Source organism: Alnus glutinosa, chromosome 13 (assembly GCF_958979055.1).
Source record: "Alnus glutinosa chromosome 13, dhAlnGlut1.1, whole genome shotgun sequence".
In the NCBI taxonomy this organism is placed as follows: domain Eukaryota; kingdom Viridiplantae; phylum Streptophyta; class Magnoliopsida; order Fagales; family Betulaceae; genus Alnus; species Alnus glutinosa.
The window spans coordinates 14,221,145-14,365,323 of NC_084898.1; the positions used below are offsets into that span (position 1 = coordinate 14,221,145).

Genomic DNA, 144,179 nt, shown 5'->3' on the forward strand with positions numbered 1-144,179 from the left:
TTTTTCTTCCTATTATTCTTATAAGATTTGCCAGAGATTTCCCATATTAGTTTTTGGTAATATTTACTGAATCAATCTCTTTCCTGTTGTTTAACTTGATATACGTTAATGGGCTTTGTTGGTTTACGTTGATTATGAATGTGCTATGAGAATTTCGGATGATTGATGAGGTATTTCAGTTTTTCTGGGTTGAATTTTAGTAAAGACATCTCGGAGTTCTGACACAATGAGGCGAATCCCACCTGGAATTTTGCTCATAAGAAGAATTAGAGGTAGGGATTGGACCCTTGCTACCTATAGATATGTGGTTTTGTTGGTTACATTCATTGCATATGCTTGCTATCATGCTTCTCGAAAACCCACTAGCATAGTTAAGAGCGTGTTGTGTCCTTACCCCAATAGGCCCCCCGGGCGGTACCCTTGGCCGATTGGCAATGTGTTTATGAAGGAGAACTTTATGGATAATGACAAAACTACATCGAGAAAAATGGGTTGGCCTCCATTTAATGGACCAGATGGGACGTCGAAATTAGGGGAGATTGATGTTGCATTTCTAGCATGTTACTCTTTGGGAATGTATGTTGCCGGGCATTTGGGAGATACTTTGGACCTCCGGCTGTTTTTAACAACTGGGATGATTGGGAGTGGAATTTTTATTGGGTTATTTGGGATGGGATATTTTTGGAATGTGCATGTCTTTTGGTTTTTCCTTGTAATGCAAATGGTTGCCGGATTGTTTCAGGCAACAGGTTGGCCTTCGGTTGTTGCTGTTATTGGTGGTTGGTTTGGGAAGCGAAAGAGGGGTTTGATAATGGGTATTTGGAATGCCCATACTTCTGTTGGGAATATTAGTGGGTCTCTTCTTGCTGCTGCCGTCTTGGAATATGGGTGGGGCTGGTCTTTTATAGTTCCAGGTGCATTTATTGTAATGGGAGGGTTAATGGTTTACTTGTTCTTGCCTGCTTACCCTGAGGATGTTGGATTTACCAGCCCACGTGGTTCAGCTTCGAATTTAGAGGTAGTTCCTAATGACCAAGAAGCTCGTATAAGAAAAGAAGATGTGGAGGCAGGGGAAATTAATGTTGTGTCCGAGCATGGGTCAGTGAATAGGAGAAGCGTCGGGCTACTTGAAGCTTGTTTGATACCAGGAGTGATACCATTTGCATTGTGCCTTTTCTTCGCGAAGCTTGTGGCCTACACGTTTCTGTACTGGTTACCATTTTATCTAAGTCATACAGGTATATTCTGCGCTCCTAGTTTTAGCTTTTACATTGATTGCTATAAAAGAGTCAAACTAATGTAGTTCATAAGCTTGTAAGATTTTAGGTTGCTATCTGGTTTGTCAGATAGCTTCTGATTTTTGTTAATGGTATGTGGTATGTTGTTTTGAACTTTGAGTAACAATATCATATGAGATTTCAAGTATTTGTGGATAGTTAGAAATAATGGAGAACTGTTGACACAAAGGAGGTTGAAAGTAGAGCAGGTGCTAATTTGTTTGGGGACAAGCATAATATTTTTTCATGCACTCCCAAATAAACTTCTCTATTAGAGTTGAATCCTTTAGTTTCATTTACGAAAGAAGGATAAACATATTATCATATAATCATTGGTTGTCAATTGATTAGACGAGTTATATTTTCCGGTAACATTAGTAACTAAGAGGAGTGGGCATAAGTTTTATATTATCAGAAAAAGAAAAACAAAAGGAGTTGATATAGCTCCAGCGTCTTGTCTCCATCCTTCTGCACCTCTATGATTGCATTTATTTATATCTAATTCCATAAGTTTTTGATTCATGGTTGTTCTTTTCAACAAAAAAATTCTAGAGTAAGGAGCTGTTTTGCATTGATTCTTTTGTCGTCTTCTTCATCTAAGTATTAATTCAAATGAATTCTGAAGGGAAAGCTTTTTCAACTACTTTATTTATTTATTATTATTATTAATTAATAAAATGTTTACAACTTCTTTTACTATTTTAGATATTTATTTAATTTATTTATTCCAATAAGATAGATTGACTGATCAGTGATGCAAACATGCTCATGGTATTCATTTAAATGCATGTCACCTAATGATTGAGGCTGCAAGGCACAAGTTGGTGTTTCAAGAACACTTTGTGTTGCCACATTGCTGAGCCTCTTCCTAACAAGATTACTGACAAAAAAATGAATTTATTCTGATCAGACAATGATTTACTGGCTATAAAGTGTCATCGTTTTGGTGGTTTTATTGTCCAGAATTCTTGGTACCTTTCCAAGGAGTTCATTTTCTGATAAAGATCATTACTATGAGGGCTATCAAGTAATTTTGCTAACTCCTTGTGCATTGTGTCTGTTTATGATAAACATCCATTAAAATTTATAAAATGGAATTTACAACTTCTCACAATTTATTATTTCTTAGAAATATTGCTACCAGCAGTCGGATACTTTTGTAGTCAATGTTGTTGAGTTTGCGAGGATGACTTCTCCTTTATTGATTCACGCACCTGTTACTTGTATTTACATTTTTTAATGATTTCATGAAGCCATATCCTATTTCAGGGCTCTCTTTAAATCATCTTTGTGCATCTGCTATAATGTTACCACCTTCTTCTATTCTTTGATTTGGCAGAAATTGGTGGAGAGTATGTTTCTGTGAAATCTGCTGGAAATCTCTCTACCTTGTTTGATGTAGGGGGTATTGTTGGTGGAATCCTTGCTGGCTATGTATCCGATAAACTTAATGCATGGGCTACTACAGCTGCCTGCTTCATGTATGCTGCAATTCCTTCAATGCTATTATATCGCACATATGGATATATCTCACAGACCGTCAACATTGTACTTATGATGATTGCTGGCTTGTTTATAAATGGGCCCTATGCACTCATTACTACTGCAGTTTCCGCAGACCTAGGCACACACAGTTCTCTTAGAGGGGATTCTCGAGCGCTGGCAACAGTGACTGCCATAATTGATGGTACTGGATCAGTTGGTGCGGCTCTTGGCCCTCTTCTTACTGGTTTTATATCCACAAAGGGATGGGATGCAGTTTTTGTGATGCTGATGATTGGTGCTCTTGTTGTCGGGCTTCTTTTGTCACGTTTGATCATAGCTGAAATTGCTGAGAAAACTTGCAAACCAATGCCTCAATCCAGCAACCAGCGAAGTCTTGGAGGTATTGTAGTTATTCCTCTCTTCTTTTTTCCTTTATTTCTTTCTTTTATTGCTTTTCAGCTACCAACAGAATGTATAAATGTTGCATTTCAATTAATAGTAAGCAATTGAGGCCTATGTTCCATCTTCATTCAGAAACTTTGGTTTTTCAATGTAGCAATTTAGCTTTTCTGTAAATAGGGTTGATGAAATGCTTATTTTCTGTACTAGTATGACTATGAGTTACAAAGTAATGACTTGGTGGGTTAACGCGTGTACACTATTAGCTAGAGTTCTTATTGACCCTAAAATAAAAACTAAGAGATGCATCTATAAATTTGTGGGATTTTTTGGAGAATCAAAGGGGAATGTTCCAGGTAGATAATTTATGATCATCACCTTTTGATCTTATAGACTATACACAAAAGTCTTCTTGCATTGTTTATAGGTGTCCTCTAGTACCTAAATATTTGTTATTTCTCTTTACTTTAAACACCTTACCTCTTGTTAGTTTCTAAAAATGCCTCTTTAACTTTCATGAATCCTATAACCAATAGATTCAGGTATTCTCTCATAGTGGCTTGAAACTACAAATTGAAATCATGGCTCTGCATGGTAACGGTTTCAAAAAGTATTCTCTCTTTTCGAAACCAAAAACACACTTGTGTTAAAACATTTAACAATTTATTCACTTTTCAAAACACAAAATACTTTTGAAAAAAGGAAACACCACACTTTCTAGATAACGGTTTTTTAAAAAACTTTTCACACATTATAGGAATATTTTTAGAAAATGGGTACTTAATTTTTTAGGTGTAAGGGCTGACTTATTATTTATAAAATAGATTACAAAACAAAAAGAGAGAAGTGGCCACACAGCCACCCCCAACGGAGGAGAGGGATGGCTGCCCGACCCCAATTTTTTATTTAAAAAAAAAAAATTATAAGTAAGAAGTTGACACCACACCTGTTTGTGTTTTCTTAAAATAAGCATGTTTAATTTCTTTTTTCTTTGAAAACACAACACTTTCAAAAAAGTTCACCAAAAAAAATTTCTGTAGTGTAACCTCACATAAAATATTTTCTCAAATGTGGACCCCACCAAAAACACTTCCAAACTCTATATCTCATCCAAAACTTTCTCAAATCAAAACACTTTTCAAAACCATTAATAAACATACCCTATGTTTCTTGTCAATTGTGCATCCATGATTGACTTTGATGGGAGTTTCGACTACTTATGGGAGTTGAATTGTTAGTAGCACAAGTATTGTAGAAGTAAATGATAATATTGCTCACAAGTTACAACTAAGCCACTCCGGAGAAATTTCTGACATTATGATTTTGGCTTGAAAAGGATGTTGTATGGGGATTTGGATTAGGTGCCGTAAAAAAAACTACATTACCTATGTTGTACTTTTTTGAAGGTTTCGGATTTAATTTCAATTTTCCATGAGAAAGTAGGATAAAATAAAATTAAATATGTACCCTTAAAAAACTACAGCGCCTAAGCCTAATCCAGTTTATAGTTTCTGATTCAGTCTATAGTAATGGGTCGTTAAAACTCCATTCTTATCCTTGTAACTGCCAAAGAAAGATAAATAGCAAATTGTATTTTCGTAATAATACCCAAGACCAAATTGAGATGTCCTAAATTACATTGGAGTGTCAAATTGAGTTGTGAGAATTAATGTAATGATGGGGTTTACTCTCTTGTTGGTTCAACAAAATTAATGATCCCCACCATTCTGAAGAGTGAGTTATTGGCCTAAAAGTATTGCATGCTAGCTTATTCATCATTATCCGCTATGTCTCTTGACTGAACTAGGGTTTGCTGACATCTGCAACCCTACCATCACCGCTCTTCTCCATTTTCCTTTTCTATCTGTAAGTGTATCCTTACAGGGTATCTGCGGCAATATCTATCCTCCCTGCAATCTGGAATTTTGAACCTTTTCTACCATTAAAATAGTTTTGGACTTACATGTGATCTCTTCTTTTGCAGCTCATGTGATCCAACCTCTTCTAAGTGATGGAAGGTGATAGTGAGGTATGGTTTCAAGAAGCTTCATGTTGAAAAAAAATTAAAGGAAAAAGGTTCAACATGCAAGTGTTAGTGTGTTTTCTTTAATTTTCTAGTTTAGAAGCACATGTATTTCTGAAAAATATGGCTTTGTTTGTAACTTGTTCATTGTCTTAATCTTCTAAGCAATGTGTAGATTTTGTTTACAAAGTTATCAAACTTGGCAATATTGAAGTGCTTCTTGCCAAGCTCTATTGAGCACAACTGTTGCCAAGCTCATATCATATCGAGCCGTTGACCTACTCCATTTTTCATCCGATTGATGGTCCATATCGGGCCGATGGCTCATTCCTTACTTTTATCGGATTGGTGGTCCTTTTGGTGGCCTATTTCATATTTTATTAGACTAATGGTCCATATGTCATTTACGCTGGGGGGTTACTAACAAGGGATGAATAGTGTTCTAAAACTCAATTTGATTTGTGTGACATTTTCGGTTTAATAATATAGTTTATTTTCTGAGATAAAAGTAAAACATTAGGAATATCTTAATATACATGTGTGTAGTCCTTAAGTTACATAATACAAGATATCCAAGTCATTTATGTGTGTTAATGATATTATCATGCAGAATATCTACGTCATTATACTTTGTGACTTATAAACCTTAGTTCATAGTCGGTGATAGGATTGTACATTCATCTGATAAGACTATAACATATCAATGATGATAATCTATTTTGATTGTGGAAGTGGAGACTTCTGATTGACATGTTGATGTGATTACAATGCACTGAATTGGATCACGTGAGTTGTTATTTTATAAACTACTGTTAATTGAATAACTTGAACTTATGGTTACTTATAACATTGAATTTCAATCTTGAGAGGAATGCGAATTCAAATGTGAAGTGTAGGTCACTTTGATACATTTAGAAGTGAGATCATTTTTTTGTCAAAATCTCAGTGAGTTGTGTGATCACATGTAGCATTGTGAGAATACTACTCCTTAAGATGAAATCCATAATCATTTTGGTTGAAATCAAAGAGATATGAAATATCCTCTTGAGATAGATTTAATAGGAATTGATTATTCTAAGTTTTGGGCTTGAGCATTTTAGTAAGGATTTACTAAAATTAAATGTACTCAATGAAATATGATTTCAAGAGTATGAGAATGTTAGGTTTTTAGTTGGCTTATTCGGTGTCCAAAGTATGTATTTTGTTTTTTTGGGACATTGATAATTGTTGTATTTAGGTCGAAGGAGAAGAAGTTGAAGATTTCTTCGAGAAGACAAGTATTCCAACTAATTACTTAACTAGAACACCCAATATAATATCTCGGTTACATATTGGCAAGATGAGTAGCCCACGTAAAGAGGGTGGTTTATAAAAGATATTCATGGGTACTAAGTCCCACATTTCTTACTTACTAAGTGAAACTAGGCTTTATAAGTGATTCTATCGAAGCTTCAAATTAACTAGTCATTTTAAGACGATAGCGTAGATGTGTCTAGCGCTTTTCTCTTGGTCGTTACAAATGGTATTAAAGCCATCTAGTAATGTCATGTGGTATTGTCAAGCACCGCATGACTTGGCCCTGACAAAGATGTTAGGGGTTTAAGGAGAAAGTTTGTAACTTTCCGGTTTCATATTGGGAAGACGAGTAGACACATAGAGTGGGTGGTTTATAAAGACACTCATGTATGCTAAGTATCAGGGCTTTATAAGTGATTCTAAAGAAGTTCCAAATTAATTAGTTCTTTTGCAGTGATAGGGCATATGTAACTAGCGCTTTTCCTTAGGTTGTTACACCCTCAATCCTGACACCAACCTCAATTGGGCCTGAAGACCCATCTCTACCCCACGGGCGAATTGCAGCTGAACCTGGAGTTCCATCTCAATACCCCAGATGCTCCAGCTCCTAGCCTCGCCTCGAGCATACTTAAACCTCATGGCAAGACAACGAGACCTTCTGTTTCCGGCGTTGAGCCTTTTCTTCACGAAGTGCAGCAGAGCACAAGTGGAAGCTAATGCCGCCAGCGCAGTGTCCTGTTCATCCTAAGCAAAACCCAATTTCGTTTGAGTACAACCTAGCTCGACCCAGGTCTTCTCCAACTCTCGATGAGTAACGCCCAACTCTGCATTGGCTTTAGTCAAATCCCTTTTCAGTTCATCAAAATCTTCCTCCATTATATTAATATAGTGTTGGGTGGAACCAACACGATGGGACACCTCACCATGTAATCCCTTCAACAGGGTCGCCTCCTCACAAGCAATGTTCAGCTCAACCGCCCGCTTAGATAAGTCAGCTCGCAATCAGGCCGTCTCCTCTTCTGCATGCCTCAACTAGTGTCTGAGGAACTCAACTTCAGACTAATCTCCCGATAGACCTGCCACCGAAGCAACACCCACAGACCGTCGACTAATAGATCTGTCACAAAGAGCAGCCATTTTCAATGCAACCTGTTAAGACGTTAACACGATCAACCCAAACGAAAACAAAAAACAAAAGGCAAATAACAAAGGGTAAAATTTATACTTGTGCTACAATATCACGCACTTTCAACGCCAAGTCATCTAGGGTCTCAACGCTTCCCCCTGAGTACCCTGCGGAAATAAGGTGTAAGAGGACTTTGACATGGTTGCCTAAGCAAAGGGTTCATCCCTAATCCCGCCACCTCTCGAGAAGAACTCTCCACTTCGGGACTGTTTACATTTAGGACACCGACCTTTGGGCACCCGAAGACTCCAATGACAGTTCAACTGTCGGTTGAGGACCTTTTTCCTTCGGCAGAGCCTGCTCTTCCTCAACATCGTCGTTGTTTTCAGCCACAGTTAGAGAAGACTCCTCCTCAGTGGCATCTTCAGGAACGTGAACACCAGCAGGAGACCCACCATCTAAATATTTGGGTGAAATTGTACTATCGCCATATATCTCATTCAAAAACTCTTACCACATCAATAGCATGCTTGGAGAGCCACTCTCGGTGAGCATGAGTTGCGTCCCGAGTAAGCTTAGTAGGTGCTCGATTCTTAGCACCAGGAATATTAGATTTACGCCTTAGTCGGCGCCTTGCTGACAATCCTTTTTCTTGCTCTTCTATTCCATTCGATATGTTAGCTGAAATACTCTCAAAAGATGTTTGTTCTTCAGGAGTCGGCGCCTAAGTCGATGCCTCACTTGAAACTTTAATTTCCTTTTACGAGGAGCATTAGTCCTACCGGCACTCCGCCCTCTTGTTAGGATGTGAGAGGAGAGTCATGTCCTTCGGCTGGGGCACTCATCCTCGCCTCTTTCTTTCTTATGTTGGACCTTTAACATCATCATCATCATCGCCATCCTTATCAATAATTTGGTAAGCCTGGGACGGCTTACTAACTCACGTTCTCTGGCTTTCCACCTATCTATCGTCACCCGACAGCCTAACATTTGTTGGTCATGGCACGATATAGAATCACGCCTTTCAGATACAACGTTTTTTCGTACGATAAGAGGCACATCATCTAGGTCTTATTCTTCTCGTCGGATGTCAACAACGAGCGGATTCTCAGTCGATGTGGTCATTGCAGGGTACGTCAGATGCACCTGGCCACCTTAGTTTTGGCATGGCCTCCCCCTTGCCTATTGACTGCAACTTGCACACCCTCAGTGCGTGCCTCCTCCTCCGTGGGTCGCTTCTTCTTGGCTGGAGTATAAGCCCTTGGCCCCATCTTCACCATCTTACCATCTTTCTAGTAGAAGGGGAGCACCCCCTGGATGGTTTGGATTGGGACGCGTTAATTGTCAGCGCCTTTCGGTAAAACGTCAGGCTCCGTACCATGGAAAAAGACTTGTCTATGGTAACAACTTCTCTTCTTTGTCTTTCCTCCTACTCCTCAGCGGAAAGATGGTTCAACCCTCGGTATCTGAAAGCCTCTTCAAAATGCTCATCTCTCAATACCAAGTCAGTGTTTACTCAACACTTCTTCTTTGTCTCCTCGATCACTATGTGTAATACCTCGAAAATAAATATACTTAATTTAACAAAAATCATGATTTGTAAATAAAAAATCCTTATTGAAGGTCACATATAAATGGTTTTCAATAAAATGCTATAAATTGAATTTCCTTAAAGCCTTTAAAACCTTGCATTTTCTTTAAAAACACAAATTTGAGTTTCTAAGGGTTAGACATTCCCACTCAAACGATCGAGACCTTTCCCCAAACGTTCGACGTTCACACTTGAACAATTGAGATTTCCCTAACCGAATGTTCAAGCATGTCTGAGAACATTTTTATCTCTTTAGCCAACTTAGCCCTTTGAGTGTGCAAGAAACCATTTAAAGCCATCGTTACACCCATAAAAAAACCATTTTGTCATTATGAATCACACCAGGAACCCTAAGGGAGAGAGAGAAAGAGAGAGAGAGAGAGAGAGAGATTTACTTTTATGGGTTTGACATTGGATCTAATAGTTATTTGTGATGGGCGCACCATATACGGATGGGTTAATATTACGGCTTTGCTAGTAGCGTGGGCCACCTGAAGTTGGATTCGGTCGGGCTACTAGTACATAACAATAGACAACAATATCTGAGGCACCAATATTGTACTACAGGTCCTTCAGAACAGCGCCAACCTGAACACGAATGGGTTAAGGACCCGAGTAAACCATATAGAAGTAAGCTATGAGCACTTATATTTTTAATATTAAATATAAATTTCTTTGCATTAAAGTGAGCGAATTGCATGTTGATGGGATTAAGCCTACCGTATTTCAAAATAAACCAATTTCTTCACACCGGCATACTAATGGAAGCAATACATAATATTTTGTGAAATATCATGACGTTTTTGAGTTACCAAATTTGATAAGGCAAAACACTGTTAAAGGCTCTTTAGATAAAACAAGTTTCATAACAATTTACTTTTTAAGTCGTGGACTTATACAGTTACTTTCTCTACTGTGAAATACCTTGGTATTTTTTAAATTAGCAGGTTGTTAGGCTATAGAGTGAGAAATTCGTTAGGATAAATATCCCAAGCGAATGGCTCACAATGTCAGGTTTACTTAGTTAGAAGTTAGTTGTTAACGTTATAGAAATGTTTGTTTGGAAGTTGTGATTATATAGCTTGTCTCAAGTCATTTATTTCTGCTTTCTACTATAGTATACTCTGATAGATTAGTGTTGTAAAGTCAATTCAACTAATAACCAATTACTTGGTTTGAAAGCGCTACGAGTAATATTTAAAATTAAATAAATTTAATTATTTAATTTTGAAAGCGTTACACCATGTGCCCAGTGTAGCACTCAATCCAACCGCACCTTCTGTTCGCCGGAAATGGGCAGTTCATTAATAGCTGGCACTAGTGAAAGATGCGTAAAAAATAAAATCGGCAAATTACAACGAAGAAAGGAAAAAGCTTAAGCTATGGTTCCCGAGACGAAACCATTATGACACTGCCTACTAGTGCATATTGCGAGCCAACGACTCACATCGAAACACGTGTCAAACACTTTGCCACTCCGAGGATCAAACTGTCACAAATCTACATCACAGTAGAAGCATCAGAAGCACAATAATATTCCCTTGCATCAACTGGCGGACCAGACACTAAGGAGAATTGGGAGGTTATTAGAGGGCTTGGCTACCTGTGGGCCTCTATTCAAATTACCATAGATCTATTGGCAAATCAATAATCTAATAGAATTGGGAGCTATTGGAAGGCCTAGTTACCAACGGGTCTCAAAGGCCCATTCATCAGAGAGCCCAGCAGACCTCAAATTATATTAGAACCTATGAGTCACCTCAGATCCACTGGCCCGCGACCCGACTAGCTGCCAAGATCCGAGTGCGCCTTTTCCCAAGTATAGCACCTAGCAGTTGATTTTACTTTTGCCAACACAACTAACTGCCTTCCCACACCATGCATCCATTCTCGATATTTTAGGGAGAGAATCTCCAAGTGAATAACAACTAATTGGTGGAAATCCCTAAAACCCCAAAGTAGAAAGACAAGGAAGATAGCTTATATAAAGGAGGCAATAGCATTCACCCATATATGCATTTTCTCACCCGAGTCAAACTATGCATAAATTCCCTCTCAGCTTACATTTATTAGCTTAAGCATCGAATTGGCTTGAAGCTACTAGTGAACCCCTCTAATCCTCTTTTCTTAGAGTATTCGCCTAGGTATGCATTTTCTCACCCGCCCCAGCCAAATTTTGCGTAAATTCTATCTCAAGTTACCTTCCCTAACTTAAGTGTCGGAATGGCTTCACCAGATTCCACCGGTAAATCCATCTAACCCCATTTTCTCTCTCATAAATCTCCTTTCTAATTGGCAGCGTGAGGTCACTATAAGCTATTGTATCAACAATTATGACTTATTTGCTGATCTTGCTACTACCCCTATTGAGTCGGAGTCTTCAAACATTCCTGATATTCTTTGATCTAGCTAGCTAGGTAAGAAAACAATCTGTTCATTTTCATGATTATTTTGAGCCTACAAATAAAAATTTAAATTTGATGGAATAGTTGAAGAATATGAAGCATATTTTATGGCGAAGAGGTTCAACAAAAATGTTGACAAGAGATCCTATGAATTTTAATGTTATTAATAGAAGAGAAAGCCATGAAAGATGCTTCTCCAGTCTGTTTATATATTGAGATTCTCATGATCAAGGCAGCAGTCACAAGTTCGGGTAGACAAATAACTAATGAGTGAGCTCCCCAATAACAAGACCCATATAGTAAATATAGAGCTAAGATAAAATACAACCAAATAACTAAAAAAAAAATAGGTAAACGATTGATCCGGTCCAATGTTTTTTGGGCTAAAAACCAAAAAAGTGACCGCACATGACGGTTTCTAATGCAGACTGAGACCAAAGATGAGCCTGCTTGAGATGCTTTCTGCAACGACAACCAGCAAAGATAAAGATGGCAATTAAGTGATTAAATTTATATTATCTTCCTATCAGTTTAAGCCTTTAGAAAAAGTGATGATTTAACATAGTATTAGAGTCAAAGGTCTCGAGTTGGCACCTTAACTCTGTCATTCATTTTTTATTTTAATTAAATATTTCATGTGTTAAACTTCACCTATTAAAAAATAGTTAAACTCTACACATGGAAGAGAGTATTAAAGTATTAATCTATTTAAGGTTTTAAGAAAAATGTGTAGATCGAAATGAAATGTTGATCCGACAAAGAGGAGTTCCATTAATCCAAAGTCCCACGAGAAGATGCCCGACCGACGGCTAGAGGTACGTTAAGGGACCGTAGTAAATGAGCACCACAAACCTTGGGTAGCTAGGCCTCCCCTGTCTGTGTCTTTATTCTCTGATCATAAATGATTCGTCCGTCGAGTACTAGACTAGTACTAGTAGTTTTCATGCCTTTAAAATTGGAATCATGTGTACATTTATCAATAATTCAGGTGGATGACAAAAATTTATAAATTCTGAATTAATTCTTTGTTGATGATATTTTTGAGCCGGGTGACGTGGCGTGATCAGAGACACCCCTTCTTCTATACGCTGGCCTGCAAAACAAGAAAGACCAGCCGGGGGTTGGCCGGCGAAGCCTCCTCCGACGATCAAGTCAGTCCAGTGTCTAAAGAAGAGGAAGAAGGAGGGAGAGGGAGAGTAATCCATTCTGCTTTAATAATTTTGATACCCCCTTTTTATACTCATGTAGGCCATATGCCTATTTTACCCTTGTCAAGCTCAAGACACCACGTGGACGTTCCCTAAAGTGTTAAGGAATATTCCTTAACACTTACCCCCCAATTCTCCTATCTTTGGTATAAAGGTACGGAGAATTTACCTAATGAAACCTCTGTTATTCGACTGACTCGTCGACCATTACTCATCTAGCTTGCATAATGCCCTCTTTTGGTCCCGTGAAACTTGAACATCTCTTTGACTGTCGTTCCACATGGCTCCAGGCCATTTATGGCAAGTGATCAGAAATTTATTTCCATCATAAATTCACCATTAGTTAGGCTCACCTAACATCCCATAAATCATGTGTGCATTGATTGTCATTATCTTCCTATTTATTCGTCATTTCCTTTGCTAGAAGGTCATTGGTCTCCAGATTGCCCATTTGAGTAGATCCTCCTTTCTTCTTATGCCTTTCCCGGAGATCGGGCTTTCCCCTTCTTTCTTCTTGGACTCTCCAGATCTTCTTGCAATGCCCTTCATTCCTGGCGCGGTCCTCACGACCGAACATATTTACAAATTCATCATGGATGGCCCTAGAGTATTTACTCTTCGCGGCGGTTCTTCTGAATGTGCGATCTCCGGCTTTAGACACACAAGGGTGTGTGACCCCGGCTTTTCACCCACTTGTTCCTGTCCAGCCTACAGGAACTGTGCAGCACCTAAATTTTGCTCCAACGGGTCGTGGGAGCCCAACTGTTCAAGCCGCGCTTGGAATTTGCGCAGATGATTCTTTCAAGATTTTTCAGGCAATTCCTCTTTGCTATGTTAGGATTACTTGTAATCGGGTGACCACCCTGTCCATTCTCTCAGGGTTGTCTGTTCTCTTTGCCTTCATGTATGTGTATACTCCGAGTAAATCTAGTAAAATCTTTTTCTTAGGCGAAAGCCATATCTTCGCGACATGAGTCTCAAGTCAATTCCCAATTACTTCACCGGCTTGTCATTAAAATGTGTGCCTCATAAATCACGAAATTATGCCCGCATAATATCGTGTTAAACATCTGCCCTCTGCTTCTCTGGGCAGCAACTCTGATGGCACTTTAACATACTCATCGCCCTTAGTAGTCAGGAATCTATCGTCGGACCGTCAATTTCTTTCGGTAGATGGATGCCCGCCGGCCAGCATTTCTGAGGTCCGGGGACAACTAGGGGCGCGGTGTCCCTTTCTGTTTCTTCAAAGAGGAGGTAATCATCCCGATTTTTCCACTCGACTCCTAGGTTGTTAGACCGGAAAGTTCTTGCCCTTTTCTCGTCACCTCCCTGTCCTCCACCGAAAGGGGTGGTTCTTTGTCCAAAATTGGACTTTTCTCCTCACCCCCCTGGTCCTCTACCAAGAGGGGTGGTCCTTTGTCCGAAAAGGGTTTTCTAGCTTCCTCATCCGAGGAGGACCCTCTTATTCAAGGAGGAACAGTCTGTGAAACATCCCATTCCCTTTTCGTGTTATTCTACCATAGGAGTCCGAAAATCACTGGCGTCCCGGGAGCAAAGTCCGCCGCAGGGACGTTTCCCCAGCCCAAGGGTTTCCGAGCACAACAAATGGTCTTGAAGATGGGAAATCATAATTTCTTACGCCGAATTTGTTATTGTCAATCTACGGCACTCGGTAGATCAACTTTTTGGCATTCCCAGCAATCACTCCGATGTGCTTCGGTGATCAGTGGGATTTCACAAGGGAAAATGGAGAAACAATCGTTCTGGTGTCATCCGTGGACAAATTTGCTTCTGTCTAAGTTCCCAGTCTCGTTAGAGCCATCCGAAGGCCGGGATGTAGGCATTCCGGCCTCATCCAATAAAAGATGTCCTCAACCGGGACTAAGCTATCTCTCCCATTAGCTCATTGAAATTTCCCGAGATTAAGAAATCTAAGGGAGTCCTGCTAGCGGAGATGAGCTGTCTCCCCTTGATGATTCGTCATAAGGGTTATATTCCTTATCTTGATTTTTTGGCGAGGTTGCGTTCCCCGTAATATTGCAATTGCAATTTTATTGGAAATTTCTATCTGTCAAAATTTCTTTCTCAATTTTCGATCTGCCCCGGAAATGCACTCCACGAACATTCAATAATCAATTCCCCAATCTCTTCCCCCCCCAAAGCACTCCGGTCTGAGGATAGCTAGCCGGAGTGATTTGTCTTGGGAGCACAGAGCCTATAAAAATGAATCAAGGCCGAAAAGCCAAAAGCCGATTTTTTATTCGGTGACCTGATTCTCTCAAAGCCTTATCCTCGTCTTCTTCCCTGTTTTTAACGAGGTCACCTCCTCGGGTTCGTTGTTTTTTACCGAGGCCCTTATTCCTCTCTTGATTTTTACCGAGGTTATGCTCCTCGTCATTGTGATTTTTTACCGAGGTTATGCTCCTCGTCATTAAAAGGGCATACCTCAGGAGCACCAATCCCCCCCAGCAAACATCTATCTGCACGAACCCGACCTATAGATAGAAAGAAAAATGCAGGAAAGGAAAATAAAATATGAAATAAAAAAGACCGGAGTGATTTGTCTTGGGAGCACAGAGCCTATAAAAATGAATCAAGGCCGAAAAGCCAAAAGCCGATTTTTTATTCGGTGACCTGATTCTCTCAAAGCCTTATCCTCGTCTTCTTCCCTGTTTTTAACGAGGTCACCTCCTCGGGTTCGTTGTTTTTTACCGAGGCCCTTATTCCTCTCTTGATTTTTACCGAGGTTATGCTCCTCGTCATTGTGATTTTTTACCGAGGTTATGCTCCTCGTCATTGTGATTTTTTACCGAGGTTATGCTCCTCGTCATTGTCTTCATTGTGATTTTTTACCGAGGTTATGCTCCTCGTCATTATGATTTTTTACCGAGGTTATGCTCCTCGTCAATGTGATTTTTTACCGAGGTTATGCTCCTCGTCAATGTGATTTTTTACCGAGGTTATGCTCCTCGTCATTATGATTTTTTACCGAGGTTATGCTCCTCGTCAATGTGATTTTTTACCGAGGTTATGCTCCTCGTCAATGTGATTTTTTACCGAGGTTATGCTCCTCGTCAATGTGATTTTTTACCGAGGTTATGCTCCTCGTCATTATGATTTTTTACCGAGGTTATGCTCCTCGTCAATGTGATTTTTTACCGAGGTTATGCTCCTCGTCATTATGATTTTTTACCGAGGTTATGCTCCTCGTCAATGTGATTTTTTACCGAGGTTATGCTCCTCGTCAATGTGATTTTTTTACCGAGGTTATGCTCCTCGTCATTATGATTTTTTACCGAGGTTATGCTCCTCGTCAATGTGATTTTTTACCGAGGTTATGCTCCTCGTCATTATGATTTTTTACCGAGGTTATGCTCCTCGTCAATGTGATTTTTTACCGAGGTTATGCTCCTCGTCATTATGATTTTTTACCGAGGTTATGCTCCTCGTCAATATGATTTTTTACCGAGGTTATGCTCCTCGTCAATGTGATTTTTTACCGAGGTTATGCTCCTCGTCAATGTGATTTTTTACTGAGGTTATGCTCCTCGTCAATGCGATTTTTTACCGAGGTTATGCTCCTCGTCGTCCTTGTTTTTAATCATGCCTGCAGCGAAGCTTACAAAAGCATTTAGCGAATCCAAATATTAATTGAGAGTCGGCGGGCACAAAAGAATATGTCTAGCATTAATCTTGAAATCACGAAATTATCAGAGACCTTCCCATGTTTGATATCCCGAAAGTTATTACCCTTGTATCTTATCCTCAGGGGTATTGATATACATACATCCATGCCACCAATATTCAACATCCAAATTTTAATAAAAGTGAAATAAAAAGAGAAAAGGGAACTTACCTGAATCCTTCCGGTCCCGAGATTTTAGTCAGTGGAATTCAACCTCTTCTCCTCTTTTTTTTTTTTTTTTTGGTGAAAGGCCAGGCCGGGCCCCGGACTCCCACGGGCAGGGCTCTACCAGAGCTGCCGCTAGAACAACACGCTTCTGACAACTGTGCAATGCCCTCTCCTCCTCTAACATCCTTGGCTAGTGCTATCTTAGATGGTCGGACACTGCTCAGTGTGCCCGAAGTTCCGGGCGGCCAAACGTGTGCCATGAGGTCTACCATTTCATATTCTGCTATTCAATCGGCGGGCTATGTCCATTTTCTTGCTTAGCCAGCATATTCAGGCGACCTCTTATCTCCTCCTACGGGATGATCCGCTCACCACAAGTGCAAGTCTTCACATGGGTGTCTCATAATCTCGGAAATGATCCCGGAAACAACCCCGGACCATCTAATACTCACTCTCTGCCTTGTTTTTCTTTCATGAACGACATTCCTTCATGAATTCTGCTGTTGCACTCCTCGGATCGCCGAATGCTACAAAAGTGACCGCAGTAAGCCACTTCTTCAGTAGAAGATAGCCCCCTTTTGTGTAAGAAACCGTATACCTCTCATGTGTAATCACCTTCTTCTTCTTTTTATTAGGCTTAGGGTCCCCGGAAATGACCCCGGAACTGACCTCAGACATGTTCGTCCGAGGATCCTTCATCACCGACTACCATGAATTTCGTTGTCGTGGGCCCATTTATTCAGACATGGGCTTCCAAACAATTTGATTCCTTCTCCAGGAAAACAACAACCATCCTTACCATGCACGTTCACTTCTTAATTTGACCGCGTAGCCGGTGTGTGCTGAAGATCTGGTCAAGCTTGCCCGCGGATAGCTTCACGGTGAGCTAGGCCTCCAGCTGCTTCAGTGTACTAGAATTAAGCTTAGCTTCTTCTCCTACTAGCTCTACCTCTCCTAGAAGCTTGTCTTCGGTCTTCAAACCTGAGTTTCTCTGTGTACTCAGCACTCCGCTGTCAACGTGCTTCAAATCAAATTCGGTCTAGCGTCTCAAATCAACTCTCCTCTGCATGGCCCAAACTCTGGTGGATTGTCATCCTGCTACTAAATGTGTCTGGCATCCCCCTTTTTCAGGAGAAGCACATAGCAACAAAAACTTCCGAGGAGCGACTGTTGAGGAGGGACTAGATCGGAAGTCCGGGCACTCATCAACTAGTCGAAGCTGTGTAACACATCTCAAACAGGTCCTTGGCAATGTCCTCGGACCTGATCTCGGAAGTGACCCCGGAGATTTTGCCTAAAAGTGAGTGTCTGGTGGGGGGGGGGGGGGGGGGGGGGGGGCTGACTAGATAGCCGTTGTGCCTTTGTGGACCCAAACCTCCTTTTCGTTATCCAAAACCATACACGCATCGGCGTTTCCGACCAGCTGATGAACAAAGAGCATAGGATTGTTGGACTCAACAACAGCGTCAAAGGTGAGCGCCAATCGGTCTGGGTACTCCTTTCTGACCTCGGAAACTAGAAGGGCCCCCATCCCAGAGCCTGTGCCACCGCCCAGGGAGTGGCCGACCGGGAAGCCTTGCATGCAGTCACAGTTCTCGGCCTCCTCGCGGGTGACGTCGAGGACAGAGTCGATGAGCTCGGAACCTTCTGATGGAAACGTGGAGGACTCTAGACGTGGGTGTTGGACAACTGCAGTTCATGGCCACGTGAAGGACTATCTAGACATGGGTAGTGGTGTGCTGCAGTTATTCATGGGTAGTTATTTAGTGCATGGGTAGTTTAATATGTTAGTGGGTAGTTTAACATGTTAGTGGGTAGTTTTATTCTCAGTTACGTAGCTCTAGTATAAGATGAGTTCTAGAATGTGGAGAATAGATGATTGATTATTGTATTGGCATTTTGTCATTTGTGGTTTGTATCCAGCCCTAAGTGGATTCATTTGTGGTCTCTCCTACCTGAAAGGAGTTCATTATCTATCAAATATCTTTAATTCTGTTCTAATTATCGTGGGTTCCTATCAACTTGGTATCAGAGCCAGGTTCAAAATTCAAAGCATGGCTACCAACAAGGATCGCATTGAGAAATTGGAATTAGAAATTCAGGATTTGAAAGAAGTAATGCAGAAGATGAATGCAGAATCACAGTCCAGCTTTGCGGAGCTTAAGGAACTCTTCTTCAAGGGTTTTGAACATGGTGAATCATCTGCAGACAAAGGAAACGGAAATCATTCTTCCGGGCACTCGAATAGTTCTAAAGGATCGAGTAATTTCACTAAGTTGGAGTTTCCTCGGTACTCGGGAGACAACCCCAACGTGTGGCTGAACCGGGTAGTTCAGTACTTCAATTATAAGCAAATACCGGAGGAGCAAAAGGTATCCCTGGCAGCCTTTCATCTCGAAAGTGAAGCCAATCAATGGTGGCAATGGGTTCAAAAGTTGTACAAGGAAGAACAAGTACCCATCACATGGGACGCCTTCGAACGGGAGTTGCTGATTCGATTCGGTCCTACCGAAGTCGAAGATTATGACGAGGCACTTTCAAGAATCCAACAAGAAGGGACATTGCGGGATTATCAACAAGAATTTGAGCGTTTGGCAAACCGGGTGGATGGGTGGCCACAAAAGGCACTCGTGGGAACATTCCTTGGAGGGCTGCAACAGGATATTGTATCTGCTGTGCGAATGTTCAAACCGAAGACCCTCCGTGATGCCATTGAGCTAGCACGCATGAGAGATGATAATCTCTCTAGAGACCGGAAGATTGCAAGCAGTGAAGGGCCAACTATGTCGACAAATTCAGCCGGGTACTCAACACATACTACACGCCCATATTCATCGGGTGCTGCCAAGAAACTGTCATGGGAAGAGATGCAGAAAAGAAGGGAGAAGGGCCTGTGTTTCGGTTGCAATGAAAAATTCACACCGGGACATCGTTGCCAAACACCTCAAGCACTCTCTATTGAGGTTTCTGCAATGGAGGAAAGGTTTGAGTTCGAAAATGGGGACACAAAAATTGTGGGTGGTAAGCGCGGAGCCGAAGAGGTTGAACCTCTCATCAATTTCTCCACATGAACCTTGAGGACAAGGTTCTTCTTCCAGGCGGGGCAATTGATGGAAACGTGGAGGACTCTAGACGTGGGTGTTGGACAACTGCAGTTCATGGCCACGTGAAGGACTATCTAGACATGGGTAGTGGTGTGCTGCAGTTATTCATGGGTAGTTATTTAGTGCATGGGTAGTTTAATATGTTAGTGGGTAGTTTAACATGTTAGTGGGTAGTTTTATTCTCAGTTACGTAGCTCTAGTATAAGATGAGTTCTAGAATGTGGAGAATAGATGATTGATTATTGTATTGGCATTTTGTCATTTGTGGTTTGTATCCAGCCCTAAGTGGATTCATTTGTGGTCTCTCCTACCTGAAAGGAGTTCATTATCTATCAAATATCTTTAATTCTGTTCTAATTATCGTGGGTTCCTATCACCTTCTGTCGTACTTCATGGGCCGCCCCCCTTTCTCCTATTTTTTTAGGTCGGGCTCCACGGCCCCAGCATCTATAGGCAGGCCTCCCACCGGGATCCGAGGATACCTCCACGAATCTGGGGACCTCGGCCATCTGGCACTCTCCTTCTGCTTTGTTTTTCCTTTATGAACAATACTCATCTCACGAACCTTGTTGCTGTATGTCTTCGGACCCTCGACTGCTAGGATAGGTTCTCGACAATAACTTCGGAGATGACCAAGGACGTGACTTCGGAAGTAGTTCCGGAAGGTTTGGCTGCACATTTTGTAACCCGAACCTTCCCCGGAAATCTCAGCAGACAAACATACTTTCACGTTAGTCCAGTAACCGACGAACTGATACCATTTAATGCTGTTCCAGAATTTGCGAAACATCACCTTTACATGCTCCCTAGTTTATTCACATGACCACACTCGTGTTGGCAGAAACCACAAGTTGAAGCAAGACTGGTTTATTCCCTGCCTTCCACCCAGCCTCTCAGTTTGGCCGACCATCGACTAAGCGGGGCTCTTCCTATGAATATATCATGCAATGACAAGGTGTAACCACCCGCTGGTAGGACCCGGCAGATGTCCGGGGACGTTCAGTTCCCATGCAGGGAGGTCGACGAGCACAGCCTTATTTGATCTATATTATTTTTATCAAAAAATGAAAAACTCAAACCTTCCCCAGTTAAGAATTGACTGCATAACCCCCCCGGAGTCAAAGGTTATTTCATAACCCATCTCCTTTTATTCACAATAAATTATGCTGTCAGACGAGCATCATTTTCCATAAGAACTGATAAAGCAAGGCCACTCTTCCCCGTGATTTTTCCTTTTTCAACATGAAACGTGGCCACCTCCTGACCTTATATTTTTGACAAAGTCACTTCCATGCCGAATAAATTAAACACCAAGCATCTTTACCTCCACACATGCGAAGCTAGACACCAACCACGCTTGATACATGATTCGTGTAAACTAAAAAGGGTCTTTCGTCCTTTTCCCATTAGGCGAAAGATAAGCTGTTTCCTTCTCCGAGGGTTATCTTCCGTCGCGCGCGGTCGACCCCCAGGCCGATGCCGATGAATTCAGATTTGCAAATCTATTGCTACACATATTCACACTTGGCGAACTTTGCTTTCAGTTCAGTTGCTACCAGGAGGCCACATTAGCTTAGATCCTCATAAAATCACAACATGAGAGTGCAGACATGTTGTCTCTGAGTTTGGATCTGCCACGCGTGAATCCAAATCTGCTCAACTCGCCCTCTCTTGAAGAAGGAGGCCTCTTACCACCAGTCACGGTTCTGAACTTTTGTTTTCACAAGAATGACCACGTCGTTCCCACAGACGGCGCCAAATGTTGATGATATTTTTGAGCCGGGTGACGTGGCGTGATCAGAGACACCCCTTCTTCTATGCGCTGGCCTGCAAAACAAGAAAGACCAGCCGGGGGTTGGCCGGCGAAGCCTCCTCCGACGATCAAGTCAGTCCAGTGTCTAAAGAAGAGGAAGAAGGAGGGAGAGGGAGAGTAATCCATTCTGCTTTAATAATTTTGATAACCCCTTTTTATACTCATGTAGGCCATATGCCTATTTTACCCTTGTCAAGCTCAAGACACCACGTGGACGTTCCCTAAAGTGTTAAGGAATATTCCTTAACATTCTTCTTTCAGAGCATTAATGAATTCAATCAATGCGGCAACTAATCTGTCTATCCAATTAACATGTGGGTGAAATTTCCCCCTTTTTAATTCTGAATTTGTTCTTATTCTATGTAATTGGAAGATAAAATAACACCATCAATAACTCATTGAAATGAAAGGAAGGTTAAGGATTCCTTCTAGTATTTTTTTTTTTTTTTTTTTTTTTTTTTTAATGTTTATTTGAAAGAATATAAATGCTATAAAAAAAATTTTATAAAATTACATTCATGTCATCTAGAAAGACATAGATGTAATTTTTTTTTATTATATTTATGTCCTTTTAAATAGACACCAAAAGAACACCAGAAAAAATTTTAGCATTCCCCTTAAAATGACCGAATATATTTAAAGGAAACTCATGATTTCTAATTAACCTTCTTTCTTTTTTTTTTTTTTTTTTTTTTTTTTTTTTTTTGAAATGAACTAACCTTTTTAAGTCATAGTCTCTTAAAGCCATTTAATTCTATTCAAAAAAAAAAAAAAAAAATCCATTTAATTGTAATGGGGGCAACAAGTGATTGTTTATGTTTAGGGAAAATTGTAAAACTAATTAATGTGGTTTTACTTTTATCTATTTGCAATTAATTGTTTGGGTATTAAAATTGGGTGGAAGATCCTGTGATAAGTAAAAAATATAAATAGGTCTTCCCACTCAATTTTTTTATTTTATTTTTTATTTTTAGAAACTGTCAAAGTGTCACGTCAACACCAATTATACTATGATAAGTATAACCTTCAATAAAAAAATAAAAATAACAATCTATATATACATAATTAAAAATTAAAAAGAAAATAAAAACTTGAGGGGTTGGTTGAGCCATCCCTTTTGGCAAGGGGGTGGCCGAATCAACCCTAAGGTCATGGGGGCAATTTGCTCATCCCTAGATTTGTTCAGAGCGAGTGACCGAACCACCTACATTTTCGTTGAAAGTGGTTTAGCCACCTCTAAAAAACCAAATGGGAGTAGTTGAAACCACCTCTAACAATTTGGGGATGGTTGAACTAGTACTCCCAATGGCTATGAGGTGGTTCGATCACCTTCTATTTGGCCAAAGGCGGTGGCTCAACCAACACCTCAAGTTTTTTTTTTTGAAAAAAAAAATTATATTTTTTCTATATATATATATATATATATATATGTAATTTTTTATTGTAGGTGACACGTGTCACAATATGATTAGTATTGATGCGACACTTTGATAGTTTGCATCAAAACTTTGGACAAAAGCTTTGGGCGTGCATATTTATTTGTGTGTTTTGCTTACCGCACAAAGAGCTACCAGTTAATTTTTATATTCCAAGGAAATAATTGCAAATAGATGAAATTGTATGAATTGATTTTGTATTTTTCATTTATCTTTATTATGCTTTAACAACTAAGAAGTTAGACCTAAATGAGTAACTCAATCGACTAAGAACCACGTCTCATGAAGTACAAATTATTGGTTCGAATCCTCATTTCCCTTCTTCCTCCCCTTGGTATCATAAAATAATAAAAAATAAAAAATAAATAAAGAGTTTTTTGGATAGTTCAGCCACTCCAGATATAGCCGAGAAGTGTGGCTAAACCACTTTCTCACCATTTAAGAGGATATTATCTTAATTGAAAGTTTTGAGATATTATTAATTGAGTGATAGTTTAAGGGCGGAGGGAGATTTTTTATTATTATTATTTTTTTGAAGGAAAACAAAAAGTAACAAGTTGGTTGATTTCATTTGATTCGTGTTGCACGCGGGTCAATTGCTGATTTTTTTTTTTTGGAAGTACTTGCTGATTGCCTTAATTGGCTAATGATGTTTGCACATCCTTACGTGGCCTAATGCCCTTTCTTACGTGTCAACCATTGTGTAGATTGCATGAAAGTTCCTTGCACTCATCTGTAAACATACGAAGGTATATTCTCCAAAACCTGCTTTCATTTCCTCTATATATGAACCTCACATCACTCTGCCCCTATTCCTTGCAATTTCCAAAGCTCTCTCTCTCTCTTCCTCACACGTACACATTGCTCGAGCCATGGCTCTCCCACGTGCCATGCTCATCATGCTAACCATCTCACTCACCTTCGTAACATCCTCCATTGCTCAAGTTCCTTCGTCGGCACCCACGACCTCCATCGCCATGCCACCGACCACCCCCACCGCTACTTCACCGAGCTCCGTTGGTACCCCGCCAAAAAGCAGTGCAGCTCCTCCAACCAGCACAGCTACCCCACCAACCATTTCCACACCTCCCCCGGCTTCCACTCCGGTTTCATCACCCCCACCGGCGTCGAGCCCAGCAAGCACACAGAGTCCAAGCCCATCTACTACAAGCCCACAGAGTCCAAGCCCATCTACTACAAGCCCACAGAGTCCAAGCCCATCTACTACAAGCCCACCGTCTCCTGCGCCAGAAATATCATCTTCATCGCCTGAGTCTCCTCCTTCCCCAACACCAGTGCCGCCATCACAGGCTCCGGCCAACGCGACACAGGACGAAGGCAGTACTGCTTTTGCTCATGGAAGCAGCATGGCCTTGCTAGCATTGTTCGGAGGGATTGCACTCCTTGCTTGATTAGATTCATGTAGATTGTGATACTATCTGTGTATTCTTTTTTGTTTTTCTTTCCCATATATTTTTTTTTTTTTTGCTGCTTTCTTTTTATTTCTTGTGGATGATTCTTGGGAGCTGATCCATTTGTGATTTCATCAAGGGAGGGAGGAGATTTACAGCTCTTTAATTTGTAGCATTTTGACTTAGCTGAATAAGAGGGACTTTGTTTCTCCCGTCTATTTTTCAAGGGCTAGATTTTATCCGTCTTTTTTTCGAGGGTTAGATTTTATCTATAGTAGCTCAACTAAAAATAAATCGTATTTTTCAATAAAGAGGGAGCCACATTGTCGGCATAGATTTAATGTTTACTATATGAATAATGTTATTTAATAGACTGGTATATAACTGCGATGATGTATCAATAAAAATTAATTTTTGAATCAGGCCAAGCTTAAAAAAAAGAAAAATTAATGACAGATTTTCACTGACTGTCTACTTGATATATACATATTAAGGAGGGAAACTTTGGCTTAAGAAATCAGATGACAAAGAAATTAACTAACTTGCTATAAGATCTTATTGTTAATTTAAATATGTTATTTAGTAGACTGCGATATATACAATTGTTAATAAAAAATTAGTCATTAAATTAGAACTTATAAAAATAAAAAATAAAAAAAATATTTTTACCGACACATCATCTTAATATATAAGAATCATATAACATTGTACTAAATACTATTATTTTTATGCAAACATAAGGAAAAAGTAAGTATAAAGGCCTTTAATGCATTTTTTTTCCTTGAAAAGAAAGGTGGTTGGGTGCTTGAAGGGGTTAGATGGAGGCTGTGAATGGGTGTAAATTAATTGTGGTGGGGAAAAAAATGGGGGAGAAGAAAAGGTTAGGTGAGAGAGGTACAGCTAAGACAGAGAATTATGTGGAAGATATGGGGGAGGTGAAGTGAAATGCTTTAGGAGATGGGAAGTGTCTTTTGGCCTTTTTTGACTGCGGGAGTAAGAAATAAGAATGGAGGGGAAAGGAGAATTTATTTATTTTTATTTTTTATTTTTTGTGGTGGCGGCATAAGGAGCTTTGTGGGGGCTCGTGACAAATCAACATGAGTAGGAAAGTGATGCGCACATGGTTTCTTAGGCCCACGAAGATGTAGAGAGAGAGACACTGAATTTTGTGTGAGAAATATTCTCATGCCAAGAAATTGTGAGGGACATAGACATGGTGATCAAAACCACTCAATTCCCACAAATTCCTAACTGGTGATGCATTAAACCTCCTTGACTAAGACATATCATGGTACATATATTAAGACATATCATGGTACATACATACATACACGAAGATGTAGAGAGAGAGACACTGAATTTTGTGTGAGAAATATTCTCATGCCAAGAAATTGTGAGGGACATAGACATGGTGATCAAAACCACTCAATTCCCACAAATTCCTAACTGGTGATGCATTAAACCTCCTTGACTAAGACATATCATGGTACATATATATATATATATATATAATGTTATCTATTAGACTATTATATAGACTATATATATAACTAAAATGATGCAGTAGTAAAACTAAGTCCTTAATTTTTAATTTTTTTAATTTTTTACAAGTGGTGATCTAAAGGTTGGCCGATTTTCACCACCACATAATCAAATTGTAAAGCTGTCGTATAAGGGTCTACTACATAGCATTATTCTTTTATAACGAGTAATGCTATTTAATAAGGGTGAAAATGCGGGTTGATAATAACCGTCCGCATCCGTTAGGATGAGTGATCTTCTGTGAAGTCTGGTTTAGGAGAGCCAAAAGCGGACAATATTGTGCCGTTTGGGTGGGTCGTTACAATAACCGCGCGGATGCAAATACCTAAAAGTGATAACCGCATTATGCAGATATTGCTAACAACCGCATCCGCATTTTCACCCATACTATTTAGTAGACTGTCATATTGCCGGGATGACGTGACAGTTAAAATCAGCCATTGATTTTTTAATTTTCCTTTTACAAATGCTGATCTAAAGGCTGATTTTCACTACTACATTATCAAATTATTTATCTGTCAATTTAATAGAATTATTCCTTCGTAATATTCAGCCAACCTTCTCATTAATGACTATAGATACAATGTTCAATAATAATAAATAGAGAAAAATATAAAAAAGCCCCTTAACTAACAGTCGATTTTAGGATAGCCTCCTAAATTTTTAAGTGTACTAATGTGACTTATCAAACTACAAAAGTGCGTGCCAAAAAGGCCATTTTTGTCGAAATATTCTTATAATACCCATATCTCTTTAAAATAAAAATAAAAAATAAAAAACCATTTTTTTAATTAAAAAAAAAGGATAAATGAAAAAGTAATCCATGTGGTTGGCCTAAATTACAAATCTCTCACTACAGAAAAAAAAAATATAAAAAATATAAAAAAAAACCCTGAACTAATAGCCGATTTTATAATAGCTCACTGAATTTTCTAGTGTACTAATTTGACTCATCAAACTACCAAAGTGTGACAAAAATGTCACTTTTATCGAAATATTCTCTTAAAAAAAACTATTCTTTTTTTTTTTAAAAAAAAGAAAAAAAAAGAAAAAATGCAAAATAAATCCATGTGGTTGATCTAAATTACAAATCGCTCACTGCCGAATAAAAAATAATTCAAAGGTCTTCAAGGTAAGCGGAAAAATAACAATTTAGTCATTATAGTTAAATTTCGTCAAATACTTTATGGATTCTATTAGTGTCAACGTCAACACCAGTAAACTGATGACATGTGTCACTCTTACTAAAAAAAAATATCAATATATTTAAAATATACATTTATAAAACTAAATCACTCCCTAAAGTCAAATTCCGTCAAAACACTTGACGGATTCTGTTAATGCAGCACATTAGCATCAGTAAAATGACGAGACGTCTCACTGTTAATCTGTCACGCCCCCGTTTTGGGATATAAGGAAAACGTGAGTTTGAGTACTAAAATCATAAAATGGAAGCGTGCAATTACAACATATAAATTTAAAACTCATATTTTAATTAAACCTTTCTATTAATAATCTATACAAAATCATGAACTCCAAAAGGAACAAATCATACTATACAATATTAGGGTTTGGCTGGTTCATCACGAACTATCGCTCTCAGCGAGGTCTACTCCCTTACAAGAAAAAGACTTCGTCTTACGGTTGTCATCTGGAGAGGGGTGGAGGAAGAAGGGGTGAGTTCGACAACTCAGTAAGGAAAATACAACACCAGGGGAAATAAAGCATGCTATAAACCTTTATGCCATAATCTTTAGTCATTTTCATAATGACAGATTTATTCTACTCACTGTTAAGAATTAATTTCACATATGATGAATTGCATAAAGTAAATTGAATTACAACCTAAACCAATAGTATATTGATTTTAATTTATTTTAGATGATTTAAGTGTTTTTGAATGTATTAAGATTACGATGACGTTTAGAAGTATGAAGATGTGATTTTAGATTGAGTATAAGTTAGAGATTCAAGTTATGAAAAATTGTCTGAGAAGTGATATGCTAGGCTGTTTATGTTTTATAAGAAAACACATATTAAAGCATGATTCATAAATGAAATGTATTGTTTTAGGACAGGTGGCATAGAATATGAACAATTAAAAAGAATTTGTAGAATGTGAATAATGATATAAGAATGACAGTTTATAAATGAGAATGACAGTTTATTATGATCCAGTATATTCTTTTTATCAGTTTTCTCTTTAATCCTTTCTCTGTGGTTTAACCTCTTATAGACTCTACACCTCCAATTCCCGTGAGCGGCGCACGTTGACTTTGTCCAAAGGACCTATAGACTCAGCCTGTCGTCACAGAGAAGAGTCGCCGGGTTGGGGATCTTCCCTAGGTGAAGGCCAACCTCGGATGGTAGCACACACCGACTTGCGGTATGCTTGCCATGCTACCCTATGGGTACCAATTCTAACTGTAGTAGTGCCTCAAGGTTAAACAATTACTGCACATGAACGTTTTCTGTAATACTGTAGGCTCTGCTTTATCTGTAAACTTTATTTCAAAACTGTAAGAGCCGCTTTTATAACTGTAGTCATGTGCAGAATTTAACTTTAGATTCTCTTTTCTTTCAAAACTGTATTCATAAATAGAGTCATTTATTTTGGAATGCTCTATAGTCATAACTTTCAAATGCTCTCTTTTTCATCATTGCATATTTCACAACTTTGAAATGCTCTTAATTATGACTGTAATTATGCATAAATCATAACTTTAAAATATGCTCTTAATCATATCTGTGAGTATGCATAATTCATAATTTTAAAATGCTCTTAGTCTTAACTATAATTATGCATAAATCATAATTCTTAAAAATGCTCTTAACCAAAACTGTGATTTATGCTCAAAATTCTTAATCAATATCATATGAGTAATAAAGCTTGGCATTAAATATCGCATGAGCAACGCTTTGTAAAATTCCCCAACACTTTTTCAAAAGATTTATAATAAAATCTTGTTGGGGTTTTTCGGTGTTGTATCCCCTTACCTGGACTTTCCATTAGCATCGGGATCGAGCTTTTACCTAAATAAATTGAAAGAATAAGCTTAGAAGAATATTCTAAAATTTGAAGTCTACAACTTAATTAAAATAACATGTATCAAGAGGTCTCCAAATTGTACTACCCAAAACAACCCCCTTGAATTTACTAATCCTTAGTCCGAAACTTCATATCCAAACAACCCAATTTTTAAGTTGAACTCATTAAAGTATATGACAAAAAAAAAATAGAACCTTATCCAAATATAAACATCATCCAATCATCAAGAGAAAACTCATTTCTCAATAATTTGTCCAAAACATGTTAAATCCTCAACCTTTAAGCCAAACTCAATGCACTAAAAATTATTCAATAATAAATCCTAATTATAAAACCAACGTCCTCAAGCAACCAAACAGAGTTAATTCTCAAGTTAACCAATTTCCACATAATTATCCTATAAAAATTTCTAATCACAAAATCCTTGCTAATCTTTCACATGACCGGTCAATCCACATAAAATGAACACCACCGAGATTCATCAATCCTCAAATAGTAATTACAAACTCATTTAACATCAATGGAAAAATCTAAAACACTTAACCAGTTTTTTTTTTTTTTTTTTTTTTTTTTTTTTTTTTTTTTCAGAAAAATTCTTCACAAAGCAAATTCCAAACTGTCAACAGGTACCACACTCTAAACGGTCTTGAACAGAAAATCTTTAATAGAAAATCACCATACCCATTTGGTTAACCAACCGAAAATTATCCTACTGAAACAAAATCTCCCAAAATCCAACAATACTCAAAAGATTCCATGATCCAATAAATAAAACAAGAAATCTACTCATTTAATCACTAGGAAAAACAAAACAAAAACCACCTTCTCGCTTGATTCCTCAAAATAGATTACACGCTTATTCAGTTTTTCTACAAAGAACATTCTCCAGAAAAATACGCCTCCAACTATTATCAACAACCAGCCCATTTAAAATCAGCTCACACACCAACAAGCCAAGGTAAAAACACTAGAGACTAAGATATTCACCTTGGGATTTCATGATTAAAACCTGAGAAAAGCCACCGAAAATTTCCCACGAAAATCGCCGGAGTTCGCGTCCTCCAGCTCTGCCGGCGTCCTCTGCTCCGACCCACCGCGATTGGCCAGAAAATTGGGCCTTCCGGAGGTCAAGTCCTCTCTCTGTTCAGCTCTCTCTCTCTCTCTCTCTCCCTCCGAGTCTCTCCTCTGATTCACTATCTTTCTCTCGGTCTCTCTCATCTCACGGTTCCTCTCTCTCTGCGACTTAGACAAAGAAGAGAAGAAACAATATAGAAGAGAAAGGATGAAGGAAGGAGAAGGATCGGCATCTGGGCTCTCGGGTCTGGCGGGTTGCAGATCGCACGGTTCACGATCACTCAGGTCTCCGAGTCTCTTCGGGTTACGGGCTCACTGACTTGCCGGAAATCGGCCTGGGCATCCACCGGAATCACACTGCCTCGCCAGATTTCAGTTCTGGCCACCGGAAATTGCCCACCTGGGTCGACGGGTCACAGCTTCTCTTCCCTCTTCGTCTCTCTTATGCTCGGTCTCTCTCTCCCTCTCTTCTCATCTCTCTGTCTCTCCCTGAACTCTCCCTCTCACTCTCTGCGTGACTTCCGAACAAGAAGAAGAAAGAACGAAGAAGGAGAAATGAAGAAGGAAGAAGACAAGAAAAGAAAGAAAAGAAGAAAATGATAAAAGAGTAAAAAACTTGCCGTGCAAGTTGTGGACTTTCTTTTTATATATATATATATATATATATATATATATATATATATATATATATATATATAATTATTATATAAAAAAAAATTTGGGATATTACATAATCAATATATATATAAAACTAAAAAGTTAATGCGGGCTACCCCCAGCCAAGGGGTGCCTGTCGAGCCACCTCTTTTTATCTTGTTTTTTCTTTTCTTTTCTTTTTTAAATTAAAAAATTTTAATTTTTTAATTTCTTGAATTTTTAGTTTTATATAATTAGTTTTTTAAATTTCATTTTTTTTTTAAAAAAAATAGATTTTTATTCGTTCTTTATTTTAATTTTTAAGAGAATAATGGTATTATAGGAATATTTCGATAAAAGTGGCATTTTTGGCACACTTTGGTAATTTGATGGGTTACATTAGTGCACTTGAAAATTCAACGGGCTATTCTAAAATTAGTTAATAATTTAGGGGGCTTTTTTTATATTTTTTCCAAAAAAATTCAAAAATATCTTAAAGGTAGGTAAAAAATAACAATTTAGTCATTGTAGTAAATTTCTGTCAAAATACTTGAAGGATTCTGTTAGTGTTAACGTCAACACCAATAAAATTATGACATATGTTACTCTTACTAAAAAAAAAAATCAATATATTAAAAAGTATGTATCTATAAAACTAAATCACTCATTGCAGTCAAATTCCATCAAAACCCATGACAGATTAAGGCATTAAGCTATGTTATCATCAATAAAATGACTATACGTGTCACTATTAATAATATATATATATATATAGAACTAAAAAGTTAAAAAGTTAAAAAATTTTAATTGACGGCCACCCTTTTTCTTCTTTTCATTTTTTCTTTTGTTTTTTAAAATAAAAAAAATTAAGTTTTAAATTTATTTAACTTTTTTGTTTTATATTAATATTTTTTTAAAAAAAAAATAAATAATTTTCTTATTAGTTTTTTATTTTAGTTTTTAAGAGATTAAAGGTATTATAAGAATATTTCGACAAAATTGACAATTTTGATACACTATGGTAGTTTGATAAGTTACATTAATGCACTTGAAAATTCAAAGAGCTATTTCTAAAATCCGTTGTTAGTTCATGATTTTTTTTTTTAATTTTTAATTTTTTTTTTAATTTTCTTTTTTTTATGCTTTTCCCTAATAAATATTAGTTAAACTAAGATGACATATCTAATCGTTATATACCTACCTTTTTTAAAAAAATAAAATAAAAAAATAGACCTTATATTATAAGAATGTGCAACTACCTTTTCCTATCACCAAACGGTCTTTTAGAAAAAAAAAAAAAAAAAAAAAAGAGCTATGGATATAAAATGGAAAGAATAGATTTTTCCTACTTTTTTTTTTTTTTTTCATAGATGCATTAATTGTGTACAAAGACAGATTCTTACATAATTTCCAAATGCTGTCGTGTCACATAAAAGCATTGGATCAATTTTAAAAGAGCTTAGCAAAGTAAGAATTATTTTCCACTTTCATCCTTGCCTTTATCTACAAAGACATGATAGTGACGATACCAAAGCAATCTTTATAGGAAAATAACTCTTGCATAACAATTGTGTAACTGTTGTGTAAGGTCTTAGAGACATAGGGTGAGTCTCATGCGGTGGGTTTCGCCACATGAGTCTCACATGGGACCCATTACATGTCTTTAGAGTGATGCACAATGGCTGCACAACTGTTGTGCACCAATCACTTCCCATATTTGTAAAACCTCTATAAATATTACGGCCTACTCATAAGCTGTACATCCTCAAAGCAACTAGTCAAGCTCCATAACAATCAGTACTCCCTCTTCCTAGTTTAGGACACTTAATTTAGAACAAATTGTACTACGTACTGATCGTGATTAATTTCAATTACTTGTCACTCCGAGGCCTAACCTACGACCAAAACCCACATGTCGTGACCACGGTCTTGGTGAAACAGGCCTGTAGCACTTTCGTTTGGATTGGGACTTCGAAGGGGACTTCATCTTTCCCGGCCTGTTCAAGCTCAGGTTATCCTAGATATACATGAACACATTTACCCCGAAGGTGTTTAGTGAGGTGTAATTCGCTGGCCGAGGGGGAAACGACCTCAGTCGTTGCTGTGAATACTACCGACGCTCCTCTTGTTGTCAAGGGCGCCTCTAGGCCTCCCATATGTGAGCATGGGGGACATATTTTGTTTGTTTTCTTTCGAGCTCGGTTTTGTAAAGGCCTTAATGGTATCTTCCGCATTCATGAACTTTTTTGCTATGCCTATGAAATATTGGAGGGAAGATGGGATTTTTCGAGTGAGTTTCGCCATAAATGAGCTTTGAGGACAAATCCCTCTAAGGAGAATGGCCAACACAATCCTCTCGTCTAGGGTTGGCAATTTGGGTTGCCGTGTCAGGTTCGGGTCAACCCACCTCCTGAACTCGGCATGATTAGCTAAACGGGTTAAGCGGGTCACCTATCGAGTTGGTATGTCAACCCGTTTAGCTAATCGGGTCATAAACTGGTTGACGGGTCATAAACAGGTTTTGGTCGTGGGTTGACCCATTTATAAACATGTCCTAAACGGTTCAACCCGTTTATGACCAAAACCCGTTTAGCCTAAACCCAAACCCTATAACTCTGTATCGTATTCGTGTCAAATTTGCGGGTCATGTAAAAAATTGTCAAATCTACTCTCATTTTGGTCATCGACTTCCAACTTTTCTTTATTAAACCATGCCATGAAATCTTTAAGAGATTCATTCTCACTCTGCTTTAGGGTTAGGAGGTAGGCTGTAGGCCTCCTTAACCTTGGACCAGCGATGAACTACGTAAGGAACAGTTTGCATAATTCATTAAAAGATTCAAAATAGACTTCAACTACAGGTTTCCAAACCATCTCTATGCTGCTCCCTTGAGTGTCATCAAGAAAAGGCTTTGCATCCTATCTCATTAAGGACTCTGTGGACGGTCATATGGGCCTTGTACATCTCAATGTGCTTGACAGGGTCCTTGAATCCGTCAAACGCGTCCATCTGTGGGACCTTGAACTTCAGCGGCAGTGACAATTCCACAACTTTGGTCGTGAAGGGGAGGTTAGTGTTTTGGAGCAAATCTTGATCAACTGTAGAATGCTAGCTTCCCCTTCATTTGCCGGGCCATCTCATCATACTTCGCTTCCAAATCATCAAGGCATGCATTCCTTAAACTTCCATCCTCTCGGCAACCTACAGGCTGGACGATGAACTCTTTCTATTGGATTGGGGGTCAAGCCTTGCCATTTCAACCATCATTTGCGCTTTCTCCATCTTCCTGTATGTACAACAGTAACATTAGTCAATTTCGATCATATAAAATAATGAAATAATATTCTCAAAATGCATGAAATAAATTACCAAAATGCTTGTTGGTAAGTTATGTCTATGCTCTAGAAAAATTAGATCAATTGAGAAAGCAAATAAGTCAAGCTGCCAGTTGGAGCTCGGCCGATTGAGATGCATAGTAACTACGTTGGTCAAGAGATGACATCATGCTGACGTGGCAGTCTTGGAACCCACAAATTGCTGATGTGGCAGAAGTGGCACCCAAGTTTTGCTCTAATGGAAAAACTTGGTGCGCAAGCTGGGATGGCACATGACATCTAATCAGGAGAGAGAAGAACACGTGGTTGGCTAAAATTTAACAAACACGACACAAGCTCATTTGACAAAGAGTGCACTACCTATATGTAGGCCGGTCCTCTCTTTATTTTTTCTCACACCAACTCTCATCTCAATCAAGCTTGGTTCTAAGTATTCTTAAAGGGTATTTGTGAAGATTTTTTAGGATTGAAATGCCACGAAAGTAAGGAATCTTGATCTATGAAGTTTGAGGCGTTCTAAGCGGAATTGCTCGATATAAGTTCTAAATCTAACTTTTAGCTATTTAATCGTTTAAAATTTTAAAAATATATTATTAAAATGCCCAAGTAGCTAGCTTTAAATTGTTAGTTAAATATGTTTATAGTACAGTTATAATGCCTGAATATTTTTATAGTAAAAGTTAAATATTGTTAATTGTGTTGTTATAATGCCTAAACAAGTTTAGGTAATATTGGAATAACGTTGTTGTAATGCCCAATTTTTTTTTATAGAAATTGGTAAACATTATACTAATAATGTCGTAGTAATAATCAATATATGTGGAAAAGCTACATTGTCACTATAATGCTTAGGTAGCGCTATAATACTTATATTATTAAAATTGCACCGTATGTTCTATTTTTTTTTTTTAATGACATGTCTACACAAGAGGGGGGAAAGGAATTCGAACTAGTGACATCCACTTCATGAGGCGTGGTTCTCAGCCGATTGAGCTACCTCTTGGGGACGCACTGTATGTTCTAATGCTAAAATTATAATAATCATGTACTTAGTGTGGCAGAATCATATTTAAGTATTATTTTCATAAAAACCACGTAAAAATTGTCTGCATGCGATTTGTTACGCAAGTATACATGTCATTATATCGTCTGAGTTTCTTTTAAGATAAAAGCAAAGTATAGGAATAATATTTCTTGAAATATTTAAGGATCTTAAGATTTGATTATAACTTTGAGGAATGTTCTAAGAGTCAAGAATGGATATAAAGATTTGAATAAGGCTTAGGAGTTTAAAATTAAAATGAAAATGTGACGTATAGACACGTTGTAAATGCAATTATAGTACATGATATGTGTTTTAATGAGTACTCGCAAGCGCACGAATCGTTTGCAATATAGTGTGTGCAAGTGTGAGGTCGAATCCACAGGGAAATGGTCAAATATTGGTGTCTTGTTTAATCAACCTCATTTTAACCTAGTTCCAAAGGTTTTAGGATTGATTCAAGAACGAAAGACTAAATAAACGAGATGAAATGAAATATGCAAATTAAAAGAAACTAAGGCTAAGGAATCTACCAAACCAAATCTAACAACTCACACTCTTGGTTTCCACTTGAACACCCAAAGAACATTAAGTTTTGGATGTTATTCAAATGTCTTAACCACAATCTCTAGAACCATTAAATGAATCCAACTCAAAGATAAATCACAAAGAGTACCCAGTAGAAATCAAATCATCCAATGTATCCATTCAATGAACAAATCACAATGGATATCATCATTCAAATCGATAAAACAATGTATCTATCGGTTGAAATACATTAAATGTCATATATCTACTAACAACCACATTCATTGCAAAAGATAAAGCATTTAAATGAATGGAATTTGAACAACAAATATGATATATCATCAAATGTGCAAGTAGTATAACAAGAGTGTGAGTGTCATCAATGGAAAGGTTTCATCATCAACCTTAGTTGAGGTTACTAGCCGTCCATGACTAAGAACACCACAAGAAAATAAAGAACAAACATGGAAATAAAGGAAAAGCTTTACAAAGAGAAAGTGTCTAAGAACAAAAGCTACTGAAATACACTATGAAATGAACGAAATTAAACCTAGCTACTGTTCTCTGAACTCTCTAACAATGAGGCATGGCTATGGCTTTTATAGAAGGAAATTAGGGCTAGAAACCCATGTAAAATGACTCCTCTAACCCCCTCTAGGGTTCCTCTCTTGCTAGAGACAACCAAGGTCACGAAACCAGCGTGTTCTGCTGCGAAAATCAGAAGGAGAACTGTTTTTTGTCATGGAGAAGCTCCTGATTAGGTGTTCTGGCGCGCTTCTGCAAAAGTAAGTTCTGGGAAATTTTGATCGATCGATTAATATTCGATCGATCGACTTCGGGCAAAATTCGATCGATCGAATTTAAGTTCGATCGATCGAGTTCTTCAGAACTTCCGAATTTTCCAAGCAATTCCACATGAATTTTGCCATTCCTCACTTATTGACCTACAAAACATAAAAACACAAAAACTAACCAAAGCATCAGAAAATAACAAGGCTAAAGGTCTAACTAATGTAAATCAAGGGGTCCAAATACACAATATTTGGCACTCATTAGTACATAATTAGGAGATTCTTTCTAGGAAATTAAGCCAAAGTTTTAAGTACAATACTTACTGACCCTACACTATTTTACAAAAGCATGTGATATATATTTCTATTAAGGCCTGATACTTTGACATATGAATATGAATATACTGTTGTTAATTTTCATGCACGTTAAAAGAAATGATATTTTCAAGGAAAATGCTTTGTGAAAAGTTGAGATTTTGAAAGGAAAATCAGATTTCTGAAAATGTCATGATATCACATGTGAAAGAAAATATAATATTAGGTGAAAAAAAAAATTAATGGGAACCTGTCGACTAAATGTGGTTATACATTTAAAACCTCCATCCTATAAAAGGGAGAAACATGTAGCAATCTCTCAGTTAAATGGAGGTATATGTTTAGCACCTCTAAACTACATGAGGGATAAACTTGCGACAACCCGACAATTGCAAGTTAAGTGTGGGTATAAGCTTAGCAAACTCCATCGGTCAAGTGGGAGTAGTAACCATGCTTGACAAAGAGAAAAGAAAAATGTATGAGAAAAGAAAAGCCTTGAGGAAATAATAATAATAATAATAATAATGTTGCATTTTTATATTTATTTATAGCATAAGATTTATGTTTTATACGCTTTATAAAATGATATATTTATCGCTCCATATTATGGGACGTTAATTTATATGTATATTGAAAAGAAAATGCAAATGAATAATAAGAGGATTTTGTGTGTGTGTGTGTAAAATCCTCTACAAAAGTGGTGATTTTACTAGCTATGACATTTTTTTTGTGGCAAACTCTATTTCGGGAAAACTCTAGAATAACTTGTATTATAAGCATCAATTAGAGATATTTTCTAAATGGGGGCTCATATTATAAAATGGTCAACTTTGATTAAACCTACTGAGTTGTGGACGCACATATCCATATGTAAAATTGTGGTAATTTTACAGGTACTACAGGTGAAGAGGAGGATGATGACCGATACACTTGTTTGGAATTTTGTGCTTGAAGCTAACTAGAAACCTCATACTTTTGAGTTTTGAGATAGGCTGACTTTTATTAGTTAGTTAGTTGTATATTTTTTGCGTCGTCGATGACACTTTTTGATAAACAATGTGTACAGTTATGTTACTTATGTATATATATTTATGTAATAACAATGTTAATATTTATTTAAATTTAGGTTTATATAGAAGCACTGATATGTTTATTGAGATGAGTTTGTGGTATCAAAAGAAAAGAAAAATTTATTAGTAATTATTTTCCACTGAGATTTCTTATATTATATCATGTAGTAGAGTCAAAGTGAAAAATCCAAATATTTTTTACTTGTGACTTGTTAAATAAGTCTGAACATTACAATTTAGTATCAGGGCGAATCATCTCTCAGGACCATGAGAGTTAGTCCTACTACGATCGAGATCTAAGGGATAATAACACAGCTATAGGTTGTAAAGAAGTTTTAAAACTTAGGACTAAGAATAAAGGTCTTAGGTTTTGTCTAATCAATGTCAATTAATTGCAATAGCATATCTGGTGGAAATGATACCATGTTAGCTTTAAAGTGAAAATAAAATTACTCATCTTAGACTTATGTGGGTAGCTGACTTTGCTATGTGAGTATGCTTCTTGTTTAGTTTCTTGTTTTGACTACATTCTAGCCAATGTAGCCATGCTCTCTTGATGCTTTTCTTGGGATGTTTTTCACTGCATCTTTGATGTATAATCCCAACATTTTATTATTAAAATTGTACCATTGTAATGCTACAATTATAATAACCACGTAGGTAGCTATATTAAAGTACATGTTTAAATATTATTTTCATAAAAATCAACTAAAAATGGGCATGCATGCGATTTGGTTACGCACGTAAACACGTCGTTATGATATCCGAGTTTCTTTAAGATAAAGCAAAGCATATGAATAACATTTCTTGAAATATTTAAGGATCCTACAATTTGATTATAGGTTTGAGGAATGTTCTGAGAGTTAAAAATGGAGATTTGAATAAAGCTTAAGAATTCAAAATCAATATTAAAAGCTGATGTATAGACACATTGTAAATACAATGATTGTACAGAATCAAGGTATTCCTTTCAGAAAATTAAGATAGAGTTGTAAGTATAATACTTACTGAACCTCCACTATTTTACACAAAAGCATGTGATATATATTTGGGTAAATGTCTAATAAATCCCTGAGTCGAAGCACCATTTGAATTCGATCCCCCACTTTTTGAAAGTAAGTATTCAGTGCTTAACTTTTTCGCGAATTTGAAATAGGTCTTTCCGTCATTTTTCTATCCATTTTTCTAACCACAGTTAGTGCCACGTCAACACACTAACCACATCATCATAAAATAATATTATTTTATTTAATTATTAATTTAAAAACATATATATATATATATATATATATATATATATATATATATATATATATATATATATATATATATATATATATATATATATATATATATATATATATATATAAAAGAAACAAAAAAGGTAAGGGATTTGGAGGGCTGCCACCCGATGGTGGTGCTGCTCCCTTTGGAGTGGCCTGCCCCATTTCTAGCATGAAAGCCAGAAAATTACAGGGACGTGCCATAGCTTAAGCAACAATAGCTCAAGCAGTACCATCAGACTAACGAATTACAAGCCAAAATTTCAAAACAATTTTCTTACGTGCCCAAACCCCAGATCAAGGTTTCCAAGAAACAACATTCCTACAACTCATCAAGTCATTGAGACATTTCTACAAACAACTTGTATGGGGTGTCTCCTACCAGATTTGGAGAAATTATTTTCAATTCAAACAATTTCCTTTTTACAACAACATCAATCAAAATTGTATTTCAACAACAAAAACCCATAGAAAACAATTTGATAAGCTTGAAAATTAATCCCGGTGTGGTTGACTGAGCAGCCCCTTATTCATAATGGCATGTAAAAGCAAGAGAATTGTTGTCGGCAAACAGATTTTGATTCCCCTAAGCTTCCCTTCTGTAGGAACTCAGAAATTAGAAAGATTGAGTCATCAGAATGGCAAAAACCAAGAATTTTAACAATGTTCCTATGTCTGATCTTTGCTAGTGTCTTGATCTCTGTCTTCAAACTTTTGGATGAGTGGCTCCCATAATTATCTAGGTGTGGGTATTTTGTGGATTGAATGTTTGTTTCTTGATTTGGAGGCAAATGGGACGGAGGCTGTGATGGTGCCTTTGATGGAGGAAAGGAAGATGGAGAAGATGATGATGGTGATGAATGAGAGCAGGAGGCGGCTGGGGATACCCAGGGATGACAAGCAACAAGAACGAATTTTGATTGATACCCACTTCAAGATATACAGGGCAGACTCAAGAACAAAAAAAAAAAAAAAAAAAAGAAAAGAAAAGAAAAGAATTTGCTCAGAGGCTGGGGGTAGCCGTGCGGCCACCCCCGGCCCTTGGGGTTGGCTGCGAGCCACCCCAGAGGTGGGGCCGGCCACCTCTGGGGGTGGCCACCCCCTCCCCAAAGGGGTGGTTGTTATCAGCAGCCACCCCCAAACCCCCTTTTTTTCTTTTTCTTTTTTGTCTTTTTTTTTTTAAAAAAAATTAATAATAACATTTTAAGTTTTTAAATTAATAATTAAATAAAATAATATTATTTTAAGATGATGTGGCGAAAGTGCTGACGTGGCACTAACGGTGGTTAGAAAAATGGATGAAAAAATGACGGAAGGACTTGTTTCAAATTTGCGAAAAAGTTAAGCACTGAATACTTATTTTCAAAAAGTGAGGGATCGAATTCAAATGACGCTCCAACTCAGGAATTTATTAGACATTTACCCTATATATTTCTATTGAGACCTGATACTCTTTGGCATATGAATATGAATTTCATTGATTTTCATGTGTTTTAAAAGAAATGATATTTTTCAAGGAAAATGGTTTATGAAAAGTTGAGGTTCGGAAGGAAATCCAAATTTGTAAAATTGTCATGATTTTGCATGTGAAAGAGAAGATAACGTTATGTTAAAAAAGAAAAAAAAAAAAAAAAAAAAAAAAAGGAAAGAAAGAAAGGAAAGAAAAAAGAATTAAACTCAGCACGTTAAATGGGGGTATATGCTTACAAAAATCCATCGGTCATGGGAGTAGCGATACTTGACAAAGAGAAAAGAAAAAGCATGAGATAAAAGGAAAAATAATGTTGCATTTGCATATTTATTTATAGCATGAGATTTATGTTTTATATGTTTATGAAATGATTTATTGTTCCATATTATGGGACGTGGATCGGAGTTATATATATATATATTGAAAAGAAAATATAAAGAAAAAAATAAGTGAATTTTGTATATGTATATATATAAACTCCTCTACAAAAGTGGTTATTTCATGAGCTATGACATTTTGGTGACAAACTATGTTTTAAAAAAACTCTGAAATAGCTGTTATTATTAGCATAAGTTAGAGATATTTTCTAAATGAGGGCTCATATTATAAAATGGTTAGTTTTGATTAAACTTATTGAACCGTGAACTCATACATTTACCTGTAAAATTGTTGTAATTTTACAAATACTACAGGTGAAGAGGAGGATGACCATACGCTTGTTTGGGATTTTGTGCTTGAGGTTGACTGAAAGCCTCATACTTTTGAGATAGGCTAACTTTTATTAGTCGGTTAGTTGTATATTTGTTGTGTTATTTGTGACACCTTTTGACAAACAATGTTTAGAGTTATATATATATTTAAGTCTGAAATGACAATGTTAATATTAAATAAATTGAGGTTTATATAGAAACTCTGGTATGTTTATTGAGATGAGTTTGTGGTGTCAAAAGCACGACAAAATAATAATTTATTATTGATTATTTTTCGCTGCTAGATTTATGATATTATATCATATGAAGTAGCATCACATGAAAAATCCAAATATTTTCTACTTGCAACTTACTAAATAAGTCAGGGTGTTACAGCTTCGTCTTCGATGTGGTGATTCTCACAGTCGTTGTGGTGAGATGGCTCGCCTACTGGCGGGTGTTGCTGGAGGCATTGCATGATTTCTTGTTTTTGTTGCACCAAAGCGTCCATGTGTTAGGAGAGCTGCAATAGGTGAGCTTCAAAGGCAGTGAGACACTACTCGTGAGAGGTACCTGCATCGTGTGGATTGGAGGTAGCATCATCGTTGTTGCGAACACTTTTGGATCTATGTGTTTGGCATTTGGTCTTTTGTTAAGGAAATACTGTCGTTCCCACATAAGACGACAAACTGTTAGAATAGTTGACCATAAGCCGAAGTAGTGACCCGAGGTATCTGTAAAGAGGAGATAAGATAAGTACAATAGTTCGCCGGTGGGGAACAACTCCGACGCTTAAGTCAATATAACCGTCGAGAATAGTATTAGAAAGTAAGAGAGGGAGACATAGAATATAACCGTAGAGAATATTATTAGCGAGTAAGAGAGGAAGAAATAGAGAGAATTCAAAAGAAAGAGACGAAAAGTGTCCTTTTTACCTATTTTCCACTGCCGCTAGCCATGTGGCACAAGGCTTCCCTGTTTTGTTGTTCCCTGGGCCCCGTGATCCTTGCAAGACCATTATTTTTTGCTAGGAACACGGGGACTAACTAATGCTGACATCCTAAGGGATGAGATTTGGTGTGGAGCATTGCGGCTATATATATTCAGGACCATTGGTCAATGGGCCCGATGTTCGGGTTGCTAGATCCAATGGGGCTATAAGGCCCAACAATATTGATGTAAAATAGCTCAGCCTAATTCATGTCATAAACATAGCCTTCAATACAAAATTCTTTTTTAAAAAATAATAATAATGGTTACCTCTTTTAACTTTTCCACTTCAAATTTGAAGTGCTAATTATGGCTACCCTAGAGAGTAGAGATGTTGAACATAGAGAGATGAGCTGAATTTTTTGTTAATTTCACTGACTACTTTTCTATACTCTAGAATCTCTCTACTAGAGTTCTATGTGGAAAGAAATTCTTGTAGAGAAAAATCAGGCATTTCTAGCACAAGTAGAGAGTCTGTTTATAGAAAAATGAGCCATTTCAAATGGGTGGGGAGTTATGAAATAACTACCTCACACACTAGTATATCAAAGATGAGCTACAACAAACGATTGAGCAACCCAACAATAAGCCTAAAAACAACTAGATTAGCACGGGTAAACATAAAGTAAAAAAGGAATGCATCAAATTAATGATGCAGTCCTATGGATTTTTGGCACGAACACAAAAAAAAATGGTTACCGTTTAAGATGGTTTGACAAGGTGTATCAAGAATGACGCAACCAAGAAGCACGAGAAGAACTACAAACCTCGAAATGTCTAACAACCCTTTCCAAACCCCCACAAATAAATAGCTACAGTAGCACACTAAAAAGAGAACCACAACAGCAAAGAATGAACTAATGAAAGTTGAATTAAAACCATCGGCCGGAGACACCAGCACGGAGTCCAGAGAACATCACAAAATGATCTGCAACCAGATCGAGAGAGCACCATAGATGGTGGTGTGGGTGCCATAAGCCCCAAGACTACAAGAAAGCAACAAATAAAAAAAATAATAAACTTAGAAGACAGTGGCATCGGCAAAGGACGTAGTGAGGACTCACGGGCACGTGGGGGCCATGCGAAAGCGCAATGGTGGGCTGAACTAACAGAGGATGATAGATTTAGCTTAGAAAAAAACCAGATCTAAAAATCAAGTCGATATCAAGAATAACAGAGATTGAGAGTGGAGCGGTGGAAGAGATGAACGGCGCGACAGGTCGGAGAAGGCAACATGATAGTAGTGGAAAGGATGAAGCTACAATTTTAGAGGAAAGAGACGAATCCCTTCATATAAATTGCCATAGACGATGGACAAAACCTCAAAAGAGACAAGTATAGTCTCAAAAGCGGCGAAAAGCTCTAAAAGGAAAGGGGGGAGGAAGAGTAGGTGAGTAGGAGGGGAGGCGGAGGAGGGAGGCATCCTCCCATGGCAGCTAGTTTTCGTTTAGCTCGAAGGGAAAATTTGTTTGCTTGGAGTGGAAGTTGCGCTCATCTACCTCACACACTATTTGATAACCTTTAAAATATTATTCTAATTTGAATTATAACTCTATTAACCCATGTGGACGCTCCATGGGTCAATTTAATTTCCAACAAATAGCAACATAAATATTGATCTGCAGAGGATACATGCGTCAAGAAAAACGAAGTTGCACTCAATCCACAAAGAAAATACACTCTGCTTTCGCACAGTTTTCAAAGAAGTAACAACAAATAACTAAACCGAAACTCAAAACAAGAGCTTTAATTACCTCATGATCTGAGCAGAAAAGGAGAAGGAAAAAAAGCCTCTGTGCTCAGTAGTTCCTCAACTGTTCTGTATATAATGCTTGAATCTGGTAAATACATTTTTGTTCGTGAAGTAATCTAGATTTCTACTTTTGTGTTCCCCTAGAATGATTCTGCGCAGTTGGGCAGCAAAGCCAAATCAAAGTCTACACCCCCAGGCAAAAGAGTGTCAAGTTGAACTCCTATGTGGTGAAGCACTTACATGGTGTCTATGCTAATTATCATGTTAAAAACGGGGAAGTTCAGGGGACTTAATTATATTTTCCCCTTTCATCTACTTTTCCTTTGTTTTCTTCGGCACTCAAAACAATCGGAACACGAAGACTTGTTTCTACTTGAATAAGTTGCTTGAAGCTTGCTGGGAGGTATTTTCAAAGCTTCCACTAGTACTTGGCGAACCTTTTCATTTTCCTCCATAAGCTCCTCAATGACTTGCTGGTGTTTCAGTACCTGTACGCATGGAAAATCTACTTCATTGAACCATTTAAATAAATTCTTCAATAAACTTAGAAACTTTCAGGAAAAAAATAGAGAGAAAGCAAATGTTCTAGTGATGATTAAACTACTCATTACCATTGCATTTGTTTCCAGGGCTGAGACAAGTCAAATTAAGTATTAGAAGTTTAAAATTGGTTTGTTCAATTTTGTTTCAAGTGCTTCAGCTCAACACCAAATTAGGTTCAAACTTGATTCATTTACTTTTCCAAACAAGCTCAAACTTATTTCTCACATAAAGCAAATACCACCATTGAAATTTTATTTTTTTCTCGTAGATCCAAGCTAATTACTAGTTAATTAAGTCAAGATTATATCCTTTGAGCTAATTAGATAAACTAACTCTTATTTTATGAAATTGTAAAAATCAAATTCATCAATCATCCGGAACCAGCACCGTGATGGCCTTAGACAAAGCACCAAGCAGTGCCTAATCAGCCCCCAACCTTCCCAAGCCACCTCACAGCAGGACCTAGGAAGCTCACTCTTCACCAACCCGAGGTTAGGGTAATCACCAAGCACAGAACAACACAATACGCAGCAGTACTTTTACAGGAGCAACAACTCCCAACCTTTACAACTCACTCAACGAATGTACAAGGAATGACTCGGGTCCTTACAACTCTATGGAGCCCGTAGTCCTATACAACTCAGCCACCAAAGCTGTTACAAGAGATACATGAATGACCCAAGCCACCAAGGCTTTACAAGGAAACACTCCCCAAACAGTCACTCACAAAGCTCTCACCGTGGCTGGCCCTCTTCCAGCACACTATTGTTTCCAGCAGCCCTGAAGCTTTCCCTAGCTTGCTCTCAGCTACCTTCAATACTTTGGTTTCCAGCACCCTTTGGCTTCCTGCACTTAGGAATGCTAGTCATCCTTTTGCTTGCAGTACGCTTTCTGTTTCCAGCAGCCCTTGAAGCTTTCCCTAGCTTGCTCTCAGCTACTCATAACTCTCCAGCATGCATTCAGCCCTTTGACTTACTCAGCAACACTTAGCTAATTCTCAACAGCTTTGAGCACACTTAGCCAAGTCTCACCAGAGTAGAATAACTCTTGCAATGAAGCCCCAAGCTTCTATATATAAGCTCCAGCAGGTCTTCATGTTCCTGGCAGTGGGCTGCCACCTGGCCCACGCCCTCAGCCCTCAATCAAGGCAGTATGGCATGCTGTCACCCCACAGCATGCCTTGCAACTTACCAGCCATGTGTCACAGGCTCACAAGCCAATTTGAATTCACCCAACGCATGCCTCTGCTGCACTGCAGCATCTCAGCATCCCATCATACTCCAGCCACGTGTAGCAAGCATCTTGGTCCATTTGAATCCAACCAACAGCATGTCTGACACACTGCCACAAGGCAGCACCAATGCAGGCCCTCCTGCATTCGCACAGCAACTCAGACAAGGCAGCAACAGCTCCACCAATGCCCAGCCAGCACGCTGCCACATGTCTACCTCTTGCAGGCATGTCACAGCAACCCTTTGTCTACTGCAGCACACAAACTTCATGCAGATAGCTTGGGGCAGCGCCCATGACAGGCTTACTGTCGCACCACAGCCACCTGGCACGCCCAACACATGTAGCAGCCTGGCATCACTGGCATTCTCCACTGCACCACTCAACCTTCATGCAGATCACTTGGGCAGCGACCATGGTAGGGCCACTGCCTCACTCAAGGCCCTTCTGCACACCTATCATCATGCAGAAGCCATATAGTGCACTCATTGCATCCTAGCACAGCAGGTTCAATTGGGCAGGACAGTGCCACCACGTGGCCACTTCCTGCAAGCACATCTCAGCATACTCAAAGACATCATAGGCGTCATGTGGCCCCTCACAGCAGCATCCAGTAACAAGGGTCAAGTCAGCATGCAATTAAGGGTTTGGGCCACGCCTAGCCCACTCACAAGCCACACCAACAAGCCATGCGCCCCAAGCAGCTCTTGGGCCCCATCAGCATAGGCCATGCACCTTGCATGGGCCACACACCTTGCATGGGCCACACACCAACTGATTCTTTGTAGCATCCTTAGCCTTTCTCCAACCATCATCACACAAGAGGTTGGGCCATGTGCCCTCCATGGACCCAGCAGCATCCATCTTGCCCCCATGGCATGCCTTCCTCATGCCATGCCTTGGTGACCAGCAAGGGTGCAAGGCACAAACCAATGCTGCCATGCCACAGCCATGTTATGGCCGTGACAAACCACCCACACCACTTGAAGTCAACGTCCTCGTCGAACCGGTGGATGAACTCTCCGGGGCCTTCACCCGGTCCTTTCCCCAAGCATTTCGTGGTAGCTCCAACATGGCCTCAGCTTGTCCAAAAGTTTTGAAAGTCTGCCCCATCTCCTGGGCAACCATCTTCTTCAACTTCTGCTTCTGCCACTCCCTAGGCTCAATCAGCCGCGCTTGGAGGGGGTTCACCCTTGCAAAAGGCTCACCTTCTTCAACCTCCTAATCCTCTTGGATCACAAGAGCACTTAGCCGCTCTTTCTTTGGGCATTCTCTCGCCCAATGTGGTTCGCGACATATGAAGCAACCAAGGTCTCTCTTACCTTGGGATTGCTTCTTACCATCTTTGGGTTGGCCTTTGCTCATTGCATCGGCCTCCTCTCCCTTCTTCTTCTTGCCCTTGTCCTTGAACTTAGGTTGTCTCTCACCTTCGTCTTTCTCTTGATGAAAGTCCAGCAACCTATCTGCAGCAGCCACGGCAGCATTGAGTTCCTGATCCCTGGCTCTGCAACTCAAGTTGTGCCCATCCCTGTAGGCCCGACATGAAGTTGTACAGCTTGTCCGCTTCCGACATATCCTTGATATCCAGAATCAAGGAGCTGAACTGTTTGACATACTCCCGCTCTGACGTAGTATGCTTTAGTTTCCTCAGTGCGTCCCTAGAGACCTAGGCAGTGTTGCAAGGTAGGAACTGAACCTTTAGCTCCTTTTGCAACTCACTCCATGTCTCAATTGATGGCTTCCCCGCATTGGTGCCATCCTCCAACCGGGTCCTCCACCACAGCTTCGCATCATCCGATAAATACATCGCAGTGATGGTCACCTGCTCCTCAACTGGGATATGGGCAGCTTTGAAGTACTGCTCCATGTCCCAAAGGAAGTTCTCCAACTCCTTTGCACTACAAGCACCAGTAAATGGCGTTGGCTCTAGCACCCGCATCTTTCTTTGGTTCTCCCCACCACTGGGAGTTCCCTTTAAGGCTTTCTTGATCACCATCAATTCGACCTCAAACCTTATTGAGAACCCTTGGATCTCATCTTTCAAGGCTTCAATCTGCTCCAGCAGCTCTTCACGACATGCGGGTACCTCTTCCGCTTGCTCCTCCATCCGTTGCAAGAGCTATGAAGACTTCTCATTGAGGGATTTCTGCACTGCAGCCACATCCCGTTGGACTGCAGCAATCCACTCACACAGCGTCGAGAAAGAACATCCCTCCAACAGCACTCCAAGGATAGCTTCCAGCCGAGCCACCCTCTCTTTCAGGTCTTGTGTTGAACCACCAGACATGATTCTGCCTCTGACTCTAGACACCAATGAACTACTTATATTATATCGTAGAGAATAACTTCTATAAGGACCTGACATTAACCAGGTCCTTTGTGCCGTCCAATAAAGAGCGGATACATCAGCCTATCACACCAAATGACAATAACATAAAAACACGGGATCATAAGCCCCTTTCTCCATTCAATCGGCAAGAACCCCAACCACTGCCCACCCCATCGAGCACTCTTCACCGCCGACGGTTCCTCCACCGCTGCTCCACCTCCGGTAATCTCATAAATTTCTTTGTCTTTCTCCATCTTCCACCACCGAAAACCACTTTTCCCCATCGATGAAAAACCAAAATTTTTATCTCACAACGCCATAACCCAATACCCAAATCATAAAAACTCATACAAACCAAATCAACAGAATCAATCCACAGATCCCAGAACTACAAATCATTAAGAGAGATAAAAAGCTCTTTCGGGTTGGCTGTGGGATCTGTGGATACAAATCCTAAACACAAAGAGATACAAATCATTGTGTGTCGGTCTGTGTTGGCTTAGTCATCCAAGAAAGAGTTGTTTGCCAGGCTAAGCAAACCTCAACTAAAAGTGTGTTCGTCACCAGATTGTTCTGTCCATGGACCAGATCAGCGAAGAGATTCAAGTGAGGCAAGAGATCCAAAGTGTACGAAAAAATCTCGAGGCAAGATCAAAACCCCCTTGCAGTGGTGGGTGTGGGACTTGAAGACCAACCAAACAACCTCATGATCGGAAACATCAGCGAGGAACCGTCAGCGTTAGGCGTTCTTTGGCGAATCAGTAGTGGCTCGGTGGGGTTTTTGCCAATTGAAATGGAGAAAAGGGATTTTTTTTTTTTTTTTGGTAAGCGAGAAAAGGGGTTTTGATCATGTGTTTTTGTGTTGTTGTCATTTGGTGTGAGAGGCTGATGTGTCTACTCTTTATTGGAGGGCACAAAAGACCAGGTCATGCTAGATCCTTATAGAAGTTATTCTCTATATCTTATTACCTTATTTACAAATTTAGACAATACAATCTCTAATATATAAGACTATTTTATGGTACATATTTAGACAAATACATACATATAAATATATGCATATATGTATGGATGTAAACATATATGAATATAAACTCAGGCATTATCTATATGACTATATCAAAATTCATGTCCACAAGGATTGAAATTATATCTATTGCATTAGGGAGGTGATTTCCTGTCATTTTTGTAAATACTTACAATGTTATTATTACAAAGTAAATGACAAGACCATAAGAAATAATAAAATGAAGTAATACGAGTTTATATGTGTCAAGTTGAGCTTCTAGAAACTGGGTGTGTATATAAACGAGTCTAAATTTTTATTCAAGCTCGATCCATTCATCAATTTTTTTTATTATTTTTTTTATGAATAAGCTCAATCCCTTTATTAAATGAAATGAACTTTGAGTTGAGTCTATTCGAGTCAATTTTGAGTAATTCATGAATCACTCGGTTTGTTTGCAATCTTATTTGTTTCTAACATGTGATTCAAGCAACAACTTCAAGAGAGATACCCTGTGTACGGAAGCTAAAAAAACCTCTTTATGAATGCCACAAACAAAGCCATCAACACAAATTTAGCTGCTCAATTGCCAATAACGCTATTCGTTACTACATTGGGTGAATCCACTATCCAAGAATCAGATAATCCACAGAGAACACTAACATGCGACTTGATCTAGGAACCTATGAAAGTAATTAATGCCAATATAGAGTGTCTAAGGGTATTAGATTTAAGGTGCCGTTGCATTTTCTATAAATTAGGAATGACACTATGTAAAAGTAGAATCATGAAGCACCCCCATAATGTTTGCCTTGATCACATCCCAGAAAGCTTGAAAAAAAGCTATAGAAAAACCATCAGGCCTTGACGCCTTATCACAGTTCATACATTTCACCACCTCAAAAACCTCACTCTTCAAATAGACTCTAACCCAAAAAGCTTCCTCCGCATCTATGAAAGTCAAAAGCAAGGCCATCCAGCTTAGGCTACCAACTGAACTATTTTGAAAACAATCATAGAATTAAACAACGTATTCCCTGATAGCAGATTGATTAGAAGAAACTGAGCCATTTACTGACAGCGATTCAATAGAGTTGTTTCTCCTATTTGAGTTGGCAACCCAATGGAAAAACTTTGTGCATTTATCAACCCTGTTTTAGCCAAAGAGCCATTGACTTTTGCCTTCAACTAACGTCCTCCAACAAGGTAACTTTTTCCCATTCATTGATAACCATGATTTTCCTCAACTCTCTTTAGCAACTAAAGCTCTATCTTCCTCTAACCCATCAAGAACACGCAACTCCTCTAAAAGAACTTTTTTATTGGACTCCATGTTGCCAAACACCTACTCATTCCAAAATTTTAAATCAGCTTTCAAGGCCTTAAGTTTAGAGCCAAAATGAAATTAGGAGAGCCATGAAAGTGATAAGAAGACCATCACTGCCTTATGCTGTCCACAAAGCCTTCAGCCTTTAGCCGCATATTTTCAAACTAAAAAGATTTTTTGCTTCCCTGAATACCACCACAATCAAGAAGAATGAGGAAGTGGTCTAAGCACAATCTATGCAACCTTTTTTTGAAATAAATCGGGAAACTTAGCTTCTCATTCCGAAAAAACAAGAAACCTATCAATTCTTGACCAAGAAGGGGAGTCTCGATTATTAGACCACGTAAAAGTCTCCCTGACATGGGGAAGATCCATGAGGCTCTGCTCAAAAATAAAATGGGTAATTACCTTTTCCCCTCATGAATTATTGACCTGTGTCATTTTACTCCCACGAACCACCACTTTGATAAAAAAAGAGCATCAAACTACCATCTTTACATGCTTTGGCCCCTTCCGTCAGGGAATCCCATTAACTTGGATGGAATATGCCATTTTTTACTGTTAATTTTGATTTAAAGACCAAAATACCCTCTACAGTAATTAATAAAAAATATTAAATTAATATATTTTTTTTAAAAAAAAAAACAAAACAAAAAAAAAACCTAAGGGGGTGGCTCCCGGGCCACCCATGGCCTCTGGGGTGGCCATGTGGCCACCCTAGTGATAAGATGGGGTGGCCGTGCAGCCACCCCTAGTTCCGGGGTAGCCGCGAGCCACCCCAGAGGTGGCCGGAGCCACCTCTGGGGGTGGCTCGCAGGCCACCCGGCCACCTCAGGGGGTGGCTGCCGCCACCCCCTTTTCCTTTAGTTGTTTTTTATTTTTTGTTTAAGATGAGGGTATTTAGGTCATTTTTGAAATTAAGTTAGGACATTTAAGTCTTTGCATGAATTAGACTGACGGAATAGGCCAAAGTATGTAAAGATGGTAGTTTGATGTTTTTTTTGTTTGTCAAAGTGGTAGTTCGTAAGGGCAAAATGACACAGGCCAGTAGTTCATGAGGGGAAAAGGTAATTACCCCAAAATAAAATCAGAAAACTCCATCATAGCGGGAATAAAACAAGTTGCACCCAATCTTTCAATAGGAAAGCGAGTGACGTTGAAGTCTCCCCAAATCCACTACGGCAAATTCCACCAACTATGCAAGCCAGCCAACTCCTCCCATAAGTACCTCCTATTGCAGTCGGAATTAGGCCCACAAACCCACGCAAAAGCCTAGAGAAATTGTTGAGACAGTTTCCTGGATGGCGACGTGTCAGCTCTAATTGGTTCTTTCGATGGCTCGGTTTGCTCTCTCGGTGGCTCAAACTCCAGGCAACCTGCAAGACAACGAGAATACACCGGGAGTTGGTTGGCGTTCCTTCCTCTGATGCTTAAGTTAGGCGAGTAGGCCAGAGCAAAAGTATGAAAAATTCCAGATCCTTAAATACCTGTTGGGCCATCTATTTATAGGCTTCTTGGGGTAGTTGGAGAGTATGGAGGTTCTGGACTTTTAGGGATCTTGACCATCCCGGTATGTGGTGTACATTGATTGGGTACAGAATGAACAGTAACTCAGCATGGATATCAAATACCCGGTAAGGTACCCAGCGGTTAGGTAAGGCGTACAAGGATCTTGGATTTTCCTGGATCCAAGGACACCTAATTAGGCCGTTGACTTGATTTGACCCCACTAAGTGTCTTTGTTAACAAATGCTAAAGTCCTTAATCACCAAATGCTCCATACTTGTCAGGGTAGGTGTACTTTGTACTGCGAGTCTCGACGACATCCTCGACACAACTATTCACTTCCACCAAGCCCCCCATTACCTCTCTGGTTGGCAATGTGTTTCCATCTTGGTGGCTAAATAACTTTCTAAACAGTATGGCACACTACCCAAGATGTGAATGTCCCGCCGGTTCGTCTCCTATTTGACGGATCTGGTCGGGTAGGCTTGACTGTGGGCCCACTCGGGTTTAGGGAATGATAATTCCCCAACAGAAACCATCTTCGACATTTTTAAAGGAGCAGGCAACAGTAAACTCCCCAACACACTTTTCGATCTTCTCCACCACCCTCCTATCCCACATAAGCAATATTCCACTAAAAGCCCCTTTAGAAGTTGTGTAGCATCAATCCACATGTTGACACCCCCACAAGCTTCGCACAACACTGTTGGAAATGAGCTCCAATTTAGACTCCTGTAAACAAATAATATCCGCGTTCTATAGTCTAAGAAAATCTATGACTCTCAAGCGCTTGTCACTCTCGTTCAACCCTCTCACATTCCAAGATAACAACTTGGGCTTCATAAAAAACACTAGCAACCCTCCCCTTGACTCTACCGCGGCTAGCGCTACAACTGTTCACGTCATAATTTATGGAACAAAATAACCTTCTTAATTCTCTTTCACCTTCTTTTCCCACACTGGAGCAAGAGACCGACACCTGCTCAGAGTGGCTCGCTTCAATGGCCGCAAATGAGGCAAGCAGCTCCTCTTCAAAACCCTCTCATGAAAGCCCCACAAATGACGAATTTCCTTTCATTGTCTGCATGCTAAAGGCAGAGTCCTTGCTTTTTTCTTATTAGAAATTTCTGAACATAATCTCAACAGAGTGGGCCCCTCCTCAAAGAACAAATCCACATCTAGACAAGGATGGGTTACAAGAGCATCGCAGCAAACTCAACCTTTATCCTTCTCTACATTTGCACTGCCCCTACAACACCACTTTGAAAGGAAAAGACAAGATAAAAGACTCTGCAATGGGACGCACTTACCCCCCCTAGCAACAAAACCCACTATGGATTTGACGGCAAAGTGCTCATCTTAGAGGGAAGAACCTCCTCAGAAGGACTGACCCTCAATCCACTTTACTCAAGCAACAAAATTGGTCAAAGAAGAAGGGAAGAAGGGGAACCAGCTCAGCCAAATCACCGATGAAATCTGAAGGGGGAAGGGAGGACAATGTTCTTCGACCAGAGCACCGAAGATTCCACCGCGATTAGAAGCATACTGGTTGGCACAGACACGTTGACTTCAGCCCCTGGAGGAGTCTGCACAACACACTCAACATCCATCTTGGAAACGAAGAGTCCACCAAATGACCACAAGGCTGGGCGAAGCGCCTACCCACCACCGGGTTCTCAAAACCCATCCCGGGTACTTACCCGAAGTAGAGGCCTCCCCATCCCGTTTGTTCAGAGTCCCCTTGAAACTAGGCTTGAGATGGACCGCGCGCTTCTTAGGCTAGTGTTTATTCTTTTTAACCACAGCTTTCTCCTTCGAAACTAGGCTATGTCTAAAGCATTTTAACACAGGATGGGCCTTAGGACCCTCCAGCCCAACAAAATTAAGCCCCTCAACAACAATCGCTAAAGCCTAGTTCACCTCCCCTTTCCATTGGCACAAAGCCGCAGGAGATTGAAATAGAAATGGTAGACTAGCCAAAAGCCAAGTTTCAAGCAACAGAAAACAAGACAACGAACTTGAGGTTGAACTTTTGCAATCAGGGGAGACAAATGCAGCAAACCGATCAAAGTTCTTTAGAAAAATCAGTCCATGAAATCTGCAGTAGGGTTTTATGTTTGGTTGAGTAATCAGTCCTTGATTTCCATGTTTTAGGAACCTAAAACATAATTCCCAAAACATAATTAGTGCGGTCAACAAGTCTTAGTAGACTCTTAGTTGCATACCTATAAACTTACGGAAGTAGTTAATGCCTTTCTAGAATGTCAATGAGCATTAAATTTAAGTTAGGCTTCTATCACCACGAATAATGAAAATTTGAGAAAGCAGATTACTTTGACAATTTCTTTTTTTAGGAGTCTCCCCCTTTTTGTCTTGTTAGATTTTATTTGATGTTCCACAGCAACATCTAATTGTTGCAGTGTTATCTAGCGGCACTGTAATGTCTTGTAAACATTTACCATGGAGTTTTCTCATTGGATGGTCAGTAAGCATTTTCCTATGTAATAATAACATGACTTGAAATGAGCAGAAAATCACCAGTCATTTTAAAATTACCATTTGAAGCATGCTGTTTTCTGACCGCAATCGTCCAGCCTACAAAGGTAAAATCCACAAATTAGAATTTCATACAAGATAAACACCTAATGGACTTGGCGTAACTCTTTTGTAAGATCACACCATTAAAGAAATTTTATTTGAATTAATGTTTTACCAAGTCCACTATTGAATTAAATGTTTCCACACATCAATTGAATAACATACTATCCAATCCAAAAACTCATAGGTTCAATAGGTTTACAAAATATGTGAAAAATATACTATAAAACTTTTTGCAGATCAGATAAATTTTTAATCTCCAATCATCTTGGTGGGCATAATGAACACGTGGATATCAAGTAATCCGAGAGTAGCTGTGGCAAAATATTGATCCAATAACTGATTATTGAGGGGTGTAACATTCTCATAGAGTTGGACCAGGTGGAACTCTTTTTTAAAAAAATAAAAAAATAAATAAGTGAACTCAAATATATACACACACACACACACATACATACATACATGGAAGAGATAGAGAGACCTTGAATACGTAAGTTTACAATGTAATGATACTTTTAAGGAGTAACCAAAGCAAGAAATTGTACAAAGATCTTAGTGCTCTTCTTCCAAATAGTCCATGAAATGCATGTATGTAGTTCAACAATTTTTAGAATTCTTAAAGCAATTTTTGATGTATTGGTAATTAGGTGAATTCCAGGCACTAATATTATACTAGTTAGAGATATATTTCAAATGAAATGAAACAAAATTCAAAACAGGCTCTTAACTTGTTAGTCAAATAAAGCTCCTAAAGAGAGGGAGCACGGCCGGGGCTGGGGGGAATTTACCCTTCAACCAAACATGATAGTTCATCAGTTACTTACCAAGTCATTCAGTTCTGTGTCAGAGCCTTTCAAAACTGGATTCTGCAGAAAACTGCTAATAACTTTTTCTGTTCGACTGCCAAAAGGTGAGTCAATTGGAGTGCCTTTTGATGCAAAATTCTCATAAGTTGAACCTGAACCAATATTTCCATATCCAGGCAGGCCTTGAGATGTGTCTTCAGGCAATTTGGTTCCCAACTGCATGATACTTTCCATTGGGTTTTGGTTTAAGGATTGATTCATCATGCTCATACCACTTTGAAGAGACACCGGAAGGGCACCTTGTCCAATGGGTAAAGTGGGACCAATTCCAAACTTCAGCATCATCTTTGTCATTGTTTGCTAGCAAATTAAGAATTTAAAGTTCAGACACATGAACTGCAAACAATAACAGGTAATACATCCATGGTAACTAGAAAGAGAGGAAAATACATACTACAAGACAAGATTGAATTTGATGCAACACTCCAGGTTTTATAGCAAGGCCTGCCATGTAAGATCAATGTTTCAGATATCATACACAATTGATAGTTACAATTTATGAATAAGGCAGCAATACGTATAAAATTCTCTTATTGTATGTGGGTGAACAGGCATTAACGTCAAATGAAGCATTAAAATAGGCTTAGCTATGTCAAGAGGGCACCCTTTTATCGTCACCATACAAATTGGAACCATCTGAAATACATCTTATATTGACTAGTACAGGGAATGACTTGCATGTGTTGACAGTGTCAAAGGCACATTGTTTCAAACAGACTCAGCCCGTCTTAAAAGTGTCCTTTCTCTTTCATTTTTTTCATTTTTTATGAGTAGAACCCTTTGAAAGTGTCCAGGGCATAGGACAGAGAGTATTGGGCTCTGATACCAGATATGATGCAGGATCTTAAAAATTTGACAGTAGTTTAGGTTTCTCCACAAGTTTGTGAAGGTTTCTCGGATTTGATGTGATTCTTTAAGGAATTAGGTATGGCTGGGCTATAAAGAAGATTGACTCTTGAAGGAATATGATGGATGTTTGGTATGAAAACAGTTAATCGAAGGAGAAAAGGAAAAGATAAAGCCTAGGCAATCAATCAAACCTATTTTTCCTAAGCAATCACACAAAGGAAGAAGAAGGCAATCACACCCTCAAAGCTTTAGTGCTAAAATTTTACTGCTGGTACTCTAAATCTTAAACTGCATAGGCCACTTACAATGTCTTCCCTACAAGTACTCCTTGGAAAAAATACTCCAAAACCAAGTCGGAAACTACTAAACCAAAATGGAAAAAAAGATCCAAAACAAAAAATATGACTCATAAACCTCTGGTACAGCCCATTCCAGCAAATCTAGAACTTACCAAATTGCCCCTAATCCTTAAAACTAAAGTAGAATACAATATAATACCTAACCTAGCAACTCCTTAACATAAAGAAGACTCAAAATAGTATCTAAATTAGCCTAGTAAGAGCATCTCCAACAGAATAGGAAGATGGCTCATAATAGTCGCCATTTTTCGTCTCCAACAGAATAGGCAAAATAGCATTTTTCTTTTAGTTTGAATAGTAAATAGGCAAAAGAGCCTATTTACTATCCACACTAGAATTTTTTTTTTTATTATTATTATTTCTCTCTCTCTCTCTCTCTCTCTCTCTCTCTCTCTCTCTCTCTCTCTTCTTCTCAACAAGTTCAGCCCATTTGCTTGAATCTCCTCTCTCCTCTCCACCTGTTCCTCCTCAAACCACCACCTCCACTGATGCCAATGGCAAAGAGTATCTGCCAACCCAGATTTCAGGACCTGACTTATTCAGGATCAAATCATACACTCAACCCTCATTTCGTCTCTCTATGAGTCTATCGTTGCTAAAGTAGTTGGGCTTCCAACAACCATGATGTTTTGGGAAGCCTTAAAAGCAACCCAGATTTGCCAACTTCAAGATCAACTTCATCTACTTCAAGATGAAAGCAACCCAAATTTGGTGATGGTTTCAGCTTCCATGGCTGGTCTATAGAAAGAGAGGAGAGAGAGACGAGAGAGGGGAAGAGAATGGCTGGGTCAAAAATAATAAACAAAACATTAAGAAATAATATTTAAAGAAAGTAGATAGTGGAATAGATAATCTGCTGAATATTGTATTGAAAAATTAGTAGCTAAAATAGAAAATATGACTTTTTGAGTAGCTAAAATAGCTATCACTGTTGGAGATGCACGGGTGCTGTTCAGATCCCACATTGAAACTAGCTCATATATTTGAAATAATTTCATCTTTGATCCTGTTTTTACCTTCCAATTTCCAATATAACTTTTGACAACATGGTCAACAATCCCGGCCTCCACCTCTTAAATCTCTTCTCTCATCGTACTATCTTCTTTGGGTCTCCTCCAAAAAAGGAGTAATCAAAGTCAAGTCCTTTTTTCACTCCTTAGCTTGCTCTGGAAATATCCACCTTCCCTAGAAAAGTGTTTGGCGCACTCAAGCTCCCTCAAGGGCTGCCTTCTTTGTCTGGACCGCTGCTCTTGACAAGATTCTTACCCTGGACAACCTCAGGAAACGGCATGTTATCGTGATAAACAAATGTTATGTATAAAAAGACTGGGGAGTCCGTTGATCATCTCCTTCTTCACTGCGATGTGGCTTCTGCTTTGTGGAGCTCTATCTTCAATCGCTTTGGGATGCCTTGGGTTATGCCCAGATGAGTTATCGACTTGCTTGCGTGTTGGTGGTCCTCTGGAAGGTCAAGGAGCGCTGCGGTTTGGAAAATGGCGCCTATTTGCTTTCTTTTGGTACTTATGGAGGGAAAGAAACAATAGGAGCTTTGAGGACTTGTAAAGTACCTTGGAAGATATTCTTTCCTCGTTCAACTATTCTCCGTATTTTTGAACTACGGCTTATGTCCACCCTTTGTCCTTTTCTTTTCCCGACTTTCTCGCTCACTTTTCTCTTTCTAATTACGTGTTTTCCTTGTATACTCCCAGTATACTACGGAGCGCCTTACACTTTTTTTTTTCCTATAAGATTGGTTTCTTACTTATCAAAAAAAATTATAGCTTGTTCGATATTAGTCACTAGACAGGTTATATATTTAACTAAATCAAATGAATACACATGCATAGATGGCAAGGGCTCTGGCAAATCTTTCAAAGAAACATCAGTACAATTCTTGGACAGCTTAGCGGGTACCCTAGGCACTTTAGTGGCTGGTTTGGTAGCTTCTGTTTCTACAACAGAATTTTTAACTCCATCCTGAAAATTTCCTTGTCAAGCAATTCAAGAGCCTTCTCACATTGAAGGCTTTTGCCTTTAACTTTTCAGCTTGCTGTTTTGACTCTGCTTCTTTCTCTTCTCATGGCTGCACGATGCCCTGGATAATTTGCATACAGTTCTGGCTTTCCAACTTCCTATTTTGTGGCAATTTAGCTCTCTCTTTAGGCTTTTCTGCTGGCTGGTTTTGCTACCTTCTAATGAACACATCAAACTGGATAACCGTTTCAATAGGATCCTCAAAATTTTCCATGTACAAATGAGACATCTTTTTTTTTTTTCCAATTTTAAATCTCAACCATTTTTTAAACCAGCAATAGTCATACATTTACTTTCAACTATTGCATAATTAAAAGATAAATCCTTATATTTTCTTACATGATCAGTCGAACACAAATCACTTGAAAAGTGTACAACTGATCAAGAAGATCATCCTAAAAGATCTCGAAGAATAATCTCTTCCTTAAAAGTTCCTTACCCTCTTTGCAAGTCGAGTTGCTTGTGTAGGATCTCCTACAATTTTTTTTTTTTTTTTTTAATAGGTAAGAGATCAATTTTATAGAAAAAGCATAAGGCGCCCCTTAGTACACTAAAAGTATATAGGTAAAACACCTATCTAGAAATAGAAAAGCGAATGAGAAAGTCCGAATAAGAAATATACAAAGGATGGACATAAGCAGAAGTCCAACAATACAAAGAGTGATAGAGCAAAGAAAGGATCTCTTCCAAGTCAAGGAGCTAAAGTACGCCAAACACTTTTTCAGGGAAAGCGACTACTACCAGTGCTAGTTAAGGAATAAAAGAAAGACTTGACTTTGAAAACTCCTTTTTTGGAGGGGACCCACCACAAACCGTCTTCATTGTCACGGTTCACTTTAACTGAGTGAAGCAATTGAAAGAAAGAAGCAAAGACATCTACCTCCTAATCATGAGCAAAGACATCTACCTCCCTGATGAAGCTGACATTCCATTGGAATGAGTCACCCAACAGCTCCAGATTATCCGCAACAACGGCGTCCTTAAGACGAGTAATGCCAAATAAAGCTGGAAAGGCTACTTTAAAGGTTGGGTCTCCACACCACAAATCATGCTAAAAATTGATCTTGAGAACACATTGGTGGATTACTCCAATACCAATTTGACGCAGGATAGTAAGAGTATTGGGTTCTAATACAAGATGTGATACATGATCTAAGGAATTCAACAATAGATTGGGTTTCTTGAAAAGTTCTTGAAGGTTTCTAACATTATGTTTCAAGTTTGAAGACTTAGGGATAGTTGGGTTATAAATAAGATTGAATATCAAAAGGAATTTAATGGCTGTTTGCAATCACACCTGAGAACGAAAAGGTGATCACACTCTAAAAGCTTTAAGGAACGTACTCAAATTTTATTGAAACGTAAATTATACAGACGTCATTAATTTATACGATACTTCCAATCCTTTTCCCACAAGTACTAGGATTCCTACGTAAAACAGAAAAGTAATTTGAAAGAACCCTTAAAGCCAGTTAGAAACTACTAAAACAAAATATAAAAAGCACCCAAAACATAAAAATAGAACTCTGGACAAATTACTCCTGACACGTTAAAGTGAAGAAAATAAAATACCCAAGAATAATATCCTACAAAAAAAATAAAGTAGCAGTCAGTAGTAACTAAAGTAACACAGGAACGGTAAATGCCACATTGAAACTAGACCATACTTTTAAAATAATTTCATCTTTGATCCTGTTTTTTCTAAAAGCGTATTGCTGGCCGAATCAGTCCATGCCATTCAAAATCTATATAACTGTTTGCAATAGAAGTATTAATCAACTCCATGCTTGGAATGACTAACAAGTCATGATAGGCTCATTAAGAAAAAGAAGAAATAACTAAATTGGTAATAATACCAAGGGTGGCTCTATTTCAGCACTTTAGACCAGACCTACCCCTCTCACTTGATGGGTCCCACGTGGATTCCACCACGTAAGAGGAGCAGATACAGAAATATCAAAGAATTATTCTGAAATTTCATTCACTAATACTAAATAACAATAACTTCATGACATATGTTTAGCATTTCATATTTATTCTATCAATACTCCAATTTGACGTGGCACAAGTTTATTCATATTTAGTAATATAGATACGTAAGTTAAATTTGATTAAGAATACATATTTTGAAAGAAGTGTTGATTCTTGAACTAGTTTTACTATTACAGAATGCCATAATTTGTATAAACTGCTATAAAGCCATATTTTCACCTTGTATCATTTCCCTTCCCTTAAAGAAAAGAGTTTGACCAATGACTGATTGCTCAATGAAAACATCCAGTGGACTACGGCCCTTAAGCTTTACAATTTCAGTGCTACTCATATATAAATCAGAATAATAATAGCATGACATACCAACTCCGAAACCATGGCCAAAGCCAACACCACATCCTACGCCTGCTTCAATACTCTTAGCTCCCAACTTCCTCAACTAAAAGACGGATAGATGAGAGGTAGAAATTTTAATTGAGAGTGTGAGTTGCTAAATAACCACATTAAGAAATTAGTAGAAAACAAATAAAAAAACAACATTCACTTATCACAAAAATAAAAAATAAAAAAACAACATTTGACTTACAGAGTCATTGACATGCCTGCTAACACCAGAAAAAGCATCAGTTGCTCCTCTGGTGGCACTCGTGACTTGATTTAGCATTGGTACTGCACCTGGTAAATAGTTCGAAACAAAATTTGCTGGTAAAATAATATTCGCTGATAACATAAACAAAGAACCAATAATGCCCCTACTCAATGGTATCACTTAGAATCAGGACGAGGCAACAAATGTCCCTTAGCACCCATTTAATCTCATCTGATCAAATCAAGAAATTCATCAACCAAACAATTTTGAAGAATGAAATAACTCCTTACTTTCATCCTAGCTATAAGAAAGGATGAATTCAGTATTTGATGGAAATCTAAAACAATGATATCTAAAGGCACTCTTCTGTTAGCAATCCTCATAAAAATACAAACAGAACTTTGCATAGAATAGAAGGTTTAAAAGCCCAGCTATAGCATTTGTAGGACAATAAAATAGAACGATTAATGAGCAAACACATATGGTTTTAAATCATTGAAAGAACTGTAACTTTTATATTTGTGTGTATTGAGTCCAGGGAGACTTGGTTTTTTTTCTCTCTTTTGGGGGAGGTGGCGGGGCAGATTGGCATCCAAAGGATGTTTCCATTAAGCAATCATTCACTAGTCAAACACTCTTTTATATCCATTGTGGTTATTAGCAATATTAGTACCTAATCTTGCGTGACTACACCAAAGTTAACTGCAAGGAAAACTAAAGTTACATCAATGAGTTGCATGATAGTTCAAACTTGAGGCAAATATAACTTTGGGGGAAAATTTTGTGCAGCCCCATTGACTTAGATTGGGATTTGTGAAGTTGTAAGTACTTTCAAAGTGGTATGCATTGTAGTGCTCTTGCCAATTTAATGAAAAACGGCATACAGCCGTAATGAGGTTAGGAATGTTTTATGGTTCAACGTATTGGTGAAAAGGTGAAAACAACTTAAGTACAGATGTTGAGAATGAATAACTTATGGCTCGACACATTTTCTAGTTCATTTTATGCTTTTGCTTTTAATGAGTAATGAATGGTTTGAAAAAATAAAAAATAAGACTCAAATGCATTATCAGGAGTGAAAGAAATAAACCATAGAGGGCATAGTGAAGGAAAGTCAAGTCTAGTGGTCTGGTCATGCACACAAAACATTCATGAAAGGACAAACAGAGAGAAGAGGTTTAATTCAAGTAAGAGTACCACAAGAAGTCAAAACAAGAAAAAGGCTGTAAAGAAATGGGTGCTTTGCCATTCAAACTCCATAATCTGATGATTTACATGAAAATTGGGTCTACATGATGATCACAATTTTGTTTACTTATTTTTTTGGGTAATAAGCACTTTTATTAACCAATCACAAGGAAGCACTTACAAATTATAGCAAACCTTGGGAAAAACTAAACTGCCCAAGACAGAGCCTTAAACAATTCAAATACAAGCCAAACCTCTTGAAAGAACTTAACAACTACAGCTAAAAAAAATTCTGGGGCTAAGTCCCATCTCAACACAAAGAACTCTATTACAATAATTGTCCATTACCCTGTTAAAGGAGGCAGTCACTAAAATTGCCACATGAAATGCCAAGAGTTTCTAGTAAGGCCATCCTTAGAAGTTATACCACTTCATTAGGAATAACCTGAATCAATGGTTGATTGCCACCTTGACAATGAATACAAAACCACGGAGAGAATGCCCAAGGAGAACTAGAAACCTACTTAGGGTGGTACTCAGGGGCTGCACACTCTGGGCTCCTTCCTTGAAGGCCCCTTAAATGGAATTCCCCAACATTAGATGCTCATATTTGGTCCTAAGTACTACCCAGATAGCTCTATATAACCTCGTTTTGTTTTTTTTTTTTAAGTAATCGAGATATTATTAAATGCATAAGGCGCTCCCAGATACACAAGAAATATACAAGAGAAGCTACCAAACTAGTAGGGGTTATATAGCCTTGTTGCTTATGGTTAGCTAATCTTGGCTACTTCATGACCAACTGATTCAGTGAATAAGGGTCTTGTTCACAAGCTGGACATCAAGCTGGTTGAGTGGGTGACCAAACCCAAAAAGGATGGCAATAATCACTTAGTAAGCTCATGAGGGAGGGGTACATTACTATCCTGAGGATCAAAAACTAGCATGGATATTTGCACACTTCATAGTTGGATATTTGCACATCATAGTGCTTGTCTCTAGTTTTGCAGATATTGTGAACTTTTGTTCATCTTTTTCTTCATATTAGGGGTCTCTTGTATATTTCCCGTATTAGGGTTGCGCCCCTTTGTGCTTAATTAATGATATTGAAATTTCTTATTAAAAAAAAAACCTGCCATGGTAATTTTGCACCAAGTCGCAGGCTCAGCAGTTCTGACCAGTAGCATGCCCTCATTCTTTAAAAGTGATCAGCACAGGAGTTGCCACGCAGCTGGCTCAGAGCAAACGTGATATGGGAACCATTACCATAAATGATGGAATGGGCCCACTTTCAAAAATGACATGATATGACACAATTAGGATGAATTAATTCTAGTGATTGAACCTACGTATTTGGCATTAATTGCAACAATAAATTGGTAAAAAAAAAAAAAAAACTTTACCATACGATAGAAGGTAATAGACTTTTGAATGCGGACATATGAATGGGGAACATACAAACATGACTCCATAGAAACAAATTTTATACAACATTAACCACGATAATGCATTCACTTGTATGATGATGGGCAATGTTGAAGAGTCTTAATCTATTATTTTTGAGTAGCTCCAAGTAAACCACCCACTGACCCAAGAAACATGCACAGAATTAGCAAAACACCAAGTTCAGATTAAATGAATAGGTTTCAACAAACAAAAACCATATCAACTTCTTTCCCAAAAGGTCGCAGTAAAATTTTAAACAAATATTCACATTCCGACAAAACCCAAATAGCAAAAAATAAAACAAATAATCCATTGCCATTTCCTACACTTTCCCATCAACCAAACAGAGGCAAAACCCAAAACAGAAACAACAAAAAAGAACAGAAAACGAAACAATATGGATTCTTAACAACTAATTCAAAATGGGGTTCACCATCTTTGGGTTTGAAGAGCTTTCTCAAGTCCATCGTCCCCAAAAATTAGGCTTTCAAAGGCAGAATGTCACGGAGAAAGTAGGGGGGAGGGGGGTGTTACCTAGATTTATTGGGCGGCCAACGCCGATACCAATACCACAGCCGATGCCAAAGCCAGTGAATACTTGACCCACTTTCAAAGCAAACGGATTCTCTATTCGGATTCCCTGAAACCGATTTGCTTTTCTCTGATCCGTCACAATGCTAACGTTACTACCAGTAATACTACTGCTGGTACTGCTGCTAGTCTCCATTCTTTAAAAAGCTTCTCTCTTTGTGACCTTTTTACTTCTAAAGCTAAAGCCACCCTCTACAACTTTTGGTCTCCGAAATATCCCTCCTTCTTGCTCTGAAACGGCGTCTACAAAATTTCAAAGCAAATTGGCACTGAACCATCACAGAGACTCAGAGACAGAGGAACAGCATGGTAGCCGTGCGCTTATGTGCTAACAAATAAATATACGTTTTTTTCTGTTCTTTCTTCTGGGCGAAGTGGGCATTTTGGGGCATCCAAATTTAGATAGATGGGACATTTGGAAATTGTCAGCAATTTAGGTTATTATTGTATGAGAGGCTTTGAGACTTGAGAGGATCTAATCCGTCCAAAACAGGATTCCTCCAAATTATTTATCTAAATTTTAAAAGAATTTGAGCAATTCATTAATCGTAAAAGATTATTTATGGGTCTTATCTGATTGGATAATTGATTAGACAACCCAATTTTTATTTGGTCAGAATAATTCAATAAGTGGTGAATTCTGTCAAATTTAAATAAATAATTTAAGAGGATCATAATCCGTTCGAATAAATAACGGTAAATCTCAATCTTTCAAATTTATGGTTCCTAAGCATTCTTAACCAATGATTCTCCTGGAGACCAATTGAATAGTGGGTTAATGATATATATCAGAATTTGAAATTTGTGCATTTAACAGTATAAATAATATTATATAAATTAAATTTTTTAAAAGACGTGTTAACATTGATATTATTTAAATTTGTATCTTTTTAAATGCACAATTTTAAATTATGACCATGTCGTGTAATAAAATAATAATGGGATTGGAGTATGATATATAACATTACTCGTTAAGCAATATTCTGATCCAAATTGACAGAACCAAGATTTTTTATCCAAAAGGGACCAAAATATGGGATTAAGATCATCTACAATTATTTGTCAGAATTCGAAAAAATTTGGGCAGGTGATTGTGAGAGACCACTTATAGAATCCTTGACTAAATAAAAATTAAGATGCCCACTACTTATCCGGTCAAGCTGTTCGAATAAATAATTGTAGATAATTTGATCCCAAAATATGATTGAGGAGTCAAATTTAATTTTGATAGGATAATCTTAATTTTGAAGCCTAAAAATATATAAAATGACAGTGATGCCCCTGCTCCCTCATGGTCGTCGTTGGGTTTCAGGCTGAGGAGAAGTTATACGGTTATACCTAAAAGTAGTAAGCTCCTACCAAAATGTCAAATTTGGGACTGACCATGGAACCGGTAGATGCTTATGGATGGCCATCGGCTTTGGGCTGGGTTTGTGAGGCTTTAGGGCCTAGGGGGGCATCAGGCCCATTAAAAAAAATTGCTACTTTCTTTTTCTTCTTTTTTTTGGGTAAAATTAAAATAAAATATGAGTCAAATTTAGTTTTGTACATGAACAGTTCAAGCTCCACTCGTATAAACACGATTCAAGTTTAATTCGTTTATTAAAATAACCAAACTTGGACAAAAATTTAAGCTCATTTATTAAATAAGATAAATTTGTATAAACTCATATAACTTCTTTTTTTTTATTATTATTACTTTTAGAATATTGTTTTGATTTTTGTAATAAGAACATCTTAAGATAGATATAACTTAAATCCTTGTGATTGTGAATTTTGATACATGCGTGTTTGTGGAGGGTTGTATAATAGATGTGTGTGTGTCTATATATATATGGAGTTTTGACCAAAGAAGAAGAGCAAGAAGATTGCTTCTTGATCTTATAAGTAGGATCGAGAATCCTGAGTTAAAAAGATAGTATTTGAAAAAGTTAAGAAAACTTCTCACAAAAAAAGAGGTAAATAAGTCTAAAAGTCTTGAGATAAAATATTCAAGAAAAGAAGCTTTGAGCCGAATGATTTCTATAAAAAAGAAAAGAGGAAATTTAAGAAAAGATTTAAAAGATTTAAGAACAACAAAGATAGTTGTTATAAGCGTGGTAAGCCAGGTCACTTTACAAAGGATTGCAAAGCTAAGGAAACAATTACATGTTGAGTACCATGATGAGGATTCCTTCATTGATGTCAATGATTGGAATATACCCAAAGTCCCTAGTAAAGAAATGGGATAACTACACTTCACCCCCCTGATTTATCCACGATGTGGCGATTTACCCCCCAATGTATGAAAATTGGTACATGACCCCCCCGAACTTGCCAGCGTGTAACAAAATGGACCTTCCGTCCAGTCGTCCGTTCGTTTGGACGGCAAGTCGGTCACGTGCAAGTCACGTGACCGTTTCAGACAGAAATTCTACCCAAAATACCCCCGCCTCACCTCATCTTTATACACCCCCGTGCTCGCACATATTTCTCATCTCCTTCACCAACGGCTCTCTGCAAGAACTAGGAACTAGGGTTTTCGAAGTGGGCTTCCGATTTTCGACATCTCTGACCAGTTTCGCACCATTTCCCGAAGATGCAACCATCAGGCACTGCTTCTACGGAGTCAAAGTCGACAACGAGTGGGGCAACTTCTGCAGTAATGCCGATTTGTTATTGCGAGTGTCCGGCTTGTACGTTAACCTCCTACACCGAAAAAAATTTCGGTAGAAGGTTTGTAAAATGCCAAAATTACAAGGTAATTTAACCGAAAATCTTCAGCAATTTTTATGAAGAGCAATGCTACTTACCTCTTACTGTACTTATATAAATATTTAAAAAAAAAAATGGACTGGGTTGATTTTTATTTAGTAGTTTTTTTTTTTTTGGAGCATGTTATTAGATTACATTTTTACACATGTGATTAATTCTGTATAGACACGTGACTTTTGTTTTGTTAGTTAGTTAGACTGTTAGATTATAACTTGCAAAGCAAGTCATGTAACTCGGTATATATATACTGCGAGTCATGTACAGTTGATTATGCTATTCAATACTAAATCAGAGAATCATTTTTCTCTCAAACCTCTTGTTCAGTTTCATATTCACAGTTTGTTCATGCTTTACATAATCATTCAACATCAAATTCAATACATGTATTAAACTCATTAATTTTCTGAAGATTAATGAGTTTTGAAATGATATGGAAAAGTGCATAAATAGCCTACGACGATTAATTTTCAAATAACATAAGCCAGAAATAACCTTTGTTTCTGTCTGTTTTATTTTATTTATTTTTTGATTTATTTTTGTTATCGTTTTTCAGATAAATCGAGCTTGTGGTTTCTGGCAATGGGTTGATTCCAAAATGTGTTCACATGGAGAGAGGGTGGTAGGTCGTTTGCGTGAGTGGCATGGAAGTTTGATTCAAGAAGCTGAACGATGTCGTACAATGGTTAAAACTGAAGTTGCAAAGTTGAAGGCGAATATAGGGATAGAGGAAGCCGAACGATGCCGACTTATAGTTGAAGCTGAAGTTGCAAAGTCGAGGGCAAATATGGAGATTGAAAATACTGCCCTTCGTAAAGAAATCGAGATTCGGGGGATCAATTACAAACTATGAAGAAGATTTATAAGACAATAATTGTATGTACATGGATATTGATGATTGTGTATCTGCTTATGGCTGGATCAGAATCAAAGGGTGTATTCGATTCCAAACATGATCGTATGTTGTTACCATGAAGATTTAGGGTGATGATGTTTAGGGTTTAGGGTGATGTTTTAGGCAGGGTTTATGGTGATGTGTTTATGGTAATGTTTATGGTGATTTTATTTTGTACACATCATCCATTTTTTGTATGTGTTTATGGTGCTGTTGTTTAGGGTGGTGTTAAATGTTACTTTATGTAGACCATTATTGGTACGTAATGGATGATGTTTTGGAAATGAAAAATGTATGTGTGTTGAACCTGAACTTATTTGAGTCCGGTTGTGTTAAAGCATGCATGTCCACTCTAATTTTGTGTTAAAGCATGCATTCACCAATACCATGCACATACCATGCATTCACCAAATCAAACCTGTCCAAACCCATTTAACAAAACCCATTTAACAAAACCCATTTAACAAAACCTGTCCAAACATACCAAAACCATGCATTTACCAATTCTGTTCAAACATACCAAAACCATGCATTTACCAAATCTGTTCAAACATACCAAAGCCATGCATTCACTACACCATAGGTTTTTTAAAGACACTGAAATCTGTCCAAAAGAAATCAGCATGCAATTCAAACTACTTACATAAACTACATGTCCAACCCTTTCCTATATACAAAATGCCATTATATTCCAGAAAACAAAAACTTCAATGCTTCCATTTTGGTCTTTTCCTTTTCGGCTTTGACTCCATAATCTGTAATCCTTTTTCAATGGTATGGGCGATCCTTTTTCCTTTCGCCGGTGTTGAGGATGTTGTCGCCGCACCGTGTTCTGCAACTTGTGGGGTTCTTGGGGTCAACCCAAATACTCTCCCTCCTCCATCAGTACTAGTCCTAGCTGTGAGGTCAATCAAAACAGGTGGACCCTTTTGAATTGGAACACTCTGCACCATGGCCCTGATTCGATTAGACACTCTTGTAACTGGTATGCATGGTTTGGGTGCTGGTGGTTGACTGTTCTAGCTGGGCACTCTAAGTCCAACAGGATTTTGCTGCCATAAATTTCAAATATGAGAGATTCATAAATAAACAATAGGATGCATTTTAAAAACCAAACTTAAAGTAAGATAAGTACCAAATCTCTCTCAACCGTTGTAGTAGGTGGAGGTGGTCTAGGTGCTGGTGGGTGCCTGTTCCAGCAGGGCACTCTAAGTCCAACATGATTTTCCTGCCATAAGTTTCAAATATGAGATATTGATAAATAAACAGTAGGATGCATTTTAAAGACTAAACTAAAGTAAGTACCAAATTTCTCTCAACTGTTGCAATAGGTGGGGCAATGGCAGTGGGTTGCTGTGTAGCACCAGTAATTGTCCTTTTGAGGGTTGGTTATGCACCCCCCCTTCGACTGTTGGGGGTTGGTTGTGCACCCCCCCCTTCAACTGTTGGAGGCTGGTTGTGCACCTCCCCTTGTACTATTGCTACATCCAACGCTTTGGGTTTGAAGGCCAACATTAATAACACATCAAATAATACATTAATATCACATCAACTACTATACAACTATATTGGTTAGTGAGACTTACACTTGTTGGGGGTGGAGTGGGCAAACTAGCTGGGGGTGGAGTAGGCAAATCAACTTCTGTCGAGGGCTGGTCCTTCTTCCTTGGACAGGTCCTGCTATTGTGTCCAACCAGCTTGCAAATCCCACATCTACCCTTCAATCCAAACTTTCTCATTCTATAAGGATTCTGAGGAACTCTCGACTCATCAGGACCTCTTACCCTGGCCTTTCGAGGTCTGCCTGGCATCTTTCTTGATCTAGGCGGATCCAATACATCATGCGCAGTCTTTACCCACTGTTCCTCACTAGGCATTGGATATATGATGGGAGCATAAGCCTTCTTGTACATCTCAATGCTATAACATGAATCTACATAATCCTTCGGTTTATGCCCATGAAATGTTATGGCAGAATGTGCATGTGCACATGGGATCCCAGTCACCTCCCACTGTCTGCAACCACATGTTCTCCTCCTCAAATCCACAGCATATTGCCTTCTTCCCTGCTCTACTTCAAATATGCCATCACCAGCAAAACGGGATAGGCAGTCCGATGCAGCCTCACCAATGGCCTCAAGCTTCTCAACAATTCTAGGGCACAACTTGCCCTTCAATTTGTTGATTCCATCTCTTTTAAGTTGGTACCTTCTCATGAGCTGCTTCCTAATCATCTCAAGCATCGTCAGAATTGGCTTGTCACGTGCCTTCAGGATGTATGAGTTGAAACACTCGCATATATTGTTGACAAGGAGGTCACATTTAGAATAGTCACTGAACCATGCTCTCGACCATCCGCTGGGGTCAATCTTGTCTAGGTAGTCAAAGGCATTAGGACTGACTTTCTTCATCTCTTCCATCTTGAATCTGAACTCGACCTCAGTATATGACGATGTTGCCTTCCACAACAATTCCTTCAAGGCCACCCCCCGAAATCCTTTATCTCGAAAGTTGGCATATAAATGCCTTACATAGATTCGGTGATCCGCCATTGGCATAACAACATCAAAACTTGGCACAAGACCAAACATCAATCCAATGTGCAAAATGGGTAAGTTTATATGTAGAAAAAAAAAATAGCTAAAAGTAATATGTAAAATTATGCAAGTAACATAACTAACCTTTTGCCGATCAGAAATGAATGTAGGAGCAGTGTGCCTCTCATGATGACCAAGATCTAAAACAAGGCACTCCAGGAACCAGGTCCAACTGTCTTTTGTCTCAGATTCTACAACGGCGATTGCAATTGGGTATATGTTGTTGTTGGCATCTCGACCAATCGCAGCCAGTAGCATTCCCTTGTAAGGTCCTTTTAGAAAGCACCCGTTTAGGCCTATGACAGGCCTACAACCTTCCAAGAACCCATTCTTCATGGCTGCAGGGACAAGTAGAGTCTCTGAAACTTAGCAAGCAAATTAGGGTTTGGTCTTTCAACCTTCATCACTACACAGCTACCCGGGTTAGTACGCCTTAAAGTCTCACAGTAATCCCACAGCCTGGCATACTGTTCACCCAGACCACCATATATCTTCTTTTCTGCCTTCTTCCTACCCCTATACATTTGACTCATGCTGACTTCAACATTCCATTTCCTCTTGACTTCATCTTGTATCACTCGCAGTGGCATGTCTGGTTGAACCTTAAACTTATAGTTTATCTGCTATCCACCTCGAATTGATAATTGAGCTCTTGTATACTCGAGTACAAGAATGTGTAGGTCTTAAGGACCTTATTTCAAATGAGGCCTCAGTCGCCATCTGTCTACCATACACTCTATAACCATAACTTGGATCTCTACACACAGCTACACACTTGGCTCTTTCATTTTTCTCAAACCTTATGTCCTTTCCCCTTCTCACATTGTATTGCTTAACAGCTTCTCTAAATAGTTGAATGTTAGCGAACTTCATTCTAAGCTTCAGGTTTGGATTGACAATGTCAACTTCATGGAACTCCACATCAGGGTGAGATGAAGTCCCACCATCCTCTTCATCACTGACAGGTACTGGTGACAATAGGATGTCACTTCTACCAATCTCAGAGTCATTCTCATCCACCTCAACATCTTCAAACGATGACATTTTTATACTAGATGGCCCACTCTGGCCATTATCATCACCTAAAGTACCCCCACTCTCATAATCCATATAAGCTACATCATAATCCGATGATACTAGTTGTAGACCATCCACTAGATCTTTGGTAGGGTCCCTAAAGTAAATCAAATCACCTGGACTATACCCATATTGTCCCACTATAGACTCTATCAGGACAAATGACACATCATCAGGATCAACGTTATCCGGATGGACATCCACTTGACCCCCCACATAAATACATCCATATTTTCTGTCAAACCTACCCCCATAGTTTATCTTAAAGACCAGCTTCATTCTACACATGCAAACAAAAAAATATATTATGCATGGGACAAGGGGACCACAATAATAAGGCACTGCAACTTATATGCAAAGTACAACTGCAATCGGGACCCCACTGTATATAAAGTAGTAATATGCAAAGCAAATAGTGCTCCAAAAAAATAGTGCAACTAATATGCAAAAAAATATATTTGATAGGTACACATACATATTAACCAATGCAGAGACATATTAAATAAGGACCCAATAATGCTCCAAAATCAATTGCAAAAAAATAGTGCATTGGGACCCCACTGCATATATAAGGTGTAAACAAAACAAACCACATGGGACCCAATGCATATAAACAAAACAAACCAATTAGGTTCTCGGCAGACAACAAACAAAGCAAAAAATGATACAAATCGGGACCCCACTGCATATAAATTAGTAAACAAAACAAAAAGGATACAAATCGGGACCCAATGCATATAAAGTTAACAAACCAAACCCAATGCACTTTAACAAATCAAACCCAATGCACTTTAACAAACCAATTACGTTTTCGGCAGACAACAAAAAAGCAAAAAAGGATACAAATCGGGACCACAAATGATTATAAAACACATACTGTAAGCGAAACCCCCAAATCCCGACAAACCCTAACATTTTTTTATACCCAAATTGCAGTCAATTTCTACATTAAAAATGAGACTAAACAAACAACATTAACAAAAACTCCAAAGCCGACAACCCTAAATTAACAAAAACCCCCAAATCCGAAACCCTAGATTAACAAAAACCCCCCAAATCGCCTACCAAAAAAAAAACTTTCTCCATTAAAAAACCACTAACCTTTATTTAACAACGATTATGAACGAGTTGAGCGGTATGGATTTCGGTATGGATTTCGGCGACAGGTTGTGGGTGGGTCAGTTCGTGTAGAACCTTCGAAAGTAGCCGTCTGTGCTAAGTGGAAGTGGGGACCTCACGCACGAAATGTCTAAATCCAAACGATGAGGTGAGGCGGGGGTGTTTTGGGTAGAATTTCTATCTGAAACGGTCATGTGACTTGTACGTGACCGACTTGCCGTCCAAACGAACGGGCGACTGGACGAAAGGTCCATTTCGTTACACGCTGGCAAGTTCGAGGGGGTCATGTACCAATTTTCGTACATTGGGGGGTAAATCGCCACACCGTGGATAAATCAGGGGGGTGAAGTGTAGTTATCCCTAAAGAAATTTACAGGAAGAAGTGGCCCATGACATCGTTCAAGACTGAACAACATGTCAAGACCGTAGAGCAAGTCTATGCTCTCAATAAGGAACATGAGTTGTGTCAGCTTTTATCTATATAAGGTTTCATAAATAAATTAAAAAAAAAAATTATATGATTTATTACAAACATTAGTCATTGAAAACCCTACTATTGAATTCTTTATGGGCGGCCACCCCATATTTTCACACTCCCAAATTTTTATTCAATCAATAAAAATTGAGTGCCCTTCAAAAGACTTGGCAAAAGAAAAAAAGAAAAAAAAAATTAAGAACATTCAAATTTTTCCTAGAATAAGGTGTGTGTATGTGTGTGTCGTCCCCTAAGGTATTTCTTCCCTTTTATTTCTTTTTAAATTCTATTATTCATGAATGATTTTGTGATTCCAATGAAGGTGAATGGTGTGTGCTATAAGAATAGTTAGACTATAGCAAGGTGGATAGCTCAAAGGTACAATGACCAATTTAGGTTTAATCTAAATTAGCCCATTGACACACATAAGGCAAGAGATGAGAAGAAAATGGAATTGAAGGTGAATATTAGTAACATTCAACTGTATGTAGTTAGGCTCCCCTTGAATTAAAAACAAAAAGACCATTTATGTCTCAGGCAAAGGCAAAATATATATATATAAATTAAAGGTTCTTTAAAGAACAATACAGTCGGTTATTGAATTATTATAAAGGTTGAGAGTTCATGCCTTGAGGGGCCACTTACGTTCCAAAAGTTGTATGTAGGCTTGGTAGCAATGAAACAAGGGTTAATTCTTGACTGCATGTGCATGGTTGAGCATTGAAACAATGTGTTGGTATTTGTTCAATGTGGATGACAGGTTTTGTAAATAGTTGAATGGTTTTTGTGATGCATGTTGAAGTATTGATTGTGCATGATTGAGCATTGAATAAATGTATAATAAATTAATAATGGAGCCAACAAACACTCCTTTATTGCAAACATGCCATTATAAGTTTTTTTTTTTTTTTGACACGTCCACACAAGAGGAGGAGAGGGGATTCGAACTAGAGACCTCTACTTCATGAGGCGTGGTCTCTAACCATGCCATTATAAGTTGAGCATCTTGTATACACTTCACTAGTTCAAATGGTAATATGGTAGACAATTTAGATTTATGACCATGCAATACTCCTCTTTTTCAAAGATAGGGCATACCATGTCACCAATTACAAGTGTAAGATTTGTAAAGACAAAAAAAAATGATTATTATCATATAATATTATGATGAGCATCGTTTTCTCGGCATCAAAAACCCGAAAATCACCGTAACACCCAAGAAAAAAATTACGAGAGTCACCATAGTTGAATTAAGTAAATAAGACAAGTGGAACTAATAATCAAAGAGGAGATACAAAAGGCTTCATTTGATGGGAGCGTTCGAGTAATGCCCCCAAAATTAGGTAATTATATTTACTTGGAGAGTTATTGGTGATTTTAATTGACTAGAGGAATTACCCTCGCTCTTATCAGAGTCAAAAGGCATGCAAAAATGGAAATCATGATCTGAAACTTTTATTAATAAATCCACAAGGCATAATCATGTATTATCAAGCATAGACCCAAAACCTCCAAACAGATATTACTATACAATTAATTCTATTTACCCTAACCAAAATACGAGCCATCCACTTGGTGTCTTCATCCTAGCGAATTTCTCACTCTACCATCACGTAACCTACTAATCTGTAAAACATCAAGGTGTTTCACAAAGAAAGAGAAATAATTGTATAAGTCCACGACTTAGTAAATAAATAATTATAAGACCGGTCATACAATGAGCCTTAGGTAACATTTAATATTTTTGGAATTATAAACGTGAGTTTTTACAAAGTGGTATGTATTGCCCCCGTATTACGCCAGCTAAAAATTGTAGTTTATTTTGAATAATTGATGAGGCATAATCCCGGTGATAAGCACTAATAGTTTAATGCAAAGAAAAATACATGTTATACATGTATATAAATAAGGTCATATATATTCTCCATATGGTCTCCCCAGAATATTAACCTTTTTTCTGGCAGGGTTGGTGCTATCTCGATGGACCTGTAATACAACACTGATGCCCCGGATATTGTACACATACCGTCATATACTAGCAGCTCGGCCGAATCCGATCTCAGGTGGCCCACGCTATTATCAAAGCCAAAATCATTACCCCCATTCGTAAATGGTGTTCCGGTCACAAAACAACCATTGGATCCAAGGCCCATTATCATCTCAAAGTAACCTTTGTGACCATAGGATCAAGCACTTATACTCTTATAGTAAGCTCATGTCCTACCGCACGTACCGGTGTACCATGTCATACAGGGGCAGAGCCAGGAATTAATTGGTGGGGGGGCTGAACCTAAATAAATAAATATGTATATATAGTCCTTTTATATGTGCGCCCGCTTGTAAAATAAAAGAAAACAAGTCTTAAACAATTAAACTTAACTTCATACTAAATCATAAGTTATAACTGTATACAAAAGTTACATGTTTATAAAATCATATTTAAAAATAACTTTTCTTTCGAATACAAAAGCGTTCTAGTTTGCTATAGACATGTACAAAAAAAAAAAAAATCGAAAAAGGAACTTCATATCTCATTTGAATTGTGCTCAACGTCAACGGTCTTTCATGGAATAAAATTCATCCATTATCATTTTTGTCGTGAAATCCTTAGCAATTTCTTTCTCGATATAAACTACCAAATTATCTGCTAGAAACTCATCTTCCATTCTACTATGTAATCTAGTTTTTACAAGTTTCATGGCAGAAAAGGCTCGTTCAGTAGTAGCGGTAGAAACAGGGAGAGTCAACACTAGACGAATCAAATTATAAATCTTCAATTTTCCTGAAATTGCTAATCCACTGCACAACTCAGATAAAGTGGACATATTTCTGAAAATCTGAATGTTTTGGCACATCAAGCTTATAATGATTCAATTGAAATCTCAAAATGATTTTCTCTTGCTCAGTAAAATCTTGAGGATAGAACTTCTCAACTAACCTGCATATATCATCAATCTTAAATGATTTGTATGCATCTAAAGGGCTTAAAGCGGCACTAAGACAAAGAAGTTCCACTACATGCTCACTAAATCTATTATCCAGTTCTTGTAATTGGAAGTCTATTGCAGCAATAAACACATCAATTCTAAAATGATGCTCCATTGTCATGGAAGATTCTTCATTTTGGCGACATGATCTACCTCGAGCTCTAGTGTAACGAGCATTCATATTAGGAACATCTATTTCATTTTTTTCAAAAAATGATTTAACAGTATGAAGGAAAGACTCCCACTCTTCATTTCTCAAATTCTGAAGAAGTGATTTTGTAGTAGAAACCACTTTCATGGCATTTAAAATGTCTTGACAATTTTGTTACAAAGCTTGACAAAGACAATGCGTAAATCCCATAATCTCTTTCATCAAATGCAATATCAAAACAAATTCAAATGATGTTAATACCATAAAAGCCGCTTCAGCATCACCGCGTTGAGAATAGTTGGTTCCTTCCTTTGAGATAGTGTCAAGAACTGAACAAGTTGCACGAAACATTCATATCATGCTACAAACAGAATTAAAATGAGAAGACCATCGAGTATCTCCAGGTCGTAGCAAAGTACCAATTTGATTTGCCCCCCTTCCAGTCTCAATTTCATTAGAAGCAATCATACTTTCAATCTCAGCAACTTGAGCAGATTGCAATTCATCATTGCGTTTTGAAGAACCAACAATGATGTTGATAATAAAATTCAAATTCTCAAAGAACTAATGAACATATTTTGCTTCTCTAGATGTTGCAACCAAAGCTAATTGTAGCTTATGAGCAAAGCAATGCACATAATATGCATATGGACATTCTCTAAGAAATAAAGCTTGTAGCCCATTCCATTCACCACGCATATTACTACCTCCATCATATCCCTGACCTTGAATATTCTGAATTTTGAGGTCGTTACAAGAAATGACATCACATATTTTCTTTTTTAAAGTTAATGCAGTAGTATCTTTGACATGGACAATATAAAAGAATCTCTCTCGAATAAAACTATCTTTATCAACAAATCTCAAAATGATTGCCATTTGCTCCATTTTTGACTCATACCGAGCTTCATCAACAAGAATGCAAAATTTAGCATCCCCAATTTCTTTGTGAATCACATCTCGCACTTTAGTTGCAAAGATATGCAAAATTTCTTTTTGAATTTGGGGTGATGTATATTTGGCATTCCGTTGAGCATTTGTCAACACAACTCCATCAACTTTATCATTAAAAGTTGCTAATAACTTTATCAATTCAATGAAGTTACCTTGATTTTTTGAGTCGGAGCTTTCATCATGACCTCTAAATGCACATGCTTGGAATGCTAGCCATCTAACACTATCTATTGAGGTTTTGAGCCGCAATCGATTATTCTCTCTTTCCTGTGATGACTGCTTTTCAATCAACTTATCAATATGCCGTGAATAATTCTTTAAATTTTCACAACATTTCACAGCAATTTTATGTGGTGAATTTGGATCTGTCCCCACATGTCCCATTAAAGGACAATTCATTCCATCGTTCACCTTTTTCCAATTCCTAAAACCTTTCACTGTAAATGGATCTGATCCCGGACGCCCTGTTGATTTCTTAGCAAAAATGTAACATGGATGACAAAAGATGGCATCCTTTGATTCCGAATACTCCAACCAACTTGAGTATGTCTGAAACCAAGAAGCTTGAAATCGACGACGATGATTCTCTGGTCCTGAAGGTGGATATTTTGTAGGTAAAAGAATAGGTTGACATGGGCCATCTCTAAGATAAGCACGCCGCATTTCATCTTGTAAGTTTACAGGATATTCTCATATTTGCGGACGTTTCCTTGGATCATGTTGCAAAATGGTGGCATCAATTTCTTCAGGAAGGATTCTTGGACATTTAGAAGGTCGCTCATTAAGATCCGTTGCTAACGGTCTATTTAAAAGTGTATCACTATCAACCTCTGAATGACTCGCATTTTTTTCTTAAAGAATGAATCGATTGTTTTTTGTCTGCTCATATTCTTTTAAGCTGTAAAAAAAATTTATAGATTAATAAATTAACCGAAAGTACCCCTAGAAATATAAGATATTTGTTAGAATTTTTTAATTATAATAATTCTTAGTAGCATTAACAATTGAAAAAGGGAAAAAGCAATGAATAATTAACCAAATCAAATAACCCATCAAAATAGCAAACAAGAAAAAAATATAAACTAATTGAAAAATAAATTAAGCACAGTTAATAGAGTATAAAAAAAAAAAAAAAAAAAAAAAAGTACCTTCAGTGAATCAACGTTATCTTGAGTTTGAAGGATTTCTTGAAAACAAATTAAAGATAATAATGTGCTAACTGAATGCTGCAAACCAATAAAAAAATAATAATAAATTAGAAGAATAAGTGATGGAGCACAATTAAAAAAGAAAAAAAAAAAAAGGCGTACTTAGTTCCTTTTTTTGTGTATTTATTTTGTAAGTTTCTTAAGAATTCAATCTAGACTAAATACTGAAAAAAAACAAATTAAATAATAAAAACATATAAAAAATTTTTATTAATCAAAGACAAATTCTAACATAAACATATTTGATTAATTGGTTATTTATCATATTAATCACATAATCACATTTGAAATTTTAAATAATTTGATTCCTATTTTTTTTTTTTTTTTAAGAAAAGGTCATTAATTAATTCCCTTCCCAATGTACATTTAATCTTCAATTAATTTCCTCCCCACCAATGGTTGATGGTCCCCACGACAACACCACTCAATGCACTCATCCAAGTGATCCAACAAAATGACAAATTCACAAATACAATTTATCAATTTATCAAAAAGTGGTTTTTTAAGCCCAATAACCCATTGTTCACTCATGACCCACAATATTCACTTCTAACTTCTTAGTTTCTTGGACCTTCTTGGCTTCTCACTTTCTGCCTTTAATATTTTTGCTCTCCCCAACGTAGTGTCAACGACTCAACACAAAAAGGCACAAGTGCTTCAAGCAAATCAAATTTCACAGAATCACAATCACAACCTTCAGTTTCACAGTTCACTCCTCTCGTCCTCCGTCTCCTCGTCTCCTTTTACTTCCTTACTTCTCTAGTTTTCTCTACACTCTCTTCTTCTTATTATTTTTGTTCATAGAAAAGCTCCAAATTTTAAAGCAAAAATTGCAAAATACTGAAATAGCCTACGGCCCTACAGAGAAGTGAGATCTAGCAGATAACTCACAGTGTGGCAGACCGACACAGACGAGTAGACGACAGTCGACAGTGCTGGTGGACCGGTGGTGCGTGGACCTTGGATGGCCGACGGTGTTTCCTCCAAAGCTGTTCTTCTCAAATCTCAATCTCAGTTCTCTAAGTTCTCTCGAGCCTTCGGTATTTGGAAGCTGTGTTTTTCTTTTCTTTTCACTTAGGGTTGAATGTGAGAACGAGGTTGAGGGGAATTTGAGTTATTGAAAAGTTAATTTTGCCTCTTTTTTTTTTTTTTTTTTTTCCTTGTGCAGTGTATTTTTTAATTTTTTGATTGATATTACCAGGTTGGGTTGCCGTGTTGAGGAGGATTTGCTATTTTGCTATTGCTATTTTTTTTTTCCTTTTAAATCTGTTGCGTTTGCTGTGGATTTGCAGGGTTTTATATATATATATATATATTTAAAAAAAAAAAATTGAGGGCTTTGAAATTTTTGGGGCGGCCATGGCCTCCCCAAGAACATACGTGCCTCCGCCCCTGATGTCATATGATGCAAAAATTATTCATTTATTAACATTGTAAAATAAGTAATACCCATCATGAAGCAATATAAAAATTAGGAGGCTCATGACATACCATTTTAAACATAAAGCATGCTCAGTGCGCTGACATATCGCACATTAATGTGAGACCAATTTTGTAAATATTTGCTTACCTCAAACGCTCATCCAAAGACTCGGAGATCTCAAACTCCCACTACTGCGAAACATACCCTAATATTAACATAATACAACGAGAGTTCTAACCCGTACACGTAAAAAACTTAAATACAACCTTAGCACTCTAACCTATCATTAAAACCTTAATTAACCCTTTCTGACCACTGTTGAACGTTCGGTATCAAGGTCGATCGTTTGATCAGCAAAGGTCGAACGTTCGGTCAAATACGGCCAACATTTGAGTGGTACTAGAATGCATGAAAAACTCAAAGCTCAAACCTATATCATTCTCCCTTATAACCAAGGCTCAAAATAGCCTAATAATAACATGTTAAATCATGCCAACGTGAGAGTTTATGAAAAATGAGTGTAAACTCCCCAACTTTTTAGAAAAATATTTCTTTTTATGAGAGATGAATTATGAACACATCATAGTATATTTAAGACTCATTAAAACACATGGTCAGGACACTAACAACATGAAAAATGAGTTTAAAGTTCAGGCTTTACCTCAATGAAGTTATACAACACCAAGATCACATCTTCTCTCTCTAGGATCTCTCTCTCACTCAAGAAATAAGGTAGGAAGGATGCATGGTGGTGTAGAGAAGTCTGAAGGGCATGGGATTGGTTTAAATAGATGAGGGTTTGAAGGAGATAAGGCTGAATGAGGTGGATAGTAGGTTAAAATTGATTTTCAAGAAGAGTCAAACGTTCAGTGTACTGTTTTGAACAAGGAAAATGGGTCCACATCGAACGTTCCATAGATGCTTCGAAAGTTCGGTGTACTGTTTCTGAACACAAAAAATGGGTCCACATCGAACGTTCCGAAGATGCTTCGAACGTTTAATGTACTATTTCTGAATATGAAAAAAAGGGTCCATAGATGCTTCGAACATTCGATCAGGGTTTAAAATTTATTATTTATTTATTTTTAGGTAATTATTTTTGTAAATTAATAATACGAGTATATTTTTATAAAAATGAAATTTAGTTATTGATTATGTACTAATTATTATTATTGCCATTTATCATTATTATTATTACAATTTTTATTTTTAGGGAAATACAGTTCAAACGGTGTAGCAAATGGTGAAGGCCAAAACGTTCTGTTTGCTGGGAGCGTTCAAACGATGTAGCAAATGGTGGAAGTCTGAATGGGACATAACATCTCGTTCACTGGGGCGTTCGAACAGCGCCTGTTTTGAGAGGAACGTTCGAATGGTGACTTGTACCCTCCGAGCGCTCGCCATATTTAACGAGGAAATTTGTTTAAAAACACGATTTTTTTTAGCTCCAACCTTGGGTAATGATTCAAGGGAGATTAAAAAGCCAAATCTAACCCCATGAACAAGTTCTTGGTGTTAAAACATTGATTCTACCAATCAATTTAAGGTAAATCCTTGAACCCTATATTATCCTTGGTTTGGGTTGATTTTTTTGAGGTCTATGTTTAATTCCTAAAACTTTTTTTTAGGGATTTTATAGTTTGTGGAGTTCAAAGTGTTCCCCTAGCAATGGGTAGGAGTTTCGTGGTGCAAAATTTTAGATTTCTCAATAAATCAAGATAAGACCCGAAACTCTAGATTTTCTCTAAGCGTTGTAAATTGTGATTTTGATGTCTAACCTTATAGTTTCTCTATGGATTAATGTTATTCGTTAATGGGGTATAAATGAAACCCTATAATTTCTACAGGTTATCATCGGTAGATGACACTTATAATATTAAAGTATTATTGAGTTGTGTAGAGTTGAAGTAGGTTGTAGATTGTGAACATGGGCATAACTGTGTGTTGCACTTTTTTTTTTCGGGGCAGGGGGGGGTGTTGGCTAATGTCCCCCCAAAATTTTAAAATTGCCCCTAAAAAATTTATGATTTTTTATGAAATGTCCCTCCAAAACTAAATTTTTACCCCTAAATTTTTGTTTTTTAAAATTTTGTCCCCCCACCCTTAAATGTCTGGTTTCACCTCTAGTGAATAATGGCGTTTTTGCAATGTGAAACACGCAGTAGGCAATGCAAAGCTTGGGTTAGGAGTTGTTTCTCTAAGGTCAAGCAGATATTGTAAGTATATTTACTTACTGAAGATGATACCGCCCTTTAAATTGCTTTAATGTCGTTAAAGGTTTAGTAAGCATTTTCGCTACTAGGTAAAAGAATAAGTTTTTAAATGATTTTCTGAGTATGATATGCTTGTTTAAACTTGTGTCGATGATATGTTATGATAATAAGAGATTTATGAAACTTTCGACAATTTCAATGATGTTGAGAAATGCCTTGATGAATGTTTTACGAGTGCTTGCTATGAACATTACAAGTGATGAGAAATGTGTTAGTTTTATTGGTTACATTTTGTTGACAAAATCACAGTGATGTAAGATTGCTGCTTTATACATGGTTGCCGTTTTATTCAGAGTCTTCAGATGGAAAGGGCCTTAATGATAAGTATCAGTGTTATAAGCATCAAGAAGGCAATTTTCGGTTTCTAGGAAGATTCTGCACACGTCTCAGTATTTTTATCATAACTTTTTGCTCAAGTATCAAATTGAGATAAAATTGGTGTCGTTGAAAAGCTAATAAAAAATGCTACAACTTCACCATCCGGACGACCAAGAGAAATGTCTGGACGGAAAGTGAGTGTGACTGGACGCTCTCTAGAGTAGGGGTGTGCATGGGGCGGGGCGGTGTGGGTTTCCGCCATTTTTGGCCCCGCCCTGCACCTTTGCAGGTTGGAAATTTCCAACCCGCAAACCGCACTTGATAAAGACTAACCGTGCGGGGTGGATCACTGCGGGGCGGGTTCGCGCGGGGCGGGGATTGCGGGGCGGGGCGGGTATTTTGAGTGGCATTTATGTAATTTTGATTTTATTTTGTAAAAAATAAAAATTTGAAAAAATACTGGTTTTTTTAATAAAAAAATTAAATTCATATTAATTTTTCACAGAATCTTATGAATGCAAAGTCAAATTTTTAGGAAATCAACTTTGTTTCATTAAAGAAAAAAATTATAATTTCAAAGCTCCTTAAATTTAGTCCTTTGACATGTTGACACATATCTTTCAATCGTTCCTATTTCCATACAAGAACATTTTCCATGGAATTAGCTTGTAAACTAAACTAAAAACCCATTAATTATAGATAAAATTCTAAGAAACATGAATTTTATTTTTATTTTTCTTTTTTTCTCCTTTGTGCGGTGCGAGGCGGGGCAGGGCGGGGACTCGCATTTTTTAAAAGGCTAAACCCGCAACCCGCCCCGCCCCGCATAAATTTCTCAAATTAAGACCTTAACCCGCAAAAAAACTTGAAAACCCGGTCTTTTGCGAGGCGGGGTGGGGCGGGGATTGCGGGTTTTGCACACCCCTACTCTAGAGTTTGAGAAATTTCAAAATTCCTTTTCAGACACGGAAACAGTTAGCAACCGTCCGGACGCGGCCTAGAGAACTCCGAATCAGAATTGTAAAAGGTCTTCTAAAGCTTATAAATAGAGGTTTCTAGGCATGTAAAAATCATGAATTCAGTATTGAATTCTTTTGTACTTAGAGATGATGTTTAGGTAGAAATTGTAAAGATCTGCTAGCTCTCTAAGGGTTGTCAAGTGTGTGACTTGTTCGTGTGAAGTCTATCTTAGGGAGGAGTTCTAAGGTAAATGAATCCATTGAAGACCCATTCAAGTAGGTGACTTGGTTGGGAGGCGTTCACGTAGGGTTACGTGTCAGAGTGCAAGACACGATCGCTGCATCTGGTATGTGAGTGTTATTGTCTTTGTCTTGTTACTAGCTTTGTCTTCTGAATAGTGGAATTCTTGGGTTTGACTTCCCTGGAGTGATTTTTCTCTTAATTTAGTTTCCACTTCATTAACAAAATATCTATCTCATTTAAATTCCGCATTTAGATATTTGTTGTTCACACACACACACACACACACACACACACACACACACACACACACACCATAATTTAGAAGTTTATTTATTTTTCAATTGGTATTAGAGCGTGTACACTGGTATTTGAATTAATTTCCTGAGTGTAATTCATATTTTTGTTGACTTCTTTTATCATGAATTTTTCTATGGTATCTGAAGAGAATTCTGATAATGAGCTTCTTGAGGATTTTCTTAAATTGAGTAAAATTTCTAAAAATTCCAATAAAAAGCTCAAATAGTTAAATAAGAAAAAGAGGCTTTAATCATTAAACTGTCTGAATCACATGCTTTGATTGGCTCTTTGAAATCTGAGAATACCATGCTATTTAACAATATTGATACACTTGAGAATAAATTTAAAGAATCTGAAGATCTCTTAAAAAAATTCTCTAGTGATAATTTAAAAAACATGCTTAGTATTCATACAGATATTTCTAACAAGCCCAACTTAATTGTTGATGATTTGAGTGCCTCTATTTCACATGCTTCTGATTCTGAATTAGATTCTATTGTTATTAAACTTGTGATAGTAGATATAGCTTGTTTAGATAATATTGAAAATTCTTGCTTGAATGACTGTATGAAACCTAAGTCCAATGAATTAGGAACACAAGGTTCATACATGTCATAATTGTGGGAAGATTGGTTATATTAGACCAAATTGTTATTTGTTGAAATCCCATAGGCCTTGGAAAAAGCAGGTTGCTCCTAAAAAGGGCAAAATTGAGAATCTTTCTTTTGATAAATATGTCCCTCCCCATTGGAAACATTTATCTCAAGAAGGTAAGAACTTTGTTTCGTGTAAGAATGCTAAAATTGCAGAGCCTATCAAGAAACATTTCAGCAAACAAAGACAGCCTACCTGCCATCACTATGGTGTCATAGGACACATCAGGCCACACTGTTATTAGATCCGGCATCAGAAGCCTCGGATCAAGAAACAAGAGCCAAAGACAGGTAAGTCTAGCTCTAAACCTTCTAAGCCTCATCATGCTTCTCGGCAAAAGCGACAATACCCTCAAAGGGATTCTCCCTCATGCCGTCACAATGGCGAGAATGGCCACACCAAGGCCAAATACTTATGAGAGAAGCCTCACAAGCCCAAGGAAATTCATATCTATGAAGGGCTTGTCTACATGATGAACAATGTCCTAGTCAGTTTGGACAAATTGGACATGGCTTACAACCCTACCTCTCAGATAAAGAAGGTATAGGTAAGGAATGATGAGACTATTCACCCCATGAGGGGGAGTGGACTCACCTAGTAAAGGTGTAGTCTCACCATGCCTAGAATTTTGGTTCCTAAATTTTAGTGCATGTCATGTACGTTTGCATTGCATTATTTATCATATCATATCTTATTTATTCCTTGCATTCTATTTGAGGAACCAATTATTCTATTCCCATTTTTCTCTTGTTATCTTGAGAAACTTCTGCAGATATTTTTTTGGGGATGACAGATAAAGCACGTTGGGTGGCTGCTTTTCTGTCTTGGTATTTCTAAACCTCTCTCCCAGAGGACAAGTTTGATTTTGCCTCACATGCTAGGACTAGATATTGTTTCGTTTCCTCATAGCATGTCTTTGTTGTTTTTCTGTCTATTTTTTTTTTTAACATAAAAATTGGGGGAGAATATGTAGAATTTTTATTTTCTCTTTTGATAGCTTTTCAAATATTGTATGGTTTTTTGCTTGATATCTCAGTTCATTATGCATTGATTGAATATGCTTATATATGATTGAGAGTTTATGCCTGATATCTGCTAAGTTTTTCTGTTACATCTTAATGATAGATAGTTGTTCTTCTCATGCGATGAAAAAATTGTGCACTATCCAAAGCTTCCCTAAGGTACATTTTTTTTCTCTTTGATTTTTAGTTTCTGAAAATTCTGATAAGGGAGAGATTTTTTTTTTTTATAAGATGGTCAAATTGACCAACTCGCTAGTTGAACTTAGAACCTAAAAATTCTGGCATTCTTTCTAGGTTGTAGCACAAAGTGATAAAAAAACATTAAAAAATAATAAATATAGATAAATAAAAAGATCCACTGCTTATTGTGCTATAAATCTTTTCTTGAACTTGTCCCTAAAGAAACAGTCAAAGACCAAATCATTGTGGAAATAGATGGTCACTAAAGGACTAAGTAAAAGAAAATGTGCTACAGCTAAGGAAGAGAATATCAGATGAGGGTGGCTAGGCCCTAGTAAAATAAGATTTGACTTTTAACTGATCTATCATTGATTTTCTCTCTTATTTAGAAAATTCAGTTGCTTAAAGTCATATCAGTGAACTTCATACCTTATTGAGAAAGCTTTTACACACATACGCATTGCATGAGTTGAGTAATCTATTTAAATTTTCTATCTGCAGGGAAATTTGCGCATATTGAATACTTAACTCTCAATTATATCTTTGCATATTTTTGAAATGCTATTTGACTGTTTTATCAGTTGATTATACATATGTGTTCTGAAGCTATTTTTAGGGAACACTATTTTTCTGTAAATTTTCCTCTAATTTCAAATTTTCAATGTGAAGCGTCCGAACGATCCTTCTATTGGGTCCGAACATGTAATACCCGGGTAAATAACACGCTTTAATGCATAACAATGAATATACACATACATGTGTATATGTATAGGATTTAGTTAATTTACATCATGTATGTAATTAACTTGTGGAATACTTAAACGTTTGAAATAAGTATTCTATATATATATATATATATATGTGTGTGGAGTTGTCGACACAACTGTTACAGGAATTAAACCAACACATACACCTGTCTTTTATTTAACCAAAATCCTTCCAACTTGAACCCAATTGATGGGTAATTGGTATACCATTTCCTAACGAACCAGACTTAACTAATTAAAAGATAAATTAGTTAGGAACCAAATATTTCCTAATATGATAGCCCAACGAAGGTTAATGAGTAATTATTTAGAGATAAGGATGAATACTGATATTTAGGCAAATTCACTGAATATTACCAAGATTTTCACCTGGACAGCGCATCACCCACATGCCTTAATCCCCATCCGTCGATTATGAAGCACCTGGGTTGAATCTGACCATCAATGGATCAATAAAAAGAGTGTTCGTCTCACTTTTGGAAAACCATAACTGAAACTCTCAAACTTTCTGCAACTCCTCTTCTCTCAAAGCTTCTGAAGCCTTTTCTCTTTCTCTTTCGGTATATAGGAAAGACTTTCTTCTACTTGTTTCTTTATTAGAACCGAAAAACAAGAAGAGATGCTTCTCTTCTCTTCTTTTCGTAAAAACCAAAAAACAGAGGAAGAACTTCCTCTGTAGCTTTTCTGTTTGAACCAAACTAGTAGATTTGTAGAAGAAAAACAGATTTCCAGCTCTTGGTGACTCTCTGACATTCCTCAAAATTCTGATCAGAAGCTCTTGGGTCTCTTAAAACAAAGAAGTAGTAAGTGGGTTCTCCCTGCTTCTCTCTTCTTTCTTCTTGTTCAGTTCCTCTTCTTTTAAATGGAAAGCCGATATATATATATATATATATATATATATATATATATGCACTCATTTGTTTTAAACAAAGTGTTTTACAAAGGCAAAACGTGTGTATTGTGGTGGACAAAGACACACGTGTGTGTGTGGTGTCAAACTGTGTATGTTTGATAAAGGTGTAAATCAACATGTATGTGTGTGCTTTGTTAAACGTGTAGAGAAATGATCCCTACACTCATTTCTCACAACAGCCTCACAACAAGCTGACGTGGCTGGAAATATTTTATTATTTTTTTACAAAAAGAAAAGAAAAGAAAACAAAAAAATAATAAAATATTACCCGCCACGTCAGCTTGTTGTGAGAAATGAGTGTATGGATCATTTCTCAAACGTGTATGTGTGTGTTTATTAAAAAAAAAAAAGAATCATGACCGGTTTGTGTTACGTGTGTGTGTGTGTGTGATTGTCTTAAAAAGATATTTATATATATAAAAAGGTATTTTGTTTTAGTTATATGTTTTATACATTAATATGCATGGGACCTACGTAAAGACCATGTATATACATATATATAAAGGTATTTTGTTTTAGAGGAAAATATATTTAGTGAAAAAGGGAAATATTTTGTAGTGCCGTTGCTCTGCCCAAATATTTTAAATATTATAAGCATTTGGTATTATAATGCCGTTATTCTGTCTGATTAAAAATACAAGGTATCGATAATTTATGCCGTTGTGCCATCCATGTTTACTTAAAAATGTGATTAATATCAAATGAATTATTTTATCTATTTATATAAAATAAACAGATTTAAGGACACGTTAATATTTACATAATTGTTACATTTAAATCTGTAGCCGTTGTGATGCCTAAATAGAAAATGATGTCTTAAAACTAAGTATAGCAATAATAATAAATATTCTCTTAGCATCTCTTGCTAATTTATTATTATTGCATGGATATAATTATGCAGTTAATATTTATGTGGACAACTTTTGAAGCAGAAACTGTAAGTATCTCTATACTTACTGAGGACGAAGCTGGTGGACTTTTTCTATAATATTGTGTTTACTGCTTTATGTATTTGGTTGCGCATGTGATTTTACATATTTTCTATTTTAACTAAAATGGTTAATAACAAAGCTGGTATGCACCGGGGGGTTGATGGCTGCCAGTGGAACCTTTTGCTTTTGTGACACTTAATAAATAAACGGGCTATGACCTTTGGCTCTTAGTCTACTGGGACCTTTGGATTCCAGTAACAAACAAATAAGCTTTAAGTAAGGGGAACCGTTGGCTTCCACAACACACTAATTCGGACCGTTGGTTCCATCTCGAGAGGAGTGTAAAAGATGATAATTAAACTTTGCATTTAAGACTATCATATTACTGCTTCATAATTATGTTTATATTCAATCTATGTCTATGATTCGCGACCGTAGACTATATATTGTGTATACAAGTGATTATGAAATTATATTTCATTATGTTGAATTTCATAAATAAATCAGCATTCATATTATATTATGGGAAACAGTGGACTCACTTAGGTATTTTGTATTGTTGTTTTCTCTCTGTGTTATTTATTAATACAAGTTATGAAGAGAAAGAATATCAGGATTATCCAGACCCTTAGATGGATCCTGCTATTAGTAGTTGAGGCTAGGCTGCCTCCTTTTGCGAACTATTACAACATAGTTCATTAACTTAGTTTCAGAGATAATATTTATATTTCTGCCGTTATGTGATAATTAAACTCTAGATATTTTGACCTGTATAATTATATGTGCCCTGTGCGGCGCAACTGCTATCTTATGTATAATTATGTTGACCTACTTTATATATCTATTTTGAGGTATTTCAGTTAGTAGCTCTGAAGTATTACTTAATTCCAAGTCTGATATATATATACATCTCGTTGCCAATATTTAACTCTGATTAGTTCGTAATGTCACATGAGAATTTTAAATAAATATATATATATAATAATAATAATATCTCACTTACGCTTTTTCATAAAAGCCGGGCGTTACAGGACACGTGCGGCTCAGTCGTCCGGATAGTTAAGCGACACGTCCAGATGCGCACGGTTCTGTTGATTACTCTTCTGGCAAGTGGACCGTTCGAATGAGTGTGTACCACGTCCGAACGCGATCCTTACAGGTTTTTATCCGTCTCTTTGCTTTCTCTGCTATCCGCACACCACTGCATTTTTTTTTATTTATCATGTCATGTTGTGTGTTTGTCTCGCATATTTCTCCCAAGATTTTGGCATTCTCGGCACATCTTTTCTCATTTCGTGATAATCTCTTTGTCTTCCTCTGTTCTTTTAAGTTTTTGTGCTTTTCAAAATATTTGAATATTTGTTGATTGGAATATTTTCTTGAGATCTTGTGCATGAAAATTCTATTATGTCTATGTGTAAGGTTGATATTTATATATTTGTGCCATTTGGATTGCTATATTTGCTTTTGTATTTTTTGGGCATCCAATTGACAACTGTCATAATACCACATTTTTTTATTTTTTATTTTGTGACTAACAGGATCTAATCTTTCTTGGTGGTTTTATTTTCGGATATATTTCTGTTTAAATCTTTTTAGGAATATGTTATCCAATGGCTCCCGGCAAAGTGTCAGACAGATGGATCCTTTGGAAAACAAACTATTATTGAAGTCATATGTTCAAAATCCGAAGGTTTCAGGATTTAGATGAGCTTTTCCCCAGCTCATACAGAGCCTTCCGTATCATCATTTTTCATATCTACACCAGTCTTGCAGACCTGTTGACTAGAGGATTTCAATCTGCGAATGATGAGTTTCAGGCTTTGCAGACTCAAGTAACTGAAGGTTTTTAGTCTATGGATTTCCAGCTTCAGGAGCAAGAAGCCGAAGTGGCTCAAATTCAGATCAATGTGCGGAACATTATCCGTCACTTGATGCCAAAGGACCAGTGAGATTTGGAGCATTAAGGCTTTTGCTTTCCTCTTATGGTTATTTGAGCTTCTGCTGAGACACTTTACTATTATCCTTATTGTTTTGGATTTTAATACTTTTTGTCTGTGGTTTTTACTACTCTGTTTGCCCTTTATCCTTTTGAGACAAAAAGGGTGAGTATTGTTTTTTGACCGGATTTGTATTTTTAACTGGTCAAGTGATTTTTGTCCCATAATGGCCAAAGGGGAAGTTTGTTAGTTTTATTGGCTACATTTTGTTGACAAAATCACTGTCATGTAAGGTTGCTTCTTTATACAGGGTTGCCGTTTTATTCAAAGTCTTCATATAGAAATGGCCTTAATATGACAAGTATGAGTGTCACAAGCATCAAGAAGGCAATTTTCTGTTTTCCAGGAAGATTCTGCACACGTCGACAATTTCTGGTTTCCAGGAAGATTCTGCACACGTCTCAATATGTTTATCACAACTTTTTGCTCAAGTATCAGGTTGAGATGAAATTGGTGTCGTTAGAAAAGCTAATAAAAAATGCTACAACTTTATTGTCCGGACAGCCAAGAGAAACGTTCGGATGGACCAGCGTCCGGATGAAAAGTGAGTGCATCCGGACGCTCTCCAGGGTTCGAGAAATTTTGGAATTCCTTTTTAGACATAGAAACAACTAGCAACCGTCCAGACGCCCTCAGACTCCGTCCGGACGCGGCCTAGAGAACTTGAAATCAGAATTGTAAAAAGTCTTCTAAAGCCTGTAAATAGAGGTCTCTAGGCATGTAATAATCATGAATTCAGTATTGAATTCTTTTGTACTTAGAGAGGGTGTTTAGGTATAAATTATAAAGATCTGCTAGCTCTTTAAGGGTCGTCAAATGTGTGACTTGTTCGTGTGAAGTCTATCTTAGGAAGGAGCCCTAAGGTAAATGAATCCATTTAAGACCCATTCAAATTGGTAACTTGGTTGGGAGGCGTTCACGTTCACGTTGGGTTATGTGTCAGAGTGCAAGATACGATCGTTGCATTGGGTATGTGAGTGTTACTATCTTGTTACTAGCTTTGTCTTCTAAATAGTAGAATTCCTGGATTTAGCTGCCCTGGAGTGGTTTTTCTCTTAATTGACTTTCCACTTCGTTAACAAAATATCTATCTCATTTAAATTCCGCATTTAGATATTTTGTTACATGTTGTTCATAGACACACACACACACACACACAGACACACCGTAATTTAGAAGTCTATTTATTTTTCAAAATGTTTATTGGATTGTGTTTAATTTATGATTTTTATGAATGCATGAGCATGAAAGTAAAGGAAAGAATAATTTTTATAGCATGCATCACAAATATGTACATGAAAATGGGGAATGAATGAAATGAATAATGTAATGAGATGAGAAAGTATGATGAATTGACAAGCAGGGTAAAAATTCTCATTGGGGGTGAGCCTTATCAGTTCAACAGAAGGGACTGGACAAGCAGGAAAAAAGACCCTGGCAGGGGTGAGCCCCATCCATCAATATGTTATATGATAATGTAAATGAATGAGTTCATGGAAGCGTGCATGACATATGATACATGATGATGTTTTATGATTTGCTTTATGAGAGATTTCATACTAGGTAACGAAGACCCCTTCTTCTCGGGAAATATGTTTTCAGCTCCCCATTTATTTTGATAGAGAATCTAGGGGTGATAATGCATTCCATTATCCATTGAACCATGACAGCATGAAACCCAACCATCTTTAAGACTCCCTCAATGAAATCCCACCTAACCATGTTAAAAGCTTTCATGATGTCAACTTTGAAGGCACACTGAGGGGAACCCTTGTTTCTGTGATAGTTTTTGAATAATTCATGGGCCAGAAGAATGTTATCCCCAAATCTTCTATCTCTGATGAAAGCAGTTTGATGTTTACCATTTAGGCTAGGGACGACAACCTTCATCCTATTCGCAATAATGTTAGCGATGCATTTGTAAATGATCAAATCTCATAAAATACTGATGATTCTATAGTCCACTTATTTCATTTAAGACACGAAATTTTAATACTTTTCATTTTATTTTTTTCTTTTCAATCATTGATAAGAACTAAACAGTCAAGTTTAATTCAAATTAATAATCTTGATTGACCGTTTTTAAATATATTATAAGTAAAGAAGCAATCAAGTAGATGTGCCTGAATGGGACAGAGCATATGTATATTGTTAACTCTGGTTGCATGTTTAGATATGCTTATATGCATGTGATTCGCCTGAGGTTTCAAACGTACGTATATGGGTGTAGCTGGGTTAGATGTTTTATGGTTTCATGCTTAGACGTGCTTATATGTTGGTGTTTCGCTAGAGGTTTCAGATGCATGTATATGGTGTGGCTGAGTTATGATGCTTTATGGTTTATGCTTAGATATGCTTATATGTTTGTGTTTCACCTGAGGTTTCGGAACACATGTACGGGGATGTATTGAATAGAGCCAAGCTTTGCATGTTCGAACTCGGCTCAGCAAATTTGTACTGAGTTTGAGCTCGGCTTGAGCTCGGTTAAATTTTAATATTTTCGGGCTCGGTTCGTTTCTTTCTCAAATGGTTCGAACTCGGCTCAAACTTGATATATTTATCAAATAAACAAGCTCTAGCTTGTTTAAAGTTTCCTATGTTTTCCAGAAAACCCAAACAAAGTTCATGGATAAATGAAAAAAAGAAAAAGAAAAAGGAAGTGTTTTTCTTTTTCTTTTTCAATTTTTTCATGACTCAAAACTATGAAGATGAAGGAGAAAGAGAGATTTACCAAAAAAATCGTAGTGCCAGTGGGATTTCAGGAGAAAGAACTCCAAACTCAAATTATTTATGCAATAAAGTAACTGAGTAACATATACAAAATATCAACAATAACAAAACATATGTGACAGTTAGAGGATGGCTTGTACTAGTGAACCCAAAAGTGGCCTTCATCATTTTCAAAATTTGGCCAAATCTTGAGGGTAAGGCCGAGGCTTCGCTTTTGAGATTGAAGTGTACTGTGTAGTGTTTACAAAGAAGGGTGAGAAAGGTAGAGAGATTCGTGATGAGCGGCGTGATATGATCATCATTATTTGGTCTTGAGTTGTGTTAGAGTTCAATAAGGAGTTAAATCTTCCAGTCTAAGATTGAGTCAAATTCTTGATAGAGTCATAGTCTAATTATTTCTTAAGAGAGTTAGAGTCCTATTTTGATTAGTAATTATCTTCGTAACGGATCAGTATTGCTCATCTATTTAAAAGGGAATTATTAATGAAGAAGTATGCATGATGAATATTGTGTGGTATAATACAGTTTATTGTGTTTAGGAGATCAAGCTCTCTTGAAGTAGCCATTAAAGGTCACGGCTCTTTCGAACGAGCCCATCTATCATTTTTCTGTGTTTCATACTAGTTGGTTCGCATCAATTGGTATCAGAGCCATGTTGATTGTTTTCTACAGCAATCACCGATCCATACCAATCACCATGTCTTTCCAATTCTTTTTTAGTGCAGAGCAACAAGCAAAGCTAGAAAAGATGCGATCAAATTTCCTAGCATGGGATGCTAAATTCACCAAACAAATGGATAAGCATAAAATAAAAGTTGGAAGTTTTTCTCCATCGCACTCCTCTCCAGCAAGTCAATCCTTGATGTGGTTGTGAGCGTATCAATAACAAAATAAATTACTCGCAATAGAACAAATCTTTGTAAGATAGGGTCTATATGAGGGTGTCAAACCTCAAGGACTGTGGGTTGTTGTTAAGTTATTGAAATTAACTCTAATCTAATTCAATCAAGATATTTGATTTTTGTTTTGTAATTGAAACTAAATAAAAACATAAAACTAAAAGTAAGATAGTGTGGAGAAGATATAAGGAATTAATTTCACCACTAATATCATAATAATGGTAAATTGCATTTAACATGAGAATTTCACTTACAAGAATGATTTGACTTGTGTGTGTTTCTCAAGCACCCAACGATGTTATCAAGAAATTACGTTTATTAAGAAATGGGAATAACTCATCTTTCGGTTGGCACGGATTGTCCACCTAACCAGTAAGATGCGGTACGATTCGTCTTCCCTAGGTATGAACTATCAAATCTCTTAATTAACATTTCTTCAAGAAGGAATCCAAATCCTTTGTCATAAAACAAAGCGATAAGGAATATTCCCCTTGATGTAAATGTGAATGATTATCGTAAAGCTCGGGCTTGAGTAGTGGTATTGATGGGTCCCATGGTAGGCCGAATCTTAAAGATTCTTTGCAAGTTCCAGATGGGTCAATCACAAGGTCAAGAGCAAAGAAGATCAAGGAAACAATGCAAGGATTAGTGCAATCCACTTGGACCGAGTTTGCAAATTTATCGAGCAAGACCCCAACATTCAAGATGGACTTGAAAGAAGAAGAACCAACTTTAATCCATGTAATACAAGCGACAGATGGGGGCGGCATAGCCTAGCGCTTTAGTGCAAACTCTTTATGTTACTGATGCAGGAGGAAATCGGACGCAACTATAGAATTAATTAGTCTATGTTGTGGCGATGTGATTGGTTTGATTTAAGCAAGAAAGGGAAGGGTCAACTACTCAAGAAGGAAAGAAGAGACATTTGGCAAATTGTGATTTAGAAGATATTCTCTACCGAGTTGTCAACATCCATCAAGAGAAAGACCAAGAAGGAAAGAAGAGACTATCGACAAATCTCTTGATTCATCTTTTAAAGAATTCTCATATTTATATTTACGTTGCCGTCAAATAATATTATAGTTATTATTTTTTTCCCTAAAATATGGTCATTCTTTGGCACCAAGTATTTTCCATTAATTTGGAGATATTCTCTGGTACAAAGTATTTTCATAATATGCTTATTTGTATTTATTTCAAGTCTTAGGAGATTTTATTAGGGTTTTGCTATTTTTGGTAAAATCCTAAAGGTCGAATTTTCAGCTATATTAGCCCGGCTTGTGGGCGTTTTTCCGACAATTTTTTTTTGTTATTGATAATTTATTGACGCCGGAACAGAATAACGATTATTTTGTAGGCTAATCAACATGTAATTTGCAAGGAAGAAACTAGAAAATTCACCCCAAAACAGAGAGAAAACTCTGAATTTTGATAATTAATCAATAACAATAAGCTGCTGAAAAACGCCCACAAGCTGGGTTTAAATAGCTGAAAATTAGGTCTTTAGAAGAATTTTGCCAAAAATAGCAAAATCCCGAAAAGCCTAATAAATCTCCTAAGACTTGAAATAAATACAAATAAGCATATTATGAAAATACTTTGTACCAAAGAATATCTCCAAATTAATGGAAAATACTTGGTGCCAAAGAATGACCATATTTTAGGGAAAAAAATAATAACTATAATATTACTTGACGGCAACGTAAATATAAATATGAGAATTCTTTAAAAGATGAATCAAGAGATTTGTCGATAGTCGCTTCTTTCCTTCTTGGTCTTTCTCTTGATGGATGTTGACAACTCGGTAAAGAATATCTTCTAAATCACAATTTGCCAAAGGTCTCTTCTTTCCTTCTTGAGTAGTTGACCCTTCCCTTTCTTGCTTAAATCAAACCAATCACATCGCCACATCATAGACTAAATAATTCTATAGTTGCGTCCGATTTCCTCCTGCATCAGTCTCACCGGGTTGGAAAGAATTCATCCTCGAATTCGAATCCTTTTTACCTCGATCTTTTGGAAGGCCGATTAATTCATTCCATCTCGTATTTCTCAATACAAAAATAACTTGAAACCAGAAGATAAATAAATTGCAACTCATCACAACAACTAGCCTCACACTAAATTGAAATAATTCAATCTTCTCACGTCTTTTATTTATTTTCTCCAATTCACGCTCCATAAAAGTCTTCAATGAATTATCAATTCTTTTTTTATCGCAAAAATTAAAATTGTCATCCATCACATCAAAACCAACATTCAAATTATTACTAGAAGAACTTGATAGAAAATTTTCAATCCCAAGAAAATCAACATAACTAATTTCCTCATTATTCAACTGAAATCCCTCATCATGTGGACTTTCATCAAACACATGGTAGTCATTATTTTCTTCAATAAATTTTATTGTATCACCCACAAAACTTACCTCTTTCAATAAATCTTCTTCTTCATGATAGACATCATAAATTGGGGAAGAATTCCAATCCACAAATCCTTGTGAAGGATTTTCAACATCTTCATGTTCAACATCATCATGAACATCTCCATGTATGAACTCCTCATCAACGAACTTGTCTTCTTGGAACTCTTCATCAACAATTTCTTCATCCTGATCACATTGTTCCCGGTATGGAGCAGGATTGTGATACAGGTTGTCGAAGGTGGAATCGGAATCGGAGTTCATCTCACGATTGCCGAATTCCTGCGCCGCTAGGCGCTGGGCTAACTCTGCAACTTGCCTCTGCAAATCCTCAATCATCATATCCTGAACGTTACAATCATGGTGCGGAGCTTCCTCATTCAGAACCTGCTCACGACGACCACCACGACTACGACCACCAACCATCAAAACTGATGAAGAATGATCATGGTGCGGAGCTTCCTCATTCGGAACCTGCTCACGACGACCACCACGACTACGACCACCAACCATCGAAATTGATGAAGAACTCGTCTTAGGAAAGTGCTGAAGCTCTGATACCAATTGACGCCAGGCAGAATAGCGATTATTCTGTAGGCTAATCAACAAGCAATTTGCAATGAAGAAAACAGGAAAATTACCCTAAAGAAAACATAGACAAACTCTGAATTTGATAAAATTATCAATAATCAACAACTGTCGGAAAAACGCCCACAAGCCGAGCTAATATAGCTGAAAATTCGACCTCTAAGATTTTTACCAAAAATAGCAAAACCCTAATAAAATCTCCTAAGACTTGAAATAAATACAAATAAGCATATTATGGAAATACTTGGTACCAAAGAATATATCCAAATTAATGGAAAATACTTGGTGCCAAAGAATTACCATATTAGGGAAAAAATAATAACTATAATATTACTTGACAACAACGTAAATATAAATATGGAAATTCTTTAAAAGATGAATCAAGAGATTTGTCGATAGTCTCTTCTTTCCTTCTTGGTCTTTCTCTTGATGGATGTTGACAACTCGGTAGAGAATATCTTTTAAATCACAATTGCCAAAGCATAGGCATGAGGGCCTATTTTTATGTTCCTATGGTTATAGGCTTTTGGGCCTATTTATTTCATTAAGTGGACTTCTTTATTAGTTATAGAAGTGTAGTTTAGGATGTTTTGGGCTTGAAGATGTTCAGCCCATGTCTTTTAATTGATGTAGGCCTTAGTAGGTTTAGGGTTTCATTGAGAGGTTTTAAAAAGACTTGTAACCACATTTGCTAGAGAGGTTGAACTTGAATGAAGTTTTTTTTTCATCATAGAAAACTTTTCAGTCTTCTCTACTTGTTCTTGATTGAACTAAGAACTTATCAAAGGCAAACCCTTTGTGGCGTTCTAACCAAGTCTAGGTTCTTGAAATGAGAATTCATGGGTCTAGACCTTTTATTGACTTGATTCTTGGCTTTCTTGGGTAGGTTTCAATCTGATTGTGGGTTTAAGGGAGTTCGATCCCACGGGTTCACATAAGGTATTTATTGAAACTTTGTTTTGTGCAAAGTGAGATGAAATTTCAAAATGTACAAAAAGGATATCATGTAATTAAATCTGGTGTATCAAGAAAAAGAGGTGGTGAAATAAGTAACAATGTATTGACTTTGGTTCTAGTACAGAATGATTTCATGGAGGGGTAATATATAATAAATAAGTACGTCGCGGGGATTAATTCATTAATTTGAAAAATACATATTAGAGTGCAATCACATTTGTTTAGTGGAATCAATTGTGATTAAATAGTGTCGTGTGATATTGTCACAGACCTATTTGAAACTAATTGTATTTTTTCCTTTGAGTCCCTCTTTGAGTTGATGTAAATTGACCATATGTTATGAGCTCCGATTATGCATTTATTTATTTGAATTGTTTTATTCGATAAAACATGGGCCAAATGAATTTGATTCAGAAGTGGCTCATTACTTATAAATGATTGGGCTTAGGAAATTGTTTCATAAGGACTTAAGCAATTAAAGAGTTTTGTGCTCTTGAAATTAATTTCAAAAGGGTTAAGTGGAGATAAATGAGCATGGGCCTATAAAACCAAAGCCCATGCTTAAGAGTTAGTGCCAGTGAGATAGGGTTAAAACCCCATCCTTAGACGCATGGGGAGAATATTTTCTCCCCATGGCTGTGTGATGCAGGGGCAAGGGTAGTAATTACTCCCCTTGGCTGTGCATCTAGATTGTAGGGCTTGGAATTCTAGTTCTCTTATGACTCCAACCCTATCTTTGCTACAGCTCCAATTTATCTCATAACCCTATCATGAGTTGTAAATCCAAGTTTATAAATAGAGGGCCATAGTGAAGTATTATTTAACCAATTCATTACTTCAAGTTTGTGAGTTCATACTCACGGTCATATTCAGTCATCAGAGAAAAGATCTGGAGGTTGAGTCAAGAACACGAAGAACATATTCTTCATTCTTCAACATGCAAGGAATAACTCAACCAAAATCAAATAGCCTTAAAAGCCTAGGAGATGCCGAATTCGATTGTAAGTACCCTGAACTTGTATATTAGTTTATCTAGCATTGTTTATTTTGAAGCAAAATTTTCCTGGGATCAGTATTCCGCTGTGCATACTTTGATTAGCGCATGATTCCCAACAATATGCTTTAGCATTGATAATATAGATGTTGCATTTAAAATTTCGAGAGCAAAATTCGAATAAGGAGGGGGAAATGTAACACTTAAGGAATTTATTAAGATGACTAAAAATACTTTGGTATAAACATTGGACTTAAGTTGGATCAAATATATTTGTATTTGATATTTAAATTTATAATTTTATGTTTGAATTGAGAAGTGGACAATTCAAACTATGCTAAAAGAAAAATGAACAGTTCAGACTATCATTGTACAATCCGAACTTGCAGAAATTCTTGGAGCTTCTAGTGAGTTTGTGGAACTTGATTTCTTTGGAATGTAATTCAGATTTTACAATTCCATCTAGTAAAAATAAATAAATAATACACATTAATAATTCTTCTCCTAGACTATGGTTTGAATTTCAAGATTTTTTTTTTTTTTTATTTTTATTTTTGAGATGGTGACTTCACGCCAACTTCTAAGCTGAACTTGGTTCTTATAAATTCCAGAGGATTCTTTTTGGTGCACTATGGCACACAAATAAACACTAAGATCTTCATGTTGGATTTGTGAGGTGCTTAGGAAGTTATGCCTACCGTTTGATTTCTTTTGCCAAAATTTTGCCTTTTACATTCAAAATTCTCTCTCTCACATACTAAGAGCTTAAGGTAGTGAAAAAAAGAAAGAAACAGAAGCTTTGTATCTTAGAGCTTTGGAGCTACTGAAAAAGAGTGTCAGATATAATTATTTTATCTCTAGATTATGTCAATTCTAATTATTAGAATTTAAATTATGTCAATATAATGTCTAAATTGTTCGGAAAAGTATGATTAAACATTTCAGGGAATGATATTATATTCAATCATCATTTTAATATTACAAATGCGTAATTGTGCTTCCTAAATATTATTAGGTATTTTTCAATAGCATCGTTGTGATGTCCAAATAATCTTAGAGGTTTTAAATAAATATTATATTAATGCCATAATAATTTTCGTATGAAAATGCGTGAAAATACTATATAGTCGTTATGATACCCAAATAATATTAAGATGTTTAAATATGTTTTTATAATGCCCGATTGATATCAAAATATTGTAAAAATGTTGTTATGCTGGACAAATTTTTAGGATAAATGCAAAGTATAAGAATAATTTTTCTCAATATATTTTAAAATCCTAGAATTTGAAATAAGGCTTAGGAATGAGAAATAAAGAATACATGCTAATGTGAATGTATAATATTAACGTAGAAAGTATACGAAGACATGAGAATTCATTTAAAGAGTATAAGCCTGAACGGTAAGTTCAAACTTACTGACCCTGCATTATTTTACATAAGCATGTTCTATATGTCTTATTGAGCTTTGCTATTTTGAATACATTTATGAATATATTTTGAGATATTTTATATATGTGTTAAATAAAAATATGATTTCAAAAGAAATTATGAGCTAAATATTATTTAACCCGTTAAATTAATATCCAATTTTTATGAAGCATCACAATTTGACTCCGCTGATCCGGCCCAGCCCAGACCCAACGGGCTGACTCCGCACTCAACTTAACTGAAAAAGGGCTTTGGAAGTCTTTCCCGGTAAAAATCTGATCAAATAACAGCTAAACTACAGTCGGACGACTTCAGCTCCACCACTTGTTTCTTGGCCGATAAATCTCTGATTCTCTCTTGTCATTCCTGAACATCAATGGCTACGATCTCTTCCAATCTTCTGTACCTGAACACTCGTCGTTCTCCACCTTTTTCACAGCAGTTTCAATCTTCAACCCGAACTAAACCCATCACTGTATCAATCATTAAAGCTCAGCTGGCCCCTTCTCCAAAGGAGGATATTGTCATCGTCGGCGCGGGGATTGCCGGGCTTTCAACTGCACTCGCCCTTCACAGGTTGGAATTTCTTCAATCTCAATATATATATATATATATATATATATATATATATTTGTTTGTCCCATTTTTTTGGTGTTTGCTTTCTCTGCTTCACCAACTGCGCTAAATTAATTTGCTGATTGATGTGGCACGATTCTTTTGAAATTAATTGGATAAAAGTGTTATGACCCGTGGGTGTTAGAAGATTTATGACCTATTTTTGTGATCGGTTAGGATAAACAACGTTGAAATTATTGGCTGCTTTGAGAGAGCCGTAACCTCTTAAATTTCGTTCAAAGATGAAATAAGCCGAAGAAATTGTATGATGCTCTTATTCAATAACTCTGGCGTTCTTACAAGCGGCAGGGATAATTAAGCAAAACATCCTTGATTTTGTACTTGTTGAAGGAAAGGTATTACCTAGTAAATAATATCTCATTTCTTGGAGAAGGATGATACTTTATTTTTTCTTGAGCATGCTTATAGAGTTTCGTAATGAAATAAATAGATGAAAAGAAAGGGATAAAAACATATAGAATAAGGTGGTTCGGCTTATGGCCTATACCCACGTTAAAGCCTTTTAGCTACATCTTTTCTTAATTATTTGACTTGAGTAGAACGTTATATTTATAGAGCTTTGCAAAAAATTGAATAATTTCAAATACAAACGAATCTCTTAAATTAAGGTAATTAAATCTTTTAATTTATGGTAAATGATTCAATGCCACCTAAATATACAAGGGGGACCACCTTGCCACATAGACAAGGTGGTGAAAAGTTGTATATTTAGGTGGTAGTGAATCATTCCTCAATCAAATAATCCAAGTCCCTTGACTTATAGTAATCAAAGCATCAAGGATTTTTATCATTATCATGCTTAACTTTCTTACTTACTTTGAATATTGAGATAATGTTGAGGCAAATATCTTTTTATTATTATTATTATTATTTTAGAATTATTTTTTTTTATAATTCCCATCCTTGTGTGAAATCAGGCTCGGAATTGGGTCAATTGTGCTTGAGCAAGCAGTATCCCTTCGGACTGGTGGAACTTCACTCACCCTTTTCAAGAATGGTTGGCAGGTGTTGGATACAATAGGAGTAGGAAACGATCTGAGGAAACAATTTCTTGAAATCCAAGGGTATATCTTCATTTTCCTGTTCACTTTCACTCGTCAATGTGAACAATGATTCACAGGGGTTTTAAATGTTACATTATTCAATGAGAAATGCTACATGAACTCTTTCTTTTTCTTTTTTATTTTCACTCTCAAATGTGAAAAAAGGAGTTCTTCATTTTCCTGAAGAGACAATTTCTTGAAAATCAGGGGTATATCCTCATTTACACTCATCAATGGGCCAATGACTCACATTGGTTTTAAATGTTACATTATTCAATGATAAATGCTACACAAATTCCATTTTTTCCACTATCAAATACTTACTCCTTAACGTGGTAGTTGCAGAAATTAAGAGAATAAGCGGTGAAAAGTTGAGGTGGCAACAGCCGTATTAAGAAGTAAACACTTAAGAGTTTTAAAAAAAGGAATTCGAGTAGCATTTTTTTAATTATAATTTAGCATTGGATTCCGTGCAAGAGATTAAACTTGAATAAAAGTTATATGTTGATCACTCTAGAATTATAGCCATTTTTCTGAAAAGAAATGTTACTGGCTGCACTTTAAAATGTGATGCAAGATTAAAAAGAAATAGAATTCATAAATATATTCCTGACCTTGTTCATGGTATCATCTGTGCAGGATGGTTATAAAGTCAGAAGATGGGAGGGAGCTGCGCTCCTTCAGATTCAAAGATGAAGATGAAAGGTACGAATTTTTCATGTTTTAGGCTGCATTATTTATTTCTTTTTTCTTTTTTTAGGAAACCTAACTCAACCCCTTAACTTCAATACACTAAATCGAGAGTTTTTAAAGTTTAAAGGAATTGGAAAAGTAACGAAAGTTTTAGTGAAACTTGGGGACAGCACTATCTTCCTCCTTAGTGTTGTAGGAAATTTTCTTTGTTGTGTGGATTGGTAGTAGTAATAATTAAATATATAATGGCACAGCCAAGAGGTCCGTGCCGTGGAAAGGAGGATACTTTTGGAGACTCTCGCCAATCAGTTGCCGCCAGATACAGTACAGTTTTCTTCGAAGCTGGCCAATATTGAGCGTACTGAAAATGGTGAAATTTTGTTGGAACTTGAGGACGGGGCTCGATTATATTCAAAGGTTAATTAATCTAATCTCACTCTTACACTTAATAATTCTATTTAGAACTTAGTCTCACCCATTGATACACACTGCAGACTTTGCTGCCTTGTACTGCCTCTCACACTACCCATAAACATAAAAAATAATGAACTCTATTCGAGCATTAGCAGCAGCTTTTTCTGGATTTTTTTAAATGTACGGAATCAAATTACTTTTTATTTTCCTATTCAAATAAATCATGCTTGAACATTAAACACTCGGCTCGATTACAACCCTACTCACGGAAAACCCCCCATCCTGCGTAGATGGTTGCGGGGGTTGGGTATCCCCCCACGACCAACCATCTCGTGTTGGGGTGGGTCGTGGGGACCTCCATCCCTAGGACCACCTCTCACGTGCTGGAGTGCGTCATGAGAAAATCCCGCTACCCACCCTCAGTGGGGGTTGTTAGGGTGGGTTGCAAAGAACCCTCCACCCTTGTGACCACCTCCACGGGGTATTCACCCTCGTGAATCGCCTGATCACACCATTCCCGCCTCTCTCTATCTCCCTCCTCCCACAATTGAGGCTTTGAGGCTCGCCGAGATCTGAAAATGGTTGCCATAATAACATGGAGAGAGAGAGAGAGAGAGAGAGAGAGAGAGAGAATAGTTGGTTGTGGATGTTAGGGAGCACATCAAAAGGTGGACTCTTGTGACCACCTCTATAGGGTGGGGGGTTCTCTATGAGCCACCTCTGCAGGGGTAGGGGAGGATTGCTGGAGAACCCCACTACAACCCGTGGAAGGGATTTCGCCTAAGTATCAATTTTATCACTTTTGAAAATCCAAAAATTGAGTTGATAAGCATAAAAACACATGGACCAATTGTAGATTTAACCCTATTTTTATAATTTAAGCTCTCTCTGTCAAGAGGAACTCGCTCTTTAATATTTGTAATTATAAAGCATAATTACGAAAATGTGTCATCTAAGTCTTTTCAACGACAGATCGTAATTGGTTGTGACGGGATCCGCTCTCCGATAGCAAAGTGGATGGGGTTCTCAGGACCGAGGTACGTTGGCCATTGCGCTTTCCGTGGGCTTGCAAGTTATCCTGAAGGCCAGCCGTTTGAACCAAAAGTAAATTACGTATATGGTAGAGGGCTGCGTGCTGGATATGTTCCAGTTTCTCCTACAAAAGTATACTGGTTCATCTGCTTCAACCGATCATCGCCAGGTCTATTTTCTATTTCTTATACATTAGCCTATTCTACAGACACTTCTTCAACGTCAAGATTGTCGTTTTAATAAAAAAGAATACACTCCCTACTTTGATTTGGAAAGAAATTGGATTCCGATCTTATGCAATAGGGTTGTCGAACAACTTATGAAGAGAGTTTGTTTAGGCTCCACTTGTTTAGACAGGCGTTCGGATAGTCCAAACTTAGAGTGTGTTTGGTAAAGCTTTATGTGGTGTTTTTATTTTTTATTTGTTTAATAGTAATAAGAATTTATTGATGTGATATAAAGTAATTTTTTTTTTTAATAGTAATAAGAATTTATTGATGTGATATAAAGTGTAAAAAATAAAAATAAAATAAAAACAAAAAAAGAAGAAGAAAAGAAAAGTAAGACTGGGGTGAGGGGGTTTGCCAAACATACCCCACATGTTCGGACTGTCCAAATAAGTAGGGCCCGGACAAACTCTCACATGAGACATAAAGTAGTCATATTACAGAGCAATAGGCCGTAAGACAAACTTATTGGACAAGATAACTCTTCAAGTTTGTATGTTTTTTTAATTGTTTTAATGATCTGGGGCATATATTACTGCAGGTCCAAAAATTACAGACGCATATGAGCTGAAGAAGAAAGCTAAGGAGCTAGTCAGGAACTGGCCTTCGGAGCTATTGAACATCATAGATGTTACCCCTGATGACACAATCATTAGAACGCCACTTGTTGACCGTTGGCTGTGGCCGGCCGTCACCCCTCGGGCTTCGGATGGTGGAGTTGTTCTAGTCGGAGATGCATGGCACCCAATGACTCCCAATCTTGGGCAAGGTGCTTGTTGTGCATTGGAGGATGCAGTAGTTCTAGCAAGAAAGCTCGCCAATGCAATCATTTCTGAGCCAGAGTCTATAGAAAGTGCTTTTAGATCGTATGAAGCCGAAAGATGGCCCCGTGTGTTTCCACTAACCATTCGAGCAAATCTTGTGGGATCGGCTTTGCAGTGGGAAAACCCACTTGTGTGTTCTGTTAGGAACAATGTTGTCATCCCAAAGCTGGTTAGGCTTGGACCCTTGTTGGAGCATACGAATTTTGAATGTGAGCCCTTATAGACCTTCAAATTCCATACCTTCTTGCCCCTTGTGTGTACAGTATTATGTGGTTGAATATACTTTCTTATTCTCGAGCAATTTTCATTCTAGTTTTTACGACACTCTAAATGAAGTAGAGTTTGGTAGACACAGACAAAGCTATGTGGACAAAGAACTTCTTTATATTCATAGTTTGGGAAGCAATAATCGCAATGTCTACTGAGAAGAATGAGATCAACTTCGGAGGAGAATGATAGAATGCAGGAAAGGTAAGTGGTGGTCAAATAGTAAGCACTTTGAGAGAGAGGGAGAATTGCGTGCATAACATACTTAGATTTCTAAGCTCAAGACTCCAAAATCGATACAAATAAATTATATATGTGGAGGTGTTGCCTGTCCTAGACACAACATATTATCTTTGTAAAAAATAGAGGGTTATTCGATATACCTCGCTCCAAGCAGATCTCTTATGGGTCGGATTTGTTGGTTGTCTAATAGCCACATTCATTGTGCGATCTTACGAATTAGAGCTCTTCTTCGTCACCTAGAAAGCTACTAAATTCTCCTTAGAATTTTCACACTACAAATTCTAGGGTTCTTGACGGCTACCCTAGATATTATTGATGTTGAGAGGAAAAAAAAATTTCTTCAATTTTTCAGTGTTGAGTGCTGTCTGAACCGTACGTTTAGTCCTCTTAAAACCAACCTAGTGTCTCCAATCTAATTTGGTAGGGAGTTATCAAATAACTACCTCACCTACTCTTTGGTTTCAATTAGGATTCTAACTCTAGTTACCCATGTGGACGTTCTATTAATTTTCAACGTCTCCTACTTGTCCACATTGGGCACCACCATATGAACGGTCTCCTCCAAATCTCTCATCTAATCATCGCCATACAGAAAATAAAGCGTGCAACTTGACGAGAAGGCAAAAGGCAGGAGTGTTATATTAAGTTACCATCTAACTAACATAGCACATCACTCGTTATATCTTACCCATGCCCTACACTATTTGATCAGGTGATCAAGCATCTTTTACCCCTCATGAGCATGTGGCTCAAAGCATGCTCGACCCGTACCATGTAATATGCTCATGATTATACTAAAAAGAAAATGACATTACCATTTGGGATATGAGCCATAAAATAAAGGTGTGCCTCAAACAATCTATCCTAGACACTCATGTCAATTGATTTAGACTTAAATGCTATGAATTATGGTCATAAGATAATTCTCAAGTAGCAACATCAATTATCCACTTCATGACTTAGTTCTAAGTTTAAAGGGCATAGAATAAACCATCATTTTGGTCCATTAGGGCTTGCATAGTGACGAAGCAGGGATCCATTCAGTCACTCCCTTAATTGGTCCTCTCTATAGCTCATACAATATGCAATGGCAAAGCTGTCACTCAATTGGGTTGGTCAAGTTCAAATGTCGTACGAATCTTAGTCTAGTCACCATAAAGGCACCCTAACTTGAGTTTCTTAGTACAGTTGCTTGTTAAACGCATGTCTAATATCTCACATTCGTCTTTTTCGGGGCTTTATGAAGTAACGAAATATTTTATGTGCGACTCTTATAAGTCTCATCTTAGCCAAGCCAAGGCAACATTTCCGTTCCTGAAGTGTCAAGATAATTATTTGCTCACTTTCTAAGCGTCAAAATAATAATTTTATCTCATCCAACTCGCTATTCAAGTGCTAGGGTGATCATCCATGTGAGTGGACTGATCTTAACTTCTGAGGCTTTACGATAACAAATCTAGCCCTAATGGTTCGAGAGTGTTATAGCTTTGGCCTCCTTTCACCTAGAAAAAAGGCTAACTAGTAGCATCAGCGATTGCAATATGTGTAGAGTGAAGGGATTGCTCTTGATGTAGGAAGCCTTTAATAAAGAATTGGTCAGATTTGGCCCAAGTGATAACCGCATTAATGCAGTTATTGAGAATAACCACATCCGCATGTATGGTCCTATTAACCAGTAGCATCAACGGTTGCAATATATGTATATAGATGAGAGGTTGCTCTTGAGCAGAACACCTTTGATAACGAATTGGTCAGATTTGGCCCAAGTGAGTTGGAAGATTTTGATCAAACCTTGAATCAAAGCCGTGGTGGACCCTCAAAAAAAAATTCAGCATGAATATGAATGGTTGACTAGTTGACTAGCCTTAGAAGACGCTAGTTCCTACATGTCTAAGAGGGCTTAGAGAAGAAATGGTCTTTGAGGTTTGTATGTTTAGGTTCTTGGTGTAGTTTTTCAACGGTTCAAATTTAATTTCTTTTTCTTTTTCTTTTTTTTCCCATAAAAAAACTATAACACATTTTTTATGGCTGCTAAGCCAAATCCTAGATGAAAAACCTAGTGTGAATCCATTGGGGACCCAAATAATGGATAAACGCCTCTAATCAAAGGCCTACCATCCTTAGTATGTAATCAGCCACCACATCTTTCGTCAATCGTCAAGCAACCGTTTTGTCAAAAAAGAAAATTCCATGGAAAAAGATGCAGCATCATACGGGAAAAAGGCTTGTGTTTCAATGGCAATCAACATTTTTCTATGGGCTCATCACAACCCCATTGGAATTACTGTAGCACGGGGAGAAATTGGGGGCACTCATCTGCATAATAATCTCGTAAATAATTGAAGTGGAAAATGCTTAAGCATATGCCCCTGCAAGAGGCAAGGTAAGCCAGAATTCACAATGGAACATACAAAAAGGTGATTAGGTGACTCTCCCGGTATAAATTCAACTAATCAACTTTGTTCCAGTCAACATTGACCAAATATGCACTCCAATCTCATGTAAGGAAATCATCAGATTCTGAAAGAGCCACAACAACACACAAGCAGCCAAATTTGATGTGAACTATACCAGAAGTATACAAAATGAAAAGACCTAAATAGAAAGAGAAAAACGAACAAGAAAAGCGACAAAACTAAGTGACAGTAAGGGATAAAAAAGTCACCGTCCAAATATACAGAGTATAAAAAAACGAAGCTAAAATCGCAGCACTCCTTGGCCTTTCAAAATTCCACCAACAGGCAAACAAGTCAATAATTCTTCTAAGTATAACCTAAGACGTACCAAATCGAGTAAAGAGAGTATTCCACAGAGCGGAAGCCACATCGCAATGAAAAAGAAGGTGGTCCATTGATTCCTTATTTCTCTTGCACAAGCAGCATCTGTCTATTATGATAACATGCGTCTTCCTGAGACTATCCACTGTAAGGATCTTACTTAACGCTGTCGACCACATAAAAAAAGCTACCCTCGAATGAGCCTAAGTCCACCACATACTCTTATAAGGGAAGCGACTACCTTCAGAGCAAGCCACTTGAACAGGTCTCTCTTGGAAGAGACCCACCAAAGCCTATCTGCACGACTTCTACTCACAATGGCCGAGTGCAACACCTGAAAGAAGGAAGCAAAGACATCCACTTCCCAATCATGCGCTTCTCTAACGAGGCTCACGTTTCACTGAGTAAAACTGCCCAAAATCTCCATATTATCTTCAACTGAGGCATCCTTCGCACAAGCAATACCAAAGAGAACAGGAAACGCTTCCTTTAGAATTGTATCTCTGCACCACATATCATGCCAAAATTTTCTCCTAATCCCATCCCCCAGCTCAAATCTAACAAAATCAGAAAAAGTCTCACACCCTTTCATGATGTTCTTCCACAACCCCACTCCAAAGGCACCTATAGGCTCAAGGGAGTATCACCCGCCCCACAAACTGCCAAACTTGGAGTCCACCGCAACTCTCCACCATGCATCTCTCTCAATCCCAAACCGCCACAACCTACCTAACAGAATTGTAATGCAATAATGCGATGATTTTATAATGAAATGAACTTCATAAATCATAATATGCACATTGAAATCTGCATAAACTGCACAAAAATTAGTGGAACTTCATTGAAAATCATGCTCTCTGCTTTCATAATAACAGAATTCGACATTTATTATCTTTTTGTTCATATAAAATGGCAAACATTACTCTCTTACAAATATGAATGACCTCACTCAGTAGGCTTATCAAATAGTATTGTTGTCGGCTGGTGTTGTCAAACTTGTTTGGTTGAATCAAAGTCCCGTCAGCTCGAAGTCTGGGAGGAAACTGATCTCTGTACTCTTACCACGACATAGCTGTCAAACTTCAAGCCCTCAATTCTGCCAAAAATAAAATCAATTTTAATTAGTATATTTGATGATGCAGTAAATTGCTTGTCTAACTTCAGGTCAAGAAGGCCTACAAAAGGGAACAAAAATTAGCATGGAGACTTGTTGGATATGCTGGCAGAGGATGCCTTTGATGATTAAGTTAGTGAAGGGTGTTGAGGAAAAGATTGGATATGGAATAGCGTGTATTGGGAGATGGATGATTTATACCTGAAATCGTCGTCTCATTCTTACATACGCAAAGGAAATCTCTCCTTGCATGGCCTAGGCCACATGTCGCTCAGTCATTGGTCAAAACACTATTCTGGCATGGTGTTTGGTTAATGTCCTTTAGTGGGGTACATCCTTGGCAGGGTAGTAGCACTGTGTCCTTGCTTCCTAGGCTCATTATTGAGTGTCAGGCAGTGCCACATACCTTTTGGCTGCATTATGAGCGTTACCTAATTCCTTGCTAGGAATATAAGGACAGTACGCTGAGGTGGCAGGAGGGGGTCATCCTCTACCATGCGCCCTTACTCGCTTCTTAGCTCGGGAGGTTGGCCAAGTGGTGGGCGTTTTCGAGAGCCCAGGTGTTTGGCTTCAATGGGCCTCTTCAACCCAAGCCTAGTCAAGTGGATATTGGTACATCCGTTGCCCCATTCCCATGTCGAACGAGGTTTATCAGTCGAACGGTGGAAATCCATGTTGGATATTTGAGCTCGTAGAGTTTCAACAGCCTTCACTTTGGAATCCGAAGGGTCACATTCAATGCAATGGATGTCAAACAGCCTTGGTTGGGCCAACCATGCCTTGGTCATTTCCTCTTCAAGTCAACGTGGAAGTATTTGAGCCGTTGTTGATTCAAATTTCAAAACTGAATTTTCGGGCATTTTAAGAGAGCAATTGGCTCTCTTAAGACAGTATTAAAAGTGAAAAGACAGAGTACCACTCTCCTAAAACGCCCTGAAATTCAGTTTTGAAATTTGAATCAACAATGGCTCAAATACTTCCACGTTGACTTGAAGAGGAAATGACCGAGGCATGCTGTTATACGTCCATTGCATTGAATATGACCCCGCAGATTCCAAAGCAAAGGCTGCTGAAACTCTGGGAGCTCAGATACCCAACATGGATTCCCACAGTTCAACTGATAAACCTCATCCAACATGGGAATGGGGGGAATGGGGGCAATGGATGTACCAATATCCACTTGACCGGGCCTGGGTTCAAGAGGCCCATTGAAGCCAAACACCTGGGCCCTCAAAAACGCCAACCACTTGGGCCCAATATCTGGGCTAACCTCCCGTCTAAGAAGCAAGGAAGGGCGCATAGTAGAGGATGACCCCTTCTGCCACCTCAGCGTACTGTCTCAATCCTATTACTGGCCCCGGTTGAGAGATGATGCGGAGTTGTATGTGAAAACTTGCTTGGTGTGCCTGCAGGACACAGTGGCATAAAGGAAGGTGACAGGCTTGCTGCAGCCTCTTTCCTTGCCAGATAGGCCTTGGGCCTCGATTTCCATGGATTTTCTTGGGGTTTTCCCGCAGTGGAGGGAATGGCAGCAGTAATGGTAATTGTGGACAGATTTTCCAAGTACGCTATCTTCATTCCAATACCAAGTAGCTGGCCCGGCCCAGCAGACCTTGCTGCCAAGCTATTCTTTACCCATGTGGTGAAGATATTTGGTCGGCCTGAAGACATCGTAAGCGATAGAGACCCCAAGTTCACTGGGCGGTTTTGGACAGCATTGTTCAATCTGATGGGGTTTGATCTTAAGTTCTTTACTAGCTATAACCCCCAGACATACCTCAAAGCCGCGAGGTATGTAACATCTCTTCTTCTCAAGCCATGCTTGAGCTGCATGGCTGAGAGAGTACCATCTTTGCTACTTCCACTAGCAGAGATACTTCCCTAACCGCCAGCACAAAGCACGATTGTTTTTCATCCGTGATCAACAACCCACTCAAAAAATGCATGAGCATTTCCTTAGCTAGTACAAAATACTCATTGCCAAGAATGATATCAAAGTCATCAAAGAACTAAAAGGAAATTTACCTTTCCGAACCACTCCCCAACCTTCAAGGGGACAGCATAGGGGATGCCCGTCATGGGCGAAGCTTCTGAGTTGACCACCTTCAATCGACTCGGGACCTTGCTCAGCTTTAGCCCCAATTTCTCCACCGTACATGCTACCACAAAATTGTGGGTAGCACCAGTATCTAGCATTGCCAAGGACCTTGAAGAGTTGGCTTCAACAAAGACATACATCAACTTAGCAACCTAGTAGGTGTCTCGGCTTTAAGGGAATTCAAACGAATTTGAACTAGGTTCACCCTGGCTTGGGTCTCCCTAGCTGGAGAAGAAGCTGGTGTCTCGGCTTTCTTCCATTCATAGAAGAAATTGTCCCCAAAGCAGGCTTGATGGCAAGAGTTCCTCCAGGAATATGATTTTGTGTGGGAGCACAAACCGAGGAGGCATAATCAAATGGAAAATGCATTGAGCCTTAAACATGTTGACGAGATTGTTGCTGCCTTGTCCTGAGTTGAGTCCAATTTCTTGGACAGAATCAGAGAATTTTCCAAGCATGATGCTGCCTACTTGAAGTTGGCAGGCCTTGTCAAAGAGGCGGTAGTTCGTCAATATTGGTTAGAGGATGGGTTGCTATATGTCAAAGGCCACCGTTTGTATGTTCCTGCTGGTGTAATGTGACGTGAGTTGCTCAAGAAGTCACATGACTCTAGGTGAGCAGGACATCTTAGCAGGGAAATGATGTATGCCTTGTTGTCCCGATCCTACTATTGGCCCCAGTTGAGAAATGATGTGGATTTGTATGTAAAACTCGCTTGGTGTGCCAACAAGACAAAGTGGAGCAAAGGAAGGTGGCAGGCTTGCTGCAGCCTCTTCCAATGCCATTTAGTCCTTGGGCCTCAACTTTCATGGATTTTCTTGGGGGTTTCCCCATATTTGAGGAATGCCAGCAAATGATGGTGATTGTGGAAATATTTTCCAAGTATGCTATCTACATTGCAGAACCAAGTACCTGCCTAGCAGGCCTTGCTGCCAAGCTATTTTTTACCCATATGGTGAAGATATTTGGGCTACCTAAAGACATCGTAAGCGATAGAGACCCCAGGTTCACTAGGCGGTTTTGGACAACGTTCAATCTGAAGGGGAATCACCCCCAGATAAATGGGCAGATTGAGATGGTGAATGACTTGCTAGAAGATTATTTGAGACACTATGCATCAACTAGCCAGAAGAATTGGCTAGAGTTGCTGGATGTTGAACAGTTTGCCTACAATTTGCATAAGTCCTCTGCAACGGGGCTAAGTCCATCTGAGCTGGTTTTTTGCCAGCAACCTTTGGCCCCTCATGAAGTCGCTGCACAGAGAACTGGGGGATAGAGCCTTGCTACTTACAGCTTTGTTAGGGAGAGGCAAGAGTTGTTGCAGCGAGCCAAAGACAGCTTGGCCAAAGCACAACGATGCATGAAGAAGTTTGCGAATGAGAAGCGGCAACCATTAGAATTGGATGTGGGGGACAAGGTGTTGCTGAAGTTACCTCACAAGGTTCTAAGGAAATTTCGAAGGGGTATAATTCACAAAGGGTTGGTGCCCTAATATGACGGTCCCTTTGAAGTAGTGAAGCGGGTGGGCAATGTAGCATATCGATGGAAGCTACTGGAGAGGTTGAAGCTGCATCACACCTTCCATGTGAGTCTCTTCAAGCCTTACCATGAGGATATTGAGGAGCCGACACGAAATAAAGCAAAACAAGCACCACCTAATGTTCATAAGGAGTTTGAGCTAAAGGTCGAGAATATTTTGAACCATTGAAGGGAGGGCCAACACAAAAAGAATTGGAGAACTTATTTTCTGGTTCAGTGGCGAGGTTTACCTATCTTAGAAGCAACATGGGAGAGGGATACTACCCTTTGGCAATTTGAAGAGTCCACGAATACTTAGCCACCCAGTCGATGAGGACGTCGACTTCAACTAATGGGGGTGGTTTGTCACAGTCGTGACATGGCTATCATGGTGGCAGCTCGGGTGTTCCTTGCACCCTTGCTGGCCACCATGCCAAGGCATGAGGGAGGCATGCCTTGGGCTGAGATGCTACTGCTGGTTATTGGGTTGGACTTGTTCCAACCCTATTAGCTGCTTGACAGACTTTGATGGTGTGGCCTATGCATTGTCAAAGTGGTTGGCCTTGATGGCATGGTTGCTCTTTGGGCTGGGGCATGGCCCAACCCCTTTGAAAACCCTATTGAGAAGCCCTTGTTGCTGGATTGTCACTCTGTTGGTTGCTGCAGGCAGTGGTCACATGGTGGCTCTATGCTGCCCTTGTCTGGATGCTCATGATGGCTTGTTGAAAGGCATTGATTCACAAGTGGTTGCTGACTTGAAGCAGTGTGCCAAGCAAGCTGTTGGGTTAATTCAAATGGCACCTGTGTGCAGCTTACACGTGGTTGGTCTTGTTGACTTGATGCTGGAGTGTGACAGCGGAGGCAAGGCAAGCTGTTGGGCGAATTCAAATAGACCTTATGTGCTTGCTACACATGGCAGACTGTTGTGACTAGTTTCAAGTGGAGAGACTGTTGGATACTGTTGAACACTGTAGCAATCACATGCTGCGGGGAGCATGGACTTGCTGCAACAGGCAGTGGGCTAGAGCCAGGTGACAGCCCACTGCACAAGAACTCCTCTCTCTCTCTTGATGCCTATAAAAACCTGTTGGGAGCCTCATTCAAAGGTTATTGCTGAGTGTTGCATCAAGAGTGAGTCTTGCGAGGGAGCTGTTGTGAGGAAACAACGAGTGCATGAGAGCTTGTATTTTATGTTCTTGTATTGTAAGCCTTGTTGGCTGTTGCTTGTATTTTGACTAAGGGCTCCGTTGTCTTGTAAGGCCCCTAATCAGTTGCTTTGTACATTCTGTTTGGTTGAGTGTAAAAGTTGGGAGGTATTGCTCCCGTAAAAGCTTGTGTGTGTGCTTTTATTACCCTTCCTTAACCTCTCTTGAAGTGTTGGCTACGTAGGCATTTCTTGGTGCTTTGCTTAGGACCATCACGTGGCTGATTTGGTGTGAAAAATTTGTCCCGTGACAACTCGGTCCGAAATGCTTTTTCATATCTGGAGAGGGATGGGAATTCTGTGAGTGGGATGGAAACGCACCCGCCAAGTAAATGCTCCTCTTGCCTCCTACTCTAGCTATTGGGTGTCAAGCAGCGCCACATACCTTTTGGCTGAGCGACACGTGGCCTATGCATACAACAGAAGTCCTCCGTATATGCAAGGAAGAGACTGTCATTTGAGGTTCAAATAACCCATCTCTAAATACACTTGCAATTCCAATATCCACACATGATCACACCCTCCATCTCGTTCTTACATGGAGAGCAGGTGCAATTTGAGTTAGAGCTCATTGGCAACCACAACAATAACAACAGCGCCAACGATTTACCAAAGTTTGGTAGGCTAAAACTGAGTAATGGATTCCCTAAGACAATTTTTCCTTAAAACTTTTAAGTTTCTAGTTTCTAGTAAAAGCCGGTGATTATAGGAGCCTAAACCGACAATTTTTTCACAAACAGATGATAGCCCATTCTCAATTGAAATCGAAAAGGACTAATAAATAAGAACAAACACGTTATCAACATAATTCATCAAACATGGTAAAAAATTTACCCAGAAAAGAATTGGAAAACTGAGCAAATGGGTCAGCTAGGAATTGCAAGTTTATTCCTTTTATCATTATCACTTACCAGGGGTGGAGAAGATCCAGAGGATGATGCCGCAGAGCAGGAGAACGAGAGGGATGGCGTGGACAGCGGACTCGGCGGATCTGAGACGGGACCGTTCTTTCTTGGCGACGTGGGAGAGGGGATCGTAAGTGGGAAGTAGTTGGTCGGCGTCTGAGGAAGACTGCGATGAAGGTGACGAGAAGAACTCCTCGGAGACTCTGGAATTGCTTGACGACCTGTGCATCTTCTATTCTTCTTGTGGAAACAGATAGACAGAGAGACGGAGAGAGAGCCCTAAATAGACTCCGAGAGAGGGTCGCTCGGAAAGTGCTTTGCTTTGCTTGCGTCCAAGCAGTAGTCCAACAAGGCAACTCCCAAACTCCGACGCCAGTTGGAAAGAAATTTCTTACAAATATTTGTTTAATAGCGCGTGACTGATTTTTACACGCTTTTTTAATAATATGGGTTAAATACTTTGTTCCATGAGTTTTCAACTTTCTTTTTAATTTAGTATTTGAGTTTTTATTTATTTTATAGGTAGTATCTAAATTTATTTATGAGTAAAAAAAAAAAAAAAAACTGCTGAAGTTGACATATGGCACTATATAAAAAAAAATAAAAAAATTATATAATTTAAAAATTATATAAAAATAATAAAATAATACAATTTAAAAAAATAAAATGGTCATGGGTCAAAACCCATCAAACAATTTTTATATAGTGCCACATGTCAACCTCAGCGGTTGACAAGTGGTAGATCGTTAATATTCTAATGAAAAATGTAACAGAAATGCCAAAGTAATTTTTATCCTTAAACTCAAATACCACCTATGAAACAAATGAAAATTAAAGTACTAATTTTTTTTTAAAAAAAAAAACTGAAGATAAATCCTCACAACTAAATATGTAAGAATTTGAGTAGTTTTGGACAAAATGGGGAAAGATATTTGCATAGTTTTCAATTCACTTTCTAGTTGGCAGATTCATCATATTGGTAAAATTGTTAATTCTGCAACGTATGGTTTAGCTAAGGTTGCCATTAAACATATCATAGATCAGGTTTGAACGAAAGAAATTTCAGATTGTATCTGTAATATTGTTTTGTTCGAGCAATATATCCTATTCCATTGATTGAGTAATAAAAGTCTTACGACTTTATTAAAAATTAAAATAAAATTATTGCCTTTTTCTTATTATGCATTTTTATTTCATAAGTGTAACCTAAGTTTTTTTAGTAAAGAGTAATGCAGGTGTGTTTGGTAAAGGTTTTTGAGGTGGTGTTTTTTTTTTTTTTTTTTTTTTGTTAAGAAAAAGTGAAAAAGGTGGTTAAAATGTAATTGATGAGCCATAAAAAGTGAAAAAAAAAAAATTGTTAAAAAGTAATTGATGTAATATAAAAACTATAACGTTTTGAAGTTAACTTTTTTAAGGGAAAAATGAAAGTGGTTGCCAAGCAGGCCCGTTCTATAAGCTGAAGCTGGTATGACAATGCTCATTAACCATTGGGGCACCATTTATTAAAAAATGAAAAAAATTCAAGGGTTGATGTAACTGCCACATCAACACAATGAGATAGGAGTTAAGTATTTAAAATTACTCTTTAATGAATTTTGACATTCTTCTTTACTTAAATAAGAAGTAATGATGGTGTTATTTGGTAAAAGCATATGCATACAGAGTAGTGAGTTGTTAATTTTGAAATTAATAAAAAGTGATGATGTGATATAAAGTAAAAAGAATTTGTATAGAAAAGTGAAAAAATTTTGTATTGTAGTGAATTTTTTTATTTGAATAGTAATAAAAAATTAATAATATGATATAAAAAGTGAAAAAAAAAGTAATAATGTTTTGATGTTGATTGTTATTAGAAAATGTAAAAATAAAATTAAAAAAATGTGAACAGTAACATCCACTATTCTGTAATGTAACCGAGCTTGCCAAACAAGACCGATATTTAGTAGACTATTATACAATTACCATACAACTTGAAAAGTGAAGGTTTTGGCATAGGTGCTGTAAAAAAGACTACAACATATTTGTTATAGTTTTTTCAACTGTCCAAATTCAGTTTCATTCTCTATGTTTTTCATGAAAAATTAAGAAATAAATCTGAATTGTTGAAAAACTGCAACAAATATGTTGTAGTTTTTTTTACAGTAATAAAGATTTCCTCCAACCTAGTCTATAAAAATGCTATATGTCATTTTGCATGCTTTTTAAGTAGCAAAGACAGTTAAAAAGAAATTTTATTTAAAAAGCATATGTATATGTTTCTCGCATGCTATTTAAGAAAAAGAAATGATACACATACATCCCGCATATCTCCTACACAGACGTAAAAGCATGTAATTCTATTACTTGTATCTAGTCATTGTTAAGTAGTGAGTCTATTAGGAAGTATTATTTATTAGGTTATTCAGTTCATTAGTATTTTATTGTTTTGCTAATTGTTCAGTTCATTAATTGTTTTATTATTTTATTATTATTGTGGAGGTAAGACTCTTAGTATCAACACTAAAGCTGCGTTTGCGGAATAGACTCTTAAAATGGTATGCTTATTCCTATAAATAGTCATTCCTTTATTTGATAGAGGTCCATTGCTGAGAATAGTCATTCAAATAGAAATAACTGTTCTCTTACAAAGAATAATACTTATTTCTCTAAAAAAAAAATATGAAAGGATTAACTATTCCTAAAAGAATTAGAATATATTTTTCAGAAAAACCACTCATATTATTTGTGTTTTCTCAATTTTTTTTTTTTAAAAAAAAAAAAAAAAATTAAAAATTAAGAACAAACCAGCCCGTGGCTGGGTGGTTGGCCAGCCATAGATGGAGGAGCCAGAGGTGATGAATCATTTTGAGTCGATACAAATAGAGAATTAATCGCTCCAAACTCTGAAAATTAGGAAACACCTTTTCTAAACAATACTTAACGTAGAAACAAAACAGGGCCTTATCCAAATATAAATCGCATATCCATGATTCCATTCCCAACACCGGCGAACCCAAGTCTGGTTAAATTTAAATCGCATATCAATTTAGCGATGTTAAATTGAGAAAGGAAAAAGAGAGAGCATTTAGCACCAATAAGAGGATCTCCTGATAGAGACTGTTCGTCTCAGAAGCTATCCAACACTAAAGCTCCTCCATTCCTTAAAAGCTACAAGTAACCAGATACACGAATCAAGATAACCAAAAATAACTATGTTTCTCCACCAACTCAAATCAAAACTGATGCACGAGTTCTCAGTCTAAGACATAATATCTAAAATATACACTCTTAAAACATAACATTAAAGATGGTTTAAAAGTATTTTAAAAGCATGCCTGTGGATAACCTGCCACTCAAACTCTAGAAATGGACACCAAAATAAGTGGAAAAAATTCTCATTTACCACCCAAGGAGGGGAACTGCTGCTGATCTTCAATGGCAGGTGCTCCGGCTCCAATATTGCTCCTGTTGCTTCCACCAAATCCACCTCTTGAACCACGGCCACGGCCCCGACCCCGACCACCAGGACTATAGTACCTCTCCCCTTCAGCAGGCTTTAGAAACTCATTTATGCTCACAGACTACAACCATTAATCAATCAATTAATAAAAAGACACTAACAAGGATTCATGAGTCGATCAACAATGGCAAACATCCCATGAATTGCTTATTCAGTTTATATCGTGGCATATTAGAGATTTAATAATCAAATTCTATTATGATAATAAGAAACATATACCAGTAATCTTGATAAGAATAAAAGAGAGAACTTTCATTAAGACATATGGTAAAAGATATCCTCTATACGTTCTAAGTTCTAACATCACAGCATGACGATTCATGCCCGCATCATTGAAACAAGCAAATATCCACTCAACTTTCTAAGAACTTGTAGGATATATTCTTTGACCAAAACAATGACCATGAATTCGTATATCAGTTGATAAATAATACCACTGTCAGTCAACATTTGAAACAGCAGATCACTGGAATTCAAATAATAAAGTCTACCATGCGGACAAGAGACACCCAATACCAATGATGCTTACAAGTCCAGCTCTACTGATGAGTCTATTCTGCTGGCCCACTACAACATCAACACTTACCAACATTAATGAACATAGGGCACTCATTCCATATCTCCAGATATTACAAAGTTCATTTGGACATCAACAGGAACAAGGAGCATGCAAGTAAACTTTTTTCTAGTTGATGGACAAAAGATACGCTACATAAATAGCATGTGCTATACGGGCCACTAAAAAACAGCAGTCACACCATGTCTGATTACTGCTTAAAATAAAAACATCATATTTAATTTCATGCATAATAAAGACAGGCAAACCTTCTTTGCTTTCTCTTCTTTGTCAGCATCTTTACGCTTATCCTTCTCAGAACCCTGGCAACAAAATACTAAATAGTCAACATACAAGTATCAGGTATATCAAATTAAATAAGGTTAGCATATTTGAAGAACTTTAAAGGTCTCACCAGTTTGATAAAGATGTCATCATTGCCCTTCTTACTTGAAAGCTGCTGCATGGACGCAAGGTCTTTGTCCAAGTCAACTTTCCTTTCCTCGGCCTTTAATGCAAGCAAAGCCTTTCTCTTCTCTTCACGTACCTTCTCATACTCTTCTAAAGTCATCTCCTATTATGAGTATCAACAAGCATATCAGGCAATTTTAGGATGATATGGTTAACTCCAGTAAGCTGTCAGATGAAAATTGCCAATTTAATCTGAGTCGCATCATAACTATTCAGACACTGCATAAACCTCTAAAATAACAGAAATTGGCAAAAAAATAAAATAGACCTCACAACATCACTTGTAAGGGGCCCAACAAAGCTTATCTTCACCCTCCCGTCTCAATATGAAAGAATACAACATATTGAAAAAAAAGGTGAAGAAATCCACCTCCCAATTGTGTGCCGCTATGACAAAACTAATATTTCACTGGTGAGAGTTACTAGAAAAATTCAAATGATTGGCCATGGAAGCAACAAAAAAATCGAACAATACTAAATATTCAAGAAAAGCTACCATAGGGTCAAACATGATCACTTCACCCAAGGACAAGAGACAGATAGGGTTATAAGAAAGTAAAATAAGGTTCCTTATGAGTAATAATATGATAGGAATCGAAGGATTAGGAAGCCATTCCCAAGCACCAGAACTAAGAGATGAAGGATAAAGCTTAAGTGGAGTAGATAAGGGTTATCCTAATCATGCTAAGCATTGAGTTGTTGATGAAGTCATCAAGTTAGTTGTTTAAGTGTTTGAGTTCGAATAAGCCACTTGAGTGGCAATGTTGTTATCTTGCATTCGGTTCTATAAGTAGAGTATTGAAGTTAGGAGAGTTCAGTGAAGAGTTTTTATCAAACAATTGTCTTGTGGTTGTTGTCTCCCAACCTAAGTGGAGCAAATTTGGTGTCAAATAACACTTTTATCACTTTGGGTTCCAAAATGCAAAAATCTATTTTGAACAAAAGCAAAAAGTGTACACAGATTAGTGGAGTTGTAATGCTCTCATTCACATGATTGTTTTTAGATGGAAGGACTGGACATGTTTATCATTGGGCTTTTCTAGGAAACTCTACCATCATATTGTCCAATTAGAGAAGTGCACACATCAACATTTGGAGCTTGGGCTCATCCCTATTTTTCTTACCAGTCATCAACATACCAACATTTTTCTTTTTTATTTTAAGCAAGAAGGTCAATCAGAACCACCATTCTTCGACTTTTTTTTTTTTTTTAAGCCAATTGCAGAAACTGTAAATGCCAAAGAACATGTAATCCGCAAATCAGAAATCCTGAACAATAAGATGATTTACCTTATCCTCAGCCTCCTTCTCTTCTGACTCATTAACAGGATTCTCTTTGTTATCATGACCAGCATTTTCCTCTCCCAATTGCTTCTCAACAACATTCTTATCGCTTTCGGTTACAGGCTCCACGGTGTCCCTTAATTTGGAGGGGAAGAAAGAGCAGATATAGATATAAATAGATGTCACATAACATTGAAGGATAATGAGCATATTATCGGTCGAGTTTTGCCAGGACTGGCTAAAGTGGTAACAAAGATACTTACAGAGCAATTTCATCATCTGGAGTTCCCCAGTTACCACGACCAGCTCCTTCACGTTTAGTCTCATTACTGGTTGTTCAAGATGGAATTAATCACTCAAATGATGAACAGTATAAATGCAAGCACAGATTATGTTTTCTATTGAATTACTGAAAACAAAAAATTTCAATTAAAAAAACTAACCCACGTCCAGTCCCACTGCGGCGTTCATATATCCTACGTGGACGTTCTCCTTCAGCATCCTCTCCGTTGCTAAAACCGCCACGAGGACCACCACGGAAGGAACCGCGTGACCCACCAGAGCCACGCCTCTCAAAGGTCTTCCCCGCATCTCCCTCTTCAGTTGGTCTGTACCCACCAGAGAATCCATTGTTGTTGCCAAAGTTATTCTCCTTGTTAACTGAATCCCGAGTAAATCCACTGCCTTGTCCACGTGAATACCCACGTCCACTACCACGGCCCCCTCCACGCCCCACTTCACTCTTTGCCTCCCTCACTACTCACAAAAAATATGTTTTTTTGATAGGTTACTCACAAAAAATATGTATGTTAACAAAATAGAGACATGCATAATTACACACATTCTGAGACAATATAGAGGTTGCCGCTAATACCAGGTCCCCTAATAACTTAGATTTTATGAACGAATAAACCTCAATAAAGCATGCATAAAAAAGATACCAGTAGATCAGACAACAGTGCTCTGGATGGATATCTAACATTACTCTTTTAGTTTCCACTCATTTTGGAAATAAAAAAATGAACGAGACACTAAAAATTAGATTAGAACATTGCTAATAAACAAAATTCTATAAATAAAACCAGTACCAAGGAGGGAAGAACAATTGATTACATTACAAACAAAGAAAATAAAAGTTTCAACTACGAAATGGTTAGTTTTTGGCCGTTGATATGAAATAAGATTTGGAGCAGTTGGAAAGAGAACTAGTGAAGAAATTTTTAGTTAAAAAGGAAACTCACACCCCACGGGACTTGAACAAATGACCTCACCTACTAACCCCTCTTTATGTAGAGGGGCAACTGAGCCAAAAGGCTACTTATGATCTTAAGGCCATCATATTCAAAAAAGAAAAAGAAAAAAATCTAACAATTGAAACTCTGCTCAGACATAAAAGATTTAGCTGAGTTGATATCTTTTGTTTTCCACAAGAAAACAGGAAACAGAAAGAAATGAACTGTTTGATTTAAGGAAAACAAAAGGGAATATGCATAAATTTAAATTTCTATCCTATATTAATTTGTTGCAGTAGAAAACCAGAGGCATAAGATTTTCCTCTTTTCTTAACAATTATTTTCACTTCCCAACCAATCAAATATTAAAAATAGATTATATTTTCATGGCAAGTGAAGTGTATGGCAGTTAAATAAACCAAAGCATTATTAGACAAAACAAAAACAATGCCAAATAAAGCTATTATTAGCAAACCGAGAAAGGAGTGGATGACAAGAAATCAAACAGAAAGCAAAGGCCCTTTATACTTACGATAAGCAAATCAATATATAAAAGGTGGGCACAACCCAAACACATAGGAAATATACAAGAGTAACACCCAACGAGGGAGGAGGAGAAGAGCACAAAGCATCATCCTCTCACAGTCTACAAAACTTTGAGCATTGTGTTCCTTCCAAATACACCACATTAAATAAATAGGAACCATCCTCCAAATTTCTAAAACGTAGATGTTTACATCTGACCTCTCCACAAGCCATCAACTCCACCACCCGTTGGGGATTGACCCATTCTACCCCTAATAGAATGAAAACCAAATCCCACAAATCTCTAGCCATCACATAATGAATTAGAAGATGATCAATAGATTACCTGCAATTCTTACACATACAACATCAATCTGTCACTATGATGTGAATCTTTCTCAAAATATCAATCGTTTGGATCTTCACTAAAGCTGCCATCTAAACAAAAAAACACTACCCTTTTTTTGATAAGAACCCTTGAAGGTGCCTTATTCCTCCAAATACTCTTCCAAGAAGATGGGGATCCAAAGGGGGATTAAGTGCATGATAGAAGGATTTGACCTTGAAGGACCACCTTTCAGAGGGGAACAGGGAACAAACAAATCTTTTTTTTTGATAAGTAAGAATTCATTAAAAAGCGCAGAAGGGCGCAACCCTAGTACACAAGAAGTATACAAAAGTGCCCCTAAACAGAGGAAAGGAAAGAACAAGAAAGTAAAAAGTCAGCAAACAACAAACTACCCGGGCTATGCGCCGACACCCAAAGATATAACAAATTAAGCACCTTTCTACAAATAACCCCAACTGAAAACTCCACATCCTCAAAAAGCCTAGAATTTATCTCACGTCACAAGCCAATAAGACAAACAAATCTTAACCTCATCTCCTTCTCTCAACTTGAGAGAGTACAAAAGATTAAGGAACAAAGAAATCAACTCCACCCCTCAAACTGCAACATATCTCTCACTGAAGCCTCCTTACAATGGACATTACTTAACGTTGGGAAATCCACCTTTCCCGACAAAGGCATTCGCCGACCAAGAATCATCCGAGCAACCCAAGGGTCAGACATTTCTTGGACCGACAAGAAGCAATAATTATGAGACTGACCAAAGGACGCGATTAGGTGATTGGACACCAGGAAATCCGGGATTCACTGAGAGCCCATACTTCACCAACGATAAGTCAATCTGTCAGTCACTATTTGAAGTGTATCCGAACACTGCTCAAGCCAGAAGAGATCATGCCCCTTAAAAGTCGGAGCGGCTTTACCTAGCCATAATTATGACAGTCTATAAATAGCAAGATCCAGGTAGTAAGTTTTTTTTGGACTCTCTCTCTCTGTGATACATCTATCTAATTTGGGCATCAGAGGAGGACCCGCTGGGAAACCCACAGCGTGTTCTTGTCATCTTTGTAGGTTATTGAAGGCATTCTCTGAGGACGGTGTCTCCACGTTACCGGTCAAAAACTGCATCAACAGTTTGGCGCCGTCTGTGGGAACGTTTGTCGTTCTTGCGAAATATATCTATACATCCGACATGGTGACTACAAGATCAGAGCATTGAGAGGCCCGTGGGGGAATCGGGTCAGGAAGCACCAAGAAAGAGAAACCTCCTCCAAATCTTCCCCCACATTGGAAATCCTCAATGAGAGGATAGCCCGAATGGAAAAAGAAATGCAGGAGTTTGAGGAAAAGAATTCAGCGCAGCAGTGACGCAGCGCAAAAGAATCGCACTCAGCAACTTTGCAACCCAATGAAAACAAAGAGCAGGATGATGAAGCACAAGCCGGAGATCAAGGAGGTTGGGAGGAAAAGTAGAAGAGTTGTGATACTGTGGGTCAAAGGCCTCCAAAGCGCAAAGCATCAAAAAGGGTGGATAAGAAACTCAAGGAAATCATTGAGAGGCTGGAGCAGAGGTGCGACTTATTGTCGGTAGCAGTGCAGCACCAGCCTAACGGAAGTACGTCGAAAGTCGGGGACCTGTTCCAGAAATCGATTTCCCCATTCGCTGACGGGGTGGCCTCATTCCGTCTCCCTGAAAAGTTTAAAGTCCCTGATATCAAAACTTACACCGGGTAGGAAGACCAGGTTGAGCACCTGGATAATTATCGCGCTCACCTTGAGTTGCAAGGAACGCCAGATGAGGTGGCATGCCAGGCTTTCCTGTTAACTCTGTCGGGGAATGCCCGAGACTGGTATAGGAGGCTTCCCCCGAAGTCTATCCGAAATTTTGATGAATTCGGAAAGATGTTTCTAACACAGTTTATGGCTGGAATCGTGAGGAGGAAGCCGGCTGGGACTCTGATGTCAATACAACAAGGGCGAGATGTATCGCTTAAAGAGTTCCTCCAACGGTTCAATTAGGCGAGGCTTACCACAGAAAGTCCCACTGAAGAGTTCGTTCATTCAGCCCTCTACCAGGGGATCAGGAAAGACGAGCCACTAATGGCCGACCTAGCCCGAAAACCGACACGTTACCTCCACGAATTCATGGAAAGGGCCGATGAGTTTATCAATCAGAAAGAAACACTTCGAGCTTTACTTGGGAAAAGGGCCGCATAGGCTTCTAATTCGGGGGAAAAGTCAAAGAAAAAGGAGTTAAGAGGCAAAACGCAGCAGAACCTGGGATCAATAAGAAATTCCATGAATATAATTGGACTCCCCTCAATGCACCTATCAAGGAAGTCCTAGCAGTGATTAAAATGGATCCTATGTATGAGAAGCCGCCGGAAATAGTCGGGACCCCCCATCCTAGGATGGCTCATCGCTATTGCGCTTTCCACGAGTCGAAGGGACATAGCATAGAAACTTGGAATTGGCCATTAGAGACGAATTAAGGCCTAGCGAATAGACCATGTTATCAATAGAAGGGGCCTTCTCGGCCACCTTGGGCTTTGAACCATTGTCTACATCCCTTATTGGGCCAACAATACCTGTTAGACCAAGACGACCCATGCCCTATTCTAGTCTCCCCACACTACGTTCAATTTCGCCTTTTAGACTATGCATAAGATTTTTGAGGGAACAAATATTCCAAATTGCATTGAAACAACACCCACCTTCCTTTGTACAAATCCTAGACATGCCCACGCCACTAACATCCCAACCATTCAGATTGTTTGCCATCGAAATATCAAAATTGCCACTCAATGGTGGAGTAGATGTCGTTAGCAGTCCCAACCCAACAAGTGCTTCCACAAACGACTTACCTTCGACCGCCTCAATCGAAACTTTCAACGTAGACTACGATGACTTACCTACCAAACTAGTCGAAATACTAGGAGGCTTTTGTAAGGCAGTACTCTACGCCCTTTGCCAGAAAACAATTGGAAATGAACAAATATCTTGCAAAGTTCGCAGGCAAAAAATTTCAAACCTAACCAGTTCTACCTTTAGGGATAACGAAAAAACTCCTCGACCACTGCCATTGTACTCCATAAGGGCCATGAAGCAGTCGTGCTTATTGGAACTACGCTGAGTAGTGAACGCTTTGTTCTTGACCCTAGAGGATCTCACAAACTCCGCCTAAGACGGCCTCCATTGTGGCCAATAACTACGACACAATGCCTTTCCCCGAGACAACTACACGAAGAACACCCCTACTCATTTCAAAAATTCTTACAACTTATACCCCCTCTACTGAAAACTCAAAGGACTTTGCTTCCATGAAAAACCCATGATTCACAAAGAAACAATGAAAATAGACACGGCACCAAAGCCAGGAGAGCTAAAACCTAGAAGAAAAACAAGCAAACAAGACTCCATGGGCCACCACTAGTAGATAAAAGGGAGAGAGTGAGTAGACTATTATCACTTTGCTTCCAAAATTAAAATTTAAAAATCATAAGTTAAGCAACTTTTTTTATAGGTAATAAATTTTATTAAAAAAAACATAATATGCCCCTACATACATAAGAAGTATACACATGAACGATCAAAACTACCCACAAAAAGAAACCCAAATAAACCCTCAACCCTAAGACCCTCAAACCCAAAACCCACATGGAGCATACACACTATGCGATGTGAGCCTTGCCTTTCCCTTGCCAAGAAGATACGCTTACATCGCCGTAGTTAATAGAGCTATTTAGATTCACTTCCCTCTTACCTTTGTTCTTTGGACGCGCAAGCTTTACAATCCGAAGAAGGTCCTCTTCAATGGCATCTTGAAACTCCAAGGAGGGATCCTCGACTTCCTCACCATTCAACACCCCATCCTTGTCATTGACGGGAATGCCTGAGGACCTACAACCCAAATAGGAGGAAGAAACGAACGTCACTACAGGCAAGTGAGGACCATCCACAAAACCCTCAAGATCACTGACTTGGGCTGAAGAAACCTCCGACAGCTGCTGGGGTGAGGGACTACTAGAGGAGAACATCCCTGAGACCTAGAGGGCCTTGGCATCAGAAAAGCTTGTTGTAGTAATCCCACATCAACACTCGTTGTGGTCTAGGTCTTTTTAATAGACTGTGACCTATGAATCTTGTCCAGCAGAGGAACCAGGCCATCATCATCAAGACTTGTTGGAGGGGACTGAAGAACCGTCAAAATTTGGGGCTTCTCCGTAGACTGCATCCTATGCACCACATCCAACGGAGGGACGACATCCATCTGAGAATCCTTCTTGTCACCCAAGGAAACCCCCTGAATGAAAAGCAGCAAAAGCAACAGACGCAATCACGAAACTTATCGTAGCTAGAGAAAACCTCTTTGACTTAACTATATCTTGCGCAAGCAACACGACGGAATTGGGCTAAGGTGCCAAAAAATCAGGACCAGTGCTCACCAAGTCGAGCCCATCTCGATGAACCTTTGAAAAAACCTCAGATCCAACCTTTGGCAACCCCATCACCAAGTCTGCCACCGGAGAAAAAATGCAACCACCCCCCTAACTTGATGAAAAAGTATTGCTCACCGACTCAGACCCAAAACCTCCCTCCATCAAGACCTCAAGCGATGAAATCTCATCAGCAGTTTCGCGGGCTCCTTCCTGACACGAAGGACCACGCCCAGGACCTTTGAGGGAGATAAGAGGTATACAAAATTCATGATTTTGCACCAAATACTAGCATAAGATAAAGAGCTAGTCAACATTTGTAACAAAATACAGATCCATGCAGTAACTATATACAGATTACAGAATTAGATACACAAACATTGAACTAAAACTATAAAGCAGGCAAAACAAAGAATAAAATAAAAAGAAACCAACAAGATTTTATTTTCCCTAAATTTATCAACAAGCAAACAAAGAATAATAGATTTTTTGGAAGCTCTAGTGAATCACAGAAAAATTAATGCAAAAGAGAATCAATTTGACGAATATTTCATAAATTGGGAACCCTCCAATCAAAGTGAAAACAAACCCATTTGGCCCCCGTGGAGTGAGCAATCATTTTGGCAAAACATCCTACTGAAAACTTCATTTTCCTTTCTTCCAGAAATTTAACAAGTGAACATTGGGGGGTCGGACGAAACATCATACCAACTAAGCTCCTAAAACATAATAGTGAAGCAATTTCTTAGAATTGAGATATAGAACTAACCAATCCTTAACTTGAAACGTCCTAAGATACGAAGTTAAAAGGTTTAAATGGTTCCAATGCCAGCCTTCAAAAATACACACAGGCCTGCGCGCACACATAAAAACAACAAAACGACAAAAACTGAACTCAAAACCAGAATAGAAGGCTTCATACAGTTGAGCCTTTTCCCAGTTTTTGCTAATATGGGTTTCATTGTGTTATAATTCATTAAGCTTGTCTACAAAGTGCACCTTTGAAGATTGACTTGTACGCTTATTAAAATCTCAAACATTGGGTGCAATTGCGCTCTCAGCTCTCAGCTTGCTTTACACGCTTCATATAGTATAATCCTCTCTTGGGTTTCTTCGAAAATCAAGTTTTGAATTCAGTTAAAAAGAGCAGGCAAGAAGATCACAGGTCAGACAGTCATTACACAAATACAAACTATACTCGGTACCAACTTCAACAACGCTGCAGAATCATAGAAGACCCCAATTATAAATATAACAACCAGCTGCACGTGAAATGTCATGTTTCCAAACCTTAACAAAAATGCATAACAAAAACCCACTTCAGGTAGCAATATAAACATCACACAAAAAATATATAAACATAAACAAATAAAACCACACGTATGCACGCAATGAAATGACTTAAGTATAGAGGACAACAAACTAAAACCACTGAATACATTACAATAACAAATGGAAATCGAATATGAATCGTTAAAAACCAAAAACAAAAAACAAAAATGAAAAATAAACGATAACAATGGAAATCGAAGCCCACCAGCTTGATCCGGAGGGAGAGGCTTGGAGGGAAGCTTCGCTGGCTTAGCCGGCTGAGCAGCGGGTTGAGTCGGAGCTTGGGATTCCTTCGGCGACGCCAGCTTCTGTTGCTGAGCGGCAATGAGCTGACTCGGGTCGTCGTTGTCGTCGTCACCCAAGAGATCGAAAGGGTTCATGGATGCCATTTCTTTCTGCTCCGAATCGAAAGAACCCTAGCTTTACGAACCGTACACAGCAACAAGAAACCCTAGTGCTTATTCAGCTCCATGAAACCGATCTTCGGCACAAATGGTATGTCTGGAACGAGAGAAAATGGAAATGAAATGGTGGGAAAGTGGGCGACAAGTATGGTGGGAGCTCTGGAAAACCCTAAAAGCCAATGCGGCAGAGAAATAAGAGAGCGGCTGTACCTAATCTTAAAACCCTAGTCGGATATAATTTCCTACGGGTGAGTTCATGTTAAGACGTGCGCACTAAACTCCAGTCTACAACTGTTTGGCAATCACTGGGGCATATTTAGGTAACCCACTTTTTTTTTTTTTTTTTAATTATATTTTATTATTTTTGAAAAACACGTTTGACTGAATTTTTTAAATTCAAATTCTACTTAAATTCTATTAAACTTTTCTTAAATTTTTTTTTCTCCAATTCTCTAAACCATCTAAACATAATTTTATAAAAACAAATTTTCTTAGTATTTGCAATTTTGAATATAGTAAAGAATAGCGAGTTCGTGGTAGGTGCAGAAGAAGATGCAATACAAAATATAATACAAAATAATCGCACACCCAAACAGGTCCTTATATTTCTAAAAGTTATCAATCGGCCTTCAACAGTGTTTTTTTGGGGTTATTTTTCCTTTGTCCAATGTAATGACCATTATACCCCTTTTAGATTGTAAAGGGATGAAGAATTGTTTCGTTTTTTTTTTTTTTAAAATTTTTTTTTTAAATTAGTGATTATTATTAAATCTCAATCAAGTTGTACATTCATAATCTGCTGCAACAACATGTTGAATAAAAGAGGGACACTCATCTATCCATGTGTTGTTTAGCAGTTGAGAAAGAGCATACTTAGCCAATACATGTGCTACTCAATTTGCATTTTATCCTATTAAAATTGATGTAATTTTTAAAATCACCATTGAATTTGGAATGGACCATTAATAGATTTTGATTTAATGGCAAGAGAATAAACAACATAAACTTTTAGAGGATTAAAAGATCCTAGCATTACTCAATCGATTTTATTTTGTGAGAGAGGAAGGACACAAAAAAAAGGGGGAGATAGAGAGAAGCGATTTTTTATTTTATTTCCATCCTCTCCGATCGCTATAGAGAGAGAGAGAGAGAGAGAGAGAGAGAGTAAAGAAGTAAAAAAAAATTCTACCTACTCAATCTTGTTTTTTGAGAGATAGAAAGGGGGAGTAGAGAGGAGGGTGGAGAGATGCATAGTGAGAAAGCTAGATTTTCGCCCAAAAATTTGGCGTCCCTTCGTATCAAACCCATTTCTTGGTGTTCAAATCCCTCTCTACAACTTCTCATTCTCCATTCGACCTTTCTCTCCTCCTTTGTAATTACCCTCGATAAGTCCTGTTAAGACAGTTTTCGGTCTTGTGACGTGTCAGTTTTTGATTGATAGTAGCTCGAATACAAGAACTTACAAAACAGTAAAGGACTGCCAGGGGGTGTCCATAAGGTTTAAATTTTTTAACACGATCAGCGAATTCGACACGAACACGATACAAAAATATAGGGTTAGGGTTTAGACTAAATGAGTTGGTGTGTTGGCGAGTTGACACGTTTACCGACACGATTATAAACGGGTTGACTAGCCAACCCGTTTAGTTTTCGGGTCACTTGTCAATCTGTCAACTCATAGGTTGACTCGCCAACTCGTTTATTTATTAGAAAAAAAAATGCTCTTAAAAAAAAGTAAATATCTTAAAACAAAAGCCATGATTCCCCGGCATCTAGGAAAAGAAAAAATGAAAAAATCTTTAAAAACAATTTATTATTATTATTATTTTATTATTATTTTTTTTTTAAAAAAAAAGAGACGGGTTGGGTCAACATGACCCGTTAACTTAATCGTCCCGTGTTCATGTTGCTGGTTTCAACCCGATTAATAATCGTGTCGGGTTCAGGTTGGCCTAATTAGGTTGGTGGGTCAAACAGGTTGACCTAAACCCAGCACGACAACCTGAATTGCCAACCATAGTTGGCCGGCGATACCTCTTCCGATACTTAAGTCAATAAATAATCGCTAGGAAGTGTAAAGTGAAATTGGTCTACATAAATATCTGCTTAGCAATCTATTTGTTGGTTTGTAATTAGCTGCATTTTGTTGGACAAAATCACTTTCATGTAATGATGCTTTTTAGCAGGGGTTCAGTTATTTTCAGAGTCTTCATTTCAGTGCTTTGTTTCTAGAAGATTTTGCACAGATTCCAAGTCAGAGAAATCGGATCCCTTGCATCCATCCGGATGATGTGATATTCCGTCGGGACCCTCAACTATCCAAGCATTATCCGTCCAGATGACGAGAACTTTTCGTCCGGACCTTCCTCTATGTCGAGAACCTTCGAACTGTTTCTGGTTGCATTCGTCCGGATGTCTCAGCAACACGGCCTAACGCCTTTAAGAGTTCGACAAGGAAAAGGACTTCGTTACAAAACACAGATATGGGAAGACAGCTGCAACCATCCGGACAATGTATGTTCTCGTCGGGATGCTATCCTTAATAAGGCAAGTCGTGCATACGAAGTTCAACCGTTAGGACGTCAGTCTCCAAGGTCTAGACACTCAAGCCTTAATATGGAAATTGCGTGCAGCTGAAGTGCAATCGTCCAGACGCGGTTCTATTCAGGAAAGAATTTCAAGCAAATTTGGAAAGCCGATCGCACAGTTGTCCGCTCGAACGCCTTCAGCTACCGTCCGGACACCGCCTAGGAAATTCAAGTCAGACGCGAATTTGGATTCTTGTAGCCTATAAATAGAGGCCCCTAGGTATGTTGTTTGTAAGAATTCAATAGTGAATTCCGTAGTGCTTAAAGAGTTTATTTTTAGAGTTATTGTGCTAATCCGCTCACTCTCAAGCTGTTGCCAAGTGTTGTTGCTGTGCTGAACTGAAGTCTATCTTAGGGGTTGGCCCTAAGATAAATGATTCCATTGAAGACCCATTCAAGTAGGTGACTTGGTTGGGAGACATTCATATTAGGTTACACGTCAGAGTACTAGATACAATTGCTGCATCGGATATGTGAGTATTACTGTCTATGTACTACCTTTGTCTTCTGAATAGTGGATATCCTGGGTTTGGCTGCCCCGGAGTGGTTTTTGTCTTAATTGAGTTTCCACTTCATCAACAAAATATCTGTCTCTTTATTTTTCGCATTGTGATATTTTGTTGCACACTATTGCACACACGATAAATTAGAAGTCCTATAATTTTCAATTGGTATCAGAGTTAGTACACTCTGTTTAAAGGATTTAATTCCTGAGTGTGATCCTTATCTTCTTGTGACTTTTATTTTTTTGTTAATACCTTATTATCATGAATTTTTCTCAGTTATCTGAAGAGAATTCTGATATTGAGCTCTCTAAGATTTTTGATAAATTGTGTAAAACTTCTAAAAACTCCAATAAAGAGCTCAAAAAGATGAAGCAAGAAAAAGAGTCTTTGATTGTTCAATTGTCTGAATCACATGTTTTGATTGACTCTTTGAAGTTTGAGAATACTATGCTATTTGACATTATTGATACACTTGAGAATAAATTAAAAGAATCTGAAAATTTCTTGAAAAAATTCTTTAGTGATAATTTAAAGAGCATGTTTTGTATTCATTCAGATATATCTAACAAGCCTGATTTAATTGTTGATGATTTGAGTGCTACTACTTCACATGCTTCTGATTCTGAATTGGATTCTATTGTTATTAAGCCTGTGATAGTGGACATTGCCTGTTTGGATATTTCTGAAAATTCTTGCTAAAATAATTTTGTGAAGCTAAAATCCAAAGATATAGGTACACAAGCTTATGGTAAGTTTGTCCATACTTGTCATAATTGTGGGAAGATTGGTCATATTAGACCAAACTGTTATTTGTTGAAATCCCACGGGCCTTGGATTAAGCAGGATGCTCCGAAGAAAGGTAAAGTTGAAAATTCTTCCTCATCTAAATATGTCTCTCCGCATAGGAGACATATAAAAGGTAAAGGCAATATTATTTGTGAGAATGCTAACCTTAAAACTGCAGAGACTATCAAAAAGCATTCCAACAAAAGAAGCCTACCCACTTGTCATCACTGCGGCATCACCGGTCACATCCGACCCAAATGTATACAGCTATAGGCTCAGAAGTCGAAGGTTCAAAGGGAACTGCCAACAAGAGCTATATCAGGCACTCTACCTCCGACGACACTTCAGGCTCCACAACATCAACAACGACAGCAAAAGTTTGTTCCTGCCAATCAAAGTGGCAAATCAAAGAAGAACAAATCAAGGCGCTACAAGAGAAAGCTGCAGAAGCCCATTAGCAACCATGGCTATGAAGGATTGCTAAGTCTAATACAAGGTATACTAAGGAGAATGACCAACATGGACATGACCCGCAAACCACCTTCACGGGTCAAACAGGTATGAGTAAAAAATGATGAGATCATTCACCCCTTGAGAGGGAGTGAACTCACCTAGTAAAGGTGAAGTCTCACCATGCCTAGGATTTTGGTTCCTAAATCCTAGTGCAAGTCAAATATGTTTGCATTGCATTGTTTATCGTGTCTTATCTTATTCATGCCTTGCATTCTGTTTGAGGAACCAATTATTCTATCCACATATTTTCTCTTGTTATCTTGAGAAACTTCTGTAGATATTTTTTTTTTTTGGGATGATGGTTAAAAGCATGTCAGACAGCTGTGTTAGTTTGTAATTAGCCACATTCTGTTGGATAAAATCACTTCTTTGTAATGATGCTTTTTAACATGGATTCCGCTATTCAGAGTGCTTCCAAAAGATTCTGCACAGTTTACAAGTCAGAAAATTCGGTTCCCTGCCAGCCGTCCGGACGACGTGATATATCGTCCGGACGCCCAACTGTCCAAAGCATCATCTGTCCGGATGACAAGAACTTTCCGTCCGGACCTTCCTCTGTGTCGAGAAGCTTCGAACTACTCCAGCACGCATCTGTCCGGACGTTTCAGCAGTACGTCTGGACGACACTCAGTGTTCGACCAGCTATGGGATTTCCTTCCAAAACACAGTTATGGGAAGATCGCTGCAACCATCTGAACGACGTGGATTCCCGTCCGGACGAGCTCATCCATAAGGCAAGTATCGCATTCAAAATCCAGACGTCCGGACACGTGATCATCAGATATGGAAATTGCGTGCATTAGATCAACCGTCTGGACGACCATCCCCTTGGTCCGGATGCGCGAAGCCTTGGTATGGAAATTACTTAAAGCGGAAGTGCAACCGTCTGGACGACAGGGCACCACCGTCCGGATGTAGCTCAAATCAGGAAAGAATTTCAGCAAAATTTTTGGAAAGCCGATCGCACAGTTGTCTGTCCGGACGCCCTATGACTACCGTCCGGACGGCGCCCAAGTTTTATCAAGCCAGAAGCTTATTTGAACCTGCAGCCTATAAATAGAGGTCCCTAGGCTTGAGAACTGCAAGAATTCGGTATTGAATTCCATTAGTGCTTAGAGAGTTATATTGTGAGATTATTGAGTTGAGTTGTCTCTCTGAAGCCATTATTGTGTGTGATGTTGCTGCGCTTATCTGAAGTCTATCTTAGGGGTTGGCCCTAAGGTAAATGATTCCATTGAAGACCCCTTCAGGTAGGAGACCTGGTTGGGAGGCGTTCGTGTTAGGCTACATGTTAGAGTGCAAGATACGACCGCTGCATCAGGGGTATGTGAGTACTAATACTTTGTAACTAGTCTTATCTTCTGAATAGTGGATATCCTGGGTTTGGTTGCCCCAGAGTGGTTTTTCTCATATTGAGTTTTCCACTTCGTTAACAAAAATTCTTGTGTCTTTTAAATTCCGCATTGATATTTTGTTAACACTTTGTGCACACACACACACACTTCTTTGTGTTAAAAGTCATTTCAATTTTTCAATTGGTATAAGAGCTTGGTACACTCTGATTAAGATTAATTTCTTGAGTGTTATTTTTATCTTTGACTTCTAGCTATTAAAATGTCTCAAACTCTTAATACTATTCCTGCCTTTGACGATATAAACTATGGCTATTGGAAGGCTCGTATGCGGTTCTTTTTAAAATCTATTGACTGTTGGAGTATTGTTGAAACTGGTTGGACTAAACCAGCAGATGCAACCCTCGAGCTAGTCCCTCAGAAGACTGAATTGTTGGAGTATTGTTGAAACTGGTTGGACTAAACCAGCAGATGCAACCCTCGAGCTAGTCCCTCAGAAAACCGAACTGCTTTCTAATGATAAAGCCCTCCATGCTCTTTGTTAAGCATTTTCACCATCTGAATTTGCGAAAATTTTAAATTGTGAATCCGCTCAAGAAGCATGGCAAATCTTGGAAACAACATATGAAGGCACCAAACTTGTAAAATCTGCAAAACTTCAAATGTTGATTTCCAGATTTGAAGAAATTAAGATGTTGGAAGAAGAGACATTTGGAGAGTTTTACTCCAAAATGAGTGACCTAAGAAACTCCATGGTGAGCCTTAGGAAATCCGTCTCGGATGTAAAACTCATCCGAAAAATTCTAAGGCCTCGTTTGGTTTGCGGAATGTCTATTCCATTAGGAAAAGGAATAACTATTCCTGAGAATAGATGAAGGTGGAATGAAATAACTATTCCTATTTTTTTGTTTGGTTGTAACGGTGGAATAGAACATTGCATATGTATTCTTTTGTTTGGTACAGTGCAATACATTGGTGAATGGAATCATATTATAATCAAATTTTCTAAAACACCCTTATAATAAAAATATAATTTATATTCTTAAGGACATTTTTTTTCTTTATTTTAGAAACATAAACAATCATACTATGACCTTTTTTTTGTTTTGTTTTGTTTTGTTTTTTTTTTTAATTTCATAGAGTTCATGGCTTTTTTTTTTTTTTTTTTTCATATACAATTACGCTACAAAATGATTTGTAAGGGAAAACACACACACACACACACACACACACATATAATCATCATATCACCATCATAAAAAAATAAAAAGAAAAAAAATAGATCATTTGCAAAGCCCTTTTTATTTTATTCTTTTTTATTTGTTTTCCAGCAACAAACATCCATTCTTTACTTACAAAGTAAAATGATTTATAAGAAAAAAAAAAAAAAAAAACATAATCATCATAAAAAAATAAATCATCTGCAAAGCCCTTTTTATTTTATTATTTTTTATTTATTTTTCATCAACAAACATTCGTTCTTTGCTTACAAAGTTTTTCTCAAACCTTTGCCAGGCAATTGGAGTCCTCCCGATATTAAGAGGTACTCGTTTTGCTACGTTTAAGTGCATTCTGTAAGCTAAATCATAGGAGAAAAAAAAAATAATAATAAAAAAAAAAGACTAACCCACAACAAATTAAGTTGGGTTGTGAAACAGAGAGAGGGGGATGAGAATATAATTGCAGAGATGGAGAGAGATACTGATGATGCATTTGAGTAATGAATTTTTGAAATCATAATTAAATTCTTATTCTGTTTGCGAATTTTGAGATTTGACTTTTTAGAAAAAAAAAATTGAATAAAATATGATTTATTTATAAAAAGTTGAATAAAATATGATTTGTTTTTGAAAAAATTGAATAAAATATGATTTATTTTTGAAAAAAGTAGAATCAGAATTATATTTTATTTTCAAAATTTCATATCCAAATACACCATGAGTTGAGAAACAGAGAGAGAGGGGGATAAGAGACTTGGGTATTGAGAGGGTTGGGGTTTTTGGGCAAAAGACGAATTTTATTTATTCCCACAGGAAAGGAATAGGTATTCCACTCCTTTTTGAGTGGAATACTTATTCCTCTTCGTAAGGGAATAGCTATTCCGTGGGAATAACTATTCCTTTAAATAATATACAACCAAACAAAGGAATAGCTATTCAGTAGGAATAGTTATTCTTTTCCATGGGTCTAATCCGCAAACCAAACGAGGCCTAAGATCTTTGCCTGAGCGTTTCAGGATCAAGGTGACTACAATTAAAGAGAGTAAAGATCTGGAAGAAATGAAGATTGAAGAGTTGGTGGGATCTCTTCAAACTTACGAGCTGTCCCTACCCCCGGTCAAAAAGCTGAAGACCATTGCCCTGAAAGCTTCCAAGAAAAAGGTTGAAGCCTCATCTGAAGATGACTCTGAGGAGGAAGAAAAAGCAGTGGCTATGCTGGCCAAAAATTTCAGAAGACTAATGAGAGATGATCGATTCAAGAAGAAGTTTTCTGAAAAGATGAAGAAAGCTCCCATAAAAGTTGAATATGAGGAAGTAGAGAAGAAAGATCACAGAGGTCCAAAATGTTTTGAGTGGTCAGGATTTGGGCATATACGAGCTAATTGCGGGAACCTCAAGAAGGGCAAATGGAAGGCATACAACTCGACTCTAAGTGATGAGTCCGAGGAAGAAGAAGCTCTTGAGCAAGAGAAATTTCTAGCCTTCGTTGCACCACATGTCGAAGAGGAAGATTCTTACTTGGAGCATAGTGATGATGGGGAAGAACTCAAGGAAGCATACAAAACTCTCTATGTAGAGTTTGAAAAGCTGAGGGAAGGTTGTAAGCAGCACATTCATGATTTGAACAGTTTGCAGACTGAGAAGAGTTCATTGCTGCACAAAATACAAGAGCTAGAGGAGAAGCTACTAGAGACATAGCTCCAATTAGAAAGAATCACTGATCAAAAGCTGACTCGCATGCTATCTATCCAGAAGAGCCCAACCGACAAGACTGGTCTCGAGTATGTAGCTCCTCCCTCTAATACTCCCTCTACTTCCAGGACTGTCTTTGTTAAACCTGCAGTCCCAGAGCCTCCCCCCACTGTTGAAGATAAAGGGAAGGACAAGCTAAATGGAGATATTCCAGGCACTCAGAAGCCCCCTTCCATAAGAAAATATCCGATATGCCATCACTGTGGTCTAAGTGGGGGCATGTTCGACCCCAGTGCTCTCTACTCAAAGCCTAGAAAGCAAAAGTCAAGAAAGAAGTGCCTTGGCAAGCAAATTATGGCACAAGACCTCTGACCCAGTATCAGGCTCCATGGCATCAGGATCATTACCAAGCTCCATGGAGGCAAGCATCCAGGCATCAGACCCCTCAATATCAAGTTCCTTGGTCATATGCACCACGCCATCTGGCATCTCAGCATCAGCGGCATCAGCGGCCTCAGCAATGATTTGTACCTACCAATCACAGTGGTAAATCCAAGATCAAATCCAAGCACTCTAAAAGGTCGCATAAGGTGGAAGATGATCAATACTACAGGGAGCCACCTATTTGGATGCAAAGCATGATGGAGTGGATGGGTCAACAGATGAAGTCCTGCCAGCAACCACCCACAGGAAGGCAGGCTTGGGTCAAGAAGAAGAAAGACATTCACCCCATGAGGGGGAATGGACGCACCTAGTATGAGAAGGTGTTCATGCCTAGGATTTGGTTCCTAATCTTAAGGCATCGGATTTGATTGCTTGACTTTTACTTGCTATATTTTGTGTTTACTATGCAATCTAGGAACCAGTTTTGTTTTGCTCCCTATTTCTCTTGAGAGAATATTGCAGGTACTATTTAGGGAAGACAAAAAATGCAGGTCGAGCGACTGTTTTTCTGTATTGGAAACATTGAACTTACACAGGTTTGATCATGCCTTGCATGTTATATGATGTCATTTTCATATAGCATTTTGTTTAATAAAAAAAAATAGGGAGAAATTGCAGGAAATTTTTGCCTTTTCTTGGCATATTAGATATTGAGTTTTCACCTGATATCGCAATTCTTTATGCATTAATCTACTTTGATTAGATATGATTGAGAGTTTATGGCTATATCTGCCAAGTGTTTTCCTGTATATGCAAAAGTTGGATAGCATCTTTCCTTATGCGATGAAAATGTACACTATCCAAGACTCCCCTAAAGGTACATCTCTCATTCTCTGACTTTTTGCGTCTAGAAATTCTGGATAAGAGAAGAGGTTTTTGATAAGATGGCCAAATTGACCAAATGCTGGTTGAACCTAGAACCTAAAAATTCTGGCATTTTCTCTAAGTTGCAGCATCAAAAGAATCAAGCAGTTACTCTTATGAATTTTGCGCTATATATGTATATTTTTTACTTATGTGCTAAATTTGCAATATGCCTTGTCCTTCATGGTACAAGTAAAACAAATTGGGTGCTGCATCTTGGGGGGAGTGTATCAGATGAGGGTGGCTAGGCTCTAGTACTGAATAAGGTTTGACTTTTGACTAATCTTTCACTGATTTTCTCTCTTGTCTAGAAAATCTGGTTGCTTTTTGTCATATTAGTGAAAGTCATACCTTTTGGAAAAAGTCTTCACACACACACGCATTGTATGAGTTGAGTAATCTATCTAAATTTTCTATCTACAGGAAAATCTTTGTGCTGATTGAATTATAAACTCTCTTTTATATCTCTGCATAGTTTTGAGATGCTATCTGATTGCTTTTTCAGTTGATTATACATGCATGTTTTGAAGCTGATATTAGGAAAAATATTTTTCTGCTAATTTTTCCCTCAGTTTATGCCTTTTCAGTGTGAAGCGTCCAGACGGCCTCTCTTTGCGTCCGGACGGATCAGTGAAAGTCATACCTTTTGGGAAAAGTCTTCACACACACACGCATTGTATGAGTTGAGTAATCTATCTAAATTTTCTATCTACAGGAAAATCTTTGTGCTGATTGAATTATAAACTCTCTTTTATATCTCTGCATAGTTTTGAGATGCTATCTGATTGCTTTTTCAGTTGATTATATGTGCATGTTCTGAAGCTGATATTAGGAAAAATATTTTCTGCTAATTTTTCCTTCAGTTTATGCCTTTTTAGTGTGAAGCGTCCGGACGGCCTCTCTTTGCGTCCGGACGGGTGTGGCTCAGTCTGCCAGATGGGTATGTTACATGTCCAGACGCTCGTGGATCCAATGGCTGGACGGTAAGATTACACGTCCGGATGTACGCGGCTTGTCCGCATGTTTACGAGGCAACGCGCGTCCGAACGGGTTAATGAGCCGTCCGGACGGGGACCCCACCGGTTTTATAAACCCTGGCCGCCACATTTCTGAAGCTACCCCACAATTTCTCTTCCTCTTTTTGGCTTTTAATGAGTGACTTCTCGAGAGTTTTTGCATTTTCTCGCCCCTCTTTTGTCCTTTTGTGCATTACTCTCCACATTCCAGGTACTTTTTCTAGTTAACTTTATTCTTTTTAGTTTTTTTTAAAAGCTGTTAGAATAGTGATTATTTTGGGAATGTTAGAATATCCTTTTATGCATATTTGAGATATCTGCTGTGTTGGGATTATCTGGTTCGGTATTATTGTGGACTGTATTGTGATAATTCCTGTTTGTATTTTTTGGAAAAGACCATTTTACTACTGTTATAATGCCGGATTTTCTATGTGCACTAACAAGAATATTTCTTTTGGATTATTATTGGCAAATCTTGTTGGTTTCTTTTTCAGAATCATGTCTGTAGGCAGTCCACAGTGTAGAGTTTGACAGAGGATAGAGGGAGATAGGGCAGCCCTTAGAGCTAAGATTATGGATCGACCAGTCATTGTTGAGAGGAATGTTGTTCGGTCAGACATCATGGTGGCTCCTCTGGACAGTATCCACGACACTATCCAGACCTATCATTAGGGGTATCTACACACCTGTGCCTGTGTTGTGTACACCAGGCTGGTCAGACTATTCTATGCCAACCTCGAGGTGGTTCAGGATGATGATCGTGGGTTGGTGCTTCAGTCCACTGTAGGCGGGCATACTATCATTGTTGATCCCCAAATCGCCAGCCGGTTCATAAGAGTACATGTTCTCAAGATTCCTGGTAGCCCTTATAATGAGGTGGTAATCCCTCATTCTCTAGATGATCTCAGATAATTCTTTCATGATGTTCCCCAAGGAGAGGAGCGCGCCACCACCATCAGGATCGGTGCCTTATTTGCTCCACACCGCATGCTAGCCAAGATTGTCCAGTACAACCTTTGGCCCATAGTTAGGTGCAGTGACCTGATTTTGAAGAGGACCCAGTTCGTGTATGCTATTAGTCTTCGCTTGCCTTTCTGGTTGTGCAAGCATATTTTGGGCGTTATTCTGGAGACCTGTGATGAGTGCAATACCGGTCTCCCATTTGGCTGCCTGCTCACACAGATTATTCTACAGTCAGGCATTAGTATTGCTGGCGAGCCGAAGATGAAGATCCAGGATCCTATCAACAAGCAGACTCTGATGAAGTCCAATGCACAGCTGTAGCGAGATGATCAGGATGTGATGTGCCCCCGCCTCCTCCTATTCCTGTAGGCATACCGGATGTGGCGTCCTCTTCTCGGACTGTTCCGCCACCTCAGCAGGATGCCAACTATTCTTAGATTATGGAGGCATTGGCCGCTATTCATGGGGCATGAGTTCCATGCAGCTCTCCATGTCATCCATGCAGCAGTCCATCTCGGCCATGCAGCAAGAGGTTCACTCTATTAACCTCCTTGTGGAGTAAAATCAGCTGGATCTCTGGGAGTGTCTCAAGTTCCATCATCCGTCCAGCAGTGATGACGAGGACGATGCACCGATGGCAGATGCATCCTGATTTTCTTTCTCGTTGTTGTTTTTGATGTATTTTGAGACATTTTTGTTATCTTTTTGATAATTTGCTACATTTATTTAAACTCCTGGATATTTTATTACTCTGTTTACCCTAGTCCTTCTGAGACCTTTTGGGGGAGTAATTTTTGTGTGGTTTTTATCATTACTCTGTCTTACCCTTTGTCCCTTTGTGACAAAAAGGGGGAGTAATTTTTTATTTGGGCCCAGATTTTATTTTTAACCGGTCAAGTGATTTTTGTCCCAGAATCCAAATAGGGAGTTTGTTAGTTTGTAATTGGTCACATTCTGTTGGACAAAATCACTTCTTTGTAATGATGCTTTTTAACAGGGATTCCGCTATTCAGAGTGCTTCTAGAACATTCTGCACAGTTTACAAGTCAAAAAATTCGGTTCCCTGCCAGCCATCCAGACGATGTGATATACCGTCCGGACGCCCAACTGTCCAAAGCATCATCCGACCGGATGATGAGAACTTTCTGCCCGGACCTTCCTCTGTGTCGAGAAGCTTTGAATTGCTCCAGCTTGCATCTGTCCGGACTTTTCAGCAGCACGTCCGGACGACACTCAATGTTCGACCAGCTATGGGATTTTCTTCCAAAACACAGTTATGGGAAGATCGCTGCAACCTTCCGGACGACGTGGATTCCTGTCCAGACGCGCTCATCCATAAGGCAAGTATCGCATTCAAAATCCAAATGTCCGGACGTCAGTCCTCTTGGTCCAGACCTGCGAGCATCAGATATGGAAATTGCGTGCATCAGATCAACCGTCCGGACGACCATCCCCTTGGTTCAGACGCGCGAAGCCTTGGTATGGAAATTACTTGTAGCGGAAGTGCAACCGTCCGGACGATAGGGCACCACCGTCCAGATGAGGCTCAAATCAGGAAAGAATTTCAGTAAAATTTTTGGAAAGCCTGAAAAATGGAATTGACTTCTAAAATAAATAGCAAGTGTGTGCTGAAAGTGTTAACAAAAATAAACAATGTGGAAACTAAACAACACAAGAATTTTTGTTAACGAAGTGGAAACTCAAGATGAGAAAAACCACTCCGAGGCAGCCAAACCCAGGATATCCACTATTCAGAAGACAAAGCTAGATACAAAGTAGTAACATTCACATACCCCTGATGCAGTGGTTGTACCTTGCTCTCTAACGTGTTACCCAACACGAACGCTTCCCAACCAGGTCTCCCACCTGAAGGGGTCTTCAATGGAATCCTTTACCTTAAGGTTGACCCCTAAGATAGACTTCAATTGTAGCACAACAATAGCACACTTGCAATGGCTTGAGAGAGAACAAATCAGCTCCAATAGCCTCACAAAATAACTCTCTAAGCTCTGATGGAATTCAATACCGAATTCTTGCAGTTCTCAATGCCCAGGGGCCTCTATTTATAGGCTGATGTTCAAATGGGCGACTGCAATGAAATATACGGGTGCCGTCCAGACGGTGGACAAGGGCCGTCCGGACGGACATCTGTGCGACCAAAATTTTTGAGATTTTCGCTGAAAATCTTTCCTGTTTGAGAGCCGCGTTCGGACGGTGAGGCACTATCGTCCGGACGGTCGCATGTCCACTGCAAGTAATTTCTATATAAGGCTTTGCACGTTCGGACCAAGGGGGATGGTTGTCCGGACGGTTAATCTTCAACACGCAATTTCCATATCAGATGAGTGAGCGTCTGGACCATGATAGGTAGGCGTCCGGACGGTTGAAGTTGAATACGTAATTTCCTTATCAGATGCACGCGCGTCCAGACCAAGCTGACTGTCGTCCGGACTGATGTATTTGAATTGCGATTCTTGCCTTATGT

General features: G+C 38.1%; 8 protein-coding genes and 1 long non-coding RNA gene across 10 annotated transcripts; 3 read left to right on the top strand and 6 right to left on the bottom strand.

Annotated features, from left to right (window-relative positions):
* The first annotated feature begins 214 nt into the window (after positions 1 to 214).
* LOC133853912 (putative glycerol-3-phosphate transporter 4) lies at positions 215 to 5,421 on the top strand. The gene is made up of 3 exons (XM_062289936.1): positions 215 to 1,238; positions 2,617 to 3,162; positions 5,360 to 5,421. Exons 1-3 carry the CDS (start codon positions 227 to 229, stop codon positions 5,419 to 5,421), a joined length of 1,620 nt encoding a protein of 539 aa, XP_062145920.1. The 5' UTR covers positions 215 to 226.
* Positions 5,422 to 23,837: 18,416 nt separating this feature from the next.
* Positions 23,838 to 24,640, top strand: LOC133854748 (classical arabinogalactan protein 9-like). The gene has a single exon (XM_062291016.1). The coding sequence runs from the start codon at positions 23,889 to 23,891 to the stop codon at positions 24,426 to 24,428; it is 540 nt and encodes a 179-aa protein (XP_062147000.1). The 5' UTR covers positions 23,838 to 23,888; the 3' UTR covers positions 24,429 to 24,640.
* A 2,800-nt stretch (positions 24,641 to 27,440) lies between these two features.
* On the bottom strand, positions 27,441 to 30,708 carry LOC133854789 (uncharacterized). Its single transcript, XR_009896857.1, has 3 exons — positions 30,007 to 30,708; positions 28,968 to 29,003; positions 27,441 to 27,621 (listed from the first exon to the last, which is right to left on the bottom strand). It is a non-coding gene; the product is annotated as an uncharacterized LOC133854789 (long non-coding RNA).
* Positions 30,709 to 43,965: 13,257 nt separating this feature from the next.
* Positions 43,966 to 64,837, bottom strand: LOC133853660 (uncharacterized). The gene is made up of 7 exons (XM_062289658.1): positions 64,394 to 64,837; positions 61,223 to 61,311; positions 61,000 to 61,075; positions 55,797 to 55,846; positions 55,361 to 55,702; positions 54,495 to 54,533; positions 43,966 to 44,485 (listed from the first exon to the last, which is right to left on the bottom strand). The coding sequence occupies exons 1-7, from the start codon at positions 64,584 to 64,586 to the stop codon at positions 44,306 to 44,308; spliced, it is 969 nt and encodes a 322-aa protein (XP_062145642.1). The 5' UTR covers positions 64,587 to 64,837; the 3' UTR covers positions 43,966 to 44,305.
* Positions 64,838 to 69,115: 4,278 nt separating this feature from the next.
* On the bottom strand, positions 69,116 to 71,283 carry LOC133853913 (uncharacterized). The gene is made up of 4 exons (XM_062289937.1): positions 71,139 to 71,283; positions 69,683 to 71,031; positions 69,232 to 69,324; positions 69,116 to 69,148 (listed from the first exon to the last, which is right to left on the bottom strand). The coding sequence occupies exons 1-4, from the start codon at positions 71,281 to 71,283 to the stop codon at positions 69,116 to 69,118; spliced, it is 1,620 nt and encodes a 539-aa protein (XP_062145921.1).
* Positions 71,284 to 77,066: 5,783 nt separating this feature from the next.
* On the bottom strand, positions 77,067 to 78,119 carry LOC133853915 (uncharacterized). Its single transcript, XM_062289938.1, has one exon. The coding sequence runs from the start codon at positions 78,117 to 78,119 to the stop codon at positions 77,067 to 77,069; it is 1,053 nt and encodes a 350-aa protein (XP_062145922.1).
* A 22,837-nt stretch (positions 78,120 to 100,956) lies between these two features.
* LOC133854734 (monooxygenase 2-like) lies at positions 100,957 to 105,848 on the top strand. 2 transcript variants are annotated; one of them, XM_062290995.1, is made up of 6 exons: positions 100,957 to 101,243; positions 102,221 to 102,367; positions 102,986 to 103,051; positions 103,294 to 103,456; positions 104,426 to 104,654; positions 105,254 to 105,848. In XM_062290995.1, the coding sequence occupies exons 1-6, from the start codon at positions 101,044 to 101,046 to the stop codon at positions 105,757 to 105,759; spliced, it is 1,311 nt and encodes a 436-aa protein (XP_062146979.1). In that variant the 5' UTR covers positions 100,957 to 101,043; the 3' UTR covers positions 105,760 to 105,848. The 2 variants fall into 2 exon arrangements, with proteins under 2 accessions (XP_062146979.1, XP_062146980.1); XM_062290996.1 differs by lacking the exon at positions 102,221 to 102,367.
* Positions 105,849 to 109,640: 3,792 nt separating this feature from the next.
* LOC133854676 (uncharacterized) lies at positions 109,641 to 116,042 on the bottom strand. The gene is made up of 2 exons (XM_062290931.1): positions 115,669 to 116,042; positions 109,641 to 109,919 (listed from the first exon to the last, which is right to left on the bottom strand). The coding sequence occupies exons 1-2, from the start codon at positions 115,889 to 115,891 to the stop codon at positions 109,906 to 109,908; spliced, it is 237 nt and encodes a 78-aa protein (XP_062146915.1). The 5' UTR covers positions 115,892 to 116,042; the 3' UTR covers positions 109,641 to 109,905.
* A 2,560-nt stretch (positions 116,043 to 118,602) lies between these two features.
* On the bottom strand, positions 118,603 to 129,954 carry LOC133854039 (RGG repeats nuclear RNA binding protein A-like). Its single transcript, XM_062290065.1, has 7 exons — positions 129,552 to 129,954; positions 121,916 to 122,228; positions 121,736 to 121,801; positions 121,479 to 121,608; positions 120,133 to 120,291; positions 119,987 to 120,040; positions 118,603 to 119,222 (listed from the first exon to the last, which is right to left on the bottom strand). The coding sequence occupies exons 1-7, from the start codon at positions 129,733 to 129,735 to the stop codon at positions 119,037 to 119,039; spliced, it is 1,092 nt and encodes a 363-aa protein (XP_062146049.1). The 5' UTR covers positions 129,736 to 129,954; the 3' UTR covers positions 118,603 to 119,036.
* Positions 129,955 to 144,179: the final 14,225 nt, after the last annotated feature.

What these genes read in the sequence shown, in the direction of transcription:
- LOC133853915 (XM_062289938.1), bottom strand. Translation starts at nt 78,119, where the DNA reads ATGCGGCGTGCTTATCTTAGAGATGGCCCATGTCAACCTATTCTTTTA.
- LOC133854676 (XM_062290931.1), bottom strand. Translation starts at nt 115,891, where the DNA reads ATGCACAGGTCGTCAAGCAATTCCAGAGTCTCCGAGGAGTTCTTCTCG.
- LOC133853913 (XM_062289937.1), bottom strand. Translation starts at nt 71,283, where the DNA reads ATGCCACTGCGAGTGATACAAGATGAAGTCAAGAGGAAATGGAATGTT. An exon ending in TGCCAGGCTGTGGGATTACT is followed by an intron (nt 71,032 to 71,138) that starts GTGAGACTTTAA and finishes TTGTCCCTGCAG; the next exon opens with CCATGAAGAATGGGTTCTTG. An exon ending in CAACGGTTGAGAGAGATTTG is followed by an intron (nt 69,149 to 69,231) that starts GTACTTATCTTA and finishes AATTTATGGCAG; the next exon opens with CAAAATCCTGTTGGACTTAG.
- LOC133853912 (XM_062289936.1), top strand. Translation starts at nt 227, where the DNA reads ATGAGGCGAATCCCACCTGGAATTTTGCTCATAAGAAGAATTAGAGGT. An exon ending in ATTTTATCTAAGTCATACAG is followed by an intron (nt 1,239 to 2,616) that starts GTATATTCTGCG and finishes TTGATTTGGCAG; the next exon opens with AAATTGGTGGAGAGTATGTT. An exon ending in CAACCAGCGAAGTCTTGGAG is followed by an intron (nt 3,163 to 5,359) that starts GTATTGTAGTTA and finishes AGCAATGTGTAG; the next exon opens with ATTTTGTTTACAAAGTTATC.
- LOC133854748 (XM_062291016.1), top strand. Translation starts at nt 23,889, where the DNA reads ATGGCTCTCCCACGTGCCATGCTCATCATGCTAACCATCTCACTCACC.
- LOC133854039 (XM_062290065.1), bottom strand. Translation starts at nt 129,735, where the DNA reads ATGGCATCCATGAACCCTTTCGATCTCTTGGGTGACGACGACAACGAC. An exon ending in TCTCCCTCCGGATCAAGCTG is followed by an intron (nt 122,229 to 129,551) that starts GTGGGCTTCGAT and finishes TTTTGTGAGTAG; the next exon opens with TGAGGGAGGCAAAGAGTGAA. An exon ending in AAGAAGAGAAAGCAAAGAAG is followed by an intron (nt 119,223 to 119,986) that starts GTTTGCCTGTCT and finishes TAATGGTTGTAG; the next exon opens with TCTGTGAGCATAAATGAGTT.
- LOC133854734 (XM_062290995.1), top strand. Translation starts at nt 101,044, where the DNA reads ATGGCTACGATCTCTTCCAATCTTCTGTACCTGAACACTCGTCGTTCT. An exon ending in CAATTTCTTGAAATCCAAGG is followed by an intron (nt 102,368 to 102,985) that starts GTATATCTTCAT and finishes TCATCTGTGCAG; the next exon opens with GATGGTTATAAAGTCAGAAG. An exon ending in CTTCAACCGATCATCGCCAG is followed by an intron (nt 104,655 to 105,253) that starts GTCTATTTTCTA and finishes ATATTACTGCAG; the next exon opens with GTCCAAAAATTACAGACGCA.
- LOC133853660 (XM_062289658.1), bottom strand. Translation starts at nt 64,586, where the DNA reads ATGGAGACTAGCAGCAGTACCAGCAGTAGTATTACTGGTAGTAACGTT. An exon ending in TGGCCATGGTTTCGGAGTTG is followed by an intron (nt 55,847 to 60,999) that starts GTATGTCATGCT and finishes CTTACATGGCAG; the next exon opens with GCCTTGCTATAAAACCTGGA. An exon ending in ACACAGAACTGAATGACTTG is followed by an intron (nt 54,534 to 55,360) that starts GTAAGTAACTGA and finishes TTACCTTTGTAG; the next exon opens with GCTGGACGATTGCGGTCAGA.